A 144,179-nucleotide genomic window follows, 5' to 3' on the forward strand; every position below is an offset into this window, starting at 1 on the left:
CCATGTTTCAGCTAAGTCCGCACGAAGATTTGCCATAGTCGAATTCAGATGTCGTGGCAAGCCTGCATATTACTGCTTAATAGAATAAGAGAAGGATGGTAAGCCTTGGTACTTCGATATCAAATGATACATCAAAGGCAAGGAGTACCCGCAGGAGGCCTCTAACAATGACAAGAAAACATTGTGAAGGTTGGTGGTCGGCTTCTTGCTGAGCAGAAGTATCCTATACAAGAGGAACCATGACATGGTATTGCTTCGATGTCTGGATGCCAAAGAGGCTGAGCAAATGCTTGTAAAGGTGCATGAGGGATCCTTTGGAACACATGCCATGGCCCAGAAAATTCTGAGAGCAGGGTATTACTAGCTCACTATGGAGAGCGATTGTTGCATCCATGTGAGGAAATTCCATAAGTGCCAGGCCTTCACTGATAATGTTAATGCTCCACCCATTCCTTTGAACATCTTGGCAGCACCTTGGCCATTCTTTATGTGGGGCATAGATGTGATCGGAGCAATTGAGCCTAAAGTTTCAAATGGACATCACTTCATCTTAGTCGCCATTGACTACTTCACCAAATGGGTCGAAGCAGCTTCATTCAATAGTGTGAGTAGGAGTATGGTGATTAGATTCATAAAAAAGGAGATAATTTGCCGATATGAGTTGCCCATGAAAATTATCACCGATAATTCCACCAATCTGAACAACAAGATGAAGAAGGAGATGTGTGAGGATTTCAAAATCCAACACCATAATTCCACGCCTTACAGGCCTAAGATGAATGGGGCAGTTGAGATTGCTAATAAAAATATCAAGAAGATAGTTCAGAAGATGACCGTGTCATATATGGATTGGCACAATATGCTTCCCTTTGCATTGCATGGTTATCAAACTTCGGTGTGCACATCTACTGGGGAAACCCCTTTCTCTTTGGTGTACTGGATGGAGGTTGTGCTTCCATTTGAGGTAGAGGTTCCTTCTTTGAGAATCCTAGCCGAGTCGGGGTTGGAAGAATCAGAATGGGCCCAAGCTCGCTTTGATAAGTTTAATCTTATCGAGGGTAGGAGATTGGCCGCCATGAGTCATGGGTGACTGTATCAAAGCAGAGTGAAGAATGCTTTTGACAAGAGGCTGCACCCGCGCAAGTTCAACGATGTCCTAAAGAAAGTGTCGCAGGCTCAAAAGGACCACAGAGGGAAATGGGCTCCAAATTATGAAGGATCATTTGTTGTGAAGAAGGCTTTTTCGGGAGGAGCATTGTTGCTTACAAACATGGATGACAAAGAGCTGCCTTCGCCTGTGAACTCCGATATCATCAAGCAATATTACGCATAGCGCTTGGGGCAATTAGAAGGCTCAACATATGATTGTTCCTCACGGACTCATTGGAATCTCCAAATCTTGAAATCTTTTGTAAACCATAAATCGCAGCATTAATGAATATGGGTTAATAATTTGCATCTCAACCTCCTATGTTGTGTCTTTTTCTTTTGTTGTCTTTAAGAACATGCACTCTCAACCTTGCTCATTGAATCTGGAGCCATTTGGCTCGATCAATGGGGTGCCGTAAGCATTTAAATAAATTTGAACATGATAACACCTGTTTAATTGTTACATTTAACATCCGATCATAAACATGCATGCATTTGCATCTTATCATCCGGGATCCTGCAAATCAGAAGATGAATAAAGAGTCATTTTGAGTGATGGTCAACACCACACCAATTTGGATAAGCGCTAGGGGCAAGCGGAAGGTAATGCAAGAATCTTGTAGTATTGTTTCACTTTTGTTGCATGAGGCCACTTTCTTTGTCCAAGCTTAGGGGCAGGTACAAACAAGTGCTAGGCCAATGATCGATCGATCATCATCCCTGCATCCAGCTGAAGATGTTAAAGAAGCACTCCTAGAAGGCAGCCTAGTATCTCTAACTTTGCTTTTTAATATAATGTTTCATAGTTGTTCATTTTCTTGAATTATATCCTGAATTTGCCTAAGTTTATATGCCATTATAGGATTTTTAGAGAGAAAATATAACAATGAACAACACAATTCTGCAAAGGATTTTTTGCAAAAAAACAAAATGAAATTAGCTCGCCTGGGCGAGCGTGTCTGACAAGAAAAATTAAAAAAGGGAGGGGTGAAGCCATTTTCAGCCCATTTCTTCCCTAAAGCTCAAAAACTTCAACAAGCTTACATGAGCCACCATTGGCAGCAGCCCCAAGCTTCCATTATGCACTTTTGCTTTCATTTTTCACATTTTTCTTTCATCTCACACAAGTAAGTAACCATTTCCCTTCAAATTTTACCTTTCTATTGTGGTATGTTGGTGCTTTATTTGCTATGTTCTTGGAAATGTTTGTGAGATAAAAATTTTGTAAATCCATGGCTTGAATGTTTGATTAGGGGCTGCAATGGATGGCCCTAGGCCTATCCTTGATCCTATTGTAGATTGGCATGTCATATTATTCTCCATTCCCCATTTTTACATGCTTAAACATGCACCCACCAATCGTTCGATAAAATGCTTCAATGACCATTGCATGAGTTGTTGTGAAATTTGAATTGTGTAATGATGTTTACACATGTACAACCATCATTTGGAATGTGTGAGCAATTTAGTGGATAGATCAAAATGCCAAGACCATGAGCTAGGCATAGGAATCTAAGCTTTGTTTTGAATGCAAAATACAAGAATTACATAAATATGTGAAAGTGAGATTGATTGGAATTAGCCTAATTATTGGTTGAGCTTGCTACACTATGATAGGCACCTTGCATCTAGGTAGCTAAAATGTTTTTCAAAAAAATAATATATGCACCGATGTATGATTGGTTTTAATTAGTTTCACAGTAACACTTGCAATTGGTAAAAAGAAGCATACACCGTCCAAAATTGTTTGGCTTTTGCTTTTTTAAGGTAAATCAAATGATGGTTGTGCGTTTCGTGCAAAATAACTTTTTATGGATGTATCTTTATAGGCAATGGCTCCAAAAAAGCTTCTCTCTAAAAGGGCAAGGAAGGATACCGCAGGAGAATGATCCAGTGCGGCCCCACAAGCAGATATAGAATATGATGGACATTGGTTCCGAAATGAGGAACACCAACGCCGCTTTGAAGCGATCAAGAGTTGTGATAATCCTACTCCGCAAAGGCATTAGATAGAAGGCTCTAAGAAGATTGAGCCAAAGATGCAAGAGAAGGCCTTAGGGTTCTCACGAGCCTTAGGGTAGATTTTGGGCCCATGGACTAAGTATGAACCCACTTATCTTTGTACATATTAGATTAAGGTTTCATTATTTTTTGGCCTTGTATTTAAGGCTCCATAATATAGGTAAGGTACCCTAGAAATGTAGGATTTTTCAGCCCTTGTATTTTAGGGCACCTAGACTAGTTTTTGTATTAGGGGTAATTTTGTAATTTCACATGCATTAAGTTAATATTTGATGTGTGTGTTGGAAAATAAATTTAATTGAATTGGGAGAAGCCCAATCCAATTGAATTTTAGAGGGGGAGGTGAGCATTTGCTTACTACACCCCATTGCCACATCATATAGTCACATTTTGTGCATGTCCTTCATGCTTTACATGCCTCATGACACCTAAGCACACTTAGTGGGAATCTTGGACTTGATCTTGGATTAGTGGGCTGAACCATAGTTAAAATTCACTAATCATAATTAGTGAAATTTTGGCTACAAAATTTGGCTCCACAAATTCAATTTCAAATCCAAGTGAAATTTGAATAGAAATTCAAATTTTCCTCCAATTTTGTGTGACACATAGGCTATAAATAACGGTCATGTGTGTGCATTTTTTTCAACTTTGATCATTTGAAAATTAAACTTCAGATTTCAGAGCTCTCTTAGAGCACAAAATTTTGTGCTCTTCTCTCCCTCTCCTTTCATTCATCTCCTTCTTCCTCCAAGCTCTTATCCATGGCCTCTTATGGTGGTGAGCTTCTTCTAGACTCATTTTCTCCTTGAAGTGGCGTCTCCTCTCTCTCTTCCTTCTCCATTCTGCTGCCATTCAACTTCCAAGAAGCAAAGGAATCCATTGATGAAGAAGATCCTAGGCCTACAAGCTCCAATGGAGCTTACATCATGTGGTATCAAGAGCATCTTCGTCTAAGTGATGTTCTTTTGCTTCCTCTATCTTTTTGTTTGGTCAATTCACTTTAATTCCTTGTTCTTCATCTTATTCTCCATGTATATCCTTCATTGTCTTGTAGTTTGGTGCTGTTTAGAGTAGATTAAAAAAAAAATAAACCGATTAGATCTTAGATCTACACATGTTCTTGCATTTCTATGGTTCAAATTTTATAGATCTACTCTTGAATCATGTTTTTGTCTTGATTTTAGGTTCTATCATTTTTCAGTCATAATCATCTTGTGCTGAACCTTTAGATCTAAATTTTCTTCCAAAATATTGATTAGAAAAAAAACACAAAAATCTAAGTGTAAATCACTTAATCCATGTGATGCAATCCTCTATAGCAAGGGACCAGTCACTAGAGCCATGAGCAAGAGGCTCCAAGAGGATTGGGCTAGAGCTGCTGAAGAAGGCCCTAGGGTTCTCATGAACCTCAGGGTAGATTTTAGAGCCTAAGGGTCAAGGTTGGGTCCAATTATCTTTGTACATATTAGGCTACGATGTCATTATATTAGGTCTTTGTATTTAGGGCTCCATTATGTAGGTAAGGTACCCAAGAAATATAGGATTTTTCAACCCTTGTATTTTAGGGCACCTATACTAGTTTTTGTATTAGGGGTAGTTTTGTAATTTCACATGCACTAAGTGAATATTTGATGTGTGAGTTGGGAAATAAATTTAATTGAATTGATAGAAGCCCAATCCAATTAAATTTTAGAGGGGGAGGTGAGCATTTGCTTACTACACCCCATTGCCACATCATATAGTCACACTTTGTGCATGTCCTTCATGCTTTACATGCCTCATGACACCTAAGCACACTTAGTGGAGAATCTTGGAATTGATGTTGGATTAGTGGGCTAAATCATAACTAAAATTCACTAATCATAATTAGTGAAATTTTGGCTCCAAAGTTTGGCTCCACAAATTCAATTTCAAATTCAAGTGAAATTTGAATTGAAATTCAAATTTCCCTCCAATTTTGTGTGACACTTAGGCTATAAATAGAGGTCATGCGTGTGTATTTTTTAAAATTTCATCATTTGAAAATTAAACTTCAGATTTCAGAGCTCTTTTAGAGCACAAAATTTTGTGCTCTTCTCTCCCTCTCCCTTCATTCATCTCCTTCTTCCTCCAAGCTCTTATCCATGGCCTCCTATGGTGGTGAGCTTCTACTAGACTCATCTTCTCCTTGAAGTGGCGTCTCCTCTCTCTCTTCCTTCTCCATTCCGCTGCCATTCATCTTCCAAGAAGCAAAGGAACCCATTGATGAAGAAGATCATAGGCCTACAAGCTCCAATGGAGCTTACATTACCAAGTTGTCTTAGAGTCATGTTTAGTCATAATAATTGTCACATTATATTTTAAGTTTGTGTTGGATTTCTATTTTCTTGATTGAATTCTACATACATTTGTCCATGCATTCTTGTCATTCTTAGCCTATCTTTTGAATTTTGAGTCTAATTCGTGCATGCTATTTAGTTCATAACATGTTCTAAATCAATTCCTAGAAGTAGTCTTGTTGTTGAACTTTTTTTTGTTTTCTAAGTTTCCTACATGATGCCTATGCTGAAGTTGAGTTGTGGTGCTAAGTTGTTGCTGGATTTGTGAATCAAAATAAGTCTTAAGCTCTCTTGAAATGTGTTATTCAAGATAATTGAGGATAAGCAAACACAAATTGTAGCTATCCAAGCCTTAAGCAACATAAATACTACTCTTGATTTCTACGTTGAAATCGCTGGTGTTGGCAGCTTGAACATATGAAGGTGTATAAATTACTGGGAATTTTTCAATACGAATTTTTTGCTGAAATTTTACTGAGGTTTCTAGACATCTGAACCAAAATTATAAAAAAAGAACCAAGTGATTTGGATAAAAGGAAAAAATAATAAAAATCAAAATTTGGAAGAAAAATTAGTGTCCAGAAAAAAAAAAGTGAAAGGGAAGTGTGCTCTTTGTTTTGGCTCGAAATTTGTTCTATAATTGGTGCCTATTTTATACCAATCTTAGTTCTGAAATTTAAATTGAAAATTAGTGTGAAAACAAGTGCCAAAACTAGAGGTTTCTTGAGTCTTTTTTTTTTGTTTTTTTTACTCTACTCTAGAGCCATTCTAAGTTTCTCTTTGAGTCCTAACTTGCTTTTATGTGTTTTTCATTGCTTTAATTGTTGAATCATCCTTGAAAATTTGTCTTGTTAAAACTCTATTGGTTTAGCTTTCATCGCATTTTTTGGTCTTTGGTTATTGCTTGTCTCTTTGTTTCCTTGTTTGTGAGTTCCCATATAGGGAATTGGAAAGGGGGATTGGTGTCATCCCTTGAAGAATTTGAGTCAAGAAGCAAGGGGCCAACCACCTTAAGATCTATTGGAATAAGAAGCATTCCAAATTGAGTGAAACAAAAAAGAGAGAATAGCCACCAAAATTGAGGACTTTTTTTTTGTAATTTTGTAATGGGCAATTTTCTTTGCTTTCAAATTTTGTAACAAAAAGGCCTTTAATTGGAAGTAAGTTGGGAGCCTCCAATAGGTCACCGTACTTCCATTTGTTTGTAATAATTTTAGCCAATTTTCCCTTAGGATAGTGAGTGTTTTGTTGGGAACCTTAAATGAGGTCATCCAAACACTCTTAGGATCCGCCTAGTGTGCATTTCTTGCACTTTAATTCGTTGCTTACTTTCATAGCTTATTTCCTTTACCTTCCATTGTCAAATCACCTAGATAGCTTGCCTTGTAACAATTAGTTTTTACCTTATCTTTCACACCTCTTTTAGTGTTTATTTTGGCTAGTTTCAACCATAGTTTCTTTGACCTTTTGTTTTCAAACCCCCAACAAGAAAGAACCACAACTTAGGAACCAACATGAGTCTTCATTCTTCATCTAGTGTTAATGGTGAGGGTTCTACTCCTAAGGACCCCTTGTATAAGATATTAGATGAGTTGAGATCCCTTAAGTTGTGGAAAGAAAAACAAGAGAGAAAAGAAAAAGGAAAAACAGATTGGAAGAAATAAGTCAAGATGAAAGAGAGAAAATAAGAGAGGAAGAAAGAAAAAAAAAATAATGAAAGAAATGAAAAGAGAAAAACATGCCTCCTATAGTAGTCATAACTCTTGCAAGAGTCTAAGTGAAGAACTTTGTGACTATTATGAAGGAAGGCATAGGTCACATCTTAGACCTCACTCCTATAGGAGAGAAAATTAAAAAAAGCCTCAAGAGGCTAACATTAACCTCCCATACTTCCATGGGAAGGACAATGTAGAGGCTTACTTAGATTGGGAAATAAGGGTAGAGCAAAAACTTAAAAGAAAGTCTACTTTAAAATCTTATGGCTCTCATTCTTATCCAAAGGAAGACCAAGGTATAGGCATCTTAGGGGAAGCACCTTCTATGCCCAATGATGATAAGGGGAAGACAATAGAAAAACAACCCCCTAAGGCTAGTATGCAAGAAAAGACTAGCTCTATAAAGTGCTTTAAATGTCTTGGAAGAGGACACATTACTTCTCAATGCCCCACCAAGAAAACCATGATTATGAGGAGCCAAGACATTTGTAGTAGTCAAGATGAGGCTACTACTTCACCTTCCTCTAGTGAAAGTGAAGAAGCAAAAGGGGAAGAATATAGTGAAGAAATCTACCCCCAAGAAGAAGGACAACCTTTAATGTTTAAGGAGGAGTGTAAGGAGGTAAGTGTCTCCTCCAAGAGCTTAGCTAAGAAGGAAAGGCATTTTGAAATAAAGACAAATATTAAAGAAATTTCCCCTCTTAGACAACCTCCACATTTTCTCCTTTGTAAAAAGACACTTGTTAGCATTGCCACACCTCTTGGGCTTGAGTTTATTCCTCAAGTAAAGGAGTTGTTGGATGAGGGTTTGCTTCCCAAGAGCTTAAATCCTTGTGCTTTGTTGGTGCCTATCGCAACCTACCCATCGGCGGGAGGGCGACACGGGGCTTGTGGGTGCGTGTTCCAAGACAGGAATATGCGCAGAGTTGCCACCAACGTTTATTTCAGGAAAACGTCGGAAAAACCGGAAAAGACGTGATCTACGAATTTTAAGTGAAAGGTTCGGGAGTTGTATTTACGCACGGGGAAGGTATTAGCACCCCACGCGTCCGTCACAAGAGACGACAACCTTTAATTAAGTGTGCAAACATGACTTCAATTTTTATGTTCCCTTTTTACATTTTAGTTTCTTTTTGAACTTTTTATATTTTTATCTTTTTACGGTCGACAAGGGCGTTTCCCTTTGCTCCTACGTATTCCTCAATTGTGATGAGAAAATTAGACCTACGTAGTTCTTTTGTGAACAAAGCGTTTTGGTTATTTTTTATCCTTTTTTACAAGATATGTTTTTTTGAATGAAAGGTCATTTAAGGCGCTAGACCATTAGACAATCTTTCGATTCTTTTGAAAAGTGAGAAAACATTAAGGCATTGGACCATTAATGATTTCTTTATTTTTGAAAGAGGTAACAAAGTTACATATTGTTTTTAGGCTTTTTAGAAATCCACACTTAACCAATAAAAGCGGAAAAGACCATTTCAAGGCGTTGGACCTTTGAAAATGGCTTTTTTAGGCGATGACAAAAGTTTGGTTTATGAATTGATTTTAGCCTTAGTTTCACTTTGGTTATTAGTCAATTCAATTAAGAAAGAAAAATCCCAATGAGAAACGTGCGATTGATTTTTTTGTTTTATTTTACTAAAAGATATTTTTTATTATTATATTATTATTTTACCTCTTTTTGGTTTCCAACGTGGTTACGGCATGACCGAACGGTCGGATTTCATTTTTAATAGAAATTAACGGATATTACAATTCAAATGATCGGTGGAAATTTATTTTATTTTTTGATTAGGTGAGAAAATGACTTAAGTAAATGACTAAAGCACGTCAAAAGGGGGTACGGAAAGTAAATGAAACAAAAATAAAAGTACGCGAAACAAATGAGGACCACCAAGGGTACATAGAATGAATTGAAAAGTTCGATTTTGGGAACTTACCGGGTGAAGACCGAAGAACGACGAAGAACGAACGAAGAACGTCAAAGAACGGTTGAAAATCTTCGCGAAATCACCCACGAAAACGTTATGGAAGCACCTCGGCTTGAATTTTCTTCACGGAAACAATTTTTTTCACTAATTTCAAGTGATCTCGAAATACCAGGAGGGCTGAACCTTTTTCTCCTTCACTCCTCCCCCTATTTATAGGAAAATAGGGGAGGAGCTTGCCACCCAGCTCGCCCAGGCGAGCTAGGTTGCTTCCTCCAGAAGCAACCGCCTTCTGGAGGAACATCCTGGAAGGCCCAAGTGGGCCTGGTTGCTATTTGAACCCCCATTTTTTCTAAATACACCCCTACCCTTTTTTGGTGATTCTTTTTCCGTAAAGTTATGGAAACTTACGAATTTCGTAACGATACTTGTTTTCTTTCCGTAATGTTGCGGAACCTTATGGATTACGTAATCATCCCTTTTTTGCCTTTCAGAACGTTACGAGACTTTACGGATTGCGCACTAACACTTCCTTTTAATTTTCGGCATGTCATGGAACTTCACGGATTGTGCTACAACGCTTTTCTTTTGGCTTCCGGCATGTCTCGGAACTTCACAGATTGCCTAACGATGGGTGCAAAATACCTTGAAGTGGTCAAACGAGGGTCGCATCCCAACAACGGATGGTCCCCGGGCGAAATTAGGGTATGATAGTTGCCCCTCTTTACTTGTCTTTTAATGGAGATAAAAGGGAAGTAAAGATAAGACACTAATTTCATTCGAGCGAAACACCATTCGGCCAGTGAACCTCCCTACCAGCAGAACCTGCAAAAATTTGAAAATGATCAGTACCGACACATCATCCTGATACTGTCGAATTGGTTCCTCTTGGTTGATACAAGACACAGAATGACCATAATTTGTCTCTGCGTTTTGTTGGACATGATCGAGCCTGGGCGGCGAGACACAAAATGACCATAATTTGTCTCTGCGTGCCACTGGACACGATCACTTCTGGATGGCGGAAAGGTGTGCAGAATGACCATAATTTGTCTCCGCCCACCTCCCAACTTGCTGTTCTTAAATGACAAAGGGCGCAGAATTTGTCTCTGTGCGTTTATCACCCAACTTGCGAAATCTGAAAGACAAAGGGCGCAAAATCTGTGTCTCGCGTTTATCACCCAACTTGTGAAATCAGAATGACAAAGGGTGCAGAATTTGTATCTACGCGTTTACCACCCAACTTGTTGTTTCTGAATGATAAAGGGCACAGAATTTGTCTATGCACATTTACCACCCAACTTGTTGTTCCCAAATGATAAAGGGCGCAGAATTTGTCTCTGCGCGTTTATCACCCAACTTGCGAAATCTGAATGACAAAGGGCGCAAAATTTGTATCTATGCGTTTATCACCCAACTTGATGCTCCTGAATGATAAAAGGCGCAAAATTTGTATCTACACGTTTACCACCCAACTTGCTGTTTCTGAATGATAAAGGGCGCAAAATTCATCTATGCGCATTTACCACCCAACTTGTTGTTCCCGAATGATAAAGGGCGCAGAATTTGTCTCTACGCGTTTATCACCCAACTTGCGAAATCTGAATGACAAAGGGCGCAGAATTTGTATCTACGCGTTTACCACTCGACTTGTTGTTCCCGAATGATAAAGGGCACAAAATTTGTCTCTGCGTGTTTACCACTCGACTCGCTGCTCCTGAATGCCAAAGGGCACAGAATTCGTCTCTGCGCGTTTACCACTCGACTTGTTGTTCCCAAATGATAAAGGGCGCAGAATTTGTCTCTGCGCGTTTATCACCGAACTTGCGAAATCTGACTGACAAAGGGCGCAAAATTTGTATCTACGCGTTTATCACCGAACTTGCTGCTCCTGAATGATAAAGGGCGCAAAATTTGTATCTACGCGTTTACCACCCAACTTGCTGTTTCTGAATGATAAAGGGCACAGAATTCGTCTCTGCGCGTTTATCACCCAACTTGCGAAATTTGAATGACAAAGGGTGCAGAATTTGTATCTACGCGTTTATCACCCAACTTGCTGCTCCTGAATGATGAAGGGCGCAAAATTTGTATCTACACGTTCACCACCCAACTTGCTGTTTTTGAATGATAAAGGGCGCATAATTCATCTATGCGAGTTTACCACCCAACTTGTTGTTCCCGAATGATAAAGGGCGCAGAATTTGTCTCTGCGCGTTTATCACCCAACTTGCGAAATCTGAATGACAAAGAGCACAGAATTTGTATCTACGCGTTTATCACCTAACTTGCTGCTTCTAAATGATAAAGGGCGCAAAATTTGTATCTACGCGTTTACCACCCAACTTGATGTTTCTGCATGATAAAGGACACAAAATTCGTCTATGCGCGTTTACCACCCAACTTGTTGTTCCCAAATGATAAAGGGCGCAGAATTTGTCTCTGCGCGTTTATCACCCAACTTGCGAAATCTGAATGATAAAGGGCGCAAAATTTGTATCTACGCGTTTACCACCCAACTTGCTATTTCTGAATGATAAAGGGCGCAGAATTCATCTATGCGTGTTTACCACCCAACTTGTTGTTCCCGAATGATAAAGGATGCAGAATTTGTCTCCGCGCGTTTATCACCAAACTTGCAAAATCAGAATGACAAAGGGCGCAGAATTTGTATCTACGTGTTTATCACCCAACTTGCTGCTCCTAAATGATAAAGGGCGCAGAATTTGTATCTACGCGTTTACCACCCAACTTGCTGTTTCTGAATGATAAAGGGCGCATAATTCGTCTATACGCGTTTACCACCCAACTTGTTGTTCCCAAATGATAAAGGGCGCAGAATTCGTCTCTGCGCGTTTATCACCCAACTTGCGAAATCTGAATCGCAAAGGGCGCAAAATTTGTATCTACGCGTTTATCACCAAACTTGCTGCTCCTGAATGATAAAGGGCGCAAAATTCGTCTATGCGCGTTTACCACCCAACTTGTTGTTCCCGAATGATAAAGGGCACAGAATTTGTCTCTGCGCGTTTACCACTCGACTTGCGAAGTCTGAATGCCAAAGGGCACAGAATTTGTCTTTGCGTGTTTACCACTCAACTCGCTGCTCCTGAATGATGAAGGGCGAAGATTTCGTCTATGTGCATTTATCCACTCAGCTTGCTGCTCTTGAATGATAAAGGGCGCAGAATTCGTCTATCCGCGTTTATCACCCAATTTGCGAAATCTGAATGGCAAAGGGCACAGAATTCGTCTATGCGCGTTTACCACTCGACTCACTACTCCTGAATGATAAAGGGCGCAGAATCTGTCTCTGCGCGTTTACCACCCAACTTGTTGTTCCTAAATGATAAAGGGCGCAAAATTCGTCTATGCGCGTTTACCACCCAACTTGTTGTTCTTGAATGATAAAGGGCGCAGAATTCGTCTATGCGCGTTTACCACCCAACTTGTTGTTCTTGAATGATAAATGGTGCAGAATTCGTCTATGCGCGTTTATCACCCAATTTGCAAAATCTGAATGGCAAAGGGCGTAGAAATCATCTATGCGCGTTTACCACTCTACTCGCTGCTCCTGAATGATAAAGCGCACAGAATTTGTCCCTGCGCGTTTATCACTCATCGAGCGTGCGGATAACCGCATGTCATCGGGCCCGCCGCCTCATGATGACAAAAGGTGCAGAAGATGACGTTAGTCTCTGCGTACTATCATGCTTTGAGTCTTATAGATAGCAAAAGTATTTTAAGCGGATAACCACTTGGGTATCTACGCATGTCATGTGACTCCAGTGTCAGTATGACAGAAATTGTCTGGGCGGAAGATGACGTAAATCTCCGCGTGTCAACGGGCTTGTTGGCCGCGATTGAAAAAGGGTGCAGAAGACGACGTTAGTCTCTACGTGCTATCATGCTTTGAGTCTTAGAGATAGCAAAAGAAAGTTTAAACGGATAACCACTCGGGTATCTCTGCATGTCATGTGACTCCAGTGTCAGTATGACAGGAATTGTCTGTGTGGAAGATGACGTAAATCTCCACGTGTCAATGGGCTTGTTGGCCGCGATTGACAAAGGATGCAGAAGACGATGTTAGTCTCTGCGTGCTATCATGCTTTGAGTCTTAGAGATAGCAAAAGAAAGTTTAAACGGATAACTACTCAGGTATCTCCGCATGTCACTTGACTCCAGTGTTAGTATGACAGAAATTATCTGCGGCTCACAAAAGCGAGGCTCTTGCTCCTACGTATCCTCAATGAGGAACTCAAACCTACGTAGTTCTGGATAACTTGTGAGACTAAAAATAGTCTTGGTGTTTTCTTCACTAAAATGCGAACATGCTTTGGTAAAGAGAGAAAACTTCCAACTAATCAGAGCAACATATGCTTTTCGGATGAAAAACAATGTGTCTACCGGGGAAGGGGAGTATGCTGATGAAATCTTCTTATAACCACAAATGAGATTTTGGATGTTAGCATTTCGTTTCTAAATGACCATTTAGAGGAAACACTGGGTTCAACAAAAATAGAAGAAAATCACTCAAAGTGTATCAATCTCACACAGGTAAGTGTTTCATCCTAATTTCGAACCATAGATATGCCATGACTTGATTTTGCAAATTATTTCCTATTAAATCAAAGATTACATGCGTGATCATGGATCAGTAGGACTTTTTCTTGGGAATGGTGTTTTTTGGTGGTGTCGCAACCTACCCTTCGGTGGGAGGGCAACGCGTGACTCGCGGGATGCGTGTTCCACGAAAGGAATACGCGCGGAGTCGCCACCAACGTTTATTTGAGGAAAACGTCGGAAAAATCGGAAAAGACGCGATCTATGAACTTTTTAAGTGAAAGGCTCGGGAGTTGTATTTACGCACGGGGAAGGTATTAGCACCCCACACGTCCGTCCCAAAGGACAGCAGCCTTTAATCGAATGTGCAAATATGACTTTGATTTTTACGTTCCCTTTTTATGTCTTTATATACTTTATACCCTTTTTATATTTTTCTCTTTTTGTGGTCGACAAAGGTGTTTCCCTTTGCTCCTACGTATTCCTCAATTGCGATGAGGAAATCAGACCTACGTAGTTCTTTCTTATCAAGTGATTCTTTTTTACTTAAAAGGTGATCATTTTAAGGCGTTGGACCTTGAAAATGATCCATTTTACTTAGTAAGAATTTGAAATGATAAACTTCAAAAACCTATTTTTATGGACGAGCTTGACTAGGCGAGTTGATTTTAGCCTTAGTTTCACTTTAGTTATTAGTCAATTCAATTAAGAATGAGAAATCCCAAAGAGAAAACGTCCGATTGATTTTCCGCTTTATTTTACTAAAAGACATTTTTTTTATTATTATATTATTATTTTACCTTTTTTTTTTATTTCCAACGTGGTTGCGGCACGACCGATCGGTCGGAATTCATTTCAACCAAAGTTAACGGATAATACAATTCAAACGATCGGTGGAAATTTATTTTATTTTTAGTTTAAGCGAGAAATGACTTAAATAAAATGACTTAAGCACGTCAAAAGGGGGTATAAAAAATAAATGAAACGAGAATAAAAATACATGAAACCAAGTGTGGACTACCACGGGTACATAAAATGAATTGAAAAGCTTGGTTTGAGGTACTTACCCGTTGAAGACTGAAGAACGATGAAGAACGAATGAAGAACGTCGAAGAACGGTCGAAAACCTTCGCGAAATCACTCACGGAAACGTTACGGAAGCGCCTCGGCTTGGATTTTCTTCACGGAAACAATTTTTCTAAGCAAATTCGAAAGAGAGAGAAGTGCCTAAGGGGCTGAACCCTTTTCTACTTCACTTCTCCCCCTATTTATAGAAAATTGGGGGAGAAGCTTGCCACCCAGCTCGCCCAGGCGAGCAGGGTTGCTTCCTCCAGAAGCAACAGCCTTCTGGAGGAATCTTCTGGAGGGCCCAAGTGGGCCTGGTTGCTATTTGCACCCCTATTTTTACTAAGTACACCCCCCTGCCTTTTTTGGTGATTCTTTTTTCGTAAAGTTACGAAAACTTACGAATTTCGTAACGATACTTGTTTTCTTTCCGTAATGTTACGGAACCTTGCGGATTACATAATCATCCCATTTTTTGACTTACGGAATGTTACGGAACCTCACTAATTGTGCAACGATGCTTCCATTTGATTTCCGGTGTGTCACGGAACCTTACGGATTGTGCATCAATATTTTCTTTTGTCTTCCAGCATGTCCCGGAATTTCAGAAATTGCCTAATGATTGGTGCCAAGCACCTCACAAGGACCAAACAAAAGTTTACATGTCATCAAGCAAAGGTCCCCGGACGAAATTAGGGTATGACAGTTGCCCCTCTTTACTTGTCTTTTATTGGAGATAAAAGGGAAGTAAAGATAAGACACTAATTTCGTTCCTCTCGGTTGACGAGAGTCGCGGGTGACCATAAAATCTCTGCATGCAAATGACTTGTTGTTCTCGGGGGAACAAAAGGTGCAGAAGACGATGTCAGTCTCTGCAAGCTATCAAGCGTTCTGTCTTACAGATAGCAAAAGAATGTTTATACGGATAACCACTCGGGTATTTCCGCCCGTGAGTGTGACTCAAAATTCAGTATGACAGATCTTGTGAGCGCGGAAGATGACGTAAATCTCCGCGTGTCAACGGGCTTGTCGGCCGCGATTGACGAAGGGCGCAGAATGACCATAATTTGTCTCTGCGTGCCATCGGACACAACTGTGTCTGAATGGCAAAAGGATGTGCAGAATGACCATAATTTGTCTCCGCATGTCATCGGGCCCGCCGCCTCTGAATGACAAAAGGGCGCAGAATGACCATAATTTGTCTCTGCGTGCCATCGGACACGACTGTGTCTGAATGGCAAAAGGATGTGCGGAATGACCATAATTTGTCTCCGCATGTCATCGGGCCCGCCGCCTCTGGATGACAAAAGGGTGCAAAATGACCATAATTTGTCTCTGCGTGCCATCGGACACAACTGTGTCTGAATGGCAAAAGGCTGTGCGGAATGACCATAATTTGTCTCCGCATGTCATCGGGCCCGCCGCCTCTGGATGACAAAAGGGTGCAGAATGACCATAATTTGTCTCTGTGTGCCATCGGACACAACTGTGTCTGAATGGCAAAAGGATGTGCGGAATGACCATAATTTGTCTCCGCATGTCACATGACCTCAGGGTCAGTATGACAGAGATTGTGGGGCGGCCGACAAAAGCAAGGCTCTTGCTCCTACGTATCCTCCGATGAGGAACTCAGACCTACGTAGTTCTTGATAACTTGTGAGACTTGAAAAAGTCTCCACCGGAAAATGCTGACACCTCCGGAAAGGGCGCAGATGACCACATTGGCCTCCGCTCGTCAATCACACTTGGGGTCACTGAATGACGAGGTGTGGATAACCGTAAAGTGTCTCCGTGGGCTACCAGCTTTTGGGTCATGGTAACAAAAAGCGGTGCGGTCGACAAAAGCGAGGCTCTTGCTCCTACGTATCCTCCAATGAGGAACTCAGACCTACGTAGTTCTGGATAACTTGTGAGACTTGAAAAAGTCTCGGTGTTTTCTCCACTAAAATGCAAACATGCTTTAGCAAAGAGACAAATATTCCAACTGATTAGAGCAGCATATGCTTTTTTGAGTGAAAAACAATGCGTCTACCAGGGAAGGAGAGTCTGCTGATGAAATTTTCTCATAACCACAAATGAGATTTTGGATATTTAGCATTTCGTTTCTAAATGACCATTTAGAGGAAACACCGGGTTCGACAAAAATAGAAGAAAATCACTCAAAGTGTATCAATCTCGCACAGGTAAGTGTTTCATCCTAATTCCGAACCATAGATATGTCACGACTTGACTTTGCAAATTATTTCCTATCAAATCAAAAATTACATGCGTGATCATGGATCAATAGGACTTCCCTTGGGAGTGGGTTCTTTTGGTGGGTTTTTCGGCTTTTGATTTTTTTTGTCTTTTTCCTTTTCTGTTCTTGTTTGACGCGAGGCGAGCAAGTCACCGACGCACAGGATTTTGGTTGGTAATCAAAGGGAGAAGACCACTCTAGGTCATGGTTTCCTTTCCTTCTTTTCGTTCATTTGGTGACAATTCTGTATTGTTCAGATATTGTCTGGTCAAAAGACCTTTCTGCACATTTCTTCTAGTTTCTTTGATCAAGAACTTTCTTTCCTTCCTTTTTTAGTTTCTCCCATTCTTCGGTTGGGAATTTTCTTTCTTTTCTTTTTTCTTTCTCCCACTCTTTGATTGGGAATTTCCTTTCTTTTCCTTTTTTTGCTTTCTCTTTGATTGGAAATTTTCCTTCTCTTCTTTTTTTTGCTTTCTCTTTGATTGGAAATTTTCCTTCTCTTCTTTTTTGCTTCCAAGGGTAAGGATTGACATTCTCACCCTGGGTCAAGGTTTATGGTGAGTTAGGATTTTGGCTCAAGGCTTGTAGAATGGCTAGACATGATACATGTCAGGGTTTGGTTTGGTTCAAGGATAAAAGGGTATGCCCCACATTATTTCCATGACACAAATGCAAAAATGATGATTTGGAAACTTTATGCAAAACTGGTCATGCATGCACCTATGTGGACACTCAAGTGTCAAACTTTTATGGTCATGTGATGCTAGGGCTCAGGATTTATTTCCTCTATTTTAGTCAACCCAATGTTTCCAAAATATGTTCTTTTATCCATTTGTGCATTCATCTGAGTCCATTTTGGGCGTCCGGGGAAATTTCACAGCGTTCACCCTTCGGGGGTATACACATTTTTTTCCAAAAACTAGCTATGATCGGCGAATTTTCCTTTCAATCAAAAGTCGGAAATCATCTCTTTCAAAAGCATGTCGGTTTTTCAGCTAGACAACTTATTTTTTCTCTCTTTTTTTTCTTGCTCTCTTTTTTTTATTTTTCATTCTTATTTTTATCATGATTTTTATTTGTTTTATTTTTTGGACGATGTTCCTAAACGAAGAACTCTACACGGTTCCAGAATTTCAAATAAACATCATCGATAATAATGATATAAACACTAACGCAACAACCCAAATGTCGCAACGTGCCCTTCGCGGGCGAGCGAGGGCGAGGCTCACGGGTGCGCTTTCCAAAGGAGGAAAGGTGCGCGGAGTCGCCACCAACTTTTATTTGTGGAAAATGTCGGGAAAACCGAAGGAAACCGGTCAAAATGAGAATTCTAAGTTCGGGAGTTGTATTTACGCTTGAGGAAGGTATTAGCACCTCTTACGTTTGTCTCGAAAGACAACAGCCTTATTTCTAGAATTGTGGAATTGTGTTACCTTAACTTTTATTTCTTTTTATTTTTTGAGGTCGACAAAAGCGGGGCTTTTGCTCCTACGTACCCTCCTTTGGAGAGGAAATCAGACCTACGTAGTTCTTCCTTAAGCGTGAATCGAGTGATTCTTTTTACTTGAAAAGTGATCATTTTAAGGCGTTGGACCTTAAAAATGATCCATTTTACTTGGTAAGAAAACTGAAATGATAAATTTTCAAAACCCTATTTTTGTGGACAAGCTTGACTAGGCGAGTTGATTTTAGCCTTAGTTTCACTTTAGTTATTTAGTCAATTCAATTAAGAATGAGAACTCCCAAAGAGAAAACGTCCGATTGATTTTCCGCTTTACTTTACTAAAGAAATATTTTTTGGTTATTATATTATTATTTTACCTCTTTTTTGATTTCCAACATGGTTACGGCACGACCGAACGGTCGGAATTCATTTTAACAAAAATTACCGGATGATACAATTCAAACGATCGGTGGAAATTTATTTTATTTTTACATTAAGCGAAGAATGACTTAAATAAATGGCTTAAGCACGTCAAAAGGCGGTATAAAAAGTAAATGAAAACGAGAATGAAAATACGTGAAACGCAATGTGGACCACCACGGGTTCATAGAATGAATTGAAAAGCTTGGTTTGAGGTACTTACCCGTTGAAGATCGAAGAACAATGAAGAACGAATGAAGAACGCCGAAGAACGGTTGAAATCTTTTGCGAAATTCTTCACGGAAACGTTACGGAAGCGTTTCGGAAGCGCCTCGGCTTAGATTTTCTTCACAGAAACAATTTTTCCAAGCAAATTCGAAAGAGAGAGAAGTGCCTAAGGGGCTGAACCCTTTTCTTCTTCACTTCCTCCCCTATTTATAGCAAAATAGGGGAGATGCTTGCCGCCCAGCTCGCCCAGGCGAGCCAGGTTGCTTCCTCCAGAAGCAACAGCCTTCTGGAGGAAGCTTCTGGAAGGCCCAAGTGGGCCTGATTGCTATTTACACCCCCCTTTTTACTAAATGCACCCCCTTTTCTATTTTTTTGTAATTCTTTTTCCGTAACGTTACGAAACTTTACGAATTTCGTAACGATACTTATTTTCCTTCCGCAAGGTTACGAATACTTACAGATTATGTATTTACTCCTTTTTACCTTTCGAAGAAGTCACGGAAACTTACGGATTGCGCAAAAACACCTCTTTTCGACTTCCGCCACATTACGGAATTTCACGGAACGCGCAAGCCTGCTTCCTTTCGATTTCTGAGACGTCTCGGAACTTCATTTATTGCATGTCATCAAGTGATAATCCCCGGACGAAATTAGGGTATGACACCAAACAAAAAAATGTATGCGCTGTACAAATGACAATCGAAACAACAAAAACAAACATTAGTCTCTCAAGTCAAAAAATAACATAACATAAAAATGATAAAAGAAATATGAAAGAAAACATGAATCTGGGGATCTCCCAGTCATGTAGCTCCACTCCCTCCCAAGAAGTCAAGCAAATCGGCCATCTCCTCGTCCTCGTGGGCCTCCTCTCCATCGCCGGGAGCCTCTGGGGGCGCCTCTCCTGCTTGGGCCTCGGGCCAATCCCCGGGCCATGCGACCTCCGCCCTGAACTGGTCTGGAGTAGGGCATGAAAAAGAAGCGAAGCCCTGACTCTGCATGTTGAGGCTCAGCTGGTACAGACAATCATGGGTCTGTACATGTGCCCGGTGGTTGGCCGCCTGCTGGCGAACCAAATGCCGTAAATACTGCTCCATGTCAAATGACCCAGCCGGGCCAGCCTGATGAGGTGGTGGTGGCGCGCCTGCGGCCTGTGGAGCATCACCCTGAGCCTGTCTCTGGGTGCAGTACTTCTCAATAAAAGCCCGGGTGATGGGCGGCCTGGTAGGTCGACTGGCAGAGTCCTGTGATCAGTGCGGGAAATCCCAGGGCCCGGTTCGACTTATCTGGATCCAAAGGGTGCCTGGTAGGTGCCATACCTGCAAAAATATAGATGGCATCAGCGATTAACTGAGCCACATGGATGCTCATCCGCGTCAGGATGGCGTACACCAGCTGACACTTCGGCAGGGGGAGGTCGGAATTATGGTCGGTGGGCAGGATGTTGCTGAGCAGCAAAGTCATCCATATCTGAGTCAGGGTGGTCATGTTGGTGCGCATGATCCGCACCCGTCTTCTGGCAGCAGTCCGGGAAAAATCTTGCCCCGGTATACATAGCAACTGGGCGATGGCCTCCTTATCGAACCCATCAGACCGGTTCCTCCTCTGGCCATACTCGCACTCCTGGCCCTCTTCCAGCACTAATGGATATCCCAGGAGCTGGCCGATAGCATCTGCATCAAACGGGATCCACTGACCCCTTACCCAGGACCTCATGTCACGCACGCCCTCCTCTATTGGCCAAGCATTGGCATAAAATTCGAGGACTATTTCTGGATCGAACTTGGCCATGGGGGTAACTAGTGATGCCCACCGCCGGCGACCTATTTCTTCCTGGAAATCGGTGTACTCATCATCCCTGAGCTGGACGTGTCGCTCCCGGAGAAACGACCACCCCTTGATGGCCTCGAAGCGCTGCTGGTGTACAGTGCTCCTAAAGCGGTGACTGTCATACTCAGGAGCGGAACTAGTTCCTTCGGCCGCCTTATCCTTCCTGGACCTCTTTGAGGCAAGCTTCCTCGGGACCATTTCCTGCGAAGGCAAACATTTGGAAAGTTAGTTTTACCAAGAAATGCTACTCTTAAAACAAAAATGGCATACAACCTCCTCCAATAAACACAAACATCAATGTAAATTTAGAGCAAACTCATGCACATACTTCCTTACGAATATTCACTCGCACAAGATATTCTTGTAACTAAGAAAAATGCACAATCAAGGCACCTTTGTTACCTAGATTATTTATATGTACTTCCAAGGTGTATTTGCTATCTACATCACATGCACTTCCTTTGCTAAATTTACATACATGCCTACTCAAAGCATTTTGGCTACCAAAATTTGCACACGTGCACATTCTGGTATTTCTAATACCTATACATATACAAACTTTGTGATGAATCTTGGCTACCTACACAGTAAGGTGCTACATTTCATGCTTTATTCAAGTGTTTTTTCTACCTAAAGCCGCATGCAAATTCAAGTATATTTTCTTTTGCTGACTAAAATTGCATTCAAATTAAAAGGTATCTTTGTAAGGTATTTTCTTTACATAACATGCAACATATATATATTTTTTGTGAGACATTTCGACTACCAAAAATTACATGTACATACATCCAAGTATTTTGCTACCACACCCAAAGTGTAAGTTGCCAAAGGTATTTTGCTACTTATTCCACACCTACACGTTTATGATGAACAAAACTCCTAAACATCTAGGCGTAGGGAAACTATTGTAGCGTGGCTCATAGCTGATTGCTGGCCACAAAAGGGTAGCTTGACCCAATATGCACCCATTCTTGTATTTTCTTGCATAAAAACTTTGGTTCCTAGGCCTAGGATATATGTGGGGCAATTACCCTAGCCCTTACGAAACTGAATGCATGTCCCAAAAAATAGAAAATATGTGCAAACCAAATTGCCCCATGGGTTGTTTCCCTACGAAAGTCACGCGCTAATGCCATTGAGGCATTTCACCGAACACTTGGTGGGCGCGCGTTTAGGCATCAATAGCAAGAGAACGGGGACAATGTGGCATGCCCCATTGCTTCAAAATACATTATAGGCCTAGGGCCATCTCATACAAACCCCCAATTCAAACCAATCAAGCAAGAAAACAAACCAAAATTGCCCCACATATTTGAGCACATTCCCACAATTTAGAGCACCAAAAGGAGATCAAAATACACCAATGAAAAGCTAGAAAGCTTAGGGATAAAATACTTACTTGTTGGTGATGAATAAAAGCGCAAAACGGAATCGAAGAATGCGAAAAGTAGAGATCCTAGGGCTGCAAACTCGTAAATTCCGTGGGTATGGCTTTTGAAAGGGGGGAAAAGAAGTTTTTGAATGCAAAAACGTCCCCCCTTTCGTCACTTTTATATTTTGGTGCAGGGGTTACTCGCCCAGGCGAGCTCAGCTCGCCCAGGCGAGCTAACCTGCACTTTATTTTTTTTTGAGAGGAACATTAACCATGTCCCCTCCTTCCTTATGGGTTAGCGTTTTGCCTAACTTGAACTTACTTAAGTTAGAATTAGGCGTCGATTACTTATTTTTAAAACAAACAAATAGTAAAAGAAAACTGCAAATACAAAGGATACGGGGCTGCCTTGCAGCAACGTTCTCTGCTTGTTTAGCGCAGAGAAGGGGCAACGATCAGTCGGTCGTGACCCCACCCCCACTCGCATCCGTCCCTATGTACCTGCAAGTAAGAAACAACCCAGTGTGGCCAATCTTGACCGCGTCGTTGTCTTACCTTGATTGGTTCCTGCTGTTCATGTTTTGTCTCTACCCCAGAAGGTAGCTCAAGATGATCCTGCCCCTGTTTTACCACAACAATATGCATGCGTATGCGTATGCATGAATGTTTTCAAACGCAGCCAATTTAGTGAAAGTTGGTTTAGGTTCAATTTTAATTAAGCGCTTGGGGCATCCCATGAACTGAGCGGAAGGGCTCAGGTGATCACAAATTAGCGCAAGGTTTGAAACCAACGTGAGGACTAAAGCCTCGAACCCACGTTTACTTCTTTGAAAGATTGTAACGAGAGATACAGTAGACGGGGAATCCCTGGGGGATACCTAGAAAATACATAAAGATAAAGAACATGCAGCGACATCTTTAATTGCCCCAGATTCTAAGCATAATATCGCTTGACGACATCAGAGTTCACAGGTGAAGGTAGCTCTTCGCCATCCATGTTGGTAAGCACCAGGGCTCCTCCGGAAAAATCCCTCTTCACAACAAAAGGCCCTTCGTAGTTTGGGGCCCATTTTCCTCGATTGTCCTTGACAGCATGGGACATTTTCTTTAACACAAGGTCTCCCTCATGGAACTTGCGCAAGCGTACCTTTTTGTCGAATGCATTCTTCATTCTTTGCTGGTACAAGTGCCCATGACTCATGGCCGTTAAACGCTTTCCTTCAATGAGGTTGAGCTGGTCATAGCGGGTTTGAGCCCACTCTGATTCCTTTAATCCGGATTCTGCCAAGATCCTTAATGACGGGACTTCTACCTCAAATGGTAGCACAACCTCCATTCCATATACCAATGAGAACGGCATTGCCCCAGTTGACGTTCGTACTGAAGTTCGGTAACCATGTAACGCGAATGGGAGCATCTCGTGCCAATCTTTGTACGACACGGTCATCTTTTGGATAATCTTTTTGATATTTTTATTGGCCGCTTCCACGGCTCCATTCATTTTTGGTCGGTAGGGCGTGGAATTGTGATGCTGGATTTTAAACTCCTCGCACATTTCCCCCATCATCTTGTTATTCAGGTTGGTGCCGTTGTCCGTGATAATCTTCCTTGGCAAACCATATCAGCAGATGATCTCTTTCTTAATGAACCTGACCACCACACCCCTCGTGACATTGGTGTAGGAAGCCGCCTCGACCCACTTGATGAAATAATCTATCGCTACGAGGATGAAGCGATGACCATTCGAGGCCTTGGGCTCAATGGCCCTGATGACTTCTATCCCCCACATGGAGAAAGGCCAAGGGGCGGACATGACATTCAGAGGATGCGGTGGAGCATTGACATTGTCTGCGAACGCTTGACATTTGTGGCATTTCCTTACATGGACACAACAATCACTTTCCATGGTAAGCCAGTAATAACCTGCTCTTAGGATCTTCCTGGCCATAGCATGCCCGTTGGCGTGCGTTCCAAACGAGCCCTCATGGACTTTCTCAATCATGTGATTCGCCTCCCTGGCATCCTCGCACCGCAGGAGTGTCATGTCGTGATTTCTCTTATACAGTATGCTTCCGCTCATGAAGAAGCCGGCCGCCAACCTTCTCAATGTCCTCTTATCATTGTCGGCAATCTCTGGCGGGTATTCTTTGCTTACGACATATAGCTTGATGTCGAAATACCAAGGCTTACCGTCTCGTTCCTCTTCTACTTATCAACAATTCGCGGGTTTGCCACAACACCAAAATTCAATGTATGGTAGATCCCCATGCGGCGTTAGCTGGAACATAGACGCCAAAGTAGCAAGCGCATCCGCCATTTGATTTTCCTCGCGGGGAACATGATGGAAAGAGATCTCATCAAAGGTTTTAGCCAATTCCTTGATATAGGCTTTGTAGGGTATTAGCTTGGGATCTCTAGTTTCCCATTCCCCTCTCAGCTGATGGATTACCAACGCTGAGTCGCCGTACACCTTGAGTAGTTTGACGTTGGAGTCAATCGCTGCCTGGACGGCCAGGGCACATGCTTCATATTCGGCCATGTTGTTGGTGCAGTCGAATCCTAGCCTGGCTGTGAAAGGTACACATTGATTGTCCGGAGAGACCAATACTGCTCCAACGCCATGGCCTAGAATGTTTGACGCTCCGTCAAACCATACGGTCCATTTGTCCCGATCTTCGTCCAATTTTTCCTCAAACAAGGCCATGATGTCCTCATCCGAGAATTCAGGATGCATGGGCTGATAGTCGTTAAGAGGCTGTTGAGCCAAATAATCCGCTAAGGCGCTTCCTTTTATCGCATTTTGGGTGACATAAATTATATCAAACTCGGATAGCAGGACTTGCCATCGGGCGATTCGTCCCGTGAGAGCTGGCTTTTCAAAGATGTACTTAACCGGGTCCATCTTGGATATCAACCAGGTAGTATGGCTCAGCATGTGCTGCCTTAGGCGATGGGATGCCCATACCAAAGCACAACACGTTCTTTCGAGCAAGGAGTAATTCATTTCATAGGTCGTGAACTTCTTACTTAGGTAGTAAACAGCGCGCTCTTTCTTTCCAGATTCGTCATGTTGCCCCAGCATACACCCCATTGACTCATCCAAGATTGTCATGTACAAGATAATAGGCCTTCCAGGTACTGGTGGCATAAGCACAGGGGGATTCATAAGACACTTCTTGATCCTTCCAAAAGCCTCTTGGCAACCCTCATTCCAGCGACCAGTTTGGTTTTTGCGTAAGAGCTTGAACAACGGCTCACAAATGGCGGTGAGCTGCGATATGAATCTGGCAATATAATTCAAGCGTCCCAGGAAACCTCGGACTTGCCTCTCTGTACGGGGTTCCGGCATCTCAAGGATGGCTTTCACCTTTTCGGGATCTACCTCTATCCCTTTCTGGCTTACGGTGAAACCAAGCAATTTCCCTGATTTGACCCTAAAGGTACACTTGGCGGGGTTCAACCTTAATTGATATTTCTTAAGCCTTTCGAACAACTTCCGCAGGTTGACAAGGTGTTCTTCTTCGGATTTTGATTTAGCAATTATGTCGTCCACGTAGACCTCGATCTCTTGATGCATCATATCATGGAACAAAGCTACCATGGCCCGTTGATAAGTTGCCCCGGCATTCTTGAGTCCAAAGGACATCACCTTGTAACAGAATGTCCCCCACAGGGTGACGAAGGTAGTCTTTTCCATATCCTCTGGCGCCATCTTTATCTGATTGTAACCGGAGAAACCGTCCATGAAGGAAAATAAAGCGAAATTGGTCGTATTATCCACGAGGATATCGATGTGTGGCAAAGGAAAATTGTCCTTGGGACTGGCCCGATTCAGGTCCCGATAATCCACACACATTCGTACTTTCCCATCCTTCTTAGGGACCGGTACAATGTTGGCAACCCATTCTGGGTACCGAGCGACGGCCAGAAAACCAGCGTCAAATTGCTTCTTCACTTCTTCTTTTATCTTCAAGGATGTTTCGGGCTTCATCCTTCTCAGTTTTTGTTTTACCGGGGAACACTCGGGATTTAGAGGTAATCGGTGCTGTACAATGTCAGAACTCATACCGAGCATATCTTGGTATGACCAAGCAAAGATGTCTTGGTAGTCTCTTAGCAGGATTATTAATTCTTCACGGATAGGTGCGGTAATACCTGTGCCTATCTTTACTTCCCTTTTTCCACTGCCAATTCCCAAGTCTACTAGTTCTGTTTCTTCTTGATGAGGCCCCATCTCTTGGTCCTCATGGGCTACCATCCTTTCTAATTCTGGGGGAAGTCCCACATCCTCGTTCCCTTCATCTTCCGTTTGATTCGTTTCTTGCTCGAAGTTGATAGGCGGGTCCCAGGTATTAGTACCTTCGGGGGACTCGTCATCGGATCTGCCGTTTCAGAAATAAAGAAGTAAACATGCAAATGGATGAGAATGGGTAGAGACGTAGGAACATATGAAGAAAGACCCTTGTATTATAAATTCAAAACAAAAGACACAAAGCCTTAACAAAAGAAACTCTAAAGCCTAGGCCTAACTATAGAGTTTTCAAAACCGTAAAGGTTTACATTATGCTCGTTGCGTAAATGTCGGAGCGTTCCTCCACTCGCCAATTTCCCAGCTGGAAATCGGGAGGGCATGGTCGTACCAAATCCAATGTACTCGGAACATCATCTTCGTATATCGCGACCACTTGACCTTCGTCCCCTAGACCCGCGCTTATAAAGCTTCTACTTATGTGGCAGGGCGGGCTTCCTTCACCTTCTTGTCTCAACCGCGAGCTTTGACTACCGCTCTTCCTTCCCGCGATGCTTCTCGTTACATCTGCCTGAGTGGGCTTATAGCCTAACCCATACTTCCCACGATTTCCTTTGACATTTATCAGGCTAGTTATGCCGCCGTTGTCTTTGCCTAAACCCATTCCGGGTTCATAACCGTTCCCAAACATGACTCGGGCCATCATTACTGCTGCATCGGACAGGCAAGGCTGCCCAGAGAAGGAGTCCACGGAGGAAATGCTTACCACCTCAAAAGACTGGAAAGAAGTTTCTAATGACTCCTCTGCGGCCTCCACATAAGGCATAGAGGATGGGCAGCTCACCAAGATGTCTTCCTCGCCTGACACGATGACCAGATGCCCTTCCACTACGAATTTCAACTTTTGGTGAAGTGTAGAAGGAACAACTCCCACTGAGTGGATCCACGGACGCCCCAACAGACAGCTGTAGGGGGGGTTAATATCCATTATTTGGAAGGTAACTTGACAGGTGTGAGGGCCTATCTATACTGGGAGATCGATCTCTCCCCTAACCTCTCGGCGGGTGCCGTCGAAGGCACGAACCACCATTGAACTCAGCTTTAAGTGGGAAGCATTGAATGGTAATTTCTCCAAAGTGCTCTTAGGCATCACGTTTAAACTGGAACCATTATCGATGAGCACTTTGGCTACGATATGATCCATACACTTGACTGATACGTGCAAAGCTTTATTATGCCCTCTCCCCTCGGCGGGGATTTCTTCTTGGGCGAAGGCGAGATAGTTGTTGGTAGTGATATTATTGACCAGCCCTCCAAAACCTTCTACAGAGATGTCTTGGGCCACGTGGGACTCGTTCAGAACTTTTACTAGCAGAGCCCGATGAGGCTCGAAGCTCAGGAGTAACTCCAACAGCGAGACCCTGGCCAGGGTTTTGTTGAGCTGTTCGATAACCTTGAATTCGCTCTGCTAAATTATACGGAGGAACTCGCTGGCTTCCTCTAGCGACACCTTCTTTTTACCATCCTTTTTCTCCGGAAGACCTTTCGCTAGAATATCTTTATTCGAAGCGTGGGGTGCTTCGCCATCTTGTTCCTCCACCACTTTTCCTTTCCCCTTGATGTTTGCGGGTTGGACTGGTAGGTCCGGAGGCGCAAACACACGACTGCTACGGGTCACACCACTCGGTCCCGTGATATTTGTTACCTTAGCCGACAACGAGCTGACATCGGTGGCTTCTTCTTCCTTCCCCCACGGAGGTGTGTATCTCCATGGGACTGCGTGGCTATTTTGGTATGGGAAAGGAACAGGTTTAGCTGCTAAGGGGTGTTCGGGCTTTTGCGAAGCTGTGCCCTTGGTGAAGTATATCACCAAGGGTTTGGGCTTCGCAACACTGCTCCCATCCGTGGACTGCATGCATATATGCTGCTCCTCTCTTCCTTCACTGCTAACTTCCAGTCGACCTTGATCTATCATTCGCTGTAACAATTCCTCTACTCCCAAACACGTTTCCATGTCATGCAGCTCGCCGGAATGCAGCAAACAGGGATCCTCCTTACGCCCACTATGAGGAATCACACCTCCCTTTTGTAGGGCCTCAAAGATAAACCTCCTAGGGGTTGCCACATCCTTTAAAGGTTTAGACCTACGCGGCCTATCGGACTCAACGGCGTTAACCGCTCCCAATACCGCTCCCCCTCCATGATTGGCGAGCGGGTTGGTTTTCACATTGGGCCGATCCTCTTGGAAAGTCAGCCATCCAGCATCTATCAAATGTTGGACCTTGTATTTAAGGGCCAAGCATTTTTCAATGGAATTCCCTGGGACACCCCCATGGTACTTGCAAGTTGCGTTAGGGTCATACCACTTTGGGAAAGGGGGTTGGAGGACCTTTCCGGGAGTTACCACGGCCAAATGGTTGGCGATGAGGGACGGCAAGAGGTCTTCGTACGTCATTGGGAGTGGGGTGAATTCTTGAAATGGCCTCGGAGGGAAGTTCCTTGTTGCGTTGGAATTACCGGCCAGGCGAGTTGTGTTCGGAGTTGGAACTTGGGGAGCTTCCCTCTGGGTGGGTGCCTTAGGCTGCACAGGTGCTGAACTAGAGGCGTTCCCGGTATGAGCCGAGAAGCTCGGGTGATGTTGCGCGTACTGATGGGTACCATGAGGTGTCTGCGGGGGTTTGACCCACGCGGGCATTGAAGAGACGGCATGGGCATCTCTTTCCTTCCTTTTTGCCCCCGTTGTCCCGATTCTTTTGGCATTCGCACTCGTGGAGGAAATGTAATCGAACTTTCCTCTTTTCAACCCTACCTCAATTCTTTCCCCGGTGAACACTAGGTCCGCGAAGCTGGACGGCATGTAACCTACTAGCTTCTCATAGTAGAACACTGGCAGAGTGTCTACCATCATGGTGATCATCTCTCTCTCAACCATGGGAGGAGCCACTTGTGCCGCCAGGTCTCTCCACCGCTGTGCGTATTCTTTAAAGGTTTCGCCCTCTTTCTTGAACATATTTTGCAGCTGAGTGCGATCGGAAGCCATATCGGAATTATACTGATATTGCCTTAGGAAGGCAGTAATCAGATCCTTCCAAGTACGGATACGGGAAGCTTCCAAATTAGTGTACCAAACTACCGCAGCTCCAGCCAAGCTATCTTGAAAAAAGTGTATTAATAGCTTCTCATCCTTAGAGTGTGCGCCCATCTTGCGACAGTACATCTTAAGATGGTTCTTGGGACAAGTCGTCCCTTTATACTTGTCGAAGTCCGATACTTTGAACTTCGGGGCGATAACAACATCGGGTACTAAGCAAAGATCCGTCATGTCTGCGAACGGATAGTCCCCAAATCCTTCCACGGCTCTCAATCTCTCCTCGAGGAGATCGAGCTTCCTCCTTTCTTCAGTTGCCGGGGGCGGTCCTTCCGTGGACAAAACTATTGGTTGTGTCGTGATGTTGGGCTGAGGCAACGTGCTGGGTGCCGGCCCTTCGGGGATCGGGGGATAGAACTCGACATCCCTTCGAGCATAGTCTTGAGGGTCTTTGTGGACCTCGTCGGGCTGTTGAGGAGGCTCTATTTCAAGGACGGGAGAAGCAATATGGCCCGCATCGTCTTGCAGGACGGGTGGTGAGTAGTTGGGCGGCAATCCATAAGGGTAAGCCGCTCGGTTGTATCCCAGACGAGGGTTGCCATCGTGCCCCAGTGTGTCCCTTCCTCGTCCTACTATGTTTGAGGGAGGATGGTGCACGGTTGCCAAGAGAGTCGGGTCTGCTTCGGCAGCCGAACTGACAGCGGTAGCGGTGGCCACGTTTTTCTCCATGAGCTGCCTCATTCCTAACATGGCTTCCATCATGGAAGCCATCTATTCTTTCAGAGCCGACATGTCGGCTTTCATCTGTTCCTGTGTCTCCTCTTGATCACCCATCATTCTAGATTTGGATCTGGTGCGATAGGGATGCCTTGTGGCGCGTAGGTGTAAACCCTCATGGGGTACCCTAGTTGTCTTATAGCGAGCGTGGGATTGTAGTTAATACAACCCCTCGTTCCTATCAGTGGAATGTTTGGGTACCCTCCACATGAGAAAAGGACTCCTTCCTTTCCTTCCTTCCATCGGGGGAACCAATTGATTGTTCTACCTCCTATCCCAGCCAAAAGCTGGTCCCAATCTATTCTTCTCTTTTCAGTACACGAGCGATGGCTTTGGAGCGGACATGGGCGCCTCGTGTCTTGCTGGAACAGGTGTGAAACCAACCAAACACAGAGAGCGGGCAAGCAACAGATGATCCATGCGCTACTCTTTTCGCACCTTCGGTCAAATGTGTCAAATAAATCTGCCAAGACAGCTACCACCGGACTTTCCTTGCTATGGTGGTATGCCAAGAAAGCGTCGATTGCTGCTAGGTCTACCAAACCATCTACGTTTGGAAAGAGGACGACCCCAAAAATTAGCAATACTAACACATCCATAAACGGGACCCAATCTCTTTGACTGGCCATACCCCTCGCCTTGTCTTCTAGGTACTTCCGTGGTAGGCCCGCTATGCCATTTCGAGTCTGTTTTATGTGGTCCAAACCTCTTGCTGAATCCTTGACCACAGTTGCAATTCTGCTCAAAGAGGGGAGACACCCGGAGGAAAGATATGGTTTTCTTCCCCCGAGAGGACATCCTAGAATCTCCTCAAATTCTTCAATGGTTGGTACCAATTGGAAATCTCCGAACGTGAAGCATCTCAAAGGCTGGTCGTAGTATTGGGTGAGTGACGCAATGGCCTCTATGGATACCTCTGCTATGGTCAAATCTAAGATCTTTCCGTAAGTCTTGCGGAAGGCTTGCATTTGGAGAGGTTCCATCAACCGTCCTAATTCCTTGATGCTGGTGGTATCTAGGCCTTTAACCTTGACTTGGTAAAACCTCTTGCCGGTTGGATTTGTCCCCATGCTTACTAAAGTGAGACAAAAAGCTGGTGCAAATCAAAACTCCGATATCTCATGGGTGGAATGGATGAATGCATGAAGGAATGCATATGACACAGATGTAATTTAAGAATGTGGGTGCCCGGGACATTGTCTCCTTCTTAGACACAACGTCTAGGGGTAGCAAAGTGCCCCAACGTATGTATTTAAAATGGTGACCCGGACCCTCCGTTGATTTGTCTATAGAGGGGATCAAGACAGAACCCGTATGCGATGCATATGCAAAAGGCGCAATGCGGGAATGTACATAGTATGACAATATTCGCTGAACATAAGCAAAAGGGTATATGATACTTATGCATGGCAGTGTGAAAAATGGCACGCAGCGTGTTTGCTCCGTGCCCCTATTTAAGGGACCTATAAGGGAGAGAGCTAACTAGGCATTTTAGTGATAACCCCAAAGGTAGTCATACCTCTCTTGATGGTTTCTAGAGGTATTATCCCCTTCGAAGAACATACAGCAGCAGTAGGGACTACTAGCAACAATATGTTTTCAAAGAGGAAAACTCTAGATGAGGGTTCACTGTAATCAAGCAAGTCGGAGACCTAGCATGATCACAGATTCACCTCCACTCCTTATGTTCCTATGAACCCGGGTATAAGGCCTTTTTTCAACTCACAGTGTGTGCAAATAGTGTTGGTTTTTGTGTGCATCAAATGAATAAATATTTACCTCATACATACATTTTAAAGCGCACTAAAAGCAACAAAGAGTTTATATACACAAGAACATAAGACAAATAAAGGGAAACCAACAAAGGAGAAAGTCACGATAAAACATTGCACAAGATTTAAATGGCCTAACTCTCTAAAAACTAGTCCCCAGTGGAGTCGCCAACTGTCGCAACCTACCCTTCGGCGGGAGGGCGATGCGTGACTCGCGGGATGCGTGTTCCACGAAAGGAATACGCGCGGAGTCTCCTCCAACATTTATTTGAGGAAAACGTCGGAAAAACCGGAAAAGACGCGATCTACGAACTTTTTAAGTGAAAGGCTCGGGAGTTGTATTTACGCACGGGGAAGGTATTAGCACCCCACACGTCCGTCCCAAAGGACGACAGCCTTTAATCGAATGTGCAAATATGACTTTGATTTTTACGTTCCCTTTTTATGTCTTTATATCCTTTATACCCTTTTTATATTTTTCTCTTTTTGTGGTCGACAAGGGCGTTTCCCTTTGGTCCTACGTATTCCTCAATTGCGATGAGGAAATCAGACCTACGTAGTTCTTTCTTATCAAGTGATTCTTTTTTACTTAAAAGGTGATCATTTTAAGGCGTTGGACCTTGAAAATGATCCATTTTACTTAGTAAGAATTTGAAATGATAAACTTCAAAAACCTATTTTTATGGACGAGCTTGACTAGGCGAGTTGATTTTAGCCTTAGTTTCACTTTAGTTATTAGTCAATTCAATTAAGAATGAGAAATCCCAAAGAGAAAACGTCCGATTGATTTTCCGCTTTATTTTACTAAAAGACATTTTTTTTATTATTATATTATTATTTTACCTTTTTTTTCTATTTCCAACGTGGTTGCGGCACGACCGATCGGTCGGAATTCATTTCAACCAAAGTTAACGGATAATACAATTCAAACGATCGGTGGAAATTTATTTTATTTTTAGTTTAAGTGAGAAATGACTTAAATAAAATGGCTTAAGCACGTCAAAAGGGGGTATAAAAAATAAATGAAACGAGAATAAAAATACATGAAACCAAGTGTGGACCACCACGGGTACATAGAATGAATTGAAAAGCTTGGTTTGAGGTACTTACCCGTTGAAGACTGAAGAACGATGAAGAAGGAATGAAGAACGTCGAAGAACGGTCGAAAACCTTCGCGAAATCACTCACGGAAACGTTACGGAAGCGCCTCGGCTTGGATTTTCTTCACGGAAACAATTTTTCTAAGCAAATTCGAAAGAGAGAGAAGTGCCTAAGGGGCTGAACCCTTTTCTACTTCACTTCTCCCCCTATTTAAAGAAAATTGGGGGAGAAGCTTGCCACCCAGCTCGCCCAGGCGAGCAAGGTTGCTTCCTCCAGAAGTAACAACCTTCTGGAGGAATCTTCTGGAGGGCCCAAGTGGGCCTGGTTGCTATTTGCACCCCCATTTTTACTAAGTACACCCCCTGCCTTTTTTGGTGATTCTTTTTTCGTAAAGTTACGGAAACTTACGAATTTCGTAACGATACTTGTTTTCTTTCCGTAATGTTACGGAACCTTGCGGATTACATAATCATCCCCTTTTTTTACTTACGGAATGTTACGGAACCTCACTAATTGTGCAACGATGCTTCCATTTGATTTCCGGTGTGTCACGGAACCTTACGGATTGTGCATCAATATTTTCTTTTGTTTTCCGGCATGTCCCGGAATTTCACAAATTGCCTAATGATGGGTGTCAAACACCTCACAAGGACCAAACAAAAGTTTACATGTCATCAAGCAAAGGTCCCCGGATGAAATTAGGGTATGACAGGTGGGAACTTTGGCTTTGAGTGTTCTTGGCCTTTTCCTTTTCTGTTTTTGTTTAGTGCGGGGCAAACAAGTCACCGACGCACAGGATTTTGGTTGGTAATCAAAGGGAGAGGGCCATTTCAAGTTGTGGTTTCCTTTCTTTTTGTGCTTACTTGGTGATAACTCTGTATTTGTCCAGATGTTGTCTGGTCCAAAGACCTTTCTGTATATTTCTTTTGTTTTCTTCCGATCTTTGATTGAGAATTTTTTCTTTTTTGCTTTCTCCCACTCTTCGATTGGGAATTTTCTCTTTTTGTTTTCTCCCGCTCTTTTGATTGGGAATTTCCTTTCTTTTTTGCTTTCTCCCACTCTTCGATTGGGAATTTTCTCTTTTTGTTTTCTTCCGCTCTTTTGATTGGGAATTTCCTTTCTTTTTTTCCTTTCTCCCACTCTTCGATTGGGAATTTTCTCTTTTTGTTTTCTTCTAAGGGCAAGGATTGACATTCTCACCCTGGGCCAAGGTTTATGGTAAATTGGGATTTTGGCTCAAGGCTTGTAGCACGACTGGACATGATATATGTCAGGGTTTGGTTCGATTCAAGGATAAAAGGGAATGTCCCACATTATTTCCATGACACAAATGCAACAATGATGATTTGGAAATTTTATGCAAAACTAGTCTTGCATGCACCTATGTGGACACTCAAGTGTCGAAAACTTTTTGGTCATGTGATGCTAGGGCTCATAATTCATTTTCTCTATTTTAGTCAACCCAGTGTTTCCAAAATATGTTCTTTTAATAATTTGTGCATTCATCCGAGTCTATATTGGGTGTTCGGAAAAATTTTCACAGCATTTACCCTTCAGGTGTATACACATTTTTTTTCAAAAGCTAGTTATGATCAGTGAATTCTTTCAAAGAAAAGTTGGAAATTATCTCTTTTCACGAGCATGTTGGTTTTTCAGCTAGACAACTTATTTTTCTTTTTTCTCTCTTTTTTTTTCCTTTTTATCATTTGTTTATTTCTTTTTCTTGCTTGTTTTTGTTGTTGTTTTTTTTTTCTCATGAGGTATTTTGCTACCTAAACATGTGTATATTTTTGTGAGGTATTTTTGCTATATACATGCATATCCAAGGTATCATGCTACCTAAACATACATATATATTTTGTGAAGTATTTTTGCTACATACATGCATATCCAAGGTATCTTGCTACCTAAACATATATATTTATATATATATATATATTGTGAGGTATGACTACCTCTCGAGCTTTTGCTTGTTTTATTTAAATTCCTAGGATCATGAGCAACTAGGTGTGTCCTACTATAACTTGTGAAACAAAAGGTGATCAAATAACAACCAGAAATTTAAAAGTTACTAGGTTGCCTCCTAGTAGCGCTTGTTTAACGTCTTGAGTTGGACACATGATGACTTGTCGGTCACGGACCTAGTACTTTGCTTACCTTTGGCTTTGGACTTGGTCGCCTATTGGTCGACCATGTGTCATAAGCAATACTCTAACCTTTTTGTGGATGAGCTGAGGGGCTTTGGAGGTGGCGACGGTGCATTTGTTGCCTGTTGCTGGGCATCCCCAGGCTGTTGTGGTGTCTCGCCCTGTGCCTGCCTGGGGGTGCAGTACTTCTTGATGAAAACTCGATTAGTAGGGGACCTGATGACCTTGTTGGGGGAAACAGGCACTCCGTAGAACTGACAGAGGCCCATAATCAGAGTTGGAAACCCCAGGACCCTGTTGGACTTCTTTAGGTCCACTGGGTGTCCTACAGGCGTGACCCCTGCAAACAATAGATGACATCAGAAATCAGTTTAAACCATATGCATACTTACCTATGTCGCGATGGCATGACCTTGCCGGGGGGTACGGGCACCCTGTAGGACTGATAGAGGCCCGTAACCAGAGTTGGAAACCCCAGGGCCTTGTTGGACTTCTCCGGGTCCACTTGGTGTCTAGTGGGCGCGATCCCTGCAAATAATAGATGGCATTAAAAATCAGTTGAACCATATGCATACTTACCTATGTCATGACGGCACAGACCAACTGATACTTTCGCAAGGGGAGATCGGCATTGCGGTCGCTGGGCAGAATGTTGCTAAGTAGCAACGTCATTTATATCTGTGTAAGAGTGGTCTTGTTGGTGCGCATGATCCACACTCGTCTCTTTGCAGTGGCACGGGTGAAACCTTGCCCCAGTATGCACAGTAGCTGGCGATAGCCTTCCTCTGGTTGTGCTCGCACAGTTGGCCCTCCTTTGAGATCAAGGGGTGGCCCGGGAAAAACAATGGTTGAAGGGAAATTACTGGTCCCTTAACCGAGAGCCCAAGTCTTGGTTAAGCATTAAGGGAAGAGGACCTTAAATCCTCTTAAGGTATGGATATGGAGCCCACTAAAAGTGAGGACACATAGCCTTCAAAAGGCAAGGGAGAGTACAGCCCTCCGAAGGCAAGGATGTGTCACCCTCTAAAGGCGAGAGCGTGCAACCTTCTCAAAAGGGGGACGTGTAGTCCTCTGAAGGCGAGGGCGTGTAGCCCTCCAAAGGCGAGGACGTGTAGTCCTCTCAAGGGGAGGACATATAGTCCTCTGAAGACGAGGGCGTGCAGCCCTCCGAAGGCGAGGACGTGTAGTCCTCTCAAGGCGAGAACATCTAGTCCTCTGAAGGTGAGGGCGTGTAGCCCTTTGAAGATGAGGGCATGTAGCCCTTTGAAGGTGAGGGCGTGTAGTCCTCTGGAGGTGAGGGCGTGTAGCCCTTTTGATGAGGGCGTATAGCCCTTTGAAGGCGAGAACAGGTAGTCCGCTGAAGGTGAGGGCATGCAGCCCTTTGAAGGCGAGCACATGTAGTCCTTTGAAGGTGAAGGTACATGACCCTCTGAAGGTGAGGACGTGTAGTCCTCTGAAGGTGAGGGCGTGTAGCCCTCTGATGGCAAGAACGTGTAGTCCTTTGAAGGCGAGGACGTGTAGTCCTCTAAAGGTGAGGGCGTGTAGCCCTTTGAAGATGAGGGCGTATAGCCCTTTGAAGGTGAGGGCGTGTAGTCCTGTGAAGGCGAGGACAGGTAGTCCTCTGAAGGTGAGGGCATGCAGCCCTTTGAAGGCGAGGACGTGTAGTCCTCTGAAGGTGAAGGTACATGACCCTCTGAAGGCGAGGACGTGTAGTCCTCTGAAGATAAGGGCATGCAGCCCTCTGATGGCAAGGACGTGTAGTCCTCTGAAGGCGAGGACGTGTAGTCCTCTGAAGGTGAGGGCCTGCAGCCCTCTGAAGGTGAGGACGTGTAGTCCTCTAAAGGTGATGGTACATGACCCTCTGAAGGCAAGGACGTGTAGTCCTCTGAAGGTGAGGGCGTGCAGCCCTCTGATGGCGAGGACGTGTAGTCCTCTGATAGCGAGGACGTGTAGTCCTCTAAAGGCGAGGACATGTAGTCCTCTAAAGGTGAGGGCGTGCAGCCCTCTGAAGGCGAGGACGTGTAGTCCTCTAAAAGCGAGGACGTGTAGTCCTCTGATGGCGAGGACTCATAATCCTCTGATGGCGAGGACATGTAGTCCTCTGAAGGTGAGGGCGTGCAGCCATCTGAAGGCGAGGACGTGTAGTCCTCAGAAGGTGAGGGCGTGTAGCCCTATGAAGGTGAGGAGGTGTAGTCCTCTGAAGATGAGGAGGTGTAGTCCTCTGAAGATGAGGATGTTTTTCCCTCTGAAGTGGAGGACGTGTAGTCCTATGAAGGCGAGGGCGTGTAGCCCTCTGAAGGTGAGGACATGTAGTCCTCTGAAAGTAAGGACATGTAGTCCTCGGAAGTGAGGGCGTGTAGCCCTACGAAGGCAAGGGAAAGGACGTGTTTTATTCAGAAAGTCATATCTAGTCAAGATCAGGGCGACCATACAAGTTTCCTGGCGATTTCTAATTATATGGGTCATTAAATCTATCATATGCTAACAATAACCGAGAAGTCTGTGGATCTCCTCGGGGGCGGAGTAGGTGTCTGCCATCGCTTTAGCCTTGGCTAGTAATCGGGGAAGTTCTTGACTCCCGTTCAAGGTAAGAGCAAATCGGTCCATCCACATTGTTGCCTCCTGATGTAACGTGTCGATCACCCTTCCTCTAGCCTCCTTTTCTGCGTACACTTGGGCATATTCGTCCGCCACTCTATGCTCGTGGGCCGTAGCTAGATTTAGTTCTTCTTGGTAGTTGCTGATGATAGCTAACATGTTGGTCTCTGTTCCGCATAACCGCTGAGACAAGTTTCTTTTGGACCTTGAGCAAACCTTCAACTCATCTTTCAAGATCAAACTGTCTACTCGTGATTGGTCCTTTTCCTCTCTCCAGAGCTTAAGCTCGCTGTTGCTGCCCCATAGAGCCCCTCAGAACTTGTTTCGGCCATGCTCTTCCCTACAAGCCCTCTTGGTTTCTCGTTCCAAGGCTTTGGTGGTAGCCACATTTACATCTCTCAGTTCGGTATTCTCTTTTCGGATTTTTAGAGCTGCTGATTTGAACCTTTCTTTAACTGTTTGGGCTTGCTCAAGTTTCGCCCTAAGGGCCTACACTTCTTCGTCTTCCTTCGGTGCCTCACCTTCCTCCCTTTTAGTGGTTCTCCAACTTAAGAGCCAATCCAAACCTTGCACGTGGGCTCTTAACCACTTACGGTAGCCACCGATGGGCCCATTGTTACTTCCCCTGAGTTCTTTATCCTTCTTTTGAAACACCTCCTGTCGCAACATGCCCTCTTGCGGGCAAGCGAGGCGAGGCTCACGGGTGTGCTTTCCAAAGGAGGAAAGATGTGCGGAGTCGCCACCAACGTTTATTTGTGGAAAACGTCGGAAAAACCGAAGGAAACCGGTCAAAATGAAAATTCTAAGTTCGGGAGTTGTATTTACTTTTGAGGAAGGTATTAGCACCTCTCACGTTTGTCTTAATGGACAACAACCTATTTTTTAGAATTGTGGAAATTGTGTTACCTTAACTTTTATTTCTTTTTATTTTTTGAGGTCGACAAAAGCAGGGCTTTTGCTCCTACGTACCCTCCATCGATGAGGAAATCAGACCTACGTAGTTCTTTCTTAAGGGTGAATCAGCGATTCTTTTTACTTGAAAGGTGATCATTTTAAGGCGTTGGACCTTAAAAAATGATCCATTTACTTGGTAAGAAAAAGCTGAGATAAAACTTTCAAGTCCTTTTTAGTGATTTTTTGGTGGACGAGCTTGACTTGGCGAATTGATTTTAGCCTTAGTTTCGCTTTAGTTATTAGTCAATTCAATTAAGAATGAGAAATCCCAAAGAGAAAACGTCCGATTGATTTTTGTGCTTCATTTTACTAAAAGATATTTTTTTGATTACTATATTATTATTTTACCTCTTTTTTTATTTCCAACGTGGTTACGACACGACCGAACGGTCGGAATTCATTTTAACAGAAATTAACGACTACTACAATTCAAATGATCGGTGGAAATTTATTTTATTTTTAGATTAGGCGCGAAATGACTTAAATAAATTATTGAAGCACGTCAAAAGGGGGTACGGAAAGTAAATGAAATGAGAATAAAAGTACACAAAACAAATGGGGACCACCCTGGGTACATTGAATGAATTGAAAAGCTCGATTTGGAAACTTACCCGTTGAAGAACGAAGAACGGATGAAGAACGGAGGAAAACCTTCACGGATTTGCTTACGGAAACATCTCGGAAGCGTTATGGAAGCACCTCGGCTTGCATTTTCTTCACGGAAACAATTTTTTTCACCCAAAACAGCTGAAATACCTCACCAGGGGCATCCGGGATCCTTAGAACAGTCCCCTTCAGCATATTTATAAGAAAAAGGGGGAGGAGGTTGCCGCCCAGCTCGCCCAGGCGAGCTAGGTTGCTTCCTTCAGAAGCAATCCAGCTTCAAAAAAACATTCTGCAAGGCCCAATTCAAAATTTCGAAATTTCTATTTGCACCCCCCCAATTTTGATAAGTTCACCCCCTTCTTTCGTAATTTACAGAAAAGTTACCGAAGCATATAGGACTTGATTTTCTTCTTTTTTTTTTCTCTTCCCTCTCACCCGTATTAAGTTAAATATGCTTATTTAGGGTTATGGGAATTTTACGGGAGCATTACGGGTGTCCCAGAAGCCCCGGAATCCCATTTTTTAACAAAACGGGGGAGGTGGTTGCCACCTAGCTCGCCCAGGCGAGCTAGGTTGCTTCCACCTTAAGCAGGAAATTGCCCAGAAACCTCTAGAAGGACCCAGATTTGAAAATTACTATTTGCACCCCTATTTTACTAAATACACCCCCTTTGCCCCTTTTTTTGCTGATTCTTTTTCCGTAACGTTACGAAACTTTACGAATTTTGTAACGATACCTATTTTCTTTCTGTAAGTTTACGAATCCTTACGGATCATGTATTTACTTTTTTTAGCTTTCGAAGAAGTTACGGAAACTCACGGATTGCGCAACAACACCTCTTTTCGATTTCCGCCACATTTACGGAATTTCACGGATCGCGTAAGCCTGCATCCTTTTGATTTCCGGCATGTCTCGGGACTTCACATATTGTGCAACAAAGGATGCCAAGTATCTCAAAGCGGCCAATCAAAGGTTGCATGTCATCAAGTAATAATCCCCGGACGAAATTAGGGTATGACACCTCCCATGCTTTGCGGACCTTCTGAAGTGTCTCCATGTTGGTCTCATTGAAACCTCGTGAAATGACAGGCGCGATCTCTTCCTATATTGGTGCTCATCTCATAGGGTAGCCAAGTTGTCTTATAGCAAGAACAAGATTGTACCTAATGCAACCCCTCGTCCTTATCAGGGGAACATTCGGGAATCCTCTGCACGAAATAAGAACTCCGATTCTTCCTTTTTTCCATCGAGGGAACCAGTTGATAGACGCTCCTTCTTTGTTTGCTAAGAGTTGGTCCCAATTTGCGCCTCCTTTCTCTGTGCATGAACGGTGGCTTTCTAGCGGGGAAGCATGCCTCACCTCTTGGGGAAAAAGGTGTGAAACCAACCATACATAAAGAGCTGGAGTACAACAAACAATCCTCGTACTGCTCTTCTCACATCTTCGGTCGAAGGTGTCATATAGGTCGGCTAACATAGTGACAACCGGGCTTTCCTTGTGGTTATGATAGGCGAGAAAAACGTTGATTGCTGCTAGGTCCACCAAACCATCCACATTCGGAAAGAGGACTCCTCCGAAGATCAACAGTGTGAGAATGTCTATGAACGAGGCCCAGTGGCCTCTACCTGCCAAGATTCTTGCTTTTACCTCCAAACATTTTCTCAGTATTCCAACCGCCCCATTTTCGACTTGCTTTCCGCAGTCTAATTCCTGTGCCGAGATTTGGACTATCTTAGAAATCCTAGCTAATGAGGGATAGAACCCTGAGAAGAGGTATGGTCTCCTTCCCCCTAGAGGACATCCTAGGATCTCTTCAAATTCTTCCACCATGGGTGATAGCTGGAAGTCCCCAAAGGTGAAGCATCTCAACGGGCTGATCATAATACTGGGTGAGGGAGGCAATGGCCTCTGTGGAGACTTCTGCCATGGCTAGGTCCCAGATTTTACCGTAAGCTTTGTGAAATGCTTGTTGCTGGATAGAACCTCTTCTTTCTTCTTCTTTTTTGTTTTTTAAGCGAAGGCGCTTGACTCGATCCCATGTTTTACTAAAGTGAAACAAAACCCAGTGCGAAACAAAACTCTGACATCTATCATGGGTGGAATGGATGAATGCATGAAGAAAATGCATATGATACAGATGCAATTTACGAATACGGGAGCCTAGGAAATTGTCTCCTTCTTAGATACAACATTTGGGCAGCATGGCGCCCAACGTATGTTTTAAGAAGGTGACTCGGACCCTCCAACAATTTGCCAAAGTGAGGGGATCAAAGACGAAACCCGTGCATGATGCATATGCGAAATGCACAACACGGGGATGTACATAGTACGACAATATTCATAAACGAATATAAGCAAAAAGGGTACATGACACTTTATGCATGGCAGTGTGAAAAATGGCACGCAGCGTGTTTGCTCCGTACCCCTATTTAAAGGACCTATATGGGAGGGAGCTAAAAAGGGCTTTTAGTGATAATTCCCAAGGTGGTCATATCTCTCTTGATGGTCTCTAGAGGTATCATCCTCTTCGAAGAACACATTGCCGCAGTAGGGACTACTAGCAACAATATGTTATCAAAGAGAAAAACTCTAGATGAGGGTTCACCGTAATCAAGAAAGTCGGAGACCTAGCATGATCACAGATTCACCTCCACTCCTTAAGTTCCCATGGACCCGGGTATAGGGCCCTTTTTTTCAACTCACAGTGTGTGCAAATAGTGTTGGTGTTTGTGTGCATCAAATGAATAAATATTTACCTCATGCATACATTTTAAAACGCACTAAAAGCATTAAAGAGTTATATATACAAGAACATAAGAAAAATAAAGGGAAGCCAACAAAGGAGAAAGTCATGGTAAAACATTTGCACAAGATTAAATGGCCTAACTATCTAAAAACAATCCCCAGTGGAGTCGCCAACTGTCGCAACCTACCCTTCGGCGGGAGGGCGACGCGGGGCTCGCGGGTGCATGTTCCAAGAAAGGAATACGTGCGAAGTCGCCACCGGCGTTTATTTGAGGAAAACGTCAAAAAAACTGGAAAAGACGTGATCTACGAATTTTAAGTGAAATGTTCGGGAGTTGTATTTACGCACGGAGAAGGTATTAGCACCTCACGCGTCTATCACAAGAGACGACAACCTTTAATTAAGTGTGCAAACATGACTTCAATTTTTATGTTCCCTTTTTACATTTTTGTTTCTTTTTGTACTTTTTATATTTTTATCTTTTTGCGGTCGACAAGGGCGTTTCCCTTTGCTCCTACGTATTCCTCAATTGTGATGAGAAAATCAGACCTACGTAGTTCTTTTGTGAACAAAGCGTTTTGGTTATTTTTTTTATCCTTTTTTGCAAGATATGTTTTTTTGAATGAAAGGTCATTTAAGGCGCTAGACCATTAGACAATATTTCGATTCTTTTGAAAAGTGAGAAAACATTAAGGCATTGGACCATTAATGATTTCTTTATTTTTGAAAGAGGTAACAAAGTTACATATTGTTTTTAGGCTTTTTAGAAATCTACACTTAACGAATAAAAGCGAAAAAGACCATTTCAAGGCGTTGGACCTTTGAAAATGGCTTTTTTAGGCGATGACAAAAGTTTGGTTTATGAATTGATTTTAACCTTAGTTTCACTTTGGTTATTAGTCAATTCAATTAAGAAAGAAAAATCCCAAAGAGAAACGTCCGATTGATTTTTTTGTTTTATTTTACTAAAAGATATTTTTTTATTATATTATTATTATTTTACCTCTTTTTGGTTTCCAACGTGATTACGGCATGACCGAACGGTCAGATTTCATTTTTAACAGAAATTAACGGTTATTACAATTCAAATGATCAGTGGAAATTTATTTTATTTTTTGATTAGGCAAGAAAATGACTTAAGTAAATGACTAAAGCACATCAAAAGGGGGTACGGAAAGTAAATGAAACGAAAATAAAAGTACACGAAACAAATGAGGACCACTAAGGGTACATAGAATGAATTGAAAAGTTCAATTTCGGGAACTTATCGGTTGAAGACCGAAGAACGACGAAGAACGAACGAAGAACGTCGAAGAACGGTTGAAAATCTTCGCGAAATCACCCACGGAAACGTTACGGAAGCGCCTCGGCTTGGATTTTCTTCACGGAAACAATTTTTTTCACTAATTTCAAGTGATCTCGAAATACCAAGAGGGCTGAACCTTTTTTTCCTTCACTCCTCCCCCTATTTATAGGAAAATAGGGGAGGAGCTTGCCACCCAGCTAGCCCAGGCGAGCTAGGTTTCTTCCTCTAGAAGCAACCACCTTCTGGAGGAACATCCTGGAAGGCCAAAGTGGGCCTGGTTGCTATTTGAACCCCCATTTTTACTAAATACACCCCCTACCTTTTTTGGTGATTCTTTTTCCGTAAAGTTACGGAAACTTACGAATTTCGTAACGATACTTGTTTTCTTTCCGTAATGTTGCGGAACCTTATGGATTACGTAATCATCCCTTTTTTGCCTTCCGGAATGTTACGGAACTTTACGGATTGCGCACTAACACTTCCTTTTAATTTCTGGCATGTCACGTAACTTCACGGATTGTGTTACAACGCTTTTCTTTTGGCTTCCGGCAGGTCTCGGAACTTCACAAATTGCCTAACGATGGGTGCCAAATACCTCGAAGTGGTCAAACAAGGGTCGCATCCCCACAATGGATGGTCCCCGGACGAAATTAGGCTATGACAGTGCCCAAAATGGGTATTATTAGGGACCAAATCCCTAAAATAGGTGGTATGATGAATGTTTTGAATGGTGCAACACTCTTTTGTAAAATCACTCGTGCACCCAACATCTTCATGATTTGTGTACATAGGGACTCATTAGGTAGGTTTGTTCTTATTTTTAGTTTCAATAAAAACTTAGGTACTCATATGGGACACCTTAGGTTTGTCATACTTTTTGGTAGGAATAATCAATATGAAAATACAGAAAAAGGTATGTTTTATTGTATTACTTTTCTTAATTTTTTAAATAGTGATCAAGGGATTGCCATGAACCCTAAGAGAATAAAGGTCATCCTTGAGTGGCCCACTCCACCAAGTATAAGAAAAATTTGGGGCTTCCATGACTTAACAAACTTTTACAAAAGGTTTGTCCTATATTCTTCTATACTTGTAGCACCATTCATTGAGTTGATGAGGAACCATGTTCCTTCATGGGATGATGCCCGGGAAATGGGTTTTCAGACCTTACCTTACTTCAACATACCAAACACCACTAATACATATGTTTTTTTTTCTTTTTACAGGTGTTGAGGAAAAAAGCCCAGAGTTTCAAGAAACTCGGGATTTGAGGTCAAATCCTTTTCAAAGGGGAGGGAATGATGCAATCCAACTCCGTAAGGGCATTGGATAGAAGGCTCCAAGAAGATTGGGCCAGAGATGCAAGAGAAGGCCTTACGGTCGGGTAGATTTCGGGCTCATGGGCTAAGTATGAGCCTGCTTATCTTTGTACATATTAGATTAAGGTTTCATTCTTTTTCTGGCCTTGTATTTAGGGCTCCATAATATAGGTAAGGTACCCTAGAAATGTAGGATTTTTCAGCCTTTGTATTTTAGGGCATCTAGAGTAGTTTTTGTATTAGGGGTAGTTTTGTAATTTCACATGCATTAAGTGAATATTTGATGTGTGTGTTGGAAAATAAATTTAATTGAATTGGGAGAAGCCCAATCCAATTATATTTTAGAGGGGGAGGTGAGCATTTGCTTGTTACACCCCATTGCCACATCATATAGTCACACTTTGTGCATGTCCTTCATGTTTTACATGCCTCATGACACCTAAGCACACTTAGTGGAGAATCTTGGACTTGATCTTGGATTAGTGGGCTGAACCATAACTAAAATTCACTAATCATATTTAGTGAAATTTTGGCTCCACAAATTCAATTTCAAATCCAAGTGAAATTTGAATAAAAATTCAAATTTCCCTCCAATTTTGTGTGACACTTAGGCTATAAATAGAGGTCATGTGTATGCATTTTTTTCAATTTGAACATTTGAAAATTAAACTTCATATTTCAAAGCTCTCTTAGAGCACAAAATTTCGTGCTCTTCTTTCTCTCTCCCGTCATTCATCTCATTCTTCCTCCAAGCTCTTATCCATGGCCTTCTATGGTGGTGAGCTTCTTCTAGACTCATCTTTTCCTTGAAGTGACATCTCCTCTCTCTCTTCCTTCTCCATTCCACTGCCATTCATCTTCCAAGAAGCAAAGGAATCCATTGATGAAGAATATCCTAGGCCTATAAGCTCCAATGGAGCTTACATCAAGTTGGTCCTTCCTTAAGGAGAGATGGGTCCAACTGAGAGAGGGAGAATACACTGAGTTCCAGGAGGAAGTTGCTAGGAGGCAATGGACTTAACTCGCAGGGCCCATGGCCAAATATGACCCAGAAATAGTCATGGAATTCTATGCTAATGCATGGCCCACAGAGGATGGAGTTAGGGACAAGCGCTCCTGGGTGCGGGGCCAATGGGTCCCCTTTGTTGAAGATTCCATTAATTAGTTCTTAGGGCATCCGTTGGTGTTGGAAGAAGGGCAATGTTGTGAGTTTAGCAAGAGAGGAGTTAGGCTTAGGGATTTGATGAGGAGGCCATAGGCCATCTGCTGTGTGTTCTAGGGCAGGACTTCGCACAAAGTGTGACGAGAAGACGGGTGTGGATCATGCGCACTAGCATGACCACCCTAACATAGATCTGGATGACGCTGCTTCTCAGCAACATACTCCCTAGCGATCATAATTCAGATCTTCCCTTGCCAAAGTGCCAACTGGTCTACGCCATCTTGACTCAGGTTAGTATTAATGTGGCCTAGCTAATCTCGGACACCATTTACCAATTTGTAGGGGTTGCACCTCCCAGACATCTAGTGGACCCGGAAAAGTCCAATAGAGCATTGGGGTTTTCGGCCTTTATCATGGGTCTCTGCCAATTCTGTGGGGTGCCGGTTACTCCCACAAAGCTTATCTGGCCTTCCATTAACAGGACCTTTATAGAAAAGTACTGCATGCCAAGGCAGGCACAACAGCAGGGGCAAGACCATCAGCAGCCAGCCACAGATGCACCACCACCCCCTCTATAGCAGCCACCATCCCTAGAGTCCATCTATGCTCACATGCAGAGGATGGAACTCTATATGCAGCATGTGGCCGACTAGCAAGTGGTCAATCATAGGGGTCAGGTGTAGTTGAATGAGAGCTTTTACCAGTACACCCTGCATTAGCAGAGCCAGGATCCCAGTCCTTACTCATGGTCTACTCCCGAGCAGTTCAGGGCCACAACTGCATGGCCTAGAGATAGGCCCAATTTCCAGGTAGGGGCAAGACCCGCAGGGAATGATGTAAGCTCCATTGGAGCTTGTAGGCCTTGGATCTTCTTCATCAATGGATTCCTTTGCTTCTTGGAAGATGAATGGCAGCGGAATGGAGAAGGAAGAGAGAGATAAGATGCCACTTCAAGGAGAAGAAGAGTCTAGAAGAAGCTCACCACCATAGGAGGCCATGGATAAGAGCTTGGAGGAAGAAGGAGATGAATGAAGGTAGAGGAATAGAAGAGCACGAAATTTTATGCTCTAAAAGAGCTCTGAAATCTGAAGTTTAATTTTCAAATGATCAAAGTTGAAACATGCAAACACATGACCTCTATTTATAGCCTAAGTGTCACACAAAATTGGAGGGAAATTTGAATTTCAATTCAAATTTCACTTGAATTTGAAATTGAATTTGTGGAGCCAAACTTTGGAGCCAAAATTTCACTAATTATGATTAGTGAATTTTAGTTATGGTTCAGCCCACTAATCCAAGATCAATTCCAAGATTCTCCACTAAGTGTGCTTAGGTGTCATGAGGCATGTAAAGCATGAAGGACATGCACAAAGTGTGACTATATGATGTGGTAATGGGGTGTAGTAAGCAAATGCTCACCTCCCCCTCTAAAATTTAATCGGATTGGGCTTCTACCAATTCAATTAATTTTTTTTCCAACCACACACATCAAATATTCACTTAGTGCATGTGAAATTACAAAGCTACCCCTAATACAAAAACTAGTCTAGGTGCCCTAAAATACAAGGGTTGAAAAATCCTATATTTCTAGGGTACTTTACCTACATTATGGAGCCCTAAATACAAGGACCAAATATAAGAACATCCTAATCTAATATGTACAAAGATAATTGGACCCAACCTTGGCCCATGGGCTCAGAAATCTACATTGAGGTTCATGAGAACCCTAGGGCCTTGCTCAGCAGCTCTAGCCCAATCCTCTTGGAGCCTCTTGCTCATGGCTCTAGTGACTGGTCCCTTCCTATGGAGGATTGCATCAGGGACCCCCGGAGATGAAGATGGAGCTCAAGAAGGCGAGGACATGGCCGATGTGATGGCCTTCTTCCTTTGAGGAGGCTGAGCCGCTTGACCATGATCGCTTAAAACTGGGAACTCGTCTTTATTTTATTTTTATTGCTTTCAGTATTTGTTTGTTATCTCATTGTGATGTAACTTGACTTTATTTTATCGCTCTCAATATTTGTTTGTTATCTCATTGTGATGGAACTTGACTTTATTTTATCGCTACCAGTGTGTTGACGTTGTTATTTGATTGTGATGGAACTCGTCTCTAGTTTATCGCTTCCAACATGTTGTCGTGTTATTTTGTTGTGATGATTTGTTTGAAACAGATGGAAAAACTAAACAAAAAGGGGATTTGTGTATGGTTTTCTTTCTTTCACGCGTTCTTTGTCCCTTTAATAAGTGCAGTCTCAGGTTATAACTTCGCCTAGGATTTGAACTTTTTCTATAAAAAAAACTAAAACTAATATGCTTTTGAAAAAAGAAGTGATTTCCAGTTTTCTTTGGAAAATTCACAGATCAAAGCACGAAAAGGTTTTTTTTTTTTAAAAAAAGAAATGTACACCTAGAGGGTGAAAACAATGAAACACTTTCCTGAATGCCAAAATGGACTTGGATGTTTGTATGACTTGATAAAAAGAGCAATCATTGAAATGCTGATTTGGCTTGAATGTGGAAACAAACCCTGAGCCTTAGTGTTTGCATGGCCACAAAGCCTTATATTTGAGTGTCCACATGGATGTGCGCTATGATTAAATTTTGCATGAATTTCTAATTATCATAATATGCGTTTCTTAGAAATGATTTGGGCATTCCCATCTTTCTGAGCCATTTGGCTAAACAAATATCCCGACATACATTATGTCCCACCATTTGCAGGTCTTTTGAGCCAAACATTGACCTAGGCTGGAAATTTCCAACCTTACCTTAGGATGAGAAAGCAGGAGAGTCTTCCAAGCGAAGCTTCTATTATCCTGGTTTAGAGGTTTTCGTCAAAAAAGAAGAAGAGAAAAACAAAAGAAAAAAAACACAAAGAAAAAAAAACAACAAGGAAAGGAAGCAAAAGAAAGAAAAAAGAGAAAGAGAAAGAATTAATCAATCAAAGATAGAGAAGAGCAAAGGAAAATAGAAAAGAAAACAAGTTCTTTGGACCAGACAATGTCTGAACAATGTGCAGAATTGTCGGAAAGAAAAATAAAAGAGAAGAGCAATAGTAACTTGGTTAAGACATGGGGGGTGTGAAGTGATCGCCTTCTTTAGTTACAAAAAAATTTTTTGTGTCTGCTCTCATGTCCCACACCAAACAAAAGGGAAAAGGGAAAGGCCAGAACAACCTGATGTAAGCTCCATTGGAGCTTGCAGGCCTAGGATCTTCTTCATCAATCAATTCCTTTGCTTCTTGGAAGATGAATGGAAGCAGAATGGAGAAGGAAGAGAGAGAGGAGACGCCACTTCCAGGAGAAGATGAGTTTAGAAGAAGATCACCATCATAGGAGGCCATGGATAAGAGCTTGGAGGAAGAAGGAGATGAATGAAAGGAGAGGAAGAGAAGAGCACGAAATTCTGTGCTCTAAAAGAGCTTTGAAATATCAAGTTTAATTTTCAAATGATCAAAGTTCGAAAAATGCACACACACAACCTCTATTTATAGCCTTAGTGTCACACAAAATTGGAGGGAAATTTGAATTTCTATTCAAATTTCACTTGAATTTGAAATTGAATTTATGGAGCCAAATTTTGGAGCCAAAATTTCACTAATTATGATTAGTGAATTTCAGATATGGTTCAGCCCACTAATCTAAGATCAAGTCCAAGATTCTCCACTAAGTGTGCTTAGGTGTCATGAGGCATGTAAAGCATGAAGGACATGCACAAAGTGTGACTATATGATGTGGCAATGGGGTGTAGCAAGCAAATGCTCACCTCCCCCTCTAAAATTTAATTGGATTAGGCTTCTACTAATTCAATTAAATTTATTTCTCAACACACACATCAAATATTCACTTAATGCATGTGAAATTACAAAACTACCCCTAATACAAAAACTAGTCTAGGTGCCCTAAAATAGAAGGGCTGGAAAATCCTACATTTCTAGGGTACCCTACCTACATTATGGAGCCCTATGATGCAATCCTACCCTCCAAGGGCACATTGGATAGAAGACTCCAAAAGGATTGGGCCAGAGATGCAAGAGAAGGCCCTAAGGTTCTCATGAGCCTTAGGATAGATTTTCAGCCCATAGTCAAGAGGAGACTACTTCTTACCCTTCCTCTAGTGGAAGTGAAGATGATGTAAGGGGTGAAGAGTCTAGTGAGGAAGTCTGCCCCCATGAAGAAGGTGACCTCTTAATAGTTAGAAGACTCCTTGGAGGTCAATCTTGTGATCTATCTCAATCCCAAAGAGAGAACATCTTTCATACAAGATGCAAAATTTTAGATAAAACTTGTTCTCTCATTATGGATAGTGGATCTTGTTGCAATTGTTGTAGCACAAGATTAGTTTCCAAGTTGCACCTCACTATCATTCCCCACCCAAAACCTTATAAACTTCAATGGCTCAATGAGCAAGGGGAAATGATAGTTAACCAACAAGTGAAGGTACCTTTCTCCATTGGGACATATAAGGATGAAGTTAATTGTGATATAGTTCCCATGGAGGCAGGACATATTCTTTTAGGAAGGCCATGGAAATTTGATAGGAAGATCATTTACAATGGCCTAACTAATGAGATTGCCCTCACCTATCTTGGCATTAAATTTGTGTTGCATCCTCAAACACCTTCACCGGTGGCCAAAGATCAACTAACTACGAAAGATAAGAGGGATGAGGAAGAAAAACTAGAAAAACAAAAGAAAAAGAAGGATAGTAAGTCCTTGCCTAAAAAGGCCAAGGGGAAGGAAAAAGAGGACAAAGATTCCTCCAAGAAGATAGTTAAGAAGGAAAATCATTTTGCAAGAAAATGTCATATTAAAAGAGCACTCATTCTTAAACAATCTTTCTACCTTCTCCTATCAAGGGAAATATCTCTTAGCACTACCATACCTCTTGAGCTTGAGGTTATTCCTCAAGTAAAGGAGTTGTTGGATGAGGGTTTGGTTCGTAAGAGCTTAAATCTTTGTGCTTTTTTGGTGCCCAAAATAGGTATTATGAGGCACCAAATCCCTATAATAGGTGGTATGATGAATGTGTTCAGTGGTGTAACCCTCTTTTGTAAAATCACTCATGCACCCAACATCTTCATGATTTGTGTACATAGGGACTCATTAGGTAGGTTTGTTCTTATTTTTTGTTTCAATAGAAACCTAGGTGCTCATATGGGACACCTTAGGTTTGTCGTAATTTTTTGTAGGAATAATCAACATGAAAATAAAGAAAAAGGTATGTTTTATTCCATTACTTACCTTAACTTTTTAAATAGTGATCAAGGGCTTCCCATGGACCCTAAGAGAATAAAGGTAATTCCTGAGTGGCCTACTCCACCAAGTATAAGGGAAATTTAGGGCTTCAATGACTTAACAAACTTTTACAAAAGGTTTGTCCCATATTTTTCTATACTTGTAGCACCACTCATTGAGTTGGTGAGGAACTATGTTCTCTCATGGGAAGATGGCCAGGAAAGGGGTTTTGAGTCCTTAACCTACTCTAACATACCCAACATCACTAATACATATGTTTTAATTCATTTTACAGGTGATGAGGAAAGAATCCATGAGTTTCAAGAACCTTTGGATTTGAGGTTGATGGAAGCTTGCTTGTGGGCTTGTGGGGCTTCTATGGAGGTTGGATCTGTGAGCTTCAATGGGGTCCTTTAATGGTGATTTTCCACCATGGAGATGCAGTGGAAGACAAAGGAGAAGAGGTGAGAGGATGATGGAAGCTTGCTTGTGGGGCTTCTATGAAGGCTGGATCTTTGAGCTTCAATGGGGTCCTTTAATGGTGATTTTCCACCATGGAGATGTAGTGGAAGACAAAGGAGAAGAGGTGAGAGGATGATGGAAGCTTGCTTGTGGGGCTTCTATGAAGGCTGGATCTTTGAGCTTCAATGGGGTCCTTTAATGGTGATTTTCCTCCATGGAGATGCAGCGGAAGACAAAGGAGAAGAGGTGAGAGGAGGTGCCATCCACTAGGGAATAAGCCATGGAAGAAGGAGCTTCACCACCAAGATGAGCCTTGGATAAAAAGCTTGGAGAGGATGCTTCAATGGAGGAAAAGAAAGATGGAGAGAAAGAGAGGGGGGTGGGGGAGCACGAAATTGAAGGAAGAAAAGAGGGAGAGAAGTTGAACTTTGAGTTGTGTCTCACAAGACTCTCATTCATCAAAGTTACAACAAGTGTTACACATGCTTCTATTTATAGACTAGGTAGCTTCCTTGAGAAGTTTTCTTGAGAAAACTTCCTTGAGAAGCTTCTTTGAGAAAACTTCCTTGAGAAGCTAGAGCTTAGCTACACACACCCTTCTCATAACTAACCTCACCTCCTTGATAAGCTTCCTTAATAAGATTCCTAAAGAAGCTAGAGCTTAGCTACACATACCTCTCTAATAGCTAAGCTCACCTCCTTGAGATGAGAAGCTAGAGATTAGCTACACACCCCTTAAATAGCTAAGCTCACCCCATGACAAAATACATGAAAATACAAAAAAAAAATCCCTACTCAAAATGCCTCGAAATACAAGGCTAAAACCCTATACTACTAGAATGGCCAAAATACAAGGCCCAAATGAAGGAAAACTGTAGAAGCAAAGCTTCATGGTGAATCAAGAGTGATTCAAAGATGTTTTGATGATAACAAAGATGATAATAAAAGATGATGACAAAGGTGATGACAAAAAGCTCAAAGGTCAATCAAAGAATGAGTTCAAGATGTTCAAGATAGAATCAAGAACACTTCAAGATTCAAGAGATCAAGATTCAAGACTCAAGATTCAAGAATCAAGAAAAGGCTATTCAAGAATCAAGAAAAAGCATAATCAAGATAAGTATGAAAAGTTTTTTTCAAAAACTGAGTAGCACATGAATTTTTTCTCAAAACATGTTTACCAAAGAGTTTTTTACTCTCTGGTAATCGATTACCAGATTGTTGTAATCGATTACCAGTAGCAAAATGTTTTTGAAAAAGTTTTCAAATGAATTTACAATGTTCCAATTGATTTCAAAAGGCTGTAATTGATTACAATGTTTTGGTAATCGATTACCAATGCCTTTGAACGTTGAAATTCAAATTCAAATGTGAAGAGTCACATCCTTTCACATAAAAGCTTTGTGTAATCGATTACACTGATTTGGTAATCGATTACCAGTGATTGTTTCTGAATAAATCAAAAGATGTAACTCTTCAAAAGGTTTTTGACTTTTTCAAATCGGTTTTAAGTTTTTCTAAAAGTTATAACTCTTCAAAATGGTCCTCTTGGCCAGACATGAAGAGTCTATAAAAGCAAGACTTTGATTTGCTTTTTAATACACTTTTCCAATCAATCTTATACAATCCTTTACAAGCCTTGAATCTCTTTGAACTTCTTCTTCTTCTTTGTGCCAAAAAGCTTTCCAAAGTTTTCTGGTTTTCTAAACCTTGAAAACTTGTGCTATTCATCTTTTCATTCTCTTCTCCCTTTGCCAAAAAGAATTTGCCAAGGACTAATCGCCTGAATTCTTTTTGTGTCTCTCTTCTCCCTTTTCCAAAAGAACAAAGGACTAACCGCCTGAATTCTTTTGTGTCTTCCTTCTCCCTTGTCAAAGAATTCAAAACGACACAGTCTGAGAATTCTTTTGATTTTTCCCTTTCCCTTATACAAAAGTGTTCAAAGGACTAACCGCCTGAGAATTCTTTTGTATCCCCATTCACAAAGTATCAGAGGTTTAACTACCTGATACCTTTGTCTTAACACATTGGAGGGTACATCCTTTGTGGTACAAGTAGAGGGTACATCTACTTGGGTTTGACTGAGAACAAGAGAGGGTACATCTCTTGTGGATTAGTTCTAGTGGAGGGAACATCCACTAGGTTCAAAGAGAACAAGGGAGGGTACATCCCTTGTGGATCTTTTCTTGTAAAATGATTTTTACAAGGTTGAAAGAAATCTCAAGGACCGCATGTCGCTTGGGGATTGGATGTAGGCACGGGTTGTTGCCGAACTAGTATAAAAACTCTTGTGTGTTTGTCTCCTTCTTCCCTACTCTTTTACTTTCCGCTGTGCATTTAATTTCCGCTTTTACTTTCAGTTAAGTTTCTCTTCTACTCCTCATTCTCTTAACAATTTAGTAAAAGCCTTAGAAGAGTAATTTTTAATCAGTAAAGGTTTAGGAATAGTTAATTCAACCCCCCCCCTCTTAATTATTCTAAGGCCACTTGATACAACAAAAACATATTCTAATATTTACAAAGATAAGTGGGCTCATACTTAGCCCATGGGCTCGAAATCTACCCTAAGGCTCATGAGAACCCTAGGCCTTCCCTTGGATCTCTGGCCCAATCTACTTGGAGTCTTCTATCCAATGCCCTTGTGGGGTAGGATTGCATCATTCCCTCCACCTTGGAAAGGATTTGACCTCAAATCTTGAGGTTCTTCATACTCTGGGCTCCTTCCCTCAACACCTGTAAAAAGAACAAAAACATATGTATTAGTGGTGTTTGGTATGTTGAAGTAAGGTAAGGTCTGAAAACCCATTTCCTGGACATCTTCCCATGAAGGAACATGGTTTTTCACCAACTCAATGAGTGGTGTTAAAAGTATAGAAAAATATGGGACAAACCTTTTGTAAAAGTTTGTTAAGTCATGGAAGCCCCAAATTTTTCTTATACTTGGTGGAGTGGGTCACTCAGGAATGATCTTTATTCTCTTAGGGTTCATGGGAACCCCTTGATAACTATTTGAAAAATTAAGAAAAGTAATGCAATAAAACATACCTTTTTCTGTATTTTCATATTGATTATTCCTACCAAAAAGTATGACAAACCTAAGGTGTCCCATATGAGTACCTAAGTTTGTATTGAAACTAAAAATAAGAACAAACCTACCTAATGTGTCCCTATGTACACACACCATGAAGATTTTAGGTGCATGAGTGATTTTACAAAAGAGGGTTGCACCACTCAACATTCATCATACCACCTATTTTAGGGACTTGGTGCCTAATAATATCTATTTTGAGCACCAACAAAGCACAAGGATTTAAGCTCTTGTGAACCAAACCCTCATCCAACAACTTCTTTACTTGAGAAATAAACCCAAGCCCAAGAGGTGTGGCAATGCTAGCAAGTGTCTTTTTACAAAAGAGAAATTGTGGAGGTTGTCTAAGAGGGAAAGTTTCATTAATGTTTGTCTTTATTGTGAAATGAGTTTCCTTCTTAGCTAAACTCTTGGAGGAGACACTTACCTCCTTACACTTCTCTTTAACCACTAATGGTTGTCCTTCTTCTTGGGGGTAGATTTCTTCACTAGATTCTTCCCCTTTTGCTTCTTCACTTTCACTAAGGAAGGTGAAGTAGTAGCCTCATCTTGGCTACTATAAATGTCTTGGCCCCTCATAATCATGGTTTTTGTGGTGGGGCATTGAGAATTAATGTGTCCTCTTCCAAGACATTTAAAGCACTTTATAGAGCTAGTTTTCTCTTGCATACTAGCCTTAGGGGATTGCTTTTCTATTGTCTTCCCCTTATCATCTTTGGGCTTAGAAGGTGTCACCCCAAAGATGCCTTGACCTTGGTCTTTCTTTGGATAAGAGTGAGAGCCATAAGATTTTGAAGTAGACTTCTTTTTAAGTTGTTGCTCTACCCTTATTTCTCAATCTAAGTTAGCCTCTACATTGTCCTTCCCATGGAAGTATGGGAGGTTAATGTTAGCCTCTTGAGGCTTTCTTTCCTTTTCTCTTCTATGGGAGTGAGGTCTAAGATGCGACCTATGCCTGCCTTCGTAATAGTCACGAAGTTCTTCACTTAGGCTCTTGCAAGAGTTATGACTACTATAGCAGGCATATTTTTCTCTTTTCATTTCTTTCATTATTTTTATTCTTTCTTCCTCTCTTATTTTCTTTCTTTCATCTTGACTTATTTCTTCCAATTTTTTTTCCATTTTCTTTTCTCTCTTGTTTTTCTTTCCATAACTTGAGGGAACTCAACTCATCTAAGATTCTAGATAAAGGGTCTTTATGACTAGTACCCTCGCCATTAACACTAGATGAATGGTGACTCATGTTGGTTCCTAAGTTGTGGTTCTTTCTTGTTGGAGGTTTGAAAACAAAAGGTAAAAGAAACTATGGTTGAAACTAGCCAAAATAAACACTAAAAGAGGTGTGAAAGATAGGGTGAAAAACTAATTGGTAAAAGGAAAGCTATCTAGGTGGTTTGACAATGGAAGGTAAAGGAAAAAAGCTATGAAAGTAAGCCAGAAAAGTAAACTAGGTGAATCCTAAGAGTGTTTGGATGACCACATTCAAGGTTCCCAATAAAACACTCACTATCCTAAGGAAAAATTGCCTAAAATTATTATACACAAATGGAAGTTTGGTAACCTATTGGAGGCTCCCAACACACTTCCAATGAAAGGCCTTATTGTTACAAAACTTGAAAGCAAAAAAGGTAAGTAAATTGCAAATTACAAAATTACAAAACGGTCCTCAATTTTGGTGGTTGCTCTCTCTTTGGTGATTCACTCAATTTGGAGTGCTTCTTAGTCCAATAGCTCTTAAGGTGGTTGGCCCCTTGCTTCTTGACTCAAATTCTTCAAGGGATGGCACCAATCCTCCTTCCAATTCCCTATATGGCAACCCACAAACAAGGAAACAAAGAGACAAGCAATAACCAAAGACAAAAAAAAAATGAAATGAAAGCTAAACCAATGGAGTTTTAACAAGACAATTTTTCAAGGATTATTCAACAATTAAAGCAATGAAAAGGACATAAAAGCAAGTTAGGACTCAAAGAGAAACTTAGAATGGCCCTAGAGTAGAGTAAAAAAACTGAAAAAAAAGACTCAAACAACATCTAGCTTTGGCACTTGTCTTCACACTAATTTTCAATTGAAATTTCCAATTATAGAATAAATTTTGAGCCAAAACAACAAGCACACTTCTATTTCACCTTTTTTTTTTCTGGATACTGATTTTGTTGCCAACTTGTGTGATTTTTCGTATTTTTTCCTTTTATCCAAATCACTTGTTTCTTTTTTTCTAACTTTTTTCCAGATGTCTAGAAAATTCAGTAAAAATTTTAGTTCAGAATTCGAAGTAATCAATTCTTAGTAATTTTTACAACTTTGTATGTCCAAGCTGCTAGCACCAGCGATTTTTTTTAAGCATGGGATATTGATTACATTGGGCTTACTTTCAACCTTCCTATGTATGTTGAACTCACTATACAATCAAAATATGAGTAATATTATCAATTACAATTAACTACAAAAATATTAGCAAGTAATATTCGTAACTAATTTATCGCAAGATAATTAGTAATAAAAAATAGTTGATCATTTATAAATAATTTATCGGTAACTATTTTTATATATATATATATATATATTTTGTAGTAAGGAGTAAAAGGTAATTAAAATACAAATTATAGGGACTAAAAAGATTATTTTTAAACTATAGACACTAAAAAAGAATTAAAATACAAACTATAAGGACTAAAAAGATCACTTTTAAATTATAGAGACTAAAAGAGAATTAAAATGTAAATTATAGGAACTAAAAAAATAACTTTCAAATTATAGGGACTAAAAGTATGAATCGTGCGTGAAACTATAGGGAGAAATGAGTAATTTAACCTTTTTTATTTTAAAAACTGTTTTGTAAAAAAAATTGAAACTTTTTTTTATGATTAAATACGGAGAAAAAATTGTTTAATAAGTATTACTTTGAAAAAAAAATTGCAAATGAAAAGTAGAAAAACTTCGGTAAATTTATTTTGAGAATAAATTTTCTTATTTCCTTGTTTGCATGCTTCCTTGTTTTTAGAATTAAAAATTAAAAAAAAAAGTGAAAACTGAAACAACCACAATTATATTTTTGGATAAATTTTTTAATAAATATTTTATAATAAAAAATAGGAAAGTAATATAAATTATTCTTCATCCTAATGGTTTGTCTAACAATAACCCAACAATACATTTTTTCATGAATATTTGCATTATTATAATTTTGTTGCCAATGAAACCATGTGCAATCACAATATGTATACCTTATTCGTACACACTACACAAAAGATGAAGTCGATATATAGGATGTTGAATATCTTAATTGACTGATAAAATATATTATTTTCCTTATTCCACTATAGGTTAAGCCCGATGCTGATCACTATGGTGCAAAGAACAGAGCAGTACGTGATGCCTTCTATAGTTGATGACAATGAGCATTCTCCATGGAAATTGCAGAAAAAATCCAAGAAGGATTGGATTTGCGCCATATGTTAGTTTAATGCCACAGGTGAAAAAGGGTTGAATGATCATCTATCCAGGGAAAGAAGCACAAGGCTAAATTGAAAACCATCCCTGAGAAAATAAACATGTTGTAAAATGACATGCATTCCTTAATTAAGGAATAAAGTGTAATAATTAATTTTTGAGTAAAAAATATATGTAGAAGAATATTTCTTTATGTATACTGTAAGAATAAATCATATAAAAATAATAATAATAACCAATTTTTAAATAAATATTAAATTGATTAAATTTATATATATATATATATATATATATATATATATATATATATATATATATATATATATATATATCAAGCATCACCATGGAATCCTTTATCCCACTAATATCTCACCAAGTGAAGCCATGATTAGCAATACTGATGCCTAGCGTTCGAGGGCAAGGGAACCTCCCACTGCGCGTGCCTCACGAGAAGGTTGAACTCGTAGAGAAGAAGGGACGCAGGTTCAGAGAAGAGAGGAAGAGAAGGAGTTTGAAAGAAAGAAGCTTCTAGAAATTCTCATTGCCCTTTGCAAGTTAGTTACAACTTTTATAATGGAGGACCCATGCTTAACCATTTACGGTTAGCTGTTATTGCTAAACCCTAACAATATGAACAATACGTAACTACTTTTCCCGCTACTCCCAACCCACAGCATGTACCCCGTTTCCTAGCCTAGTTGATAAATGTCCCAATGCTTGGGTAACTGCTTTGTCCTAGCTGAGCATCGTTGGTGTGTAGCTTCCTCCTCTACGCACGTATCATCCCCCCGTTCTTCAGACACAACCTTGTCCTCAAGGTTGTAATCCGCCTGGAGTTCCTGCCAATCTTCCCACGAGGCTCCGTGTTGGGATGAACCAGGCCACTGGACCAATACTTCGCGACGCGCGCCATTAGTTGTGGTCTCCTCAGGTCGCATATCTGGTAGGGGATCTGCATGAGCTGTTGTTGAATCTCCCACAAAAGCTTTGAGTAATGATACATGGAAGATGGGATGGATACGACTGTGCATAGGAAGTTTCAGCCTATACGCGACTTTACCTAGTCGTTCCTGCACCTCGAAGGGTCCATAATAGCGCTTAGTAAGCTTCGAATAGGTGGTTTCTGACACTGAGACTTGGCGGTGCGGTCTCAATTTGACCAGTACCCAATCCCCGACACTGAATTCCTGTGGTCTACGGCGAGCATCGGCGGTGAGTTTCATCTTTTGCTGTGCCTTGAGCAACTTCCGACGAAGCAACTGCAAAACTTCTTCTCGTTGACGAAGCATTTCATCGACCTCTGTCACTGCTGCAGCTCCTTCCAAGTACTCTGGAATGACTGGTGGCTTTTGACCATAAATGATCTCGAATGGGGTGACCCCAGTAGCGGAATGGCACGAGGTGTTATAAGACCATTCGGCCCATAACAAAAATTGCCCCCACGACGCCGGCTTCCGGTGAACAAAAGCTCGTAGGTACTGTTCTATGATACGGTTGGCAACCTCCATCTGCCCATCGGTCTGTGGGTGGTAGGAGGAGCTGAGATGAAGCTTCGTTCCACATAAAGCAAATAATTCTTGCCAGAATCTGCTAACAAATAACGGATCCCTGTCGTAAATAATGCTTTGAGGCAAACCATGCAAGCGAATGATCATGGTTGTGAACAGCTCCGCCACTCGTCTTACGGAGTGTTTAGTGGGTAACATACCCAAATGAAGCCCCTTAGAAAAGCGATCCACCATGACTAGGATGCAGGTATTGCCCCGATATGACGTTAACCCCACAATGAAGTCCATACTGAGGTCTTCCCATGGCCGGTACGGCATCGGAAGAGGGCACAAGAGCCCTGCCGGTTTGCGGTTATCGTACTTTGTCAACTGGCATGTGACACAAGCCGCGACAAAGTTGCAAACGTCCTTGCGCATGGAACTCCATGTAAAGTTTTCTTGGAGCCTTTGTAGGGTCTTCTGAATCCCATAATGACCTCCGGTGGATGATCAAACCATTCTCGAACTTATAATCTGGAGCTAGCGTGGGTTCCTTTTGGAGTTTCTCTAGTAGTGCTAATGCTTCAGGAAGAGTGACTAGCTCCTTCTTAAGGTCAGCTAGAAAGGCGAACTGGGGAATGGACAGTAGATATAAGGAAGCCTGGGTGTCTTCCTCATTCACTCGAGATAATGCGTCTGCGACGCCGTTCTCGCGCCCTGGGCGATACTGAATGCTATACTCGAATCCCAATAGCCTGACGAGGTATCGATGTTGCTCCGGCGTTTGGACCGCCTGAGTCATAAGGTCCCTCAGACTTTGGTGATTAGTGAGAATCACGAAAGGGTGACCTAATAGGTAATGTTGCCACTTCTTAACCGCCATGGTAATAGCTGCAAGCTCTCGAATGTACATGGAGGAAGCATGAAGCTTAGGGCAAAAGGTATACTGAAGTTAGGAAGCGCTAATACGGATGCTGCTGAAACTGCCTCTTTTAGGGAGATGAAGGCCGTTTTCGCATATCCTTTAATGAATCTTCTATAAAAGCCTACCAGTCCTAGGAAGCTTCGCAATGTTTTCACTGATTGCGGTAGAGGCCACTCATGAATAGCTTGTAACTTTTCCGGGACTGGTTCGACTCCCTTGGTGGAGACGAGATGTCCCAGGTACTCCAGTTGGGACCGGGTGAACGCGCATTTGGGTCGTTTCAAGGAGAACTTCCCTGTAAGCAAGAGCTTGAACGCTGTTTCGAGGTGACTCACATGGTCCGCCATGGTTTTACTATAGACCAACACATCATCGAAGAAGACGATGACGAATCTGCGTAAACAGGACCGAAAATGCTGGTTCATAGTTGCTTGAAAGGTTGATGGGGCATTACACAAACCAAAGGGCATTACTCGGAACTCGTAATGCCCTTGATGGGTTCTGAATGTCGTTTTGTGAACATCGTCATCTTTCATGAGGATTTGGTGGTACCCATGCATGAGATCCAACTTAGAGAACCATCGTGCCCCGCCAAGCTCATCCAACAACTCGTCAATGTTTGGTATAGGGAACCTGTCGCGAATGGTGATGGCGTTGAGAGCCCGGTAATCAACACAAAACCGCCATGATCTGTCCTTCTTCTTTACCAATAACACGGGTGATGAAAAGGGACTGGCGCTGGTTTGTATGAATCCTTTATCCAACATTAAACTGATCTGCTCCTCTATCTCTTTTTTCTGATAATTCGGATACCTATATGGTTTCACGTTGACTGGGTTTGTTGCTGGAAGGATGTTAATGGCGTGGTCAGTGTCTTGTGAGGGTGGCAGTTCCAGTAAGGGCTGAAATAACTGTGAATATTTATTAATCAGCTCTTCGACTTAGAAAGGTAATGGGTTGATATCAGGTTGTGAGGGTTGACGAGGTTCCAACTGAATGTGGAACATCATACTAGTGCCATTTGTATGTATCATACGACGAAGCTGAGAGGAAGAGATAGATTCAAGAGCCTGTTTGTGTTCACCACATAGTTCCACCAGGTGACCGGCGGTCATGAACTTCATAGTGAGGGTGGTGTAATCCGTTAACACCGGTCCCAGCGTTTTCAACCATTGGACTCCCAAGACTAAATCAGCACCACAGATAGGTAAACATGGAAATCGATGACGAAGGGGTGTTGCTAGATAGTTACCTCAACGTTAGGGCATGTGTGCTGGCATTGAAGTTCCTCGCCGTTGCCCACCGTAACCCGTAAAGGTGAAGTCACCGCTGTCGTTAATCCCACTGACATAACCACCCTGTGGTGCACGAAATTATGTGTGCTACCAGCATCTATCAAAATGCTTACTGGTTGGCCACGAATATACCCTTACATTCGTAATGTCTCTGGTACCACGTGCCCAGACAAGGCATTGAAGCTCAATTGCGCAGGGGGTGGCTTTGGTACGGACCGTTTCGGTGCATCCATTGGAACCAAGCTAATGCTTGTCCTTCCATGTAAAATGATGCGATTATGAGCCTCTCATGGTCTGGAGTTGTGTGATACTCAAAATATTGCGTAATTTTAAAGATCCACCCAGTAGCATCGGAGCCGTCGAACCTTGGCACATCCAGCTTCAGCCGATGCGGCGCTGCAACAGATCCTGACGCCAAAAACGAAGATACCTCAGGCTGTGCTTGGGAAGGGTTGAATCTAGTAGCTTCAAGATGTGCTAGTCTCTCCGAGAGCGTTTCCATCTTTGCTTCCACCGTTGCCGAGAATTTCGCGAACAACTCCTCCATTTTTTCTAAGGATAACGCTTTCGATCTCGTGCCTTCAGCCATGCTTCAAACCTTGTGCTCAATGAAAACACCAATGATGCCTAGCGTTCGAGGGCTAGGGAACCTCCCACTGCGCGTGCCTCACGAGAAGGTTGAACTCGTAGAGAAGAAGGGACGCAGGTTCAGAGAAGAGAGGAAGAGAAAGAGTTTGAAAGAAATAAGCTTCTGGAAATTCTCATTGCCCTTTGCAAGTTAGTTACAGCTTTTATAATGGAGGACCCATGCTTAACCATTTACGGTTAGCTGTTATTGCTAAACCCTAACAATATGAACAATACGTAACTACTTTTCCCGCTACTCCCTACCCACAGCATGTACCCCGTTTCCTAGCCTAGTTGATAAATGTCCCAATGCTTGGGTAACTGCTTTGTCCTAGCTGAGCATCGTTGGTGTGTAGCTTCCTCCTCTACGCACGTATCAAATACCATAATTAGCAAGACCATCCTTACATTTGTTACCTTCCCTCAATATGTGTAAAACTTCAAACCTCACAGATTTCAAAAGAACCAAACAATTAGTCCATCTAACTCTCAACTTCCATGGCACTAATTTGGGAGATTTAAAAGCATAGTTGATTCCATCCTTTACTGTGAGCCAACTCGATAGCAGACATGGCAGCCTAGTTCAGTATATAAGGCAGACTCAATGCCTTAAGATACTTCAAAATCAACCATCGAATTCGTCATTGTCCCTACAGAGAGGTTCCCTTTGAGTGAAACAGCAGGTTAGCAATGACTTGCAGCAAGAGCCCAATATGGATAGGCCCAAACGACTAACCTCGAAGCCCAGTTAGTTACTTACGTGAAACCTGAAAACTGCACCCAGAAGGAAGGCTATCGTAAATGCACCATTGTTCTGCACCATTGTACCAACCAATAAACATAAGTGACAAGTTAGTTAGTTCCAGCTGTTATTAACTAGTCTGTTAATACCGTTAGTTCGTTGAGTTAGTTGTTAAAGTGGTTAGGCATGCAATAAATTGCAGCATATAAGAACTGCATGAAATGAATAAAAGGCATGCAAAAACTTAACCCCGTTATTCTCTTTCTAGGAGGAAGCCTTACCTCGAATCAAGGCACTATCCCCACCTCTGTCTCTAACACAACAGCTAAGAAGATATCAGTCAGTTGAGTGCTGCTTGTTCTTTTGGCCACCATTAATAAGGAAAGAGGCGATGAAGTGTCCATATTACACTTCAAGATGTTCTCTAGCCAACACCAAATTTCTGCAGCAAAGGGGCATGAAAAAAGGAGATGGTTTGTGGTTTCTGACACAACTCCACTATGATCACATCTTGAAACTAGAGTACATCCTCTTCGTATCAAATTTTCATCCGTAGGGAGTTTGGCATGAAACATTCTCTAATAAAGGAATGAATTTGACGAGGGAATGGAGGTTGCAAGAATAAAAAGGCATCCTTGAAATATAGTACTCCAGAATTTGAAGGACGCCAAATTCTACTGTCTTCCATCTCCGGGGAGGCTAAAGGGAGTGTCTCTATCTCCTCCACCAGGTGAGGAAAGTTGTCCTTCATAAATGAAGGAATTCTTCAGCAATGACCATCAATAAAGTCTTCCACCTTAGCTAGCTTGCAAATGCTTTTGGATAGATGATGAGAGATGTTAAGACTTAAGAGTCTCCACTATTGGCTTGAGATATTTTCTTTTATTTTCACAATTTGTTCTGAAAAATGTAAAGGGAATCTCAAAATTCTGTATTATCCCATTGAGATTGGAACTTTGAGAGTTACTTGATCATAATTTTTAATAACTATTTTGAACTGGGACCCAAAGAATTGTAAAAATCACTATATTATGTCCCGATTTCTCAATTTGTTCTGAAATGGTAATCCAAACTTAGAATCATATCATATATAATAAAATATAATTTTTGTAATTTTTCTTAAATTTTTAAAAACTAATAAAAAAATTAACAGAAAGCCCTAACTATCCACCTAAAGGCTAGCTAGTGTTGGTCTAGCCTTCAAACTTGATAGAATTGACAAAGTCAGTAAATTTATTTTGGGGTTAAATACATAAAAATATAATTTTCCATGATAAATTATTAATTGTGTTAAAAGGATTTAATATTTTTTTTACTCAAAAATACTAAAATATTTATAAAAAATAATTTTAATTCAAGAAATTTATTTATAATGATAAAATAAGGTCCCCACAAAGTTTCAACAAAATAAATTCGGTTCCTATAAAAACTATATAAAAAAAGTCAAGTTCTTAGCACATGAATTGATCTTGTTGATTGATTGAATTGATTCATGTTGACCCTATTGTAGAGGAACCTTTGCACACACACCTTGAGTAGAGAATCTCTTTCATAGTTGATATCACGCCCATATATCTCACACACACATTAAGCACATAATTAATTGAAATTTTGGAGCCAAAATTTCACTACTTATGATTAGTGAATTTTAGTTATGGTTGAGACCACTAATCCAAGATCAAGTTGAAGATTCTCCACTAAGTGTGCTTAGGTGTCGTGAGACATGTAAAGCATGAAGGACATGCACAAAGTGTGACTATATGATGTGGCAATGAGGTGTAGCAAGCAAATGCTCACCTCCCCCTCTAAAATTTAATTGGATTGGGCTTCTCTCAATTCAATTAAATTTATTTCCCAACACACATCAAATATTCACTTAATGCATGTGAAATTACAAAACCGCCCCTAATACAAAAACTAGTCTAGGTGCCCTAAAATACAAGGGTTGAAAAATCCTACATTTCTAGGGTACCCTACCTACATTGTGGAGCCCTAAATACAAGACCCAAAAATAATGAAATCCTAGTCTAATATGTAGAAAGATAAGTGGGCTCATATTGAACCCATGGGCCCAAAATCTACCCTAAGGCCCATGAGAACCCTAGGGCCTTCTCCTACATCTCTAGCCCAATCTTCTTGGAATTTTCTATCCAATGCCCTTGGGGGGTAGGATTGCGTCATTCCCTCCCCCCTTGAATAGGATTTGACCTCAAATCTAGAGGTTCTTGAAACTCATAGCTTCTTCCCTCAACACCTGTAAAAAGAATAATTACATATATATTTGTGGTGTTTGGCATGTTGGAGTAGGGTAAGGTCTGAAAGCCCCTTTCATGGGCATCTTCCTATGAGGGAACATGGTTCCTCACCAACTTAATGAGTGGTGCTACAAGTATAGAAAAATATGGGACAAACCTTTTGTAAAAGTTTGTTAAGTCATGGAAGCCCTAAATTTTCCTTATACTTGGTGGGGTGGGCAACTCAGCAATAACCTTTATTCTCTTAGGGTCTATGGGAAACCCTTGATCACTATTTAAAAAATTAAGGAAATTAATGTAATAAAAACATACTTTTTTCTGTATTTTCATGTTGATTATTCTTACCAAAAAGTATGACAAACCTAAGGTGTCCCATATGAGCACCTAAGTTTGTATTGAAACTAAAAATAAGAACAAACCTACCTAACGAGTCCCTATGTATGTGAATCATGAAGATGTTGGATGCATGGGTGATTTTACAAAAGAGAGTTGCACCACTCAACACATTCATCATACCACCTATCATAGGGATTCGGTGCCTCATAATACCTATTTTGGGCACCAAAAAAGCACAAGGAGTTAAGCTCTTACGAACCAAACCTTCATCCAACAACTCCTTTACTTGAGGAATAACCTCAAGCTCAAGAGGTATGGTAGTGCAAAGAGATGTTTCCTTTGATAAGAGAAGGTAGAAAGATTGTTTAAGAAGGAGTGCTTTTTTTATATCACCTTTTGTTGCAAAATGATTTTCCTTCTTAACAATCTTCTTGGAGGAATCCTTTTTCCTCTTTTTCCTTCCCCTTGGCCTTTGAAGACAAGGCCTTGTTGTCCTTCCTTTTCTTTTGTTTTTCTAGTTATTCGTCCTTATCCCTCTTATCTTTCATAATTTGTTGATCTTTGGCCACCTGTGAAGGTGTTTGAGGATGTAACATGAATTTAGTGCCAAGATGGGTGAGGGTAATCTCATTAGTTAGGCTATTGTAAATGATCTTCCTATCAAATTGTCATGGCCTTCCTAAAAGAATATGCCCTTTGGGATTGAGATAGATCATAAGATTGACCTCCAAGAAGCCTTCTAACCATTAAGAGGTCACCTTCTTCATGGGGGTAGACTTCCTCACTAGACTTTTCACCCCTTACTTCATCTTCACTTCCACTAGAGGAAGGGGAAGAAGTAGTCTCCTCTTGACTACTATAAATGTCTTGATCCCTCATAATCATGGTTTTCATTGTGGGGCATTAAGAGGCAATGTGACCTCTCCCAAGATGTTTGAAGCATTTAGTGTTGCTAGTCCTTAATAGGGAACTAGTCTTATGGGTGGATTTCTCTATGGTCTTACCCTTATCTTCCCTTGGATTTGAAGGTGCAACCCCCAAAATTCATTGGGCTTGGTCCTTCATTGGATAAGAGTGAAAGCCATAAGATTTTGAAGAAGGCTTTCTTTTAAGTTGTTGCTCCACTCTTATACAAAGTTGGACTAGCTCATCTAGGTCCCTATATGGAAGGAGTTCAACCTTGTCCTTCACTTCCATATTAAGCCCACTAAGGAACCTAGCTATGCTCTTTCTTTCCTCCTCCTTAAGTCCAACTCTTAAAAGTAGTAGCTCAATTTTTTTTGTCTATATTTTTCCACACTTATACTCCCTTGTCTATGCCTTTGGAGCTTATCCATAAGCTCCCTTTCATAGTAGGAGGGAATGTGCCTTTTCCTTAGGGCACTCTTAAGATCATACCAATACTCTACTGGAGAATCCCCATGAATCATTTGTTCCCTAACAAGGGAAGTCCACCAATAGAGGGCATACCCTTAAAAGCTAAGGGTAGCCAATGGAACTTTTCTCTCTTCGCTAATATGATGGCAAGTAAAGAGTTGTTCAACCTTCTTTTCTCAATATAAGTAGGCCTCAACATTATCTTTTCCGTGGAAATATGGAAGGCTAATGTTAACCTCTTGAGGCCTTCTATCCTTTTCTCTTCTTTGGGAATGATGTTTAGTATGTGAACTATGGTGCCCTCTATAATAGTTGCTAAGTTCTTCACTTAAACTCTTGCAAGAGTCATGACTACTATAGGAGGCATATTTTTCTCTTTTCATTTCTTTCATTATTTTTCTTCTTTCTTCCTCTTTTATTTGTTCTCTCTCATCTTGATTTATTTCTACCTTCTCTTTTCCTTTTTCTTTTCTTTCTAATTTTTCTTTCCATAACTTGAGGGAACTCGACTCATCTAAGATTTTAGATAGAGGATCCTTATGACTAGTACCCTCACCATTTAACACTAGATGAATGATGACTCATGTTGGTTCCTAAGTTGTGGTTATTTCTTGTTGAGGGTTTGTAAAAGGTAAAAGTTAAAAGCTAGTGTTCAAAAGAACTCAAGATAAGTGTGATAAGCAAGAAGAAAGAATTATGTAATTACAAGATAAACTAGGCGAGACTAGTAAAGAAAATAAGCTATGAAAGTAAGCAAGAAATTAAAGTGCAAGAAATGTAAACTAGGCGGATCCTAGGAGTGTTTGGATGACCACATTTAAGGTTCCCAACAAAACACTCACTATCCTAAGGGAAAACTGTTCAAAATTATTACACAAAAATGGAAGTTTGGTAACCTATTGGAGGCTCCCAACACACTTCCAATGAAAGGCCTTTTTGTTACAAAACTTGGAGTGCTTCTTAGTCAAAATGCTCTTAAGGTGGTTGGCCCCTTGCTTCTTGACTCAAATTCTTCAAGGGATGGCACCAATCCTCCTTTCCAATTCCCTATATGGCAACTCACAAACAAGGAAACAAAGAGACAAACAATAACCAAAGACCAAAAAAAATGAAATGAAAGCTAAAACAATAGAGTTTTAACAAGACAAATTTTAAACGATTATTCAACAATTAAAGCAATGAAAAGCACACAAAAGCAAGTTAGGACTCAAAGAGAAACCTAGAATGGCTCTAGAGTAGAGTAAAAAAACTATAAAAAAAATAAGACTCAAGAAACCTCTAGTTTTGGAACTTGTTTTCACAGTAATTTCCAATTGAAATTTCAGAACTAAGATTGATATAAAATAGGCACCAACTATAGAATAAATTTTGAGCCAAAACAACAAGCACACTTCCCTTTCACTTTTTTTTCCTGGACACTGATTTTTCTGCCGACTCGTGTGATTTCTAGAATTTTTTCTTTTTATCCAAATCACTCGATTATTTTTTTTATAATTTCTTTCCAGATGTCTAGAAACTTCAGTAAAATTTTCAGCTCAAAATTCTCTGTAACCAATTCCTAGTAATTTTTACAAGTTCGTATGTTCAAGCTGCCAGCACCAACAATTTCAACCTAGAAATCAAGAGTAGTGTTTATGTTGCTTAAGGCTTCGATAATTACAATTTGTGTTTGCTTATGCTCAATTGTCTTGAATAACCCAATTCAAGAGAGTTTAAGACTTATTTTGATTCACAAATCCAGCCACAACTCAATTTCTTCATAGGCATCATATAGGAAACTTAGAAAACAAAACAAAGTTCAACAACAAGACTACTTCTAGGAATTGATTTAGAACATATTATGAACTAAATAACATGCATGAATTAGACTCAAAATTCAAAATATAGGCTAAGAATGACAAGAATACACAAATAAATGTATCTAGAATTCAATCAACAAAATCATAATTCAACACAGACTTAGAACATAATGTGACAATTATTATGACTAAACATGACTCTAAGACAACATGGATTACGTGATTTACATATAGATTTTTGTGTTTTTTCTAATAAATATTTTGGAAGAAAATTTAGATCTAAAGGTTCAGCACAAGAAGATTATGACTGAAAAAAGGATAAAACCTAAAATCAACACAAAAACATGATTCAAGAGTAGATCTATAAAATTTGAACCATAGAAATGCAAGAACAAGTGTAGATCTAAGAATTAATTGGTTTATTTTTTTTGAATCTACTCTAAACAGCACCAAACCACGATACAATGGAGGATATACATGGAGAATAAGATGAAGAACAAGGAATTAAAGCGAATTGACCGTACAAAAAGGTAGAGGAAGCAAAAGAACATCACCTAGATGAAGATGCTCTTGATACCACATGGTGTAGCTCCATGTGGAGCTTGTAGGCCTTGGATCTTCTTCATCAATGGAGTCTTTTTCTTCTTAAAGATCAATGGCAGCGGAATGGAGAAAAAGATAGATGATTGGAGACGCCACTTCAAGGAGAAGATGATTCAAGAACAAGCTCACCACCATAGGAAGCCATGGATAAGAGCTTGAAGGTAGAAGAAGATGAGTGGAGGGAGAAGGAGAGAAGGAGCATGAAATGGGCCCAAAATCTACTGAGCCCAAGGGCCCCAAATCTATCCTAAGGCCCTTGAAAACCCTTGGGCCTTCTCCTGCATCTCTGGCCCAATCTTCTTAGAGTCTTCTATCCAATGCCCTTGGGGGCTAGGATTGCATCAGTTGATATTACGCCCATATATGTCACACACACATTAAGCACATGTTTATTTGAAAAATTATATAATATTAAGTGTACAATATGACATAAACATAGTAATATAACATTAAGCATAACTACAATGTGACACAAGCATGGTAATGTCTCTCTCTCTCTCTCCCTTTTAAAGCTTATTCCTCTCTTTAAACACAACTATGTACACTCCCTCCATCTCTTCTCATCCTAGTCAAAAACCACCCTTCACATGCACAATTTAAATTTTTTCTCTCTTTTGTTCAAGCTCACACATCCACCAACATTCCTTCATTTTCAACCTCCATTCAAGCAAGCTTTTGCCTTCCATCCAAGGAGGCTTTTGCAAGCAACAAAGTTTCCTTTCTTCTCCCAAACTTCACGTGCAAAGGTATAAGGGGGGAGTTGGGAATAATTTCAATTTTTTCTTTTCTACATGTTGTTTATGGTTTTTTTTTCTACCAAGTTCTGGTTTTTTGTGTGTGTGAAGTTTTGTCTTGAAAAATTGGTTGTCTTTCATTTGGGAATGCTCAAGATTCAAGGGGAAAAACTATGTCAAAAACTTTATTTGATTTGGTGACATTTTGTTGATCCATGATCTATAAAACTCAATTGTTTGATGTTTCATGTCTTAAAAATGAATTTTTTTTCCACTTGATTTGTCACCCAAGGCTCTCCCCAGCCTATACAGAGTAAAAAGGGGAATGTTTTTCCCTAAGTATAAAAGCTCCTTACATAATGAAAAAGATTCAAAATTTGGCTTTATTTTTCCTTTAGAATTGATTCGGTTTTAACTAAGAAAAGAGGAAAGGAAGATAAAATATTTACTTTAAGATTTCACATAATATTTGAATTTTTTTCCATTAATTTCTTAATTTTAACTTATGAAAAAGGAAGTTTATTTCATTTTATTTTTCTTATATTAGTGTTGAAGAAGTATTTTTATAAAAAAAAAGGGTAATCCTAACCTTGCCACACTTGATTTGGACAAAAAATCATAATTTCTTATTTACAAACATTTAGTTTTAAAGGTATTATAATAATTCAGGTTTATCAAAATCAATAAAGAAAGTGTTGCCTTATTTGATGGATGTGAGGGAATTTGACATTCTCATTAGCTAATTGTGATTCAAATCCAACTTCATTTGTAGCTAATTAAAGCCTTTAAGTCTAACTATTTGAAAATTAGAACTTTGATTTGTTTGTACAATAATTATAAGTACAGTGGTAATCATTGGTAAGTGAACTAAATCACATAAGTAGTAATAAACGGGAAAGTCCAAGTGTACTCGAATTCACGAGGACTAAGTTGTACTAAATAATTTGTGTAAACCAACATACCTAGGAAAAGTATAGTTCAAGTTGTAAAGAAATTAAACTAAAGTGAAAAACATAATATGATTCTCTCAGACAAATCATCAAACAAATGGAAGCTAATGTGGGTTTGTGTAGAGTTTTTGGGTAAGTGTTGGGTGCTTGACCTTCCTAAATCACTCTTGATGGAATATTAATAATTTTTCATACTCCATGCTTAAGTAAGTTTTATTTTAATCCACAAATATACCCTAACCAAGATTCCTCTAGTGAAAGGACCTAAATCACATAACTCAACTCATAATTCCTTAAAAAGTCAAGCCAAGTAATTTGGATAGAAATAAGAATTAAAAAGAGAGTTAATAAACATCATTCTATCTTTAGACAAGAGTTCATTAGAAACCTCTTTTAGTTCTTAGTGTTAAAAGCATTTTCCAAAGTCATTTACACTATATAAACATTTATATGGGTGATCAAACCATAAACAAGACAATAATAAAGGAAAGAAGGTAATAACACTGAAAAATAACATTGAAAAGATAGTGTAGATAATTACATCAAAGAATATTTAGTGCACCAATCCCCCAACAATGGGTAGATTAGTCTCTCCTTGTCATGAGAGGCTTTACAATTGAGGATTACAGAGAAAAACGGGATGAACAATGGAGTGAAATGGGAGGGAGGCAATAGAGCATTGTAATTTCACAACACTCAACCCTAGGATGATATATCTTTGATCCCAAGGGAATGCTCCCTTTTATATGGACACCGGCCCTATGCCTTGTCACTTCACATAAAGTGTTACTCATTGGGTGAGCTCAACTAGATGGGCAAGTACTTGTAGAATTCCAAAGGTCACCACTCAACAAGCTTGACTTACTAGGAGAGTTCTTCAATAATCCCAATTCCTATTCCATTTCTTCCATACAGGGGGATCTGCTCTTGGACGAGTCACACTCATTGGGTGAGCTTGGAAAAATGTCATGGCTCCTTTCTTCCATTCCTAAGTTGCAACATGGCATTCCTTTGCATGAGCATCCACATTGGGCAAGCTCTCTGACAATGGAAGCTTCTCATCCTTTTTTCTATGAACTAACACTTTGTCAAAACACACAAAAGGCTAATAAATTGTAATGACTTATTTACAAAAACAAGAATACTAAGAAAACATTAAATTCCATCTAATTAGCACAAAGCTAAGCAATAAATGAAGCAAAAATAAATAATTTTTGTGTCATTTTTTTAGTGAATGAATTGTTGTGTAAATTGAGTGTAAAAGAATATCATGCACAAAAAATTATCAAACTCTCCCAAATTAAAAAGCTTTGCTTGTCCTCAAGCAAAATAAAAACTAACTAAACCAACTAATAACTAAGAAACTCCTAAAATAAGTTAGATTAATGGCAAGACCAAAGACTATGACCAATCACAAGTTCACAAGACACAAGCACGCTTTCAAACATATCAAGCCACACAATCCCAAGATCACACTTGTCAAAGTGCCAATGATGGGACAATAAAGATAATGCACCTAAGGAGTTCAAGAGGTCAACAAGCATGACACTAAGCAATGAGCAAGTAAATAATACTTCAATTCCTCACAAGGCTAGTGTTTCACTCAAGCACACATGTGTTTCAACATAAACATTTCATTTTTCCCAATTGGAGTTACACAACCCAACTTTACTGATCATCTCACTCAATGCAATCATAAACACACAACAATTGATCACTAAAGACTTATTAGCCTGTAACTTGGTTGGGCTAAAAAGGAAATTTGGGTTTTTCTTGAATTCAAAGTACCAAAGGTCCTAGGAGAGCACTCACTATTTCCTTTTTCATTTCATGAAGCAACCAGTTCCCAACCTTTTATTTATTTACACTACACAAGTAGCAGCAACACTGGTGCAATCCTACCCCCCCAAGGGCATTGCATAGAAGACTCCAAGAAGATTGAGCCAGAGATGCAAGAGAAGGCCCTAGGATTTTCATGAGCCTTGGATAGATTTCAAGCCCATGGCCTAAGTATGAGCCCACTTATCTTTGTACATATTAGATTAATGTTTCATTATTTTTGGGCCTTGTATTTAGGGTTCCATAATGTAGGTAGGGTATCTTAGAAATGTAGGATTTTTCAGCCCATGTATTTTAGGGCACCTAGACTAGTTTTTGTATTATGGGAAGTTTTGTAACTTCACATGCATTAAGTGAATATTTGATGTGTGTGTTGGGAAATAAATTTAATTGAATTGAGAGAAGCCTAATCCAATTAAATTTTAGAAGGGGAGGTGAGCATTTGCTTGCTTCACTCCATTGCCACATCATATAGTCACACTTTGTGCATGTCCTTCATGATTTACATGCCTCATGACACCTAAGCACACTTAGTGAAGAATCTTGTACTTGATCTTGGATTAGTGGGCTGAACCATAACTAAAATTCACTAATCATAATTAGTGAAATTTTGGCTCCACAAATTCAATTTAAATTCAAGTGAAATTTGAATAGAAATTCAAATTTCCCTCCAATTTTATGTGACACTTAGGCTATAAATAGAGGTCATGTGTGTGCATTTTTTCAACTTTGATCATTTGAGAATTACAATTCTAAGTTCAAACCTCATTTGAGGTACAAAATTTCGTGCTCCTTCTCTCCTCCCTCCCCTCATCTTCTCCTCCTTCAAGCTCTTATCCATGGCTTCCTATGGTGGTGAGCTTGTGTTTGACTCATCTTCTCCTTGAAGTGGCGTCTTCAATCATTCTTCTTCTTTCTCCATTCCGCTACCATGATCTTCAAGAATCAAAGGACTCCATTGATGAATAGGATCCAAGGCCTACAAGCTCCACATAGGAGCTACATCATGTGGTATCAAGAGCATCTTCATCTAGGTGACGTTCTTTTGCTTCCTTTATCTTTTTTTTTCTGGTCAATTTACTTTAATTCCTTGTTCTTCATCTTATTCTCCATGTATATCCTCCATTGTCTTGTGGTTTGGTACTGTTTAGAGTAGATTCAAAAAAATAAACCGATTAAATCTTAGATCTACACTTGTTCTTGCATTTCTATGGTTCAAATTTTATAGATCTACTCTTGAATCCTGTTTTGTTGATTTTAGGTTTTATTATTTTTCAGTCAAAATTTTCTTGTGCTGAACCTTTAGATCTAAATTTTCTTCCAAAATATTGATTAGAAAAAAAAAACACAAAATCTAAGTGTAAATCACTTAATCCATGTTGTCTTAGAGTCATGTTTAATCATAATAATTGTCACATTATGTTATAAGTTTGTGTTGAATTTTGATTTTGTTGATTGAATTCTAGATACATTTTTTCATGTATTCTTGTCATTCTTATCTTATCTTTTGAATTTTGAGTCTAATTCATGCATGTTATTTAGTTCATAACATGTTCTAAATCAATTCCTAGAAGTAGTCTTGTTGTTGAACTTTGTTTTGTTTTCTAAGTTTCTTATATGATGCCTATGAAGAAATTGAGTTGTGGTGCTGAGTTGTGGTTGGATTTGTGAATCAAAATAAGTCTTAAGCTTTCTTGAATTATGTTATTCAAGAAATTTGAGCATAATCAAACACAAATTGTAATTATCCAAGCCTTAAGCAACATAAACACTACTCTTGATTTCTAGGTTGAAATCGCTGGTGCTGGAAGCTTGAACATATGAACTTGTAAAAATAACTGGGAATTGGTCACTGTGAGTTTTGAGCTGAACATTTTTCTGAATTTTCTAGACATCTGGAAAACAATTATAAAAGAAGAACCAAGTAATTTGTATAAAATTAAAAAATAAGAAGAAAATCACTCAAGTTGGAAGGAAAATCAGTGTCCACGAAAAAAAAAGTGAAAAAGAAGTGTGCTTGTTGTTTTGGCTCAAAATTTGTTCTATAATTGGTGTCCCATTTATACCAATCTTAGTTCTGAAATTTCAATTGAAAATTAGTGTAAAAGCAAGTGCCAAAACTAGAGGTTTCTTGAGTCTTATTTTTTTATAGTATTTTTACTCTACTCTAGAGCAATTCTAGGTTTCTCTTTCAGTCCTAGCTTGTTTTTATGTGTTTTTCATTGCTTTAATTGTTGAATAATCCTTGAAAATTTGTCTTGTTAAAACTCTATTGGTTTAGCTTTCAATTTTATTTTTTTTTGTCTTTGTTTATTGCTCTTGTCTCTTTGTTTCCTTGTTTGTGAGTTGCTATATAGGGAATTGGAAAGCAGGATTGGTGTCATCCCTTGAAGAATTTGAGTCAAGAAGCAAGGGGCCAACCACCTTAAGAGCGATTGGACTAAGAGGCACTCCAAATTGAGTGAATCACCAAAGAGACAACAACCACCAAAATTGAGGACCTTTTTGAAATTTTGTAATTGACATTTTACTTACTTTCATTGCTTTCATTTTTTGTAACAGAAAGGCCTTTCATTGGAAGTAAGTTGTGAGCCTCCAATAGGTCACCCTACTTCTATTTGTGTGTAATAATTTTAGGCAATTTTACCTTAGGATTGTGAGTGTTTTGTTGGGAACCTTAAATGTGGTCATCCAAACACTCTTAGGATTCGCCTAGTTTACATTTCTTACACTTTAATTTCTTGCTTACTTTCATAGCTTATTTCCATTACCTTCCATTGTCAAACCGCCTAGATAGCTTGCCTTTTACCAAATAGTTTTTACCTTATCTTTCACACCTCTTTTAGTGTTTATTTTGGCTAGTTTCAACCATAGTTTCTTTTACCTTTTGTTTTCAAATCCCCAACAAGAAAGAACCACAACTTAGGAACCAACATGAGTCTTCATTCTTCATCTAGTGTCAATGCTGAGGGTTCTACTCCTAAGGACCCCTTGTATAAGATATTAGATGAGTTGAGATCCCTTAAGTTGTGGAAAGAAAAACAAGAGAGAAAAGAAAAAGGAAAAAAAGAGTGGAAGAAATAAGTCAAAATGAAAGAGAGGAAGAAAGAAGAAAAATAATGAAAGAAATAAAAATAGAAAAACATGCCTCATATAGTAGTCATGACTCTTGCAAGAGTTTAAGTGAAGAACTTAGCAACTATTATAGAGGGCACCATAGTTCACATACTAAACATCATTCCCAAAGAAGAGAAAAGGATAGAAGGCCTCAAGAGGTTAACATTACCTTCCCATATTTCCATGGAAAAGATAATGTTGAGGCCTACTTAGATTGGGAAATGAAGGTTGAACAACTCTTTGCTTGCCATCATATTAGCAAAGAGAGAAAAGTTCCATTGTCTACCCTTAGCTTTCAAGGGTATGCCCTCTATTGGTGGACTTTCCTTGTTAAGGAACAAAGGATTCATGGGGATCCTCCAGTAGAGTATTGGAATGATCTTAAGAGTGCCCTTAGGAAGAGGCACATTCCCTCCTACTATGAAAGGGAGCTCATGGACAAACTCCAAAGGCTTAGACAAGGGAGTATGAGTGTTGAAGAATATAGACAACAAATGGAACTACTTCTTTTAAGAGTTGGACTTAGGGAGGAGGAAAGAACAAGCATAGCTAGGTTCCTTAGTGGGCTTAATATGGAAGTGAGGGACAAGGTTGAACTTCTTCCATATAGGGACATAGATGAGCTAGTCCAACTTTGTATAAGAGTGGAGCAACAACTTAAAAGAAATCCTTCTTCAAAATCTTATGGCTTTCACTCTTATACAAGGAAGGACCAAGCCCAAGGAATTTTGGGGGCTACACCTTCTAAACCTAAGGATGATAAGGGTATGACCATAGAGAAATACACCCCTAAGACTAGTTCACAAGAAAGGACTAGCAATATTAAATGCTTCAAATGTCTTGGGAGAGGTCACATTGCCTCTCAATGCCCCACAAAGAAAACCATGATCATGAGGGGTCAAGACATTTATAGTAGTCAAGAGGAGACTACTTCTTGCCCTTCTTCTAGTGGAAGTGAAGATAAAGTAAGGGGTGAAGAGTCTAGTGAGGAAGTCTACCCCCATTAAGAAGGTGACCTCTTAATGGTTAGAAGGCTCCTTGGAGGTCAATCTTGTGATCTATCTCAATCCCAAAGAAAGAACATCTTTCATACAAGATGCAAAATTTTAGATAAAACTTGTTCTCTCATTGTGGATTGTTGCAATTGTTGTAGCACAAGATTTGTTTCCAAGTTGAACCTCACTATCATTCCCCACCCAAAACCTTATAAACTTCAATGGCTCAATGAGCATGGGGAAATGATAGTTAACCAACAAGTGAAGGTACCTTTGTCCATTGGGACATATAAGGATGAAGTTAATTGTGATATAGTTCCCATGGAGGCAGGGCATATTCTTTTAGGAAGGCCATGGAAATTTGATAGGAAGATCATTTACAATGGCCTAACTAATGAGATTACCCTCACCCATCTTGGCACTAAATTTATGTTGCATCCTCAAACACCTTCACAGGTGGTCAAAGATCAACTAACTATGAAAGATAAGAGGGATGAGGAAGAAAAACAAAAGAAAAAGAAGGATAATAAGGCCTTGTCTTCAAAGGCCAAGGGGAAGGAAAAAAAAGGAAAAGGATTCCTCCAAGAAGATTGTTAAGAAGGAAAATCATTTAGCAACAAAAGGTGATATCAAAAGAGCATTCCTTTTTAAACAATCTTTCTACCTTCTCCTATCAAGGGAAACATCCCTTAGCATTTCCATATATCTCTTGAGCTTGAGGTTATTCCTCAAGTAAAGGAGTTGTTGGATGAGGGTTTGGTGCATAACAGCTTAACTCCTTGTGCTTTGTTGGTTCCCAAAATAGGTATTATGAGGCATCAAATCCCTATGATAGGTGGTATGGTGAATACGTTGAGTGGTGCAACCCTCTTTTGTAAAATCACCCATGCATCTAGCATTTTCATGATTCACATACATAGGGACTCATTAGATAGGTTTTTTCTTATTTTTAGTTTCAATACGAACTTAGGTACTCATATGGGACACCTTAGGTTTGTCGTACTTTTTTGTAGGAATAATCAACATGAAAATATAGAAAAAAGTATGTTTTATTGCATTACTTTCCTTAATTTTTAAAATGGTGATCAAGGGGTTTCCACGAACCCTAAGAGAATAAAGGTCATTCCTGAGTGGCCTACTCCACCAAGTATAAGGAAAATTTGGGGCTCCCATGACTTAACAAACTTTTACAAAAGGTTTGTCCAATATTTTTCTATACTTGTAGCACAACTCATTGAGTTGGTGAGGAACCATGTTCCCTCATGGGAAGATGCTCAGGAAATGGGTTTTCAGAACTTACTTTACTCCAACATACCAAACACCACCAATATATATGTTTTTATTCTTTTTACAGGTGTTGAGGGAAGAAGCCCAAAGTTTCAAGAACCTTTGGATTTGAGGTCAAATCCTTTTCAAGGGGGAGGGAATGATGCAATCCTATTGATGTAGCTCCATGTGGAGCTTGTAGGCCTTGGATCTTTTTCATCAATGGATTCCTTTGCTTCTTGAGGTATGATTGCAGCGGAATGGAGAAGGAGAAAGATGAATGGAGACGCCACTTTAAGTAGAAGATGAGTCTAGAAGAAGCTTAATACCATAAGAAGCCATGGATAAGAGCTTGAAGGTAGAAGAAGAAGAATGGAGGGAGAAGGAGAGAGGGAGCACGAAATTTAGTGCCTCTACAGAAGTCTGAACTTTGAACTTTAATTCTCAAATGATCAAATTTGAAAAAATGCACACACATGACCTCTATTTATAGCCTAAGTGTCACACAAAATTAGAGGGAAATTTGGATTTCAATTCGAATTTCACTTGAATTTGAAATTGAATTTGTGGAGCCAAAATTTCACTAATTATGATTAGTGAATTTCAGTTATGGTTCAGCCCACTAATCCAAGATAAATTCCAAGATTCTCCACTAAGTCTGCTTAGGTGTCATGCGGCATGTAAAGCATGAAGGACATGCACAAAGTGTGACTATATGATGCGGCAATGGGGTGTAGTAAGCCAATGTTGACCTCCCCCTCTAAAATTTAATTGGATTGGGCTTCTACCAATTCAATTAAATTTATTTCCCAACACACACATCAAAAATTCACTTAGTGCATGTGAAATTACAAAACTACCCCTAATACAAAAACTAGTCTAGGTGCCCTAAAATACAAGGGCTGAAAAATCCTATATTTCTAAGGTACCCTACCTACATTATGGAGCCCTAAATAAAAGGACCAAAAATAATAAAATCCTAATCTAATATGTTCAAAGATAAGTGGGCTCATACTTAGCCCATGGGCCCAAAATCTACCCTAAGGCTCATGAGAACCCTAGGGCCTTCTCTTGCATCTCTAGCCCAATCTACTTCGAGTCTTCTATCCAATGCCCTTGCGGGGTAGGATTGCATCATTCCCTCCCCCTTGTAAAGGATTTGACCTCAAATCCCGAGGTTCTTATAACTCTGGGCTTTTTTCCTTAACACCTGTAAAAAGAACAAAAACATATATATTAGTGGTGTTTAGGAAGTTGAAGTAAGGTAAGGTCTAAAAACCCATTTCTTGGGCATCTTCCCATGAAGGAAGATGGTTCCTCACCAACTCAATGAGTGGTGCTACAAGTATAGAAAAATATGGGACAAACCTTTTGTAAAAGTTTGTTAAGTCATGGAAGCCCCAAATTTTCTTTATACTTGGTGGAGTGAGTCACTCAGGAATGACCTTTATTCTCTTAGGGTTCATGGGAAAAGTAATGCAATAAAACATACCTTTTTCTGGGTGCACAAGTGATTACAAAAGAGGTTTATACCACTTAAAACATTCATCATACCACCTATTTTAGGGATTTGGTGCCTAATAATACCTATTTTTGGGCACCAACAAAGCACAAGGATTTAAGTTCTTGCGAACCAAACCCTCATCCAACAACTCCTTTACTTGAGGAATAAACTCAAGCCCAAGAGGTGTGGCAATGCTAACAAGTGTCTTTTTACAAAGGAGAAAATGTGGAGGTTGTCTAAGAGGGAAAATTTCTTTAATATTTGTCTTTATTTCAAAATTCAAAATGTCTTTCCTTCTTAGCTAACCTCTTGGAGGAGACAGTTACCTCCTTACACTCCTCCTTAACCATTAAAGGTTGTCCTTCTTCTTAGGGGTTGATTTCTTCACTAGATTTTTCCCATTTTGCTTCTTCACTTTCACTAGAGGAAGGTGAAGTAGTAGCCTCATCTTGGCTACTATAAATGTCTTGGTCCCTCATAATCATGGTTTTCTTGGTGGGGCATTGAGAAGTAATATATCCTCTTCCAAGACATTTAAAGCACTTCATGGAGCTAGTCTTCTCTTGCATACTAGCCTCAAGGGTTGCTTTTCTATTATCTTCCCCTTATCATCTTTGGGCTTAGAAGGTGTCACCCCAAAGTTGCCTTGACCTTGGTCTTTCTTTGGATAAGAGTGAGAGCCATAAGACTTTGAAGTAGACTTCCTTTTAATTTGTTGCTCTACCCTTATTTCCCAATCTAAGTTAGCCTCTACATTGTCCTTCTCATGGAAGTAAGGGAGGTTAATGTTAGCCTCTTCATGCTTTCTTTCCTTTTCTCTCCTATGGGAGTGAGGTCTAAGATGTGACCTATCCCTTCCTTCCTAATAGTCACGAAGTTCTTTACTTAGGCTCTTGCAAGAGTTATGACTACTATAGGAGGCATGTTTTTCTTTTCTTAACTCTTTTAGTATTTTCCTTCTTTCTTCTTCCCTTATTTACTCTTTTTCATCTTGACTTATTTCTTCCACTCTTTTTTTCCTTTTCTTTTGTCTCTTGTTTTTCTTTCCACAATTTAAGGGATCTCAACTCATCTAATATCTTATACAAGGGGTCCTTAGGAGTAGAACCCTCACCATTAACACTTGATGAAGAATGAAGACTCATGTTGGTTCCTAAGTTGAGGTTCTTTCTTGTTGGGGGTTTGAAAACAAAAGGTAAAAGAAGCTATGGTTGAAACTAGCCAAAATAAACACTAAAAGAGGTGTGAAAGATAAGGTAAAAACTAATTGGTAAAAGGCTAGCTATCTATATGGTTTGACAATGGAAGGTAAAGGAAATAAGCTATGAAAGTAAGCAAGAAATGTAAACTAGGCGAATCCTAAGAGTGTTTGGATGACCACATTTAAGGTTCCCAACAAAACACTCACAATCCTAAGGGAAAATTGCCTAAAATCATTACACATAAATGGAAGTAGGGTAACCTATTGGAGGCTCCCAACTTACTTCCAATGAAAGGCCTTTTTGTTACAAAATTTGAAAGCAATGAAAGTAAGTAAATTGTTAATTACAAAATTACAAAAAGGTTCTCAATTTTGGTGGTTGTTCTCTCTTTGGTGATTCACTCAATTTGGAGTTCTTCTTATTCCAATAGCTCATAAGGTGGTTTTCCCCTTGCTTCTTGACTCAAATTCTTCAAGGGATGACACCAGTCCTCCTTTTCAATTCCCTATATGGCAACTCACAAACTAGGAAACAAAGAGACAAACAATAACCAAAGACAAAAAAAAATGAAATGAAAGCTAAACCAATTGAGTTTTAACAAGACAAATTTTCCTGGATTATTCAACAATTGAAGCAATGAAAAGCACATAAAAGCAAGCTAGGACTCAAAGAGAAACTTAGAATGGCTCTAGAGTAGAGTAAAAAAACTAAAAATAAAGACTCAAGAAACATCTAGTTTTGGAACTTGTTTTCACAGTAATTTCCAATTGAAATTTCAGAACTAAGATTAGTATAAAATAGGCACCAATTGTACAACAAATTTCGAGCCAAAACAACAAGCACACTTCCCTTTCACTTTTTTTTCCTTGACACTGATTTTTCTGCTACCCTTGTGTGATTTTTCTTATTTTTTAATTTAATCCAAATCGATTGGTTCTTTTTTCATAATTTTGGTCCAGATGTCTAGAAAATGCAGTAAAAAAATTCAGCTCAAAACACGTAGTGACCAATTCCCAGTAATTTATACAAGTTCGTATGTTCAAGCTGCCAGCACCAGCGATTTCGACCTAGAAATCAAGAGTAGTGTTTATGTTGCTTAAGGCTTGGATAGTTACAATTTGTGTTTGCTTATGCTCAATTATCTTCAATAACACAATTCAAGAGATCTTAAGACTTATTTTGATTCACAAATCCAGCCACAACTCAGCACCACAACTCAAGTTCATCATAGCCATCATGTAAGAAACTTAGAAAACAAAAAAAAAGTGTTCAACAACAAGACTACTTCTAGGAATTGATTTCGAACATGTTATGAACTAAATAACATGCATGAATTAGACTCAAAATTCAAAATATAGGCTAAGAATGACAATAATACATGAACAAATGTATCTAGAATTCAATCAACAAAATAAAAATTCAACAGAAACTTAGAACATAATGTGACAATTACTATGACTAAAACATGACTCTAAGACAACATGGATTAAGTGATTTACACTTAGATTTTTGTGTTCTTTTTCTAATCAATATTCTGGAAGAAAATTTAGATCTAAAGGTTCAGCACAAGAAGATTATGACTAAAAAATGATATAACCTAAAATCAACACAAAAACATGATTCAAGAGTAGATCTATAAAATGTGAACCATAGAAATGCAAGAACAAGTGTAGATCTAAGATTTAATCGGTTTATTTTTTTGAATCTACTCTAAATAGCACCAAACCACAAGACAATGGAGGATATACATGGAGAATAAGATGAATAACAAGGAATTAAAGTGAATTGACCGAACAAAAAGATAGAAGAAGCAAAGGAACATCACCTAGAAGAAGATGCCCTGATATCACATGGTGCAGCTCCACGTGGAGCTTGTAGACCTTGTTTCTTCTTCATCAATGTGTGGAAGCAATGCCTTCCAAGGTTATTTTGATGATGCCAATGAATCAAGAGTTAAGCAAAGTTTCAAGCAAAGACTCAAGAATCAAGTTTCAAGATTTAAGATTCAAGAATCAAGTTTCAAGAATCAAGAATCAAGAAGAATCAAGATCATGATTCAAGACTCAAGATTCAAGAATCAAGAGAAGACTCAATCAAGATAAGTATTAAAAGGTTTTTCAAAACATTGAGTAGCACATGAAGTTTTCACAAAAATCTTTTACCAAAGAGTTTTACTTTCTGGTAATCGATTACCACAAGGTAGTAATTGATTACCAGTAGCCCGCATTATTTTTCAAATTGATTTACAAAGCTGTAATCGATTACCATAATCATGTAATCGATTACCAGTGTTTTTAAAACGTTAAGATTTTCAAAATTCAAAATGAAGAGTCACATCTATTGATGTGTAATCGATTACGCCTTTATGGTAATCGATTACCAGTGACTGTTTTCGAAAAATTCATTTCCAAAAGTCACATTTCTTCAAGTGACTTGTTTCTAAAGATTCTTTCAAAAGTCATATCTTTTTGAGTGATTAGTTTTAAAGGAATTGCCAAGAGCTACAAGTTTTGACTTGAGTCATCAAGAATCTATAAATATGTGACCTTGGCATGAAACAATTCAATTATCTCAATCATTTCTTTCAATCATCTTTCAATATTTTCTTTTATCTCTTTTAACAGTTTTTTTGTTTCATCTTCTCTTTATCTTTCTAAAAGTTTTTGTTCAAAACTTTCTCTTCCAAGAAAAGTTCTTTGTTCAAAAACTTGTGCTTTTTCATTCCCTTCTCCCTTTGCCAAAAAGAATTCGCCAAGGACTAACCGCCTAAATTCTTTTTGTGTCTCTCTTCTCCCTTTTCCAAAAGAACAAAGGACTAACCACCTGAATTTTTTTGTGTCTGCCTTCTCCCTTGTCAAAGAATTCAAAATGACACAGTCTGAGAATTCTTTTGATTCTTCCATTTCCCTAATACAAAAGTGTTCAAAGGACTAACCGCCTGAGAATTCTTTTGTATCCCCATTCACAAAGTATCAAAGGTTTAACCGCCTGAGATCTTTGTCTTAACACATTGGAGGGTACATCCTTTGTGGTACAAGTAGAGGATACATCTACTTGGGTTTGACTGAGAACAAGAGAGGGTACATCTCTTGTGGATCAGTTCTAGTGGAGGGTACATCCACTAGGTTCAAAGAGAACAAGGGAGGGTACATCCTTTGTGGATCTTTGATTGTAAAAGGATTTTTACAAGGTTGAAAGAAATCTCAAGGACCGTAGGTCACTTGGGGACTGGATGTAGGCACGGGTTGTTGTCGAACCAGTATAAAAACTCTTGTGTGTTTGTTTCCTTCTTCCCTACTCTTTTACTTTCCACTGTGCATTTAATTTCCGCTTTTACTTTCTATTAAGTTTCTCTTCTACTCCTCATTCTCTTAACAATTTAGTAAAAGCCTTAGAAGAGTAATTTTTTAATTAGTAAAGGTTTAGGAATAATTAATTCAACCCCCCTTCTTAATTATTATGAGGCCACTCGATCCAACACAATGGATTCCTTTGCTTCTTTAGGTATGATTGCAGTGGAATGGAGAAGGAGAGAGATGAATGGAGACGCCACTTCAAGTAGAAGATGAGACTAGAAGAAGTTCACCAACATAGGAAGTCATGGATAAGAGTTTGAAGGTAGAAGAAGAAGAATGGAGGGAGAAGGAGAGAGGGAGCATGAAATTTAGTGCCTCTACAGAAGTCTGAACTTTGAAGTTTAATTCTCAAATGATCAAAGTTTAAAAAATGCACACACATGACCTCTATTTATAGCCTAAGTGTCACACAAAATTGGAGGGAAATTTAAATTTCAATTCCAATTTCACTTGAATTTGAAATTGAATTTGTGGAGCCAAAATTTCACTAATTGTGATTAGTGAATTTCAATTACGGTTCAGCCCATTAATCCAAGATCAATTCCAAGATTCTCCACTAAGTGTGCTTAGGTGTCATGAGGCATGAAAAGCATGAAGGACATGCACAAAGTGTGACTATATGATGTGGGAATGGGGTGTAGTAAGCAAATGCTGACCTCCCCCTCTAAAATTTAATTGGATTGGGCTTCTACCAATTCAATTAAATTTATTTCCCAACACACACATCAAATATTCACTTAGTGTATGTGAAATTACAAAACTACCCCTAATACAAAAACTAGTCTAGGTGCCCTAAAATACAAGGGCTGAAAAATCCTATATTTCTAGGGTACCCTACCTACATTATGGAGCCCTAAATACAAGGACCAAAAATTATAAAATCATAATCTAATATGTACAAAGATAAGTGGGTTCATACTTAGCCCATGGGCCCAAAATCTACCCTAAGGTTCATAAGAACCCTAGGGCCTTCTCTTGCATCTCTAGCCCAATCTACTTCGAGTCTTCTATCCAATGCCCTTGCAGGGTAGGATTGCATCACCTACCCCCCAAGGGCATTGGATAAAAGACTCCAAGAAGATTGGCCCAGAGATGCAATAGAAGGCCCTAGAGTTAGAATTTTCGTGAGCCTAGGGCTAGATTTCGGGTCCATGGGCTAAGTATGAGCTCACTTATCTTTATACATATTAGATTAAGGTTTCACTATTTTTGGGCCTTGTATTTAGGGATCCATAATGTAGGTAGGGTACCCTAGAAATGTAGGATTTTTCAGTCCTTGTATTTTAGGGCACCTAGAATAGTTTTTGTATTAGGTGTTGTTTTGTAATTTCACATGCATTAAGTGAATATTTGATGTGTGTGTTGCGAAATAAATTTAATTGAATTAAGAGAAGCCCAATCCAATTAAATTTTAGAGTGGGACGTGAGCATTTTCTTGCTACACCCCATTGGCACATCATATAGTCACACTTTGTGCATGTCCTTCATGCTTTACATGCCTCATGACACATTAGCACACTTAGTGGAGAATCTAGGACTTGATCTTGGATTAATGGGCTAAACCATAACTGAAATTCACTAATCATAATTAGTGAAATTTTGGCTCCAAAATTTGGCTTCACAAATTCAATTTCAATTTCAAGTGAAATTTGAATAGAAATTCAAATTTCCCTCCAATTTTGTGTGGCACTTAGGCTATTAATAGAGGTCATGTCTATGCATTTTTTCAACTTTGATCATTTGAGAATTATAATTCAAAGTTCAGACCTCATTTGAGGTACAAAATTTTGTGCTCCTTCTCTCCTTCTCCCTCCCCTCATCTTCTCCTCCTTCAAGCTCTTATATATGGCTTCCTATGGTGGTGAGCTTATGTTTGACTCATCTTCTCCTTGAAGTGGCGTCTCCAATCATCTTTCTTCCTTCTCCATTCTGCTGCCCAAACTTCAAGAAGCAAAGGACTCCATTGATGAAGAAGATCCAAGGCCTACAATCTCCACATGGAGCTACAACAAACACAAGAAAAATTGACTTGATTTTCTGAATTTTTATATATTTACTTATTTGAAACTTAGTATTTGCCTTTTGTTGTGTTGTAGATTACAATAATTCCATTCACCAAATATTTGCACAAACATTTCCCTCCCCCAAATTTGGAGTTTTCTCAAGAGTGGAATGCATGGTGAATTGTTGAACCACATCATCTACTTCATTCCTCCATTCTAAAGCAAGCTTTTTTATCATTGAGGTGCTTCATCATGTCAAAAAGGTTAAAGGTAAACTTTTGGTCATCCACACACATCTCTAAGTTACAATTCTTCATGTCAACAACACATTTAGCGATGAGCATAAATGGCCGTTCAAAGATTAAGGTTACCTCAACATTTTCCTTTATGTCCATTATGATGAAATAAACCGAAAATGTGAATTCTTGAACCTTTACAAGAACATCTTCAATGATGACATGTGGTCTTTTGATGGACTGGTCTACAAGTTGAAGAGTCATGTAGGTTGGCTTGAGCTCTAAGTTGCCAATTCTCTTGAGCATAGAAAGATTCATTAGGTTGATGCTTGCACCTAAATCAATAAGAGTTTTTCCCATAGAAATGTCCTCTATTGAGAAAGGGATGGTCACACTCCCTGGGTCATTGAACTTTGGAGGGAGTCTTTAGAAGCATCGCACTACAATTTCCCTCCACAATGATGCTCTCGTTATTAATATACTTGTCTTTCTTCGTTAGCAACTCCTTCAAAAACTTTGCATATAGTAGCATTTGTTGGGGAGCTTCACCGAAGGGGATTGTGATCTTCAACTCATTGAAAATATCAAGAAATCTTGCAAAGTAGTGCTCCTTCTCCTTCCTTGAAAGGACCAAACGATAAGGTACATCCTTGGTAGGCTCAATACATGCTCTCTTCTTAGCTTTTCTCACTATATGACTCTTGGTTTTTGGAATTAAGACCTCATCAATACCCTCCTTAAGACAATTTTTCTTATTTTCATCATTTTTTTTGCATTTTCCACACTCAACTCTCTCTCTCTCTCTCTCTCTATTTTTCTTTTCCTCATCATCACTATCATCCTCAACTACACCCTTAACAACATCATGAGCTAGGCCCTCTTCATGCATGCTCCTTATGAGCACTGCTTTACAATGCTCCTAAGGGTTAGGCTCCATGGTAACCATAAATTCCCATTAGACTTCTCCTAAGTTTTTTTACAAGTTGGCCTACTTGCACTTCAAGATTTTTAATTGTCGATTCGGTGCTTTTGTGATTTGAGATGGAGACTTGCATAAATTGGGTTAAGGTGTCCTCAAGCTTGGTGGTCTTATCATAGAGATTGGGGCCTTGGTTAGGAGGTTGATTGGATAAGCCTCCTTGATCCTTGTTAAAATTGTTCTTCAAATGGAACTTCCACCCTTAGCCTTGATTTTGAGAAAAAAATACCACCTTGGTGATAGCTTTGATTTCCCTTTTGATTGTAGCCTTGGTTGCCTCCTTGTTTGTAGCTTTGATGATTTTGGCTTGCCATATAATTAAGCTCCCTATTGGCCTCTTCTTGTCCTATGCATAGACCATCTTTATGGGAACCACCACATAGAGTGCATCCTCTCACTTGCATGTTAGAAGGTTGAGTAAGTTGAAGAGAGTGCAATTGTTGCAGGAGTTTGTTGAGTTGATCTGTAAAAGCCTCGATTTTCTTAGCTAGGAGCTTGTTTTGGGCAAGGATAGCATCATTGGAAGTAAGCTCCAAGAGACTTTTTAGAAGTCATGTAAGCTCTATCCCTAAGGATAGCTTGGTCACTAGCCTCCATGTTCTCTATGAGCTTCATTGCTTCATTCAGAGTTTCAACTTATCTTCCCACTTGCAGAGCCATCAAGCAATTGTTTAGTGTGTTGTGACACCCTAATTTTCTTAGATTGGGAAGTTCTATGTGGAAATTGTCTGTCTTTGATTGATATGCAATGTAGTAGTATTATTCTTAGTAAAATCATGCATATAGGAGATAAAACCATCACTAGACAATCAAGTGACCAAGATTTAAGACCTGGGTCTATGGATCAAAGGTTTAGACACAGAGAACCCTTAGCCAAACCAGTAGTCAACAAAAGTTAACTATAGTTTGGAAAGTCAAAGTAAGGAGATCAATCACTAATGACAGTTTAGTAATTAAAGGTTTTTATGTCAATTAGAGAGATTTAGACTGAATAATGGAAATTTAGAACATGAATGTGTCTAGATATGAGAAACTATTAGTTTAAATAATTAAGGAGGAGGAGGATTAATTTCTCATTCACTTTAATTATTTTAGTCAAGATTGATAGAAAAGATTAATAAATGAACTTATCACTCTAGAATTAATTTAGAAGTTAGAATTAATTAGGGACTAATTGAGAGCTTAACTTTTTAAGTGTATTTAGTTTGAATAGGAAAAAGAGAGGGAAAAACCTAGGGGACCCACATGTAGGCCCCCCTCTAAACCTAACTCTCACTTTATAAAAGAGAAAAGCAACCTCCCTTCTTGTTGTGTGCAGACTAGCCAAGGAGAGAGAGGGAGTTCTTTGCTTTTTCTTTCTTCTCTTCCTCCATTGTTGGAAGCTGAAGTCCTTGAAGGTGTAGGTGAGTCCCTCTTCTCATGCTCATCTCCATTTTCTTATCCTCTTGAAGCTAGAGTTCTCACTCTCTTCCCTTTTCATTCTCCATGTTCATGTTTAGAAGAAAACTCAAGATCCTACTTCAACCCACATTCATTTCCTTGCTTCCTTGAGTCAACAAAGAGGTAAGGGAGGAATATTCAATTTCTTAAAACCCTTGCTATGTTGCTAGGCACTTGAACTTCATTTACATGATGATTTTTGCACGTTGAACCCAAATCCCCTAATATGGATCTGTGACACTATGTTTGCCGAGAATTTAATTTGTGAATTATGGGTTCAAAATTGAGTTCACTGGCCTCAAAAACCTAGGAAAGCATATATGATATGTCTCATTTGGAATTGTGTAGCCTTGGGAATTTGATTTTCATGTTAGGGCAAAATATATGTTTCTCAAGCTCTGTTTTCGTTGATTTTGAAACTGGAGTTGGAATTTGTTGATATGAACCTCAAAATTGAGCCTTTTATGTCCAATAACCTAGAGTTAGACATAAAATACACCTCATTTGAGTTAGTATAGCCTATGGAATCATAATTTCAAGTTTTGTACTTTTTTGGTAAATCCTATATTGTTTTGAATGAACTATATACACAGGCTTGGTTTCTATAGATTATGACCATGGAATTAACTTCATCATGTTAGAAAACGTGGGGTTTGATATAAAATTTGCATGAAATGGATTTCTACAACTCTTGGAATTTAGGAAACAAGTTTGTGAACATGGGATTTGGATAATTTGAGTCCAAAACTAAATTCCTTACATTCAAAAACGTTGAGAAACATATATTGTTTTCCCAATTGGATTTCTACATCAATGGGAACATTAACTTTTAAAAGCGGGTAATTAAGCATAATTTCCAAATAAGAAAGTGTCTAATGTGTGTAGAATTGCATGGAAAATATGATGTGAATTATGTATTGAATTGCTTGCTTTGATTGACAATTATTATGTGGAATTGTTATGATTAAATTTGGTAAAACCAAGTGAGTGTGACCACTTGACAAGGCATGTTGTATGATTTGAATTGTTATGATTAAGTGTTGTAAGACTGAGTGTGACCACTTGGCAAAGCATGTTGCATGATATGAACTATTATGATATTGATCATGAACTTTTGTGCTTTGGGATTGGGTCTGGGGGTGTCTAACCCTCGACAAATTTATTTGGATGTCTTGTGATGAATTAGTATTTCGGATTGGTAATTATGAATGTGCAAGTGGTCTTTTCCACTTAAAGAGTCATTTTCATGATGACCCTAAAGAAGAAAGAGGATTATTTCCACTCTTCCCTTGTTATGTTTATGTATGTGCACATGATGGAGGATACTTATAGTTGGGGACTTCATGAGGATCAACATGCATTACGAGGAAAGGATGAAAGAACAAAGTTGCATGGTTGTGTTAGAGTTAGAGTGATTGTTGTGTGAGGAGTTGGGACATGACCCTATACTTAGTGGGAATACATCCTCCAATGTATATTCACAAGTATCAATGCAACCGTTGTTTACATTTCTCATCATGAGGAATAAGTGAGAACTCGTTAAGTGAGGGTGGATGACATATAATAGGTACATTGGGAGATAGTCTGAATAGTTCAAAGGAATCTAGGGGAAATATTGAGTGGTAATAACCCAACTAAGGGCATTTTCTAGTTAGATCGGGGGACTCATATGCCTCACTTGGCATTCCTGACTAGAACGGAGTTGTATCCATGGTTAGTGAGAGCACCATGTCCTGAACCGGCATGTGATATGTCCTCCTAATAGTCATCCATATGTTGTGTAAGACCATGAAGGCTTAGGAGGCTTAGTGGCAGTGTTGGACCCAAGGTAAGAATAATGTGAGAGTAGAAAGTGGAATAAGATGTCGTGAGTGATGTTTGCTAGTCAACCACACATGGTGGTTGTTAGGTTATGTGTGGTACTTAACATCCATGTTTATGGTTCCAAAAGGGATTTTCAGGACCAGATGACGAGCCCAACGTCGCATCCCTATTCTACATTGATGCTATTGAGACCAAGTGAGAACATGATGACGTGCTCCATATGGACCACTTCTTCGGGTTCCTACATTGTCGCCGTATGCCAAATGTACTAGGAGCCAGGATTTGTATTATTGACTTTTGCTTTTCATGGACCCAACCTACATCATCCTATTATCACTTTACGACACTCATGCTTGAGGTTGTCATTTTTTCTGAGTCGCATTTGCCATCTATCAACGTTTTGATGTCTTCTACTGGATTTGACTCCTCATCCAAGGATATTGATGTCTCTTCTCCTTCTTTGATGTCTCCCCATTCGGTGTTGTTGGACGCTTAGGTACCACCCGAGGTTGATATGGTGGATCTTATGTCAGAGGATGAGGGAGAGAATCTGAAAGAGGATATGTCCTACGAGGAGGAAGCGTCTATGATGAGGAGGACCCCATTATAGAGCCAGAGATCATGGAGGAGAATTCCTCCTAGGATTCACCTGAGGAGTCCTACTAGGAGGCCTTTCCCCATTTGACTTTGACTGATTCCTTTTGTGGATACAACTGAATTTGGGCTTGGGTATAGATGACTGCTTTGAGTTTTTAGGTTTTATCCTTATATGTATTTTGGAGATGGGTAGAGATAGGCTCACACCTTTTGTAATTATCAGTCATTACTATTTACATTATTATTTTGGGTTGTATTTGTTGCTTCCTGATTCATTTGAGACATACATATTTGGTTAACTCTTCTGGCATATGATACTTAATTATTATATTTGTGACCATGGAGGTTCACCTGCTTATTTTCATTTATTCCTTCTCTAGGCATGTATGATTTATCACTACTAAAAAACATACATTTAACATCGCTGCATTAACATCAGTTTTTGGAAAAACCGATGTTAACAGAAGGGCGGTGGCATACTTGTAATTAAGATTAGTTAATTAACATCGGTTTTTTAAAAAACCGATGTTAACATATAACTGTTAACATCAGTTTTTTTAAAAACCGATGTTAACACAAATGCAGTGGCATACTTTGTAATAAACACCAATTTATTAACATTAGTTTTTAAAAAACCGATGTTAACATGATGTAGTTAACATCGGTTTTATAAAACTGATGTTAACGAGATATGGTTAACATCGGTTTTTTCATAAAACCGATGTTAATAATTATATGTTAACATCGGTTTTGTTAGAAAAACTGATGTTTTATTTTGAGTTAAATTAAAAACACAACCCCTGGTTTTCTCCCCGCGCTCGTCGAAATCTCTTTCTCCTCTCGTGAGTTTGTCTTCCCTACGCTCTCTTCGAAAACCTGAACCACTAAAGTTTGCCATCATCGTCATTGGTGTCCGCCAGCCCACCATGGTGTCCGCCATCTTCGTCATTGGTGTCCGCCAGCTGACCGTGGTGTCCGCCATCATCGTCATTGTTCGTGGCACAATGCAACCCTAAGGTAAATAATAAGTTTTGTATGTTGAATAATGTATCTTGAGTGGTATTAATAGTTCAAGTGTGTTCGTCATTTAGTTGTTTGATAGGTTTTAGACGCAGTCTTAGCTCCTGGGGTGGGTTCGTGAGTTCATTGTTCCATTGGAAACTTGTGATATTCTATAAGTTTTGAATCATTTTCTCTATGTTGTGTAATGTTTATCTCTCTTAAACCTTTGTGGATACGTACATATTTATGTTTGAGAAAGTTATTTTGGATGCTATCAAGGTTGCCATTGTGCTTGCATTGGGGAAGGAGTTGAAAGAAGCTGATAGAGCTTCTTGCTCCAAGTTCCTTCACCTTTAATAACAACTTAACACTTAGGTTGTTTGGCTCCAAATTACTATTAGAAGTAACAGTAAATGGGTGCCATTGCAACTTGGATATGGTTGGTATATTTATGAACATAACACTTGTGTGGTTATAAGTTAATCCTGCAAGAAAACATATCACATTACCTCTTAAAAGTGTCAATAAAATAGTCATTTCTCAAGAAGTGAGCAGGCATATATTGTCTATTCATGGCTCTTAAGATTTCATAGTCAATCAACCGAGCAGAGGTATCACATATGACATTAAGATTTTTGAATGAAGGATTCATTTATAAGTTTTTAGGCTTCTAATTATCTATTCATGACTCTTAAGGGACATTCAAACTCAGAGGTCTTGTGGTGAAGATTATGTTGTTATAGTAAGAAAATATCATTTGGCACAACCTTTATATTTCCTGCCACTGCCTTTGCTGTATTGTTTGTGCTAAATGCTCCAATTTAACCTAGAGGTCTTCTGGAGCTGAGCCATTTTAAACAATGTTTGCGCCTCTTTTGTTATGGTTTGGCATCTCATTTCCACTTCTGTTTGTTGGTGGTTTTGTTGGGTTTGATAAGAAGGCAGCAATTGAGGATCCTGTGAAGACAAAGAAGATACTATAGTGCTCATTGGTTTTGTTGGGTTTGATAAGAAGCCAGCCTCTTTTTTTGTATCAGGTGATGATCATTTCTCCAATATCAATGATGTATATATTTTAATTTGTGTATACTAGAGACGGTGTGTGTGAGTGTTGATGGATTTTTATTTGTTAAGCGTGTTGGATATATCTCTACATTTGAGATTCTATTTTATATCTTACTTCTATAAAATAGTTGTGGATGTGAAATGATCTTAATCCATTGGTACCAAAATTACACTCAAAACAAAGATTTGTGAGTAGCCATTAATTAATGTCAATGGCAGCTTAGATTCTATTTTACAAACATTTTTATTTTTGAGATTCCATTTTACGAAGATTTTTATTTTTGCTAGTTTGGATGCTTGACTAGCCATTAATTAATGTCATTGGCAGGCTAGATTTGTGAATTTGAAAAAATGTACAATGCCAGCAACTGGATAAGTTAGAGATTGAGCTAGCCCAGCAAGCAAACCTTGAGAGATTCAGCTAACATTTGGTCTCTGGATAAACTACATGAATTTCAAATTTGTAGAAAATAATTTTTGTTCAGATTACTTGTGGTTTGCTTGGTCTGGTTGTTTATATGCATGGTGTGGTTAGTTTAATTATATTGTGTTTAAAATATTACTAGAAGAAGATAAAAACAAAAGTGTGAAGTAAATTTGAATATACTACTACGTGAAACGTCCAGAATGAAACTTTTTGTTGTGTATGGACCACATTTGGCTTAGTAGAAAAGTTTTTGTTTTGGTTTTAGCCAAGAGAGAGAGAGAGAGAGAGAGAGAGAGAGAGACTTTGGTAATCCTTTCCGTCAACGGCATAGAAGGGTTTTAAATTAATTAGTACTACTATTAGAGAGAGAGAGAGAGAGAGAGAGAGATAACTTTCCTATTTTTTTGTTGAATACTTTTCTATTTTTATGTTTTTGGTTCAAATTGAATTTCTATTCTAATATGCCATATTTTGTGCTAACTTACTTTTAGGGATTGAAGGTGGAGACTTTGGTTCGTATTCGCCCTAAGTTAGTTGCCAAACTCGGACTACAAAGGCAATAAGAGGTACATACTTGTTTTTCCCATTATTTCAGCCTTTTATACATGAATGGTATAACTTATTTTTTAAAATGTATTTGTTATGTGTGTGTGTATGTGCTACTGTGAAGTAGTTATTCCTAGGGATATGATTTTCCTTCATTGCTATGTGTTGGTCACATGATGCATCTTGGTTTAAATGAGCATTATAACCTTAATCTGTGATGAATTTAACTGCTTGTAAATTATAATGTCAGTGTACATAGGAACTAAGTAGATAAACTAAGCTTTTTTTACTTAAATTTTGTTTTATTTTACTTTTTATTTCTGAAACTTTTCATGGATAGCACGGGGCACAACTATTTATTTTTCTTGTTTATTTAGGCACATCGTTTTCAATATTATGGGAATAATTATCGTGTCAAAGCCTTAAAATATTTTAATCCAAATTGTGATCTGCAGCTACACCTCTTGAGGATTCTGCCATCCAATAATTCATTTAACAAATTATGTGTGGTGAATGAAATAATAAAATGCAAACTTTGATTAGAACATTAGTGAATACAAAAAAGTTAATTCATTCCCTAATTACCAGAATTAAGCTCACTATCATAGATGCTGGGATCAAAATTGGTGACAACCTCCTTGCCATTGATTTGATAGAAAGAAGTAAAAAACTTTAAGCAATATGGATTTGAGTTATTTAAAATAAATAGGTGTCTTTTACTCTCTGTCACTGTGTTGAGTTGTGTTATATGTTGTGTGCTCTCTCTCTATCTCTCTTTTTCTCTCTTATCCTATTGTTTTTGTATTGATTGCTTTGGTGGGTCTATTTATTTTTTCTTTGGAACCAAATGGGGTTTTAATAATTTCTCAAATTGGCTTCTGCTTCATTCACTTGTTTGTTCTCACCACCAAGCATTTTTCTTCTTTTTTTTCCCTATTCCTTTCACAACACGGTACTACTCTTAATTTATTTTGTCCTATTATGTCATCTTCTGGTTTGTATTGAACCTCGTCTCTCAATTGTCCGGTGTTCACTGCTGATTTTGTGAAACCTTTCCTTATATTGTCTCTTCTTCTAAATAATAAAGCCAACTCCTTATGTTGTTTTGGTTTGTCTAAGAAATGATGGCACTATTGTGTTGTGCTCGGGAAAATGAAACCATGCCAGGTTGTGGGGCTGGAAAATTAAAAAAAAAAAAAAAACATGTGTAGGATAGAAATTTACCTTTTATTTGGTCTATTTTTTTATTGTCAAAGCAAATAAGTTAATCAAGATTAATAAGCTGGTAAATTAAATGTGACTGAAGTTAAAAAAAATAACACTAGTGCATCTAATCAAAGCATTCTTTACATTACATACCAAAAACAAAGGAGTGAAGGCTGCCATTAACCATGTATTCATATACTAGTATTTTTTTCTTGTCCTCTAATGCAACAGCCAATAAGCTTTACAAGATTTTGATGTTGAAGCTTCGCAATTACTTTAACTTCTGTCATAAACTCAGTTATTCCTTGTCCAGAACATTTGCTGTGATGTACTTGTAGATCAAGGCTTGGTGTTCAAGCTCCATCCACTGTGATGGAGTGAATGGCCCTCTCACACTAGCCAAAGCCCCATGCATGCTTATGCTTCCTGAATTGTAACCTTTGCATACTCACATGTACCACAAGACAAGGTCAAAAAAACATGCAACTCAAGCACAAAGGCCTAAACCAGCTTCATAACAAAATTGACAATTTTAAAAAAACAACAAAATACATGAAAATTTAAAATAGAAAAGAAAGTCACTCCTTAGTCTAAAAGAAACAAAACAGCAAAAAGAGGGGAGCAGAAGGTTCAATCAATGGTTTGGAACGTTTAATGATTTTTTCCTAGTCAACTTTGATATGAAAAGTGAAACAAAGATTTCAGAGAAAGAGACTGTACTACAACGAATCAAATTTTTGGAACTTTTTTTCTTATCCCTTGCTCCTATAAGTTATAGCTCTTCATATATTTTCCTCCTTTGGTACACTCTAGTTTACTGTGCAATTTTTTTTTACCAAAATTCATCTTCCTAAAACGGAAAGTAGAAGAAGATTTAATTTTACATCTTAGGAAGAACAATTTTTTTGTTTTAACTTTCTGGTGACATGACTCAAACAGAGACCACTCATGTATATTTTTTCCATGATAAGACCTTCCACCGGTACTGTAGAGTGTAGAATCAGACAATAACAACCCACATAATATTTTGGCTCCCCACAACGGATACCATTTTCAAATCCAAATCCAAAAACACCCATTTAAAAAAAAGTACTTAATTAATTGGTAATTAATAAATATTCCCCAAAGATAAAAATAATTATGTATATACCTGTATTTTTGCTGTAACTAGACAATTGATGATAAGAAAAAGGCAATGTGGCATTTGAGAAAGCCTTGTCTACCAATAAAGTCTCTGACTTTGGAGAAGAGAAGTTCAACATTTGTGATTGGTGATGACCATCAGAGAAAAGAGTTGCATTATTAGATCTCAACAAAGAGTTGTTTCTTTGCTGAAAGAGCATTGCTTTGGAGGCTGAAGGCATGTCATGATCAGTTTTAGCAACTTTGGAAATTCTCCACTCATCATCTTCACTAGCTATGGCAGATCTCTCTTGCTTGAGCAAACCAGATCCGTACCACTTGTGCTTTGTCTCAGGATCTGAAGCAAGAGAAGAACCAAACACACAACCACTTTCTGAACCCACCACCCCCTCCAAACCCACCACCCCAAGATCCATAAAAAAAGAGAGAGACAACAACAACAAAAAAAAACACAGTAAAAACTAGACACAGTAAAAACTAGACAATTCTTCTTTTCAATTTGCTGACTGCGTCATTGTGCGAAGAATCCTAGTGCATGGAATCTAGACGGTTATCGAGAACTAATTTGACTCACAGAACACAAACACATACGCATACTTCAGTGTTAATTCAAAAATTAAAGGACGAAACTAGGTGCAGGAAAAGCAATTGATGAGAGTTGCATGAGGTTCTTAAACTTGAGAATATGTTGTTATGCTGTTTCACAATTGGAGCAATTGATGTGACAGTTCTTGTATAAGAATTGTTGCTTATATAAGCAACCGTTCTTAACAGTTTTCAAGAATTGTGAGACAATTATTAGACCCTTTTTAAGTTTTGAGGATTGTAATTTGTACCATTATAGAGAAAACTTGTTGAAGTTCTTAAATCCCATGAGTCATTATAGGTCCCATCAAAAGTGAGTTTAGCAACTCCACCATAGTTGCCCCATTGGAGATGCTCTAAATGTTTCTTATATTATCTATAATCAATATTAGAGTTTCACTTTCACCATCATAACTAGCAACAACCTTTACTGTAAACTTTTATTGCATGGGCTACCAAAGTGAAACTTTAATTTTGATTGCAAAACAATACCAGGGGTACTGAAACTAAGTTTTCTCTTGCCTATGTAAGTGTTTTCTCATGCTAATGATTACCTCCACAATAGACATGTGTACAGTTTTTGCCATCTGATTGCAGCTAGTTCTGCTAAGACTCTCTACCCTCCCATGCAGATGTGAGATACCATGTGATGTGCAACAAGAATTATTGAATGCGGATACAATTAGTTACTCTATGCTTTTAAAAGGATTCAACTTTTACAATATGTTTTTGTGCAGCTGTTGAAGAGTTGGTAACAGGTTGCCGTGTGGGGACAACAACAAAGGACAAGCTTAGGAGGGTCATAAAATGGGTGCAGCAGTCTCGGTCAACCATTTGCAACATTAAGTTGCAGTCCAATCAAGTATTCTCTTTGCCCTGTAATTGTTGCCCCTATTATACATTTCCGACAAGGATGTAAGGATACCTCATGAAACCATAGAAGTATCATTAGAACACTACATCTTAATATCCTATGGCTTTGGTTACGTTATTAGGCTGAGGGCATCGTTTGTTGCATTTATCACATAAAGTTTAGGATAAGAAATTAGGACTTCTGTTGTTCGAAGATTAAGTCACATAACAAATAGAATTGGCGTATTCAAAAGAGAAAAAAATAAGTACAAAATCCAAATCTGTGCACTTGTCTGTCCAATTCATGTCCTGTATTTGATGAGTGTGCTATGTGCTATGTTAGACGAGTGTATCATTTATCCATCAATCATCCAATTGACTCATGTATAAATCCAACAAATCCATCCCTTTAACAAAACAATAATCAATGGACTGGATCACCATTTGTTTGGGTGGATATTGAACCATGTAACATATTTTTGTAATTCATTGGGTCAAATAGTTCAAAGTTCATTGTTTCAGCATAGGTCTTTGAGGGATAAGTTTTGGACTCTGGTGTTTGAGTATAAGACTGTATAAATATTGAATTTTATTTATAATTTTTTTGAAAAAGTAAAATATAAGATACTTTAAATACATGAATTGAATATTCATCCCTAAAAAAAGGTTTATGGATGAGTTGGATGATTTTTTATTGTGCCATGAATGGATTGAATTTTTCTAATACATTTTTAACAGATCATAAATGATTAATGCTTTAGTGTGTATGTGTTTTTATGTTTAAAACCTTGTTGAATGTCAATCCAACATTTTGTTTCTTTCACATTCAATTACATTGGGAAGGTGGGACAATGAAAATGCAACAGTCTTACTTTCAATTCAAAATTTATCCATCCATTTGATACCTCTAGTTGTGTCAATTGTCCTGAGGCAAGTAAGATATTAAAAGCTAGCAAATCCTTTTGTTTTATTATATAGCATGTCACTAATATTACGAGTCATGGCATGACATCTATACATTGTTCATAGTTTGCATTAGAATTCCTTTTTCATTTTTCTTTTCTCTAGTCTTCATATTACTAAGTAGGTATAAATTCTTGTCAAAATGCTTACTTATTATGTCTTTGCAGCAGCTGAATTTGCAGAACTGAACTAAAGCTTCCTTCAGCATATTGTCCAACACCTTGTAAGTTCTACAACCGAGCTCAGTTCAGTTTGAATAACTTAACTGATTGCCCTTGGATTTGATTGTAACAGAATTACAAGATAGCATATAGGATAATCTTCTAGAGCCAATATCCTCTTGCCACGTAATCATTGTCTTGGCTGGACTTCCTTGACGTAATCTTGCAGATACTGAGGTATGTTTGCTACACTTTTTGGTCTGTGATTCATATGTATGCTTTGTATGGTTTGCTCGGCTGATGATTTTGAAATCTCTTAGCCACAAATAAAGTTGTATGGTGGCAATAGTTGCCCAACTGCATATAGTCATGGCAATTAAAATCCCTTAGTGTCACATATCATATGAAAATTTATAAAGCTATAGTAGTGAATATTGACTAACTCAAAGGAAGAATAACCAAATACGGCTATGAATATGAGTGTGATTGATTACTTCTCAGTTCTCGATGAAGGCAATCATATTTATAAACCATATTGCCAACCTTTATAAAATTTATCCCTTGTTTTATATTTAATTAATCTCTGGTTAAGTTGACACACACACCCTCATGAGACACACACACACCGACACCCTCATGAAAAACACACACACACACCCTGACCTAACACAAAGACACACACACACACACACCCTCATCACACAGACACACACACACGCTAATGATACACACGCACTACTCATCACACACACACCCTCATGACACACACAGACACTCATCATACACAGACACGCTGATGATACACACACATACACTCATGACACACACACCCTCATGACACACACAGACACTCATCATACACACACACACGCTGATGATACACACACACACACACCCTCATGACACACACACACACCCTCATCACAAATAGACACACCCTCCTGATACACACACACACACCCTCATCACAGATAGGCACACCTCCTGATACACATACACACACAGACACCCTCATCTAAAAATTGAAAGGCAGGGTTTACTCACCTTTGTTGGCACATGAGGTCCACTCAAGAGGTCAGGTCTACTGGTTTCATAAGTAGTGGGTTGGTTGGTGTACGAAGAACCTAATCCTTCTTGGTTGTCACATACCCAACTATAATAATAAAGCATAAGCACCTTCCAAACCCAGAATTTGAAATTAGTTACATAAAGAACTGTTGATGTTGATATTTGTCTATAATTGAAATTTTGATTTTGTATGTTCTTGTACGTCATCAATGTAATTTGCTATATAAACAGTTGTTGTTCATGCTGAGTGAACCTTAGATTCCCGTTTGAGACAGAATGCAATGATTCTTGCAGAGAGTTTTCATTAGTCATTGTATTTAGTCTTGAATTGTCCGTTTGGACAGTTTAGGGAGACTAATATTTTTATGTTAGATTCATTCGTTAAGGTTATTATTATTTTGATTAATTTGATGAAATTTCGGTTCAATGCATTTCAAGTTGTTCTTTGGGTGCATCTTGATTATCGGGAAATTCATTTCACCGATGTCATGTCGTGTACTTGGAGACCAATGCGAAATGCTGCCGAAATTTTGTCAAATTTTCCAAAATAATGCTAACCCTGACGTCTGAAGCTAACATAAAAGATAGTCTTCCTAAATAGGATAGGGCCACACCTATAAATAAAAAAAGTGAGATTTTCATGCATGGATTGCTTAGATGGATCGAAGTTGGATGAGGATGGTGTCGAGTAGTTCTTGCAATTTGCTTCAGAAAGAGGTCAACCAAATGAAGAAGGAAAATATTATTGTCCTTGCATCAACTGTTTGAATGGAAGACGACAACTACTAGACGACATACGGGACCATCTATTGTGTGATGGGATTAAGAATAATTACAAGACGTGGATATGGCATGGTGAAGTGACAGACATGCAGAGTGGGTCCCAATGTGAACCGTTTGATGTAGAAATGGGAGATCGCTTGGAGGACATGATTCGTGACCTTGGACAAGAGTCTTTCCAGCAAGCACATGCTCCTGTGTATGAAGGATTGCAGAAGGATTGCAGAGTGATTCAAAGAAGCCTTTGTATATGGGGTGCAAGAATTCCTTAACCTTGTTGTCTGCGGTGTTAAGTCTGGTTAATGTGAAGGCCAGGTATGGGTGGAGTGACAAAAGTTTCACCTCACTGCTTGAGGTAGTGCACAATCTACTTCCAGAGGACAACACATTGCCTAAAACTTACTATAAGGCGAAAAAAATATTGTGTCCGATGGGTATGGAGTATCAGAAGATTCATGCTTGCCCTAATGATTGCATACTGTACAGGCATGAATTCCAAAAAATGTCCAAATGCCCTATTTGTGGGACTTCATGGTACAAAGTGAAGGATGAAGGGGAAAGCAGTTATGATGAAAAATCAAAGAAGGGCCCTCCAGTGAAGGTTTTGTGGTATCTTCCAATCATTCCATGGTTTAAGGGTCTTTTTGCTAACGAGGACGACACAGAAGACCTTACATGGCATGCAATTGGAAGGATTTCTGATGGAATGGTCCCTCATCCGACTGATTACTCGTAGTGGAAGAAGATTGATGGTTTGTATCTGAATTTCGGGAAAAAGTCATGAAATCTTAGACTTGGACTAGCCAGTGATGGAATGAATCCATATGGCACCTTAAGCACTCAACACAGTTCATGGCCAGTTCTGCTAGTAATTTACAATTTGCCTCCTTGGTTGTGCATGAAGCGAAAATACATGATGTTGTCTATAATGATATCAGGCCCAAGACAGCCAGGAAATGACATTGATATTTATCTAAGTCCGTTGGTTGAAGACCTGAGAAAGTTGTGGGATGAGGGGGTTGTAGTGTTTGATGCGTTTCACAAGGAGACATTTGAAATGCGTGCAATGTTTTTTTGTACCATTAATGACTTTTCGGCATATGGGAATCTCAGCGTTACAGTGTTAAGGGTCATCATGCATGCCCCATCTGTGAAGAAAACACATGCTACATACAACTAAAACATGGAAGAAAAACAGTCTACAGTAGGCATCGCCGTTTTCTAACACCCAATCATCCTTACAGATGACTGAAAAAAGCTTTTAATGGAAGTCAAGTGCACGATATTGCACCGATACCGTTGGCTGGTGAGCAGGTATATCAGCGGGTTCAACACCTGAATATTGTATTTGGAAAGACCCAAAAGAAGTATAAAAGTAAGAGTTGCATATGGAAGAAGAGGTCCATTTTCTTTGATCTTTCGTACTGGTCTGATCTAGACGTTATACATTGTATTGATGTTATGCATGTGGAGAAAAATGTTTGTGACAGTGTGATTGGGACGCTCCTTAACATTCAAGGCAAGACAAAGGATTGCTTGAATACCCGTCAAGGTCTAGCTGATATGGGGATACGATCACAGTTGCATCCAAGGTCTGATGGGAAGAAAATTTACTTGCCCCCAGCTTGCCTTACTTTGTCCAAAAAGGAGAAGATAAGTTTTTGTCAGTGTCGTCGTCGGGTGAAGGTTCTACAAGGATACTCTTCAAATATTAAGAGCCTTGTGCAGTTGAAGGAGCTTAAGCTTGTATGGTTAAAGTTTCATGATTGTCACGTGCTCATGCAACAATTGTTAGTCGTGGCTATACGAGACATCTTACTAAACAAAGTTAGGTTAGCCATAACTCGCCTGTGCTTTTTCTTCCATGCTATATGTAGCAAAGTCATTGATCCTGTCAAGTTTGATGAGCTGGAAAATGAGGCCGCAATTATACTGTGCCAGTTGGAGATGTATTTTCCCCTGCTTTCTTTGACATCATGATTCACTTGATTGTGCATCTGGTTAGAGAAATCAAATGTTGTGGTCCTGTTTATCTACGATGGATGTACCCGGTTGAGCGATACATGAAGATCTTAAAAGGGTATACAAAGAATCTATATCATCCAGAAGCATTTATTGTTGAGAGGTACATTACAGAAGAAGCCATTGAATTTTGTTCAGAATACATTGAGAAGGCTAAACTTGTTGGCCTTCCTGAGTCTCGACATGATGACAGAGTGGGTGGTAAGGGTTCAAGAGGACTGCATGTGATCACTCCAAGTGTAGAAGATTTGTTACAAGCTCACTTGTATGCCTTGAACAACAGTAATGAAGTTTTGCCATACATACTTAAGCATGAAATTTGGGAGCTTTGATGAAATTTGGGAGCTTAACTATGTGAAATTTATTGTATGTGTTTTCAAATGTAAATGGGTTGACAGCAACACCGGTGCGCGCACCAATGAGATAGGATTTACGTTGGTAGACCTAAAGAAACTTGGTTACCACAATGACCCTTTCATCATGGCAGAACAAGCTAGACAAGTATTTTACGTGCAAGACCCTTGTGATGAAAGATGGTGCATAGTTCTCCAGGGAAAACAATTGGTGTTAATGTAGAAGATGATGATTCATACATGGACACCTATGTTAGTCCTTTGACCGCACAAATCACTCCTACCATTGTCGGAGAAGAAGAAGCTGATGACGTTCATGCTAATCGTAATGATCATGATGAAGGAGAATTGATTAACATCGTCTAATGTAATTTTCTATTTATATATTTGATTTTGCTATATTCATTTACATAACTCATACACATAATTCAAATTCAGTAATATTTAATGGACATTTAATATCAGTCCATAAAATGGAGCAAATCAATACTACATTTCTATTTAGAATAAAACATTGAAACTAAATAGAGTGTACACAAGCCAATCATATGTGATTGGTTATTATATGATTGGTTTACTAATTGCATTATTGAAAACATGCATATATTGGATGAAAGCTTTGAAAATGGAACTTATGGCAGTTCATCTTAAATTGTTGTAGGTACTCTTCCTTCTTTAGATACTCTTCCTTCTTCCTAGCAGCTAGTGCCTCAATCATCTACTTGTTAGCTCTAGACATTGACCTTGATGTCCACACTGCTTTTGCAATTAGGTTACTCAACACAAATCTTATTGACATATTGTTCTTTGATTTTCCATAGATTAAATGTGTAAACATAGATTACATTCTTATCCAAACTTTGGTTTTTAGTTTTTGGTCAGAGCAAGCTAATTGAAATTGCTTAAAATAGACTCAAAGATGCAATACCTTCAATAATTTAACACAAATTAAATGCATCTCTAAATAAGCTACAGGATGCAATTCTCAAAGTAAAAGATGCAAGTAAAAATAATTAAAGATGAAGACAATCATTCAAAATCTAATTTAGGTAAATTTTAAAAAACAAATAACTAAAACACGAGTTATAACTTTTTTTTGTGAGAATAGATTTAAGAAGTATATATATATAATGTTTAAAATTATAAGAGATGTTAGCATAATTAATGCAGGTAAAGTTTTTTTTTAAAAAAAAAGTTATATTTAAAGAGAAACAAATTTAAAAATAAAAAATATGTTTGACGAATTAAAAAAATTAAATTTGAAACAGAAAAAGATTAAGTCCCTTTCAAGATATTTTACTTTAATTTAATAAATAATTTGAAAATAATAAAAAGATTAACTCGGCCCCCTACCTAGCTTTATCACTGTCTTTAAAGCAATTGTGGCCCCCACCTTAGATCAACAAGAGAATGAAATAGAAGTGAATTTCCTTATCAGGAACAAGTTATTGCTTACCAGATACCCCTAATGCTAATAACCTAATAGAATAATATATTAAAAAATTTAAATAGAGAAAACTAATTCCACACTGCTGTAAGGATTATCAACAGTTGTCTGAAGCCAACCAAATATTTTCCAACTGGATGCTACACTTACTATGGCAACAACGCTTCTCAAAATGTTATTACAGTACTTTTTGTACCCAAAACCATAAATTGAGAAGGTTTTTTATTTTGAAAGCTGAATTTGTTCAGAATTTTAATAAAGCCGTGTCTAATATCAATAGTAGACAAAAAGGTCTGTAGCTTACCGTCTATATATATATATTCTTTATCTCTTTTGACTCATTGTCAACAGACATACTGCACAACCCAAAAGCCGGTCCCACACCAGCTTCTACTTTCTCCATTTGTCTTCCCTGGAGACTAAGTTTTTGTTTTGTGCTTTCCTTTTTCTCAGTTTCCAAGCTACCATTATATGGCTCTATAAGCTTATGCATTAAAAATAACAATCAGAATGATAAGCTAACTAACAAAGAACATATTTACAGGAAAAGCATCTCAAAATTAGTTATTATTGTTCACAGACTAATATGGAAGCCATGTAGTCATGACATTCATTGTTGACATGTAGGAGGACCACAGAAATGGTGGCTTTGAATTTAAAACTAGCAATTAAGATAATATCATTATCCTGTTTAAGTTGTTCATCATATCTAATTATTGAAACAAATAATATGTACCTTCAAACTATCCTCAAATCCAGCAAATAGGATTTGTCCATCAGGATGAAAAGCAATTGAGCGTACCCTCGAAACCTAATACAAAGTAATTTATACTTATTAGAGTTTACTATTTCATGTAAATTTATAGGCTTGCATTAGAAGAAAAAGCAACATGCTATACCTACCATGCTACAATGACAACTAAGCTACATCGTAGTATATGACTTAAAACACAAAAACGCATTAACATTTTATGCATCTGTAACATACAAAACAGGACAGGATACACTAGCAATTTAAAGTTACAGAAATGTTCTAGGTCACAACTAAACTAATCATTTTGCATTTGGAAACTATCCACAACAATGTGATGGCAAAAGGAAACTGGTAAAATAAAAAGTGTCAACTGTCAAGCAGGGTTATCCATTGAAAAGGTTACCAAAGAGATTCCAAGAAAGATAGTAGTGGTAAATAGAACTGATCTAAATGTATTAAAACTAAAATTCAATTGATAAGAGGCAGATTTGGAAGCAGAATTTATGGTATATTTTAATGGGTATAATTGATTCCTTTCAAACAGAAAAAGAAAGCTTTAGCAAGTTTAGATACCTCATGTCTGGTAGATCCAATCAGTTCAAAGGTTTCTAAATCCCAAAATTTCATTGTTCTATCTGCTGAACCTGCAAATCAAATTGTGAACTGTTATTCTTTTGCTGAATAACAATGTTTTATGTTTGGTGTAAATCAGTAAATGCGCAAACTTCAACAAAGACATATTAGTTAATTACACCAAAAATGAATTTTTCTAAGATGGAATTTTCAGTAAAATATTTAGAACTTTTTTCTCTCCAAAAATGCACTCTAGAGTCTATACCCGAGCATGCATGCAGTTTGAATTGTTAGCAAAACATGATTTGATATGACCCACAAAGCATTATGGGGGCTAGACCAGAATACATTCTAGATAATCTCTAATTGAGTTTTTAAAGATGCTCAAAGATTTCCTTAGTCCCTCCACAGAATTACTTCAGAATATACTAATTAACTTACTCTTTGCTTCTTCCAAATCCGAAAGCTTTATTACCCCTGACGATGCTCCAGAAAGAATCAACACTTCTGCTGAGTCAAAAGTCACTGCTTCTATTGAACTAGTGTGACCACACAAACTCTGCATAATGCATTTCTATTTAGTAAGATACCACTATTAGGTTTAAAGCTCAACATGGCTCTGCTGCTATCATAAGAAAGTCAAACCCATGTCACAAAGGGAACCCAATCAACAAAAAGGGTACAAATAATAGATTATTATGATCCATGTATGGTAGGAAGTTTAAAGAATTTTTTCACTTTTCATTGCTAACATGTTTGAGATCATACACAGTTCAATGTTCATTCATCTTGGTTTGATTCAAAATTTTCATTTGCAACTTCCAAGCTAGTTATGTGGCAAAAAAACAATGTTGGCATCAGACTTGTTTGATTAATGATCATTGAATTGGTCATTAAGGAAAATTGTTTTGGTAAAAATGAAATTTTGGCATCTTGGTGATGTAAGCTCCATTGGACCTTGTAGGCCTAGGATCTACTTCATCAATGGATTCCTTTGCTTCTTGGAAGATGAATGGTAGCGGAATGGAGAAGGAAGAGAGAGAGGAGACGCCACTTCAAGGAGAAGATGAGTCTAGAAGAAGCTCACCACCATAGGAGGCCATGGATAAGAGCTTGGAGGAAGAAGGAGATGAATGAAGGAAGAGGGAGAGAAGAGCACGAAATTTTGTGCTCTAAAAGAGCTCTGAAATCTGAAGTTAATATTCAAATGAACAAAGTTTTTAAAAAATGCACACACATGACCTCTATTTATAGCCTAAGTGTCACACAAAATTGGAGGGAAATTCAAATTTCACTTGAATTTGAAATTGAATTTGTGGAGCCAAACTTTGGAGCCAAAATTTCACTAATTATTATTAGTGAATTTTAGTTATGGTTCAGCCCACTAATCCAAGATCAATTTCAAGATTCTCCACTAAGTGTGCTTAGGTGTCATGAGGCATGAAAAACATGAAGGACATGCACAAAGTGTGACTATATGATGTGACAATGGAGTGTAGTAAGCAAATGCTCACCTCCCCCTCTAAAATTTAATTGGATTAGGCTTCTACCAATTCAATTAAATTTATTTCCAACCACACACATCAAATATCAACTAAGTGCATGTGAAATTACAAAACTACCCCTAATACAAAAACTAGTCTAGGTGCCCTAAAATACAAAGGCTGAAAAATCCTATATTTCTAGGGTACCCTACCTACAATATGGAGCCCTAAATATAAGGACCAAATATAATAACATCCTAGTCTAATATGTACGAAGATAATTGGACCCAACCTTGGCCCATGGGCTCAGAAATCTACCCTGAGGTTCATGAGAACCCTAGGGCCTTCTTCAGCAGCTCTAGCCCAATCTTCTTGGAGCCTCTTGCTCATGGTTCTAGTGACTGGTCCCTTCCTAGGGAGGATTGCATCATCCCCTTCCCCTTGAAGAGGATTTGACCTCAAATCTGTTAGTTCCTTGTAACACCCTGATATATATATCTATATATTATTAGTAATTATGTTTGATGTTTGATTATTTGTTGCGTTATTTTCATCCGTAATTATTTTTAAGGAAGTTAATTTAGTTAATAGAGGGGTGTGGATAGATAAGGATCTAGCTTCTCAAAGAATCCTGTTGAGAAAGCTTCTCAAAGAAGCCACGAGGAAGCTTCTAGAGGAAGCCTCTTAATGAAGCTTCTAGAGAAAGCTACATGCAGCTGCCTCGGTAAAAACGCTGCTCAGCCTTCATTAACCGTTGGATCTTCTCGAAATTTGGTCTTAAACTTCACAAGACACTTGTCCATGATCTGACTGTTGGGATCTTTGAGAAGATGTCTGGAGTATGCTAGAAGCCTCTTAATGAAGCTTCTAGAGGAAGCCTCTTAATGAAGCTTCTAGAGAAAACTACATGGAGCTGCCTCGGTAAAAATGCTGCCCAGCCTTCTTTAACCGTTGGATCTTCTCAAAATTTGGTTTGCAACTTCACAAGACACTTGTCCATGATGTGACCGTTGGGATCGGTGACAAGATGTCTAGAGTGTGCTAGAAACTTCCGTTCCCGAGAGCATCTCTTATTTAAGCATTTCAGCCTTTGCTTTCGTGTAGCTTAGGAAAAACGTCATTTCTTCTTCTTTCTTTCTTCCAAAGACATTTCTAAAGTTCCAAGAACTTTCTCCATCACCCACATCCACCATTAGCCACCACAAACTATCACTATTCTCCATTGAAAACCCACACCGAGAGGAACCCTTCAACTGAAGCGGAATCTTCCAACTTGGCTTGCGGTTCCGGTAGAGAACAAAAACCCTAATCTGACCTTTTGTTTTCTTTCGAGGTAACCATGGTTCTATGCTTGTTTCTTGTTAGTTTCATTTATCTTTGCATCTTTTCTGACTTTGGAACCGCCATTGCATGTCTTATGCTTCCTTTGAAAAACCTTAGAGAAAGAGACTTTGTAAACGTTATCCTTTCATGAAATGAATGTTATTTTCGTAACCTACACTGAACCCCGGTCACATTGGCATGGTCAAAATTTCCAAATGATGTTCCTTTGTAAAACCCGAAATGCTCTCAGCTCTTTCATGTAGTGATGTGGGTGTTTGACCCAGAGCACTGTTACTAGCTTTGTTTTTTGAAATCCATACTATGTCTCCTTCGTTTTGGCATAGTAGAGGCTTGCGTGGAATTGATGAGCAAGGACAAAAAGGAATCTTCAAGTGACGTGATGAGGAATCCGCGGGGTAGCTCACGATAGGTAAGGGGAGTTTATTATAAAATTTACCATTTTAACACCATAGTTAGGGTCAGGGAACCTAGCTATGAGGATACCTGCCTGTCCCTGTTGCATGCTGATTTTTCTTCAAAGAAAATTACGTTTTAACTAATGGGATGCGATATATATATGTATTGTGATGAATGATATTGTTTTGGCTGTTTGAAGACTGTGCGTGTGGAAATGATATTGTTGTGTTTGTTTGAATTGTTGTTGATGTTGCTATTGAGGATTTTAATTGATATGTGATGATAATGATGATTATGATGATATTGATTTGAGATGACATTGTTAATAAAGACCATGTCAACATGAATTGTTATTATTGATGAATATGTGAATATGAAATGAGGTTGTTGTTGTTGTTGATAACGTCATTGAGATGAGATGATATTTATGTTGTGAATGAAATGGAAATACGATTTGTTGATTGATGTTGGAAATGCATTGGCATGTGCATGTTGTGTATGTTCGTGGGGGGCACTGTGCACTGACCTTTCAGGGTCTTTGGCACTAGCTTTTGGCCACGTTCATACGTTGGATGTTGTGTATGATCGTGGAAGGCACTGTGCACTGACCTTCCAGGGTCTTTGGCACTAGCTTTTGGCCACGATCATACGTCGTATGAAGTGTATGTCATGGGGGGGTAGAGTGCACTGACCTTGTCGGATGGCCCAGACGTGGGTAACTAGCGTGGTTAGAGAATCTAAGCATTCCTGAGGGGATGCTTAGGTGCTTTAATTGGTCCATGGTCTTTGGCATTTACCTTTGGCCGTGATCGTAGCTCATACGACACAGGAAATAGAGTAACTGTGGCCAAGTGTACTTTGTACTAGGGGGCTGTCACCTGGTAGGGAACACCTTTGGGCTCCCAGGCTGATCACCTATGGGAAGGGGGCTGTTACGTTCACAACCGGGTGGTCTCAACAAACTCAGCACAGTTCCCTAAGTGAGAGTGTCGTGTGGACACGCTTAGGCTATTTCCTGATATTTGGTTGTTGTTGGTACGTACCACATTGCATCTGAGTGTTGAGTTAGGTGCATGCATCATTCTGTGCAGTCTTGGTTGGGTCCATGGATGGATGATGAGTAATTGTTGGATGTGAATGATGAATATTTGTTGGATATGAGTGTTGAATAATGATTGTTGTGTATGCTTATCATGTTTGCCTATGTTCCTTGCTAATTGTGGTTATTTGGAATTGGTATTGGTTCTTTTATAATAAACTCACCCTTGCAATTTTGTATCATGTGGTTGATACCTGTGATGATCATGAACCTTGTTCGTGGGAGCAGAATGACAGTGGCAGGGTGTAGGGAGTAAGATTCTGGTGAGGAGCCGCCGAGCCGACGTGATGACGTTGGCGTTATTTTGGGAGAGAGTTGTGTTTTGTAATCAACTCCTCCGTAGTTGGCTTTTAAGTTTTATTTTGTTGAGTTAAAGATGTAAAACTGGAATTTTAATTATATATATATGAACATATTTAATTTTCGTTATGTGTATGACATGTACTGATATATTGTTTCTATGTAATTATGCATACTCACTTAAGTAATGGCGTGTTGTTGGATGAATTTATGTTGTGACAAAATCACTTCTATTTTCATAATAAAAAATAAAGGGAGTTCTTTTTATAAAAATTGAAATTATCGAATATTAGAGTGTGGATACCGTAGCGACGAGGCGGGTCGTTACATTCCTCCTCCTCAATATCAGCTCCACCTGCAAAAGGAATTAAATCAGAAATGTTAAAAGAGGTGTTGACTCCATACTCTTCTGGGAGGTCCAACCTATAGGCATTGTTATTGATCCTCTCCAAAACCTGAAAAGGTCCATCCCCTCTAGGGCTAAGCTTGGATTTCCTTTTAGTAGGGAATCTATCCTTCCTAAGATGGAGCCAAACCTAGTCACCCTCATTAAGAACTAGCTCTTTTCTTCCTCTATTGCCTTTAGTTGAATACACCTTTGTTTGTTTCTCTATTTGGTTCTTTACCCTCTCATGCAACTTCTTTACAAATTCTGACCTTGACTCCCCTTCTTTATGTATAAAAGAAGTGTCCAATGGGAGGGGAATGAGGTCTAACGGTGTTTGGGGATTGAACCCATAGAAAACCTCAAAAGGGGACTGCTTGGTGGTTCTATGAACCCCCCTGTTGTAGGAAAATTCTACATGAGGAAGATACTCATCCCAAGACTTATGGTTACCTTTCAGAAGAGCCCTTAAAAGGATGGATAAAGACCTATTTACTACCTATGTTTGCCCATCAGTTTGTGGATGACAAGTGGTAGAGAAATGAAGTTTAGTTCCTAGCTTAGCCCATAAGGTTTTCCAGAAGTGGCTAAGGAACTTAGCATCTCTATCTGACACAATGGTCCTAGGCAAACCATGGAGTCTCACAACTTCCTTGAAAAAGAGTTTTGAGATGTGGGAAGCATCATCCACCTTGGGGCATGGTATAAAGTGTGCCATCTTGCTAAACCTATCCACCACCACAAAGATAGAGTCTACACCTCTTTGGGTTCAAGGAATCCCAAGGACAAAGTCCATACTAATGTCTACCCAAGGTGCAGATGGGATGGGTAAGGGTGTGTATAGCCCATGAGGCATCACCCTAGACTTGGCTTGTAAACAAGCCACACACCTAGTGCAATGCTTATGGACATCTTTCTTCATATGGGGCCAATAAAACTTTTCTTTGAGTAAGACAAGGGTCTTGTCTATCCCAAAGTGGCCCATGAGCCCACCCTCATTTCTCTCTTTCACAAGTAATTTCCTAATGGATCCTTGGGGTATGCAAAGCTTTCCCTCTTTGAACAAATACCCCTCAGCCAAATAGAATCCATCTTGGTCCTTTTTCCTACAACTCTCGTAAATAGGAGAGAAATGTTCATCTAAAGCATACAAGTCCCTAATATTATCAAATCCTAAAATTTGAGCTCCTAGGGAGCAAAACAATGTGTGTCTCCTAGAGAGGGCATTAGCTACCACATTTGTTTTTCCCTTTTTGTATTTGATAACATATGGAAATTGCTCTATGTACTCTACCCATTTTGCATGCCTCTTGTTTAACTTGCTTTGCCCTCTAATGTACTTAAGTGATTGATGATCACTATGAATGACAAATTCCTTGGAAACAAGGTAATGTTCCCAAGTTTGGAGGGCTCTTATTAAGGCATAAAGCTCTTTATCATAGGCGGGGTAGTTGAGGGTGGTACTATGAAGTTTTTCACTAAAATAAGCAATAGGGTGCCCACCTTGTAACAATACAACTCCAACTCCCACTCCAGAGGCATCACATTCTAGCTCAAAAGTTTTAGAAAAGTCAGGAAGAGCTAGAACAGGTGCCTTAGTAAGCTTTTCTTTGAGCAAAGCAAAGGCTTGCTCTTGTTTTTCACCCCAGGTAAATGCCACATTCTTCTTCACCAGCTCATTGAGAGGTGATGCAATTGTAGAGAAATTAGGAACGAACCTTCTATAGAAGCTTGCTAACCCATGGAAGCTCCTAATATCTCCCACACTTTTTGGGGTGGCCCATTCTTGGATGGCCTTGATTTTCTCAGGGTCCACTTGGACCCCATTTCTACCAACTACAAAACCTAAGAAAACTATATTATCTACACAAAAGGTACACTTATCTATATTTGCATAGAGGGTGTTTTTCCTAAGGATTGAAAGAACTTTCCTGAGATGTCCTAAGTGATCATCTAGGCTTCTACTGTACACTAAAATATCATCAAAATAAACAACTACAAATCTACCTATGAAATCCCTTAAGACATGATGCATAAGCCTCATAAAGGTGCTTGGTGCATTAGTGAGCCCAAAAGGCATCACTAACCATTCATACAAACCAAACTTGGTCTTGAAAGCGGTTTTCCACTCATCACCCTTTTTCATCCTGATTTGGTGATAACCACTTTTAAGATCAATTTTTGAAAAGATATTGGCACCATGCAACTCATCAAGCAAATCATCAAGTCTAGGAATGGGGTGCCAATACTTTATCGTGATGTTGTTGATGGCCCTGCAATTTGTACACATTCTCCACATACCATCCTTTTTGGGCACCAACAACACCAGCACAGCACATGGGCTTAAGCTATCTTGGACCCAGCCCTTCTCCAACAATTCTTTAACCTGAGACTCTATCTCCTTAGTCTCTTGAGGGTTAGTCCTATAGGTTGGCCTATTAGGAAGGCTTGCTCCTGGGACTAAATCTATTTGGTGTTCTATTCCCCTTAAAGGAGGTAATCCAGGGGGTATCTCTTTGGGAAATATATCACCAAATTCATGTAAGAGTTCTTGGAACTTTGGGGGTAAGGTCTCAAATGTAGGAATTGTGGCAATGCTAAGGGATGTTTCCCTTGATAAGAGAAGGTAGAAAGATTGTTTAAGAAGGAGTGCTCTTTTAATATCACATTTTGTTGCAAAATGATTTTCCTTCTTAACAATCTTCTTGGAGGAATCATTTTCCTCTTTTTCCTTCCCCTTGGCCTTTGAAGACAAGGCCTTACTATCCTTATTTTTCTTTTGTTTTTCTAGTTTTTCTTCCTCATCCCTCTTATCTTTCATAGTTAGTTGATCTTTGGGCACCTGTGAAGGTGTTTGAGGATCCAACACAAATTTAGTGCCAAGATGGGTGAGGGTAATCTCATTAGTTAGGCCATTGTAAATAATCTTCCTATCAAATTGCCACGGCCTTCCTAAAAGAATATGTCCTGCCTCCATGGGAACTATATCACAATTAACTTCATCCTTATATGTCCCAATGGAGAAAGGTACCTTCACTTGTTAGTTAACTATCATTTCCCCTTGCTCATTGAGCCATTGAAGTTTACAAGGTTTTGGGTGGGGAATGATAGTGAGGTTCAACTTGGAAACTAATCTTGTGCTACAACAATTGCAACAAAATCCGCTATCCACAATGAGAGAACAAGTTTTATCTAAAATTTTGCATCTTGTGTGAAAGATGTTCTCTCTTTGGGATTGAGATAGATCACAAGATTGACCTCCAAGGAGCCTTCTAACCATTAAGAGGTCACCTTCTTCATGGGGGTAGACTTCCTCACTAGACTCTTCACCCCTTACTTTATCTTCACTTCCACTAGAAGAAGGGCAAGAAGTAGTCTCCTCTTGACTACTATAAATGTCTTGACCCCTCATGATCATGGTTTTCTTTGTGGGGCATTGAGAGGCAATGTGACCTCTCCCAAGACATTTGAAGCATTTAATATTGCTAGTCCTTTCTTGTGAACTAGTCTTAGGGGTGTATTTCTCTATGGTCTTACCCTTATCTTCCTTAGGTTTTGAAGGTGCAGCCCCCAAAATTCCATGGGCTTGGTCCTTCCTTGGATAAGAGTGAGAGCCATAAGATTTTGAAGAAGGCTTTCTTTTAATTTGTTGCTCCACTCTTATACAAAGTTGGACTAGCTCATCTAGGTCCCTATGTGGAAGGAGTTCAACCTTGTCCCTCACTTCCATATTAAGTCCACTAAGGAACCTAGCTATGCATGTTCTTTCCTCTTCCCTAAGTCCAGATCTTAAAAGGAGTAGTTCCATTTGTTGTCTATATTCTTCAACACTCATACTCCCTTGTCTAAGCCTTTGGAGCTTGTCCATAAGCTCCCTTTCATAGTAGGAGGGAATGTGCCTCTTCCTAAGGGCACTCTTAAGATCATTCCAATACTCTACTAGAGGATCCCCATGAATCCTTCGTTCCCTAACAAGGGAAGTCCACCAATAGAGGGCATACCCTTGAAAGCTAAGGGTAGCCAATGGAACTTTTCTCTCTTCGCTAATATGATGGCAAGCAAAGAGTTGTTCAACCTTCATTTCCCAATCTAAGTAAGCCTCAACATTATCTTTTCCATGGAAATATGAGAGGCTAATGTTAACCTCTTGAGGCCTTTTATCCTTTTCTCTTCTTTGGGAGTGATGTTTAGTATGTGAACTATGACGCCCTCTATAATAGTCGCTAAGTTCTTCACTTAAACTCTTGCAAGAGTCATGACTACTATAGGAGGCATGTTTTTCGCTTTTGATTTCTTTCATTATTTTTTTTCTTTCTTCCTCTCTTATTTTCTCTCTTTCATCTTGACTTATTTCTTCCACTCTTTTTTTACCTTTTTCTTTTCTCTCTTGTTTTTCTTTCCATAACTTGAGGGAACTCAACTCATCTAAGATTCTAGATAAAGGGTCTTTATGACTAGTACCCTCGCCATTAACACTAGATGAATGATGACTCATGTTGGTTTCTAAGTTTTGATTCTTTCTTGTTGGAGGTTTGAAAAAAAAAGGTAAAAGAAACTATGGTTCAAACTAGCCAAAATAAACACTAAAAGAGGTGTGAAAGATAAGGTAAAAAACTAATTGGTAAAAGGAAAGCTATCTAGGCGGTTTGACAATGGAAGGTAAAGGAAATAAGCTATGAAAGTAAGCAAGAAATGTAAACTAGGCGAATCCTAAGAGTGTTTGGATGACCACATTCAAGGTTCCCAACAAAACACTCACTGTCCTAAGGAAAAATTGCCAAAAATTATTACACAAATGGAAGTTTGGTAACCAATTGGAGGCTCCCAACACACTTCCAATGAAAAGCCTTTTTGTTACAAAACTTGAAAGCAATGAAGGTAAGTAAATTGCCAATTACAAAATTACAAAATGGTCCTCAATTTTGGTGGTTGTTCTCTCTTTGGTGATTCACTCAATTTGGGGTGCTTCTTAGTCCAATAGCTCTTAAGGTGGTTGGCCCCTTGCTTCTTGACTCAAATTCTACAAGATATGGCACCAATCCTCCTTTCCAATTCCCTATATGGCAACTCACAAGCAAGGAAACAAAGACACATGCAATAACCAAAGACAAAAAAAATGAAATGAAAGCTAAACCAATACAGTTTTAACAAGACAAATTTCAAAGGATTATTCAACAATTAAAGCAATGAAAAACACAAAAAAGCAAGCTAGGACTCAAAGAGAAACCTAGAATGGCTCTAGAGTAGAGTAGAAAAACTTAAAAAAAAAGACTCAAGAAACCTCTAGTTTTGGAACTTATTTTCACAATAATTTTCAATTGAAATTTCAGAACTAGGATTGGTATAAAATAGGCACCAATTATAGAACAAATTTTGAGCCAAAACAACAAGCACACTTTCCTTTCACTTTTTTTTTCCTGGACACTGATTTTTCTGCCAACTTGATTGATTTTTCTTATTTTTTTCCTTTAATCCAAATCACTTGGTTCTTTTTTTATAATTTTGGTCCATATGTCTAGAAATTCAGTAAAACTTTCAGCTCAAAAAACGTAGTGACCAATTCCCAGTAATTTATACAAGTTCATATGTTCAAGCTGCCAGCACCAGCTATTTCAACCTAGAAATCAAGAGTAGTGTTTATGTTGCTTAAGGCTTGGATAGTTACAATTTGTGTTTGCTTATGCTCAATTATCTTGAATAACACAATTCAAGAGAGCTTAAGACTTATTTTGATTCAAAAATCCAGCCACAACTCAGCACCACAACTCAACTTCATTATAGGCATCATGTAGGAAACTTAGAAAACAAAAAAAAGTTCAAGAACAAGACTACTTCTAGGAATTGATTTATAACATGTTATGAACTAAATAACATGCATGAATTAGACTCAAAATTCAAAAGATAGGGTAAGAATGACAAGAACACATGAACAAATGTATCTAGAATTCAATCAACAAAATAAAATTCAACACAAACTTAGAACATAATGTGACAATTACTATGACTAAACATGACTCTAAGACAACACGGATTAAGTGATTTACACTTAGATTTTTGTGTTTTTTTTAATCAATATTTTGGAAGAACATTTAGATATAAGGTTCAGCACAAGAATATTATGAATGAAAAATGATAGAACATAAAATCAACACAAAAACAAGATTCAAGAGTAGATCTACAAAATTTAAACCATAGAAATGCAAGAACAAGTGTAGATCTAAGATTTAATCGGTTTTTTTTTTAATCTACTCTAAACAGCACCAAACCTCAAGACAATGAAGGATATACATGGAGAATAAGATGAAGAACAAAGAATTAAAGAGAATTAATCGAACAAAAAGATAGAGGAAGCAAAAGAACATCACCTAGATGAAGATGTTCTTGATACCACATGATGTAAGCTCCATTGGAGCTTGTAGGCCTAGGATCTACTTCATCAATGGATTCCTTTGCTTCTTGGAAGATGAATGGCAGCGGAATGGAGAAGAAAGAGAGAGAGGAGATGCCACTTCAAGGAGAAGATGAGTCTAGAAGAAGCTTACCACCATAGGAGGCCATGGATAAGAGCTTGGAGGAAGAAGGAGATGAATGAAGGAAGAGGGAGAGAAGAGCACGAAATTTTGTGCACTAAAAGAGCTCTGAAATCTAAAGTTAATATTCAAATGATCAAAGTTTTTAAAAAATGCACACACATGACCTCTATTTAAAGCCTAAGTGTCACACAAAATTGGAGGGAAATTCAAATTTCACTTGAATTTGAAATTGAATTTGTGGAGCCAAACTTTGGAGCCAAAATTTCACTAATTATGATTAGTGAATTTTAGTTATGGTTCAGCCCACTAATCCAAGATCAATTCCAAGATTCTCCACTAAGTGTGCTTAGGTGACATGAGGCATGAAAAGCATGAAGGACATGCACAAAGTGTGACTATATGATGTGGCAATGGGGTGTAGTAAGCAAATGCTCACCTCCCCCTCTAAAATTTAATTGGATTGGGCTTCTACCAATTCAATTAAATTTATTTCCAACCACACACATCAAATATCCACTTAGTGTATGTGAAATTACAAAACTACCCCTAATACAAAAACTGGTCTAGGTGCCCTAAAATACAAAGGCTTAAAAAATCCTATATTTCTAGGGTACCCTACCTACAATATGGAGCCCTAAATACAAGGACCAAATATAATGACATCCTAGTCTAATATGTACGAAGATAATTGGACCCAACCTTGGCCCATGGGCTCAGAAATCTACCCTTAGGTTCATGAGAACCCTAGGGCCTTCTTCAGTAGCTCTAGCCCAATCTTCTTGGAGCCTCTTGCTCATGGTTCTAGTGACTGGTCCCTTCCTAGGGAGGATTGCATCACTTGGTAGGTTGCTGCTACTTTGCTTCCTAGGTGTGTTGGTTGTGTTAACCATGCTGACACCATCTCACTGGATTGTGTCGATGTAGTTAGTACAATCCCACGTGCCCACATGATCTTTGAATACCACAAAATATGTGCAAGATGATGTGGCAAAAAGTGATGCATATTGGTTAATAGATTTAAAGTATCTTGATTTTGGTAAATAATTTCTTTAGTTGTAATACTTGAGTAAAAATCTTGCTTCCTATCATTCTCCATCATCATTATACCATGCCTATTTCAGTCCAAATTTAAGCTTATCATTTAATATGAATTGAAAATAAGTCCTTCAGTCACGAGCAATAGCATAAATCCTTCAATCACTAACTAATAGTGTTGAATTGTAAATAGTTTGGCCACAAACACTTCACACATTTATGTTACCTAACTAGAATAGAATAATTCTATCGGGATAACATGACCTTACTGTATTTTTATTGAATCTATTATTGATATTTACCGGGATAACATGACCTTACTATATTTTTATTTTTATTTTAACAGCCTTAATTAGACCTTATTACTTTTAATCCAATTATAAAATCTAGCTAATGGTCAATAAAATGGACTTTGGGTTGAAAAATTATTATGGTGAGACGTTGTTATGTGAAAATAGCATTAATGTTGTTATGTGATATGTTCTTTCTTTGTCGTTTCATTATAGTGAGGAGCATTTTGTTGTGCTTCATTACGTGTTAAAGTAGATTAAGTATGGCTAAGTGGGATTGGTTTTCAATTTCAAATGAGATTAGGATATTCTTTGTCTCCTTTTTGCCTTGTAAAATTTTAGGGGTGAGAAAATGTTACTCTAATTTAAGGGATAATGTCTTATATATGAGTGGAAATTTAACCTATGATTTATTATATATGAGATTTTATTTGTTTATCTAGAATAGTCATACAAAATTAGTTTATGAAATTATAATTATTGATCACATTTTATTTCAAGAACTGTTGATGTCGATATTTGTATGTAATCGAAATTTACATTTTCATGATGTATACAGGATCATGGCTTCTCCACCTGCCTCGCCTCCTCCTCCTCCTCCTTCTCCTCCTCCTCCTCCTCCTTCAGACGCATCAGCTTCACCGTCTGCCATGAAGCAGACACGCAAAGCCTCACGTCCACGATCCTTGTCTACCAGATCACCTGGTGCTGGCAGACCAATGATCCACATTGATCCTACTACCAGCAAGGCTGATAGTCCCCACAGGAAGAAATTAAGAACATATTTGGGGATTGTGGCGCGTGATAAGGTGGATGTCACGTACGAGAACTGGAAGGAGGTCCCTACTGCTCAGAAGGACTTGATTTGGGAGGATATTCAGGTATTTTTCTTTTCTTATTTGATGTTGTTTGTATCATAGCCAAAAATTACATTATTGTTTTATTTTTGCAGGATGTGCGTAAAAAGGCACAGGCCATCCAGAAACAGAACACTGCCCCCCACATTTTGTCTCGTGGGGTTATGAATATTTGGAGCAGAAGCTCCTGGCTGAGAAGACCAAGAAGAAGCTGGAGGAAGCTGCACAGTTAGAAAGCATTGATGGCGTCATCGAAGAAAACAAGGGAGATGACGACTGAGGTCTCAAAGGAAATCGCTGAGAAGATCATAAGTCATTTTCAACTAACCATTAGAATTATATTTCAATATTTTGTGAATGCCATGTACAACTGTGTGTTTTCTGTGCATGATTCCTTTGAGGAGCAGGCTACACAGGGATCCTTCATCCCCAATGGACGTCAGGATGTTCTCACCGCTGCTATTGGACGTCGAGAGCATCTTGGAAGTGTTCGTGCTGTTGGAGCCGGTGTCACCATCAAGCAATACTTTGGATCGGCTCCACAGACGTCCCGCAACTCTTCCTCCCTGCCTCCCGAAGAATTGCAACAGCTGACCCAGCAAATCAAGGACCAGCTAGAGGAGTCCATCACAGAAAAATTGATGCGGCAGCTCATGGCATCATTCAGCCAGATGCAGTCCCAGATGCAATCTTAGGGACTTGCACTGCCTCCCGAGCCTCTGGTTGGTCCCTCAGGTCCTCGAGTAAGCACAAAGGGGAGTTGTGTTGATCCCTTAGGAAACGATCATGAGACGGGTGACTCAGATAGGTGCAGCTTGTACATCGAAAAAGATCCTGCCCGCCTGGTTGCCCTGGGGAGAGTTTATGAGGGATCCACTATTGTTCATAACACTCTTTTGTTGCCTGACCAAGTAAAGGTGGGTGTGGAGGAGGTTACAGATGCAGATGCTCCAATTCCTGTACCCATTGATGAGGTTTCCTTAGTTGGGCAGGCAATTCACACCTTCCTTGCTTGGCCGACACATCTGATCAAGTCTTTATCATAGTAGGTACTTTACTCTTACTATATGTTTCTTCTTTTTGAATTAATTCATTCAGCATGCCTCAAATTAGGCCATTTAACTTTGTTTCATGAAAAGGCAACTATGTCTCCGGCAAAACCACCTCAAAAGCCCGATCCGGAGGTCGATGATCCGCTTTATCTGATGACATTGACCATCCCAGAGCTTTTCTTGAGGCCTTATCAGGTTACATGGGATGCCATCGTGTTCGGGGTCTTTAATCCAAATTTCCCACTCTACATAAAGCACGAAGACCTCTCTGAAATCGCACATGGTGGTCAATGTCTTAGCATATCAGTGTTACAGTTGTGGATTCTGGAAGTCATTTTAGATTACTTTTAATTACCTAAGTTATTGCTTTCAATTCATAAATATTTAACTTTGACTTAACATAAACAGGAATCTCACTGAAACAAGTATGCGAGCGGGGAATTCTGATATCTATGGATTCCTCGAGCCACAGTCCATTCAGAGGTCTCGGCAATCGCAGTTTGGGTCTGAAAGTTACATAAAGACTTGGATGCAGAGTTCAAAACACGATGTCTATCTTGGAGCCTACCTAAATGGGTACGTCACACAAAATAACTGAATTTAATTAATGTTTACTAATATACTAACCCATATTCATCCCCACTGCAGCGGACACTGGAAGATGCTGGTCATTGTGCCCAAGGAACACCTAGTTGTCTAGTTTTGTTCATTGCATAACAGGCCAGGCAACTACCTTAAGGGGATAATTAACAAGTTAGTATTCTTTTCAATGCATTTGCATTCAAATACCTCAATAACACCACTTTTTAATTGTTACTCGCATGGAACAGTGCTTTAAAAGGTCTTGATGATGCTCCACAACCTAAATCAAAGGCTCCTGCTAGGTGGATTGTCGTCAAGGTACGTCATTTACATAAAACTTCCACTTATATATATTTTTTATGTGTCTGTACACTAATTGTTTAATTAATATCCAAATTTCATTATGTATTTAGTGTAATAGACAAAAAGGAAGTACTGAGTGTGTCTACTATGTCATGCACTGGATGTCCACCATCATTTTAGGAAGTTTTAGGAATAATTGGGAAGCGGTACGTTTATTTCAAACAAATTCAATTTTTTTATAATTTGTATTACATTATTAACTTATTATCATTAATTTCATCATGTAGTATTTTAACGATCCTAGACCATTGGAGCCAGAGAGATTAAAGGCGTCGCGGATCCAGTGGGCACAGTATTATCTCCGAGTTAGATATTAGACTTAGGGTATAGGGACATTAAGTTTAGCTTAGTTTACTTTGGTTTAACATTTTTGACATTTCCTATGTGATTTGAACATTGAATTCATTTGTTGATCTTTTTTTATGATAAATCAATTATTCAATGTTTATTATGATTAAAATTACTTCAAAGTAGAATAAAATGTTTATTTGTTGTGAATTGGGTCAGAAATTGCATTTTACAGGTACAATTTTGGGTTTATTGTAAAAACAGAAAGTTTATATAAAAAAAAAGTTCAAAACAACATTTGTTATTAACAAAAATCGATGTTAATATAGTAAACAACATTGTTTATTTACAAAAACCGATGTCAACATGCACCTTAACATCGGTTATGTAAATAACCGATGTTAACGTTTGTATATTAACATCGGTTATTTATAAAGTACAAAGGTTAACATCAGTTATTTACAAATAACCGATTTTATATACAAAGACTACAGCAAAATAAGTGTATGCATCATGAACGTTGACATCGGTTTTCTAGTGAAATCGATGTTAATGTAATATATTAACATCAGTTTTGCTAGAAAATCGATGTTAAGATATTGCATTAACATCGGTTTTACTAGAAAACTGATGTGAATATATAACATTAACATTGGTTTTACTAGAAAATCGATGTCAAGGTTCATCATGCATACACTTATTTTGTTGTAGTTCTTTGTGTATAACATCGGTTATTTAGAAAACTGATGTTATCTTTTTTATGTTAACATCGGTTTTGGAAAACCGATGTTAACAATAATTCATTCAACATCGGTACTTTCAACATCGATTTTAAAACCGATGTAGAATGCAGTAAATAATTGATATTGAAAGTGTATTTTCTAATAGTGTATTTTCATTTTTACTCGTCGACTCAAGTTTTAACGTGCTAAATGGTTGTTACATTTTAACATGCGGCCTCGCAATATTAGTGAAGTATTGCCTAATACAAAAACAAAGTTTCCCGCAACGGTGCCAAAAACTTGTTAACCCATAGGCAAGTGAACTAAACCCCACAAGTAGTAATAAACAAAAAGTTTGAGTGTCGTGTTGATAGGGACTAAGTTGTACTAAACAATTTGTGTAAACCAACATTCCTAAAATAAGTATAATTCAAGTTGTAAAGAGATAATACAAGAAATTAAACTAATATACGTTAAACAAGTGAAAAATATAATTTGTTCAAATCATCAAAGGGTTGGTGGAAAATGTGAGATTGTGCAGAATTTTTTGATAAGTGTTGGGTGCTTGGCCAAGAAATTTGATGCTGAAAAATAATACTCACATAAGGGCAAGCATATCCTACATAGTAGTAACAATGAACTAAAAGTCTCAATATCAAATCCAAATGACAAGTTGTGTTTTCAAACAATTAATTTTGTAAAACTAAGCAATTAAGGTTAAATTAAATGAAAGATAATTGTGGTCAATTGCTCAATTTAGTAAATAAGAATCAAAGATAGAAGAGTTGATGTGAAAACAATTATAATAAGTAACCTAAGATTATGATTTCACACTTATCCAATTTTCACCAATTCTAATTCTAACAAAACCCTAAATATTGTCAACTACCAGTATTCCCAAATTCAATTATGATGGTTGTGTTCCCAAATTGAATGTGTCTGAAGTTTTAGACAGAAGTAGATATACCTAAGGTCGTTCAAAAAGTTGGAGGCATAATGATAGCTTAGTTCCAAGAAAACTTCTCTTTGCAGCATATGCATAATCTTTTTCTTCTTTTTTTTTTATCTTTTTGATAATGAATACGTACATTATAGAAAAAGTTGTGGTAGTTCCTATGGTAGAAAAGATGGGCGAAATTTGCCTCAAATGATAGAAAAGATGGGCATGTATTGAAAACTAGAGGACTTATAAAAGTCTTGGTAAGAAGGTAGTTCACATAGAGGGTAGCCTAAATCATTAGAGGCAAAGGGGAACGGAGAAGAAATACATACAAAGCTATAGAAAGGAATTTATAGATCAATAGTTTGTCTATAGACATGATTTATAATAGAAATTATGTTGCTTAAATCGTGTAGCCTATTGTGAGGAAAAAGGTAGGTTGTTGGTGGTGGTGGTGTATACTTTATTGATTTAAAAATTGTTATGAGTTTTGTAAGACAGACGTATGGATTTGTTTAGAAAAATGATAGTCCAAGGTTGTTCATTTTATATAAAAAAAAGTGGTCATTGTCAACAAAAAAAAAAGAGGAAAAAAACTACAAAGTGTGCTCCATATTGCTACTTTGTCTCTTTCCAATTTGAGCAATAACCAACTACGTGAATTTATGAATAGCAGCAAACTTTTCTATTAAGCTTGAAAGTCCTAGCTCCACATTGTGTGCCGTGTATGTTTCTAGTGATTGGAAGTTCGAACTTGGAAAATTGGAGTTATTATGAACGGCATTATCACAATCATATTTGTCTTGTAAATAACATATTTATACCCTTGAAGTACAGCTATTTTCTTAGAATCTAAGGAATTTATGCTTGTTGTATTATGACGAATCCAACTCATGCATTCTTAAAAGTTAATTCCTAGTGTTTACTCTTATCATGATCTTGCCACAACTGTCTGAGCATGTGAATGATCTTAGCATGCCCCGAATGTTAGGAAGAACCTTTTCTCGTGACAGAATATTCTAGAGGGAAAAGAGAGAGAGAGAGAGAGAATCTAAGCACAGAAGGAGAATATTATTCATATATTCCTCTCACGGGTTTGAACTTGGCTTTTATACATGCAGTTAGTTACGTAACAGCTAACTAACAATCCTAACGGCCTGTGGCATGGCTACATCACTGCCCCTAAGCTTCTAGAATGATCCCTCAACTTCCTTCGTGTTGTTATACCTCCCAAGAATCTGTTAAGCTTGAAGCTCATAGTCCTTCAAGTGCCCAGGAATGTTGCTCCTTCTTTTGGGCCTCGTAACCTGATGTTTGAAGTTACTATTCGTAACATTCCCGCGATCTTCAATTAGCACCTTGTCCTCAAGGTGATACTGTTCCTTGAGGCCTTCCCACTCTTCCCATGATGTTTCATCTGGATGCAAGCCTTGCCATTGCACCAGAACCATGCGTGTAAGCCCCTGGTCTGTTGGAACCATTTTTTGACCCAGAATGGCTAAAGGTGTCGTGAGTGGTTGATTGTCCACAGCTCCGGCAGGAAGTGTTTCTACTTTCACCGACTCAGTCGAGCCCACTAAGGGCTTCAAGAGTGAGCAATGGAACACCGGGTGAATGTGAGAGTGTTCCGGTAGTTCTAGCTTGTACGCTACGGGGCCCATTCTCTCAATAATCCTAAAGGGTCCATAAAAATGCCTCTAGAGTTTAGACTGACCCGGTCTGACCACCGTGGTCTGACGATAAGGTCTCAACTTGACCAGGACCCTTTCATTTACCTGAAACTCATGGTCCCTGCGACGTCCATCTACGATGTCCTTCACGCGAGCTTGCGCCTTCTGCAATTTCCGATGAAGTAGATTGAACATTTCCTCCCTCTGACTAAGTAAGTCATCCACTGCAGGTACCTTGGAAGTGCCGGTAAGATATTATGGAAAACTCGGAGGTTTGCGGCCGAACGTGACTTCGAAGGGTGTTACCCCCGTGGAGGAGTGGACGGACGTGTTATACGACCACTCTGCCCACAGCAAGAAGCGCCCCCAAGAGCTGGGTTTCCGATGTACAAATGCTCGTAAATACTGCTCCACCACTCGATTTGCAACTTCAGTCTGCCCATCCGTTTGAGGATGATATGCATAACTCATTCGAAGTTTGGTTACACTTAAAAAGAACAAGGATTGCCAGAACTTGCTCATGAAAAACGGGTCACGATCTGAGGTGATGCTGCGAGGCATCCCATGCAATTTGCCCACCATCTCCATGAATGATTGAGCCACCATCTGTGATGTGTGATGAGAGGGGAGCATTCCTAGGTGTACTCCTTTAGAGAAACGATCCACAATGACCAAGATACATGTGTAACTACGATACGCCGAGAGGCCTACGATGAAATCCATCGAAAGGTCCTCCCATGGCCGTGATGGTACCGGAAGCGGACATAGAAGGCCTCGAGGTTTGGCTATTTCGTACTTCACTAGTTGGCAGTCTAAACAATTGGAGACGAAGTCACGCGTGTCTCAAGTGCTCGTGTTCCACGTAAAATTCTCCGTTATGCGGTTGAGGGTTTTGCGGAATCCCATATGCCCACCTGACGGCGACTGATGGAACTCTGAGAGTAGAACCTTGATGAAGGAGCAGTCCTAGGGTAACCATATACGACCACGATAAAGAATGAGGTCCTGAGCTAGTGAATGATCAGGATATGCGTGAGGTTCAGCGGTCATCTTCCTTCTTAGTTCCCTGAACTCGGGATTTGCCTGCAACTCCCTTCGCAAATCTTCGAGGAAGACGAAGTGAGGGACTGAGATAATGAATAATGAAGCAGTTGTTGATGCTCCTGACCGAGAAAGTGCGTCCGCAACGATATTGCTCTTCCCTGCTCGATACTGAATCACATAATCAAAACCCAGTAGTCGTGCTAGGTATTTATGCTGTTCTGGGGTTTGAGCCGCCTGATTCATCAACTCCTTTAAACTCATATGATCCGTTAGTATGATGAAAGAGTGACCTAATAGGTACTGCCGCCATTTCTTAACCGCGGCGGTGATGGCGGCAAGTTCCCTGACATAGGTGGAAGCTCGTAGTAATCTTGGGCAAAATTACTTGCTGAAGAAGGAGATAGGGTGTCCTTCCTGCGAAAGCACAACACCCATTCCCAAGCCCGAAGCATCAATTTCTACCGTAAAGGGCTTGGAGAAATCTGGAAGAGCGAGTACCGGTGCCGTCGTGACCACCTGTTTGAGATTTTGGAACGCATTGTCGGCTTCCGGTGACCAAACCAGCTCCGACTTAGTCAGTAACTGCGAAAGCGGATGGGCTATCATCGCGTATCCCTTGATGAACCTGCGATAAAATCCCACCAATCCTAGGAAACCCCGCAAAGCTCGTGTGGATCGTGGTTGTGGCCACTCCTGAATTGCTTGTATCTTCTCCGGTACTGTTTGGACCCCATTGTCGGTGACGATATGGCCTAGGTACTCTATTTGCTTCTGCGCAAACGAACACTTGGTGAGCTTAAGAGTAAACTGGCCATGTTCTAATACCTGAAACGCGATTTCCAAGTGGTTGATATGCTCTTCCAGGCTGTGACTGTATATCAGTATATCATCGAAGAAGACGATGATATACCTTCGTAAGTGGGGCTGAAACAACCTTTTCATCGTCGCCTGAAACGTTGTCGGAGCATTGCAAAGACCAAAGGGCATTACGCGGAATTCGTAATGCCCATGGTGAGTGCGAAACACCGTTTTGCCGATATCGAACTCCCTCATCAAAATCTGATGGTATCCCTGCATCAGGTCGAGCTTTGAGAACCAAACAGGGCCTCCGAGCTCGTCGAGAAGCTCATCAACTGTCGGAATGGGGAAGCGATCCCGGACTGTTATGGCATTGAGAGCCCGATAGTCCACACAAAAGCGCCACGTTCCATCACGCTTCTTAACTAATAGAACCGGAGAGGAGAATGGACTTGAGCTGTGCTGGATATGGCCTTGCCTGAGCATTGCTGCGACTTGGGTCTCTATCTCTTGTTTTTGGAAGTGATGAGGACATGACCAAGAGCAAGGGCAAGGATCCACTTGAAGGACTTGGAGGGTCTATGACAAGGGCTAGAGCAAGGAAAGCCAAGGAAGCTCTTCAACAAGTGTTGTCCATACTATTTGAATACAAGCCCAAGTTTCAAGGAGAAAAGTCCAAGGTTGTGAGTTGTATCATGGCCCAAATGGAGGAGGACTAAATGGCACCACTTTGTCTCAATTTTAGAGTGTTTAGTTTGTCTAAATAATGGCCCAATCCTTGTAAAGTTGGCTGACCAAAAATATGTTTTGGGTTAATCAACTAAAAGGACTTTAGTTAGGTTTAGTTCAAGTTGTAATAAGGGCCCAATTGGCAACCTAGGCATCAGCCTTTTGGGAGACCAAATGGTGGCTGACTTGTTGGCTGTTGGGGGTGACTTTTGGTTGCCACAATTTCAGTTACACTCAGCCATTAAGGTTTTTTTAATTCCCTAGGTTAATGGCATTAAGTTATTTTAATTCTAGGTTAGTGGGTCATTACTAAAATCTGCTGTAAAGCTTCTATATAAGCTGAACCATTTTATCAATAAAGACAAGTTGAGTTTTATTCAGAAAATTAGAGTTTATCTCTTTTATCTTAGTGAGAGTGATTCTCCTAAATTCTTGAGTGATTCAAGAACACCCTGGCTGTATCAAAGGACTTTCACAACCTTTGTGTGTTGCCCTCGCTGGAAAGAGTGATTCTTTCCTTCCTTTCATCTTCACCCTTATTCTTTCAAACCACAATTCCAGAAAATCCACCTCTGCCCAGAATTATCTCGTGGCCATAACTCCCATTTTACGCACTCAAATTAAGTGATTCTTGAGCCTAAATTGAATTTCAAAACGAGACCTTTCACCTCGTTTTGGAATCACCTCATTTGGAGCCCTGTAGCTTCAGTTATTGCCATTTCTATATTTCTGTCCAGCCACCACTTAACCTACGTTTTACCATCCCATTCATCCATTTTATGCCAAGAACCACCTTATTAAGACCCACGAAATTAACCACCTTATTTTCCATCCTTTCCTTAATCAATTTCCGCATTTTCCATCAAGATTTAATCCTAGACGATCCTAAGTCACCCCTTGTGCCATGAGGATTCATATCAGGAAGTGAGGGTAACGGTAAGGTTTTACATTGACTGGGGTCGAGTTAGGAAGGAGGGTAATACTGTGATCTGTGGTTCGAGATGGGGGTAGAGTTGATAAAGGTTGGAAGAGGGAGGCGTGTTTGGAGAGGAGTCTTTGGACGGCCGGTATTGGGTGGGCTATCGTTACTGGTGTTTCCATGGAAGGTTCCATTTTAATGTGGAAGAAGGTGCTAGTGTTACCTGTATCCACCAACCTGCGTAACTGAGACAGTGATATCATTTGAAGAGATGAATCACGATCCCCTACTAACTCAATCAACTAGCCATTGTAGATGAATTTCATCGTGAGTGCTGTGTAATCAGTAAGGACTGGGCCTAAAGCTTTGAGCCACTGGACTCCCAGCACAACATCGGCTCCCCTTATGGGCAAAACATGAAGGTCAACCTGAAATTCATGCTTTTGTATTTTCACGGCGAGATTAGGGCATACCTGAGTGCACTGCAATTCCTCACCATTACCTACAGTGACCCGCAATGTTGAGGTCTTTTGTGGTTGCAACTGCAGCAATGTAACCAATTCCTGTTGTAGGAAATTATGGGTGCTGCCCCCATCGATCAGAATCTGGACTCGATGCTCACAAATGAATCCGGTGAGACGTAGTGTCTCCGGCGCACCGTGACCGGACAAGGCATGTAGGCTAATCTGAGCCGGCGCGGATTCCTGTAATGGAGGAGGCAACTGCGATGGTCCTGGGTCTATCTCACGGTTATCATCCTCATCCTCGGTAACAAATAAGAATAGAGATGAAGCGCACTTATGCCCCCTCGAATATTTTTCGTCGCAGTTAAAACATAGGCCTTGTTCCCTACGTATGGCGAGTTCCGATGGTGTTATCTTCTTGAAGGGGATGGATGAAGCACGAGGTCTACTCGGAGAAGGAAGCAGTGGCGAATCCGCTATGGATGAGGTCAAGGAAGGAGATGTACGCGTGACACTCGTTCCCGGGGTTAAGGAAGAAGCAGGTTTCCTGGTCTGACGGCGACCATCGAGAAGTTTCTCTTCATGGAGGCGCACGAAGGAAACCACCTGAGCTAATGAATGTGGTTGCATCACCTGAACGTCCCTTTGAATTGCAGGATTAAGTCCTGATATAAAACAACTCAAGACAAATGGCGCTGGGGGACCGATGACTCTGTTAGCAAGAGTTTCGAATTCTGAGAGGTACGCCGAGACGGTGGTCCGCTGTGTGAGCTTACACAAAACTCCGGTAGGATCTTCGTATGCTGAGGGCGAGAACCGTGCATGGATGGTGTGAAGAAAGGCTGACCAGGAGGAGAGTTGGCCACTTTGATACATCCATTGAAACCACGCTAAGGCTGGGCCCTCCAAGTAAAACGATGCTATCATCAACCTATCGTGCTCCGGTGTCGCATGGTACTCAAAGAACTGAGTTACCTTGAATATCCATCCCTCCGGATCCGTGCCGTCAAATCTTGGAACCTCCAATTTCAATCGATAAGCTGTGTTGGCGGTGGCCGTTGCCGCTGGGGCCGCAAACGACGGCGGAGCGTGAGTGTTGGTGTGGGAGTTTTCTAATTGATTCATACGATTGAGAAGTTCATCGAACTTTGAAGTCATGGATGCCGAAAGTTTTGCAAACGCATCTTCCCAACGCTCCATGCTTGTTTTCGATCGTGTAGCTTCAGCCATGGCAGAGAGGATACAATGAAAGCACCAATGTTAGGAAGAACCTTTTCTCGTGACAGAATATTCTAGAGGGAAAGGAGAGAGAGAGAATCTAAGCACAGAAGGAGAATATTATTCATATATTCCTCTCACAGGTTTGAACTTGGCTTTTATACATGCAGTTAGTTACGTAATAGCTAACTAACAATCCTAACGGCCTGTGGCATGACTACATCACTGCCCCTAAGCTTCTAGAATGATCCCTCAACTTCCTTCGTGCTGCTATACCTCCCGAGAATCTGTTAAGCTTGAAGCTCATAGTCCTTCAAGTGCCCAGGAATGTTGCTCCTTCTTTTGGGCCTCGTAACCTAATGTTCGAAGTTACTATTTGTAACACCGAAGGACTTGAAACTTTGTTCTCAAGCAATATACCTAATACTAGCAAGAAAATACCCTTAACTAAGAAAGTTAATTGGACTGCTATGTTTTTTTATTAATCTTTTTTCTTTAATTGTTTATTTGGTAATCCTGTGTCTATAAGTTTTCTGGACTAGTTTAGTTTGTTTTGTGGGGTATCAAAATGCTAGACAAGTTAACCATCATAACTCCAAAACAGAACGCACTTCCCTAAACAGCAAAAATGTGTAGATAGCATTACTCTATTGGTAATAGGTTGAGTCCTTGAGAAATTTCTTCAATTCATATACGTCATGACTTATTGAACATTGAATTATTGAGGTCACTATTAATTAGTTCCATTAAAAAAATTAAAAGTTAAAACTTCTTAATGATGTCTAAATGCATTAATCAAAGATAAAAAATTATAATCTTTTTTAAGTCAGGATAAAAATACTACTGTAATACATAAGTTAGCCTTTTATCTTCATTCTTATTTCAGAAAAAAGTCACTATAAAATATAAATTGTGCACCAAATGACCAAAACTGGTTTCGGGTCCAGAACCGGTTTTTTACCGACCCATTACATAACTAACCTCGAAATAGTACCCGTGGAGTCTGGAGGCACGTGCGCAAGCCATAAACCCTAACACAGGGCTTTTCCCCTTCTATCTCTCTCTGCGTCCTCGGTTATGGCTTCTCGCAGGCTCTCATCATCTATGCTCCGACCATTCCTCCCTCGATCTCCGCCGGAATTTCAAGCTTCGATCCCTTCCCAGCCATTCTCTGTCCCAAACTTTTCCACTGGCGTTTATCCGGTCGCCGTAAGCATTCATTCATTTCCTTTCACTTTTTCCCACTCGATTTTGATCTTGTGCTGCTGCTAAATCAAGTAACCAATAGAAACGCTGTGCTTATTTTTTTTCTTTCATATTTTAGTGGAATTGCAGATTAAGATAGGCTTGGTTAGGGTGAAGAGGATGAGAATGTATTTTCACCTTGTTGTGTTTGAATGACAGAATCCTATCGTTATAGTGTTATAATAAATATATGATGTAACATGATGTTATAGTATGTCAATTGGTATCATATAATCCTTTATTGTGATTGGAAGTTTGTTAACTTACACAGAATAATGTTTAGTACAGTTCTGATCTTCTCTGTTTTCTTGTTTCTTCTTGTTAATTATGCATGATTGAGTGGAATGAATAGAGGAATTGAAGACACACAAGTATTTAGAGCTCTTCAAGGGTTATTTTTTTGGTCTGTTTGGATAAACTTCTCCAACAGCTATGATAGGAGAATAAAACAAGAAGAAAAAAATGAAATAAACTATGCATAAGCTAGTTTCTAGAAGTTCTCTCACATCAGCTTCTCCATAAGCTAATTTTTAAATTATGCGTACCTAATTTAGCTTATGAAGAAACTTATTTGATTTTTTCTTCTCTTATAAGTGCTTATGGAAAAGTTTATCTAAGGTCATGCTTATTCTATGCTTCAGTTTAGTTTTTTTGAAGGTGTGACCTTGGTATATAGATTTTGACTCAAATTGACAGTGTGCAATATAAGCTCTTATGGGTGCTTGCTTTTGTCATTATTTCTTTTGCAGATTACAAAATTATTCTCACAATTTGAGTCCGGTAATGGTTTAGCATCAGTGCTGAGAAGCTCTGGACTGGGCTTGTATCAGCAGGCTGGGGGGGTTGTACCGCCTTTTGCTAGCAGGTTTATGTCAACAGAGGCAACTTCTGTTGATTCTTCTTCTCAAGATAGTTCGACGCTGGAGCCTGAAGTTCCTCCTCGCATTAAATTTAAGAGATTAGACAAAACTGCCAGGCACATTATGCAGGCATGTGACTGCTCTTGATTGTTTTAAATAAGAACATTCCTTTTATTTTGTCATTTGTAAAAATGGTTGGTATTTATATGCTTTAGATTTTAGACAAGGAGGCTGTAGAGGATGTGAGAGGGCAAAGAGAGATACCTGACATAAAGCCTGGTTATATTGTGCAACTCAAAGTGGTATGGAATTTATTTTTTATTCATATTTGTTTGTTTGGTTTTTGTTTGTGATAGTAATTTGATCTTTTGTTTACTAAATCTGATATAACAGGAAGTACCTGAGAATAAGAGGCGTGTCTCTATTATAAAAGGCATTGTTATTGCAAGGCGTAATGCTGGACTCAATACTACATTCAGAATTAGGAGGCAGGTGGCTGGGGTTGGGATTGAATCTTTATTCCCTCTGTAAGTATTACCTTCCCATATTTATGTAGATCTGTTTTTACTATTTGAACGGGTAAAACATCTTTTTTTTCTCATTTATTGGCATTTGAGGAGGGTGTAGTTAAATTGTGTCACTGACCATAAAGATAAGATATAAATAATTACTTCAGGTGATGATAACTATTTGGAATTCTAGTTATGAGCTCGTTGTTTGTGTTGTTTATTATAAAGCACCTTAAATAAAAATGTAAAAAATTTATGATTAATAAGTTGTTCGTGAAAAAACAAAAAAAAAAAGAAGAAAAAAGCAATTTGTAGCTAGAAAGAGATACTACTAAAAGAACGTTAGTGTAAACATAATTATTTCAAAACTTATTCAATTGCACATGAATTTAGAGTTTAGAAGAAGGCTTCTTATTGGAACATAGATTTTAATTCCTGTTCAATCTGTAATCCCCCCAAGCATTATCATTATCTATAGGGAATAAGTGAACTGCTTTTTTAATATAGAATTACAAGGTATAACAATTACTTTGCTTTAATGTGCATTCAGAGTTCAGACTGATTTATGAGCTTAATCTAAGGTGTTTCGTTATGTGCTTGGGATGCGTTGTTGGGATCGTACTACTATTTAATGATCTTCTGTTTATCCTCATTTTCAGCCTGTCATAATTTTGGGTTGGGAAGAGTGGACAGGATGGGGCGGTGTAATTTTTTTGTGCTGGAATTTTTAATTCAGTTGATTGTGCTTGTAGTTATATTACATAATGGTTAATGCCTTATATTTGAACTGTGATAGGTATTCACCTAACATAAAGGAGATAAAGGTGCTTGACAAGAAGAGAGTGAGAAGGGCCAAACTCTACTATCTGAGGGAGAGAATGAACCCACTTAAAAATTGACATGGATCTTCATCTTGTTGGACATTTTTTATGATTCATGATTTGTCATAATTAGTATCTACATGTGTATTCTTTTATTTGCTGCTGTTGTGTCGTCAACTAGATTTGTTGTTTCAATGTAGCTTATTACTACCTAAGAATTAAGATAATGCAGTTTTATTTCAATCCTTAGAACCTGTCATGTTTTGGAAGGGTAATACGCATGAAATTGTAATAAGATGCATTCGTGTTAAAACTTAAGTTTCTTGAAGGCATGTTTTTCCCTGTTATGTTAAATCCTTGAAAAATGGGCTAGCATTTTAGCTGCCTTTTGTATCAATATGATTAAATTGAAATTAGCAGGGCTTCAGGGGTTTTGATTGATTATTATCTGATTAACCAATTACAGTTTACAAATTTGCATTGAAACATTCAAGCGATGGTAAAAGGCTAAAAGCAGTTGTCCTCTTTTATTGGGAGTTGTAGTTTGGGAGTATCTTGGCAAAATTAGTTGTATTAGAAACTAATCAATCCATATTAGATGGTTACTATCAACTTTCAGGTGAAGCAACCTTTGACTTTGAGCTGGAATTTTTGAGTCCTAGAAAGTTGAAATGCAAATATACTTGGGCAAATGATTACTATATGGCTCCTTTGACAGTTGAATGGGTTGTCAACTGGGATATACATACCACTCTTGGACACCAAGTGAGTTTTACCTTGTTTTTGGATTAGGAATTTCAAAATTTTAAGGAATTTGAAATGTCTAGAATTTGAATTGCTTTGATTTTAGTTTCTTTCATTTTTTAGATACTTTGTTTGGATAAATCAATTTAAATTTCTTCCATTTTAAATTCTTTGTTTGGATATGATAATTCAATTTCTTCCATATGCAAAATTTTAATTTTATATTTTAAATAGATGAAATTTTAATATTAAACTTTATAGAAAATAAACACAATTTAATTTTGAAATATTAATTAAAAAATATTTTCAATTTTTAATAATTTATAAATATAAAATATTGATAATTTTAACTAGGGTTGTTTTGCCTAACCACAATCAGTGATGTTTTTGAATCGACATCAACCAAGGCTATTTTTCGATCGACATCAAATAGGGTTTTTTTTGTCAAAGTATGTCGGGAATATTTGTTAGTTTGACATCAGTCGAGACTATTTTTTGGCTAACGTTGGTTGAGTCTATTTTTCAGCCGATGTTGGCTAGATTTTTTTTACCAACATCGACTAGGGTTTTTTTGGCCGACACCGACTAGGGTCTTTTCGAACGACATCAACCAAGGTTATTTTTAGCCAACGTCGGCCTAAAAATTCTAGTAGGCATTGACAAAAAAATCTATCCAATATTAGCTAAAAAATAACTTGGTTGATGCCGACCAATAAAACCTATCCGATGTCAGTCAAAAAACATCATTGGTCAACATTGGCCGAAAAATCCCTAGTTGAAGTTGGCTAAAAAAATAGCTCTGACTAATGTCGAACAAAAAACCCTACCCAACGTCAGGTATAAAATAGTCTTGGTTGATGTTGGCTAAAAAATAGTTCTGACCGATGTCAACGGAAAAAATTCTAGTGGATGTCGACTGTAAGAACCTAGCCGATGTCGATTAAAAATAGTTATGCCCGATGTCGATAAAAAATATTTAACTGGTGTTAGCAGAAAAAACCCTAGTCAACATCAACCAAAAAACCTAGCTAATGTGGTTAAGAAATAGCTCTGACTGATGCCAGTCAGAAAACCCTAATCGATGTCAGCAAAAAAATCCTAACCGATGTCGGCAAAAAAATCCTAACCGATGTCGGCTAAGAAAATCTAGTTGACATCAGCCAACACACCTTAGCTAACATTGACTAAAAAATAGCCTTAACCGATATTGGCAAAAAGTAGCTTTTGCTGGTGTTGGCTGGAAAAACCTAGCTGACATCAGTTAAAAAACCCTAACAGGTGTTTACTCAAAAGTTAGTCATGATCGATATCAGTAGAAAAAATCTAGCCAACATTGGCCAAAAAATCATTGGTCAACATTAATTGAAAAAACCTGGATGACAACGACCAAAATAATCCTTGGCCGACATTAGCAAAAATTTCCCATGAGTGACGTCAGTGAGAAAATAACCCTAACCAATATCATCTAAAAATAATCTTAGTCAATATCGGCAAAAAATAGTGTTGGTTGACATCATACAAAAAAGTTTTGACCGAAAAACCCTCGGTCAACGTCAGTGAAAAATAACTTATGTCGATATCGGTCGTAAAACCTTTGGTCACCCGTAGTTGTGAGTGTTGAGCGAAAAAGAGTCGCGAGTAAGAACGTGAATTAGAGTGAGTATCTCCGAAAAAAGAATTTCAAATTCTATATTTTTTGAGAGAATTTGAAATCCCACTATTTTAGTCAATCAAAATTATTCATAAAAATATCAAAAATTAAATCTCCTTTCAAATACTCTATTCAAACAAGCTATTTATCATGAATCATTTTAAATTCCTTGAAAAAATGAATTCCCCTACTAAATTGTTCCATCCAAACAAAGGGTTAAGGTTTAGTGGTCGTGGAATTTTTTTCCCTTAATAGTGCCGAAAATAGCATTGTTTAGTATTCCAAATTCAACAGTTCAAGAATAGCAGAGATGGTCATTGTACAGATAGGCAGGAAGCCTACTTACGAGAATGAGAAATGAACAAGATGATATACATCAGAGATAGGTGCATTCTCCTTCTTCCTCCTCTTTGAGTAAGAACCTTCTATATGTTATAACTTAAACATAATCGTATCACTACGCAAAATAGGTTTCATGTATCACGTTCCAAGTAAATATGTGGTTGAGATTAAAAATTGTTTTTTTTATCCTTGCATTATATTGAGAATGTTTGCTAAATTAAAGCATGACATTGTCTCTCATACGGTGCCCATGATAGATTATTGTAAGTTAAGAAGCCAAGAAAGAACAAAAAAAAGATATTTTTTTAGTTCAATTCTCCTCCACATTATTTATTAGGTTTGCTTTATTGCTTGAATGAAGGCTTATAGGATTTGTGCCTTTGCGAGCATTCTTTTTAGGGTAAATATCCAATTTGATCTTTAAAAATGTAAATCGCTGACATTTGAGTCCCTAAAAAATGCAAAAATATTTTTTCCTATAATTGTAAAAATGGGATGTTGACTCAACATAATTAATTTGTCATGGAAAAGTCGATGGACCATTTTGTCATTTTTGGACATTTTAAAAAAAATTACGGCAAGCTCTCTCTCCTCTTTAGACAGTTGAACCCTCTTTGAAATTGAGGTGGTTCTAGTGAGTATATTACACTTTGAGATATGTGTAAGCGGGCTTGAATATGTGGTAGAATGAGGAAAACTAAAAATAAAGAGAGTCGCATGGGGCATCATGTTGAAAATTTTGCTAGAGCTTGTAAGACGGAGGTTGATTGACAGTTTTTGCATTGCATGGTGTGGGAGGATTATGTCCTCGAATGTCTTTGTGACATGTTGTTGGAGCAAGGAATTGGTCTCGAGCTCATTCACCAATTTGATGTTGATAAGTACCATGTGTATTGGAATCCCACTGTGATGAAGAATCTAAATTCCCAGTGAGAAATGTATATGTTGAGATTTAAAAAGAAATATTTTAGGATGCATGTTAGATTCGGTAGATAACCACATTGTCATGGTTGCTAGTGTGGGTGTGACTTGTTTAAGTCCTTATGTGTTTGGTTGATGAAGCAAAAAGACTCACCCTTACATTTTGCTCAGGATTAGATAGCGGGTGAGGATCTGACATCCCATCTCAAGGATGAATGCACTTGGAGGTGGTGGATACCTGATGCGATTGGCGGCGTGGATAAATTCCTTGGGCACCTTTGTTATGCGTAGACATTTATTGGCTTATTTTTTTGGTGTAGTTTCCACACCGGATTGGGTCTAGAGATGATTGCTTTGAGTTTAGGACCTTCTTTTTTATATGTATTTGAGTTGGTTAGGCCTAGGCTTTGATACTTTTGATATGTGTATATTTAGTCATCTACTTTGTCATCATATACAATCGTACCTTGAGGTTGTACTCATAACTTTATCTAAGGAAAATATTTATTCATATTTATATATTTTGTGATTTAGATATATTCCGTTTCTTTTAGTCCACTTTAAATATTTTAAGAAGTAAGCTTCTAAGCGAAACTACGTTACGCTTTCATTTAAAGAATATGAACAAGTCGTTTTATCTATTACGTAGTATCAACTCTTGAAAGCAACTAATAAAAAGTTTTAAAAATTCACTAAAATTTCAATTCATGTTTTCACAGCCTTACATAATTGTGAAATTAAATTGATTAACACGTGTTATAAAATAAAGAAATAAAATAATAAATGTATAATTACAGTCTTAGAAATTAGAGTGTTGCAAAGAGCATCATTGGCATTTCTCATTGTGTCAATTTGATAATTCGGTCAATTTAGAATTAATTTTAGTATTTTTAACATAATAAGAAGTTTTAACCACCACAAAGCAATACTTATCGAGTTTGACACTAATTGTAATGGTTATTTATTACAAATCTGTAATAGTGACATTTAAATTATCACTATCGTTTTGTATATTTGTGACAACTTGATTTTGTCACCATCATATATGAATATTAGTGATGATATTTTCATCACAATAATTATTAGTTTATTGTAACTATCTAAAACATCGTCACTAATGCAGTAGTGACTCGCATATTAGTGACAACAGGTGACCAATCAAAATATCGTCACAAGATGTCTCTAGTGATGAGTTTTTATGTTTTTAACGATGAATGTTGTTATCACAAAAGATAATTTGTAAAATGTGAAATCAAAGCATAGATTGAAACAATCTTAGATTTTGTAAAATTTGCGACATGAAAATATTCTATTTACACGCATGCTTCAATAAATCATTTGATTCTTTTTATTATATTGATCAAAATACATAGAGTAACAATATTTTTTAATGAATTTTAAGATTCATGGAACTATATAAGAGAAATTGAGTATGAAAAATTATAAGTTCTTGTTAAGAGTTTTTTTAATTTTTAAATATTATTGTGGTTGTTAAAAACAACCATTATGTTCATTAAGTATGTGAAAATACGTCTAGGTTACTTAAGTAATGTTTTGTGACAATTTTTAAGCATCATTTGTTAAAATTGTTAGCAGTAGTAGTTCTAAATTGACATAAGGACCAAATTAACATAAGTTTGAAACATAAAAGACTATTAAAATTTTTGAAAGATATGGGACGGGACTAAATCTAAAAATTAAAAGGTTAAAATATATTTTTAGTTCTTTATATTTTTTATTATATTCAGTCCAATTCCTTATATATGTTTTAAAAAATTAATTTAGTACTTTATGTTTTTCTAAAGTAAGTCAAAATGGTTCTTACAAAACAATAATAATTTCCAATTAATATTAAAAATCTAAAAATTAAAAAAAACAACCATTATGTTCATTAAGTATGTGAAAATACGTCTAGGTTACTTAAGTAATGTTTTGTGACAATTTTTAAGCATCATTTGTTAAAATTGTTAGCAGTAGTAGTTCTAAATTGACATAAGGACCAAATTAACATAAGTTTGAAACATAAAAGACTATTAAAAATTTTGAAAGATATGGGACGGGACTAAATCTAAAAATTAAAAGGTTAAAATATATTTTTAGTTCTTTATATTTTTTATTATATTCAGTCCAATTCCTTATATATGTTTTAAAAAATTAATTTAGTACTTTATGTTTTTCTAAAGTAAGTCAAAATGGTTCTTACAAAACAATAATAATTTCCAATTAATATTAAAAATCTAAAAATTAAAAGGTTAAGATATATTTTTAGTTCTTTATATTTTTTATTATATTCAGTCCAATTCCTTATATATGTTTAAAAAAATTAATTTAGTACTTTATGTTTTTCTAAAGTAAGTCAAAATGGTTCTTACAAAACAATAATAATTTCCAATTAATATTAAAGTATTTTTTGGTTACTTGTGAAACTTATTTTCATGCCATTATCATCATTTGTGTTGTCCTTTTTTGTTTGAACATCATATGCATTTCATAGTTTTCAGGATAAAAATCAAACTAAATATAATAAAAAATATAAATTAAAAATTTTAAAGACAAAAAGTGTGTTATAGGTACAATAAAACAAAGCAACAAATGTGTAATTTAGCTTATAAAAGAATTGATGGGGTAATTTTACTTCACCCCCATTTGTTAGGGGAGAAATTTTTACTTTCTCATGAATCCTAAATTGAAAAACTTAGTTTTCATGTTTGATACGTATTTTTAAGAAACATTCTTGAAAAACTATGATTCCTGAAAATTGTTTTTAACTCATACTAGTGTAAAGTTTTACGATTTACAAATTCTTATATTATTATAATTTTTAATATATTTGTAATGTATTTCTATTTTAAATATGTTTGTGTGTTCGTGCATGAGTGGCGTATGATTGCAAGTATATTCATAGGTATCTGTTGTAAAATTAAAACAAAAAATAAATTAAATTAAAAATAAACAAATTATTATACTAAAACAAATACTTTTAATATATATATATATATATATATGCACTAAAAATAAATAATTTTAAATTTTTATATTTATACTTAAATTATATTAGAGTAACTTACCTTATATAAATAAAGTTATTTAAGTAATTTCAAATTAAGGTATCCATAAGTTTGAGTTATTATTTACCTATGTTTCATTGATAAACAAGTAAAATAAAAATTAATTTATTTTACTCTTACACGCATGTACCTATTAAATTATCCATTTTAATCTAGAATAAATTTCAGTATATTTTTTTTCTTCTCTAATCATTATATTTACAAACTAAATTAAAACATGGATCAAGCAAAAATTGAGGATTTACAAACGAAATAATATTTTTATATTATATAATATAAATCACTCATCCATAATCATGATCACCAGTTTTGTTCGGTACATACACTCATTACATTATGTCCACCATCTTTGAAACAACAACATCAATAGAAGAGATCAATTTTAACAGTATGCAAAAATTTTGACATTATTGTAAAGAATGATACATAAAACATTTTTATTCGAACATATGACAAATGCAAAGGGAGTTAAATTGTTACTCTAGGATAGCACTTTGAAATTGAAAAAAAAAAAAACATAAACATTAGAAAATAATGCAAAAAAATGACATAATGAAATAGACAAAAGAAAAGAAAAGACAGTGAAAGTTAGGCAGTATGAAATGAGACATATAAATGGATGGATAAACAATATATTTGGAATTTAAAATGAAAATTAAATTCAACTCAAATAATTAACGAATAATCAGACCAAAAAGATGAACAATCTTAATTACATATAATTAATTTGAAATAATTAGAATTTAATATTTAATGATTGGATTACTTATAATTAACTAATAATAGACAAATTTTGTAATGCTAATCAATTTTCATTAATTAATTATAATATATTTTATAAATGAATAAATTTCCATATTAATAAATATATCCAAAACTTTTTATCATAAAAGTAATTATTAAAAATTTATATCTGAAAATATATTTAAATTTTTCCTATTGTAAATTTATTAAAAAATAAACTAATATCTAAAAAATATACTAAAAACATTTTATTTTTGAATATTTAAGAATAAATTAAATTTATAAACATATTATTAAATACAATTTAAATCATAAAAAATGATTTGAAGTTTAAGAAATTACACTTATAAAAGATCGATCTTGAATGTGAGATTTGAATATGCACACGGTTTAATTTATTTTTTATTTGATTTAAATAATAATAATAATAATAATAATAATAATAATAATAATAATAATAATAATATAACTAATAATTTGTAAATTGATTCAAATAAATTTTTATTTAATTTTTTAAACAATAATATATTAATTGACAAACACATGTATTAATTTTAAAGGATAGAGTGTTTGGAGAATCAACCAAAGAACTTGTTTTGTTTCTTAATCTGTAGCTTGACGTTGAAAATGACTATTTCATTATAAGTTATCATAGCAACAATCTTGAATGTGTTTTATCAATTACGTTTGAAATTAAAAAAAATATCAAACATTTAATTCTTTTTATTAGTGATTGATATCAATCTACTTATCAGTTAATAAGGTTTATTAAGGGTAACTAAAATTTAAAAATATAACCAAATATATACATATTAAAATTAATGGATAATTTTACTCTTAATTTATTAATCAATTTAATTTCTTAACAAAATTTTCAGGTAGTTGGATAAATCTATTTATGTTTATAAATGTTTTTGTGAGTGACACATGACAATAACACATCATGTAAAGTGCCTTTGTTAGAAGATTTTGTAGAACTTTAGCTTTTGAGGAAATTGTGACACTTGAAACTTTCCTCTAATTTGTAGATGATAATTTTTTAAACTTTTATCCAATCAGACTACCTTTTAATTATTTTAATGGGTTTTTGATTAACTATCCATTTTTTATATTTGGTGCAAATGACTTTGTTGCAAAAAAAAATAATTATTAATATTTTTTTATTTTATTTTCAAGTTAAAGATATTAAATTTTAATTAATACCCAAGATTGTCATTAACATTAAATACAAAGATATATATATATATATATATATATATATATATATATATATATATATATATATATATATATATATATTCCATCCATAATTGTTTATTTATACAATTAAAAAAATCAATTTTTTTATATAAATTATATGTTTTGAATGACTGCATATTTAACATATTTATTTATATTTTCTATATTGTATTTTTATTAACAATAAAACTAAAATTTTAAATACTTGTTAAACATATTTACATGTATTTTTTATTCATTCTGATACACAAAATAATTAAATAGAAAATTACATATTTGAATTATAAATTATTTACCATTCAATTGTCAAATTAGGTTCTAGTGTATTTGAATAAGATTATATGCCTTAATTACATAGAAACATTTGTTGCATAATAGAATTCTTTTTTTTAAGTTTATTTAATTGGTTATTCAAAAAAATATTTTAATTTGGTTTAAAATATCTAGCTACAAATTAATATATTAAGATTTTTTAATTGATAGTCAATCAAAACTTTATTTGTTTTCAAATTGTTTTAATTAATTTTAAATTTCTAATTACATTGATTAAAAATTGTATTGTACAGGGTCCACAAAATTTACGTGGCAAGCTACATGACACTCCGATATACATGTCAGCCCTGGTATAAGAGCGCGGACGACAGACCCTTAGCAACCGGGCTCCCAATTGACAGTTATCTCTAGCCTCTTATTATTTGAATATATTATCATCTCTTTATCACGTGGTA

General features: G+C 38.5%; 1 protein-coding gene across 1 annotated transcript; it reads left to right on the top strand.

Annotated features, from left to right (window-relative positions):
• Positions 1–132,292: 132,292 nt before the first annotated feature.
• Positions 132,293–135,096, top strand: LOC114422938 (50S ribosomal protein L19-1, chloroplastic-like). Its single transcript, XM_028389508.1, has 5 exons — positions 132,293–132,516; positions 133,302–133,541; positions 133,628–133,714; positions 133,806–133,939; positions 134,718–135,096. Exons 1-5 carry the CDS (start codon positions 132,385–132,387, stop codon positions 134,818–134,820), a joined length of 696 nt encoding a protein of 231 aa, XP_028245309.1. The 5' UTR covers positions 132,293–132,384; the 3' UTR covers positions 134,821–135,096.
• The last annotated feature ends 9,083 nt before the right edge of the window (positions 135,097–144,179 follow it).

This window comes from Glycine soja, chromosome 8 (genome assembly GCF_004193775.1).
Source record: "Glycine soja cultivar W05 chromosome 8, ASM419377v2, whole genome shotgun sequence".
NCBI classification, from domain to species: Eukaryota; Viridiplantae; Streptophyta; class Magnoliopsida; order Fabales; family Fabaceae; genus Glycine; species Glycine soja.

Excerpts from the sequence above, each read along its gene's own strand:
- LOC114422938 (XM_028389508.1), top strand. The coding sequence starts at position 132,385 with ATGGCTTCTCGCAGGCTCTCATCATCTATGCTCCGACCATTCCTCCCT. Across the intron at positions 133,715-133,805 it reads ATATTGTGCAACTCAAAGTG|GAAGTACCTGAGAATAAGAG; the intron begins GTATGGAATTTA and ends CTGATATAACAG. Across the intron at positions 133,940-134,717 it reads ATTGAATCTTTATTCCCTCT|GTATTCACCTAACATAAAGG; the intron begins GTAAGTATTACC and ends GAACTGTGATAG.